The sequence below is a fragment of the Cygnus atratus genome, chromosome 2, assembly GCF_013377495.2.
Source record: "Cygnus atratus isolate AKBS03 ecotype Queensland, Australia chromosome 2, CAtr_DNAZoo_HiC_assembly, whole genome shotgun sequence".
NCBI classification, from domain to species: domain Eukaryota; kingdom Metazoa; phylum Chordata; class Aves; order Anseriformes; family Anatidae; genus Cygnus; species Cygnus atratus.
In genome coordinates, this window is record NC_066363.1 from 101,682,462 (window position 1) to 101,826,640 (window position 144,179).

At 36.2% G+C, this 144,179-nt stretch overlaps 1 protein-coding gene across 5 annotated transcripts; it reads right to left on the minus strand.

The window, feature by feature from the left end:
* Nucleotides 1–29,411: 29,411 nt before the first annotated feature.
* CCDC102B (coiled-coil domain containing 102B) lies at nt 29,412–119,199 on the minus strand. 5 transcript variants are annotated; one of them, XM_050708849.1, is made up of 8 exons: nt 119,132–119,199; nt 100,397–100,557; nt 96,798–97,418; nt 95,406–95,626; nt 92,263–92,371; nt 92,001–92,099; nt 87,305–87,371; nt 84,218–85,780 (listed from the first exon to the last, which is right to left on the minus strand). In XM_050708849.1, the coding sequence occupies exons 3-7, from the start codon at nt 97,401–97,403 to the stop codon at nt 87,312–87,314; spliced, it is 1,095 nt and encodes a 364-aa protein (XP_050564806.1). In that variant the 5' UTR covers nt 97,404–97,418; nt 100,397–100,557; nt 119,132–119,199; the 3' UTR covers nt 84,218–85,780; nt 87,305–87,311. The 5 variants fall into 5 exon arrangements, with proteins under 5 accessions (XP_035406432.1, XP_050564809.1, XP_050564806.1 ...); XM_035550539.2 differs by lacking the exons at nt 84,218–85,780; nt 87,305–87,371; nt 92,001–92,099; nt 119,132–119,199 and adding exons at nt 29,412–29,461; nt 67,998–68,207; nt 112,569–112,676; XM_050708851.1 differs by lacking the exon at nt 92,001–92,099 and having other exon boundaries at nt 84,219–85,780.
* Nucleotides 119,200–144,179: the final 24,980 nt, after the last annotated feature.

A 144,179-nucleotide genomic window follows, 5' to 3' on the forward strand; every position in this document is an offset into this window, starting at 1 on the left:
TTATTATATAAAAGCATACATACAGGCTAACATACAAACACGTTCCTTCTTATTCTGCCCCACTGACAATAGCCTGGAAACTTCAGAAATTTGTCATACAGGTTAAGAAACCTATCAATACGAAACTTTAACTAATCATGATTTTATCTTCTAATACTTTCAGTTTCATTTTACAAGTCCAAATTTCTGTCCTGAAAAATACTATTTCTGAAATTTGGCTCAACATCACAACTTTTAACTTCATAAGAAATAAAAAAGTAATGTGAAATGTGAAATAAAAAGAATATGAAACATGTGAAGTGGAACCATTTTTGTATGGTTCACATTAAACTTTACACAGTTCAAATAGTTGCATGGGCAGGATTTCAAAAGCCTAAACTAAAATATGTAAAGATACAGAAGCATCAATCTACTGAAAGAGTAAGAGTACACCAAAGGCTAACAGTAAATTATCCTGAAGTTCAGAGTTATCTCCCAGATGAAGCAGCAGTGATCACAGGTGCATTTCATGGTCTCTGACCCTGAGCTCAAGGAAGAAAAATATTTTAGAACACACTTAAAAACATATATAAATGGCTGGCTATTAAAAATGGGCTTGGCAGAACAGTGCCCTAATGAGAAAATGGGAATAAAAGTGTTTCTGGATGATTTATAATCAGCATCCTTTCTAAAATGAGATAAAATGCCCGGAGGGATACACAGCCTATTCCTTGACCTTGCTGAGATATGTCATATGAACAACAGGACCACAAAGCAGATTCTTGAAGGATACAAATAATATATTTATGATTTACTTGGCTTTATTTAATAGAGAAAAAAAAAAAAAAAAGATTACCTAGTGTTATTTTCCTTCCCTGTGAATAAAAGTACTTTGGAAAGTTAGTAAGACCATAAGGCACTGTGAATTATTGATACATATAATCCATAGCTTCATTACTATTACATATATTAGCCGTCTACCTTATGTCATTGAAAAATAAATCTAAACCTTTAACAGGTTACTTTACTTATTTTAATCAAGTGAGCGGAGTTGTAACAACGGAAGAACACAGAAAATTTTTCCATAGAGAGAAACTGAACACCTATGTAATTCTCTGATATTGTCTAGTTCATCTGTTCTCCCTAGATTCATGGAAAATTTGGTATCAGCATATAGTAATATTCTTCAATATTGTTTTGCAAGTGCATTACTAATTTATTTCAATTTACATTTTGGTGCAAGTGTGAAATTCTTAGTTACAGCTAAATTACAACTAGAAACACTGACAACTCAAACTGAAGTAAGTCAACAAAGATATTTTATTTTTGTTCCAAATGCAGTTATATACCAAATATCAAGATGTTGAAACTAAAATACTAACATAAAATTAGCATAAGATTATTGCTAAAAGTAGCATCTCTGACTTCCCAGAATATATATAAGATTATGTATATATCTGTATATATAAGATTCTAATTATTACATTGTAATAGTATGACCATCAAGGATTAGAAATATAGCAAGATTTGCACAAAATCCGTACAATATCTCTTTTCATTCCCAAGGTAACAAAAAAGAAATGAAGATTTAGAACAGCCACCAACAATAACATGTAAGAATGTCCTGAGAGAAATTTCATGCTAAATATCTGAGAACTTATCACGCTTTATTTTTTCAGCATTGACTCAGGAAATGTATCTTAAATGCTTCATGTAACAGCAATTATAACAACCCCAGTGATTTTTAAGTCTTTCAGAAATATTTCTACCCTAAAGTGATAAAATCTGTTCAACTCCTAATTGGGTAAATTAATAAAGTATTTTGTTATGCATCTGTTATATCTGTTGAGCCTCTGCCTGCATTAATACTGTAAAGTAAGGAAAACTGTATAGTTTTGTTGTCCTTTGCTAGACAGGAAGATTTCTCCAATACAATACATTTTCATGATATTTTTTCAATGTTTCTAATACTTATGTTATAGTTCTGAAGAAGAAGTAAAAAAATATTTCCAGCAAACGAATTCCAGAGAATACATTTCTTTTATCCAAATTAATATTAGTACCTGTTAACTAGCTTAGTAAATTGCTATATAACTTTAAAACAGAAAATTATTTTAAAAATAACAACTACTGTTCTGGCATTGAAACATTACTTTCTGAAGAGTCTGTTATAACTGCTATTGCTATATAATTGTGGTGAAATTATTGCAAACATTTAATTCATTTTATCTATGACCTCTCAAGAGATACCAGGTAGTAATATTTGGTTATCAACAAAACAGCACTGCTGCAATAAGCAGGAGGGAATAGGAAGAAGCTAGACTATCTACATAGTGCATTTTCATTTGTTTTGTTGGAAATTATTGGAACAGGGAACAAATTCACCATTTGTATAACATAATTCCACTGAAACAAACTAATTCACACTTTTTATCAAGTTCTGTGTCTGTGAGAAGGAGAGAAAAGGACACACAAAGTAATAAATAGTATTACACTAATTTATGAAAGACGCACACACAGAATAATAAAATGCTTTTTTACTTCCTGAATGTTTAGAAAACAAAAGCTTCAGATTAAAAAGAAAAGAAAAGAAAGGAAAAAAAGAAAAGAAAAGAAAAGAAAAGAAAAGAAAAGAAAAGAAAAGAAAAGAAAAGAAAAGAAAAGAAAAGAAAAGAAATACTGGGCAATGAAAAATCTAGATTTTTTTTCAGTCATCTACTGATTTTCACTATCACCCTTTTTTTTTTCCCCTTCTTTGAAAAGTATCAAAGGAATACATACAGATGTACTCTGTATAAACCTGTGGGTCTCCTAGCTAACCAAAGTTCATCTTACACATTGGGCTAATTGAGCCCAACTGTAAAGACTAAGGGTAATTAGTGAGGACAGAGAATGATGGTTGATAGACCCTAAGAAAGTAGAAGAGAATGTCACTTTCTCTTCTGTCTAATGATAAATTACATGGGATGCAAACATAAATACCTAAAATGTATCATTACATATAGAAGCTGGTTAGATCCTTACACTGTTTGTTACTCAGGTATACAAATCAAAAAGAAAGACAAACAGCAAAATATTTTATAATTTTGTTAAAGTTTTTCCTCTTTTTGCCTGTTACCTCCAAATTGCTCACATACAGCAATGGCATGAGATCTATCCCATACATACGAAATACTTTTATATACACCTTGAACAAAATCAAGTGTTTATTTTTCATGATGGGAATTAGAGCTGAATTTAAACACCAGCTGTTCTAGATCTTACAGAGTGTATAATGAGGAGTATTTAATAGTATAAAAAGACTAGAAACTAAAATAAAGAGAAAAGAGAAAGAGGTGGGGGCAGGGGGAGAGAGAATAGGTCCAGAGATGATCTGCTTGATCCAAGATCGACTGTGAGTCAATAGCAGAGAACAGCAATTCCCCCAAATCCTAATCTAATCAGCAGAATGGTAACGTGGAGCAGTAGCATTCATATCATCTAAGGTAATAATGGTCTTTAAAATGGTGCTTTCAATAATGAATACATCTTATCCAGTAGAGATATATAATTATACATGAGAAACAGAAATAATATTATATTAAGAAACTTCTCGTATATAATCCCATTTATTTTTTCTTTTTGACATCACTATGCTTTTGCTGAATCTTTCAAAGTCATACAGCTTGAGAGTAACCGAGAACTGCCTTTAACTAAAAGTCACAGCAGCTCTGAGGGAGACTTTTTAGTTTTACATAGATTTTATGAGCTCAGGCGCTCTTCAGTATCACCCCCAATAAAAAGATGTCAGCTTTTTGGTGTCAAAATAAAAATTTTTCACAGATGTGCTGATTCACATTTTTATTGGGAAGCTGAAGTATGTTCTAGGTAACACTGCAAAGTGCTACCAATCTTAAAATAGTGGCAGAAACTAAAAGGAAGGTATTGAGCACATCCAAGCTCCTACCTAATATTCTAATTAATTCCATGAACTTGTTTATTGTAGATGGTGACTTCAATTCTATCCTATGTAACTTTGGATTGGCAGTAATAGTTATTGTCTGATTCTGGATATTCTATTGATACTCAATACCATGTCACACACACACAAAAGTGTCTTGGGTATTAAAGCATCAGCATTCTAGAAAAAAAAAAAATCCTCAAGAGTATGAAAAGTCTATAATATTTGTGGTTTTATTTTCTATACTTAAATAAAAATTCTGATGGATTATAATATGTAAAATTTAAATTTATTCCTTTTCTTGAACTGCTGAATTTGTATTCTGAGATCACACAGTTTTATATACAACCATATTACATTATATAATGACAGATTTCTTTATACGTATTAATCAGTTGAAGAAAAGAACCATAAAGAAATAAGTAATCTTTTTCAAGTATATGTACCTAGGGTATTTCACCTATGTGTATTTGCTTTGGTTACAATACTACTTTTGCAGTATATTTGAACTATTGCTCACTTTTGTTTAATATTTTTCCACAGTTACACACTGCACTGTGAAATAATATACAGTAATATATAAATAAAATGTTTGGAAAAGCATGTTTTTACAGACAAGGTAACCATGGATACAGAAAACAGCTGGTCATTAAAAGCTCATGGAACCAAACCATTTCAGCAGCAGCCCAAATTTTTATTGCAACCCTGCATTTTCAAACACAATCCCATCTGTTGACATGGGTATAGAGGTCTCCTGTGTGTTTTGGAGCTTTTCTGATACTTGCAGATTCTGGCAGATGTACACCCAGATCCCACAAAGACGTCTGCCTATTTTAGTATATGAATTAACACTTGTTAGGTTTATTAAATCCATAATCATTCAACCATTCCAAAAAACATGACACAACAAAAGCAACAAGAATACTGCTTTTCAGGCTTACTTATGTTTCTACTGCATGGCTGGCAAAATTGATATCAAAAAGCCTCACATAGCTAGCTGCCCCTCTGTTTGGTAAATTAGGGACAAATAACAATATTTATAAATGGAGTTCTCTTTTTGATTTAACACATTACTATTTGTCTCCTTAACAAAGGAGATTGCATTCATAATGCTTCAGCCTTAGCAGATCTATTTAGATTTTATTAAATCTGGCAAAGTACATAAGCATGCTGATCAAAAGAAAAGAGCAGCTGGTAATTTTATCATGTCATATGTATGTTTGTACCACCATCACACAATGCTATTTCACTCACGTTTCATTGTCTACTGTGCTGAACATCCATCTCTGTCAAAAACATGCTATCATGGATGATCTGTCATTACAAAGTGAACAGTGGGATTTCACAGAGATCATCCACCAAAAAAAGTGTTACTTAAGAACAAGGCAGCTGACCCTCGCATTGTATCCAACAGAATTAAATTGATTCAGAGTGTAATAACACAAGCAACACCAAATTTGGGAGTAATTTGAAATGTTTATATCATGCTATTAGATGTGGCCAAACCATATTTATAAAATGAAAGTATGCTGAAGTATAAATTCAATATAATGACTAGGTGTGCTTCTGTGGCAAAGCAGGAGAGCCAACTCAGTCCTATGGTTAGCTATAACCTGTAGGAGAAATAGTTTTATATATACCAATGTTTATTCTTGCATGAAGCTATGCTAAGTTTCCTGAAGGTTGGTTGTTTTTTTTTTTTTTTTCCAGTCTATTATATTCCTTCATCAGAATATTATTCCAGAATATTTTCATTCCAATACAGTAGCATAGTTTTACTATTATTTATTTCAATTCATTATTTTATTATTTTATTTTATTTTATTTTTTTATTGAGCTCTGTAAGAATCATCACTCCTCATTCAGCCTAAGACTTTGAGGCTGTACTCTGGAACTGAGCAGCAAACACATTATTAACTGGGTTATCACAACGGGATATATTTTCAAGGATCAGACTTTTCTGCTATTATTTTCCATGTCAACTTCCTTTCAGTCAGTCTTTTTATTGTCATGAACTTTATTTTTATGCCAGTTATGTATCATCTGTGTCAAATATCTTTTATTTTCGCCAATAACAATCAGGTACATCATCTACAGGCATAACATGCATATGCACAGCTCAATTACTTGTCCCTCATGAAATTCCTTCTCTGTGAGCTTTTTTTTTTTTTTTCCTTTCAGTGCCACCACTGTTTGTACTTTGTCTTAAAATTGCCACATCTAACCCTAAAAACAGCATTTAAGATTAGAAACGTGCAAAATAGCAAAATAAAAGTAATAATAATAATAATAAAAATTAATTCTAAGTATTATTGTAAAGTTAATCAATGCATACTGAATCTTCACTTAATCTACCTAAACCCAGCTGTTAGTGTAATTTATACACATTTTAAATTGGATTTGCAGATTTTGTTTTGCTTCTGTCTGCTTATCTAGGCACTGCTGTAGTTTTTGAATTTAATGTAGCAAACCATCAAGCTGAAAACAAATAGACTGATTTTCAAATAATCCAAGTACATTTCTACATTGATGTTAGTTATAATGCAATAAATTCAAAGTAAACTAATAATATTTGAATCTGTTCTCTATACATGTACATGTATTTCACTTTTTAAAAAGATGAACTTCAGAGAGTAGCATTCTGCTTTGCGTGTCTTAAACTAAAGTTGTCAGATATTATTGCATGTATATTGTTGTACTCTGTATTATGGGCTATACACAGAAGCCCCATTTTCTTAGCTACCTTGAAATCCTTCCATTAAAATGTTATGTGACAGTTTATTGACAACAGGACATTACATACAACTTTCTTTCTAATCACAGACAAGGACATTTCTTTATCTTAATGTATTTCTCCAGTTTGTGTGCCACTGCCAATAAAATACATGTCACAAGACTGGAAAAGCAATATAATGCAGAGATGGTTTAAAAACAGGCTGCGTATAACTTTCATTCCAAAACTGTAATTTGAGCCCTATGAAACTTAAACAAACAAACAAACAAACAAAAAAAAAAAACGCAATGAAAACTGATAATAGATGATTTTCTTCCTGGTTTTGATAAACAACTGATGCATGACCAGCATTTTTTGTAAAGGCATTATCAAAAATGTTCTGTCTGAGACTGAGCTCATTGCAGCGCCCTATGGCTTTGTGTACTTGTAGAAAAGAAAGTTGTTGGACGGAGGCATTTACTCTTACTCTCAAGAAAACAAACCAGTCTCAAAGGGAGAAGTGAATATTTCTAAAAGTCATAGACTGGGGGGAAGGGGTGCGGTGATGGAGAGTCAAAAGCTTGCATTTATATTTACCAAAATAATTGTGAGTATATTCCTGTGTATTCATGCCCATAATGGTAAGATTGGATAAGCTTAGTAGAAAAGCTTCTAATGAAACTATTATGGCTCAGAAACAGATCTGACTCAGGAGCTTCTTTGCAATCAGCATCAAGCTACCTGTAAAACATTGTTTTCCAAATAAAGGTAGTAAAAGAATACAATGATTGGTATCCTGCATTATTTCATATTGGTTAACAATATGTTCAAGATAATTTAAAAGCATTTCCAAGGGATATCATTACAACCAGTATGACATGTCCATTTTCTGTAATACCTCATCTCAAATCTCAACACTGATTTGCTTACACATTGTTTATTTCTCCAGGTTCCATTTTAAAATTTAATTTTCGGTATGAAGAACTGTATCAAAAAACAGGATCTGATGTATCTTCAAGTTATAGTGGGATAACATCTTTTTGCCATTAATCTGTACTTCTCAGAAAGTACAAGTAGATTATCCATGTCTAGATTCAGTCTTGGTTTTAGTTCCAGTCTCTAAATTCCCTCATTCTCTTCTTTCTTTTGCTTAGGAATATTTAACACTTGATTGCCTGAGAACAAGCAGCAAATGTCATCACATAGGTTGTTTTATCAAGTCATCTGCTTTTATATGGTCTTAGAAACTGATACATATCACCCATTTAACTGTAAAACTCTAAAATGGAACTGAAATCAAGCCATTTTTCCCCTGTGAAGCATTTAAATCAAATTATCACTTGCTAAAAGATAATCTATGCTCCCCTTTCATAAACCTTGCCTTCCTTTTAACTTGATCAAAACCTAACCATATTGCCACTAGTCAATTTAGGAAGAAAATGCTAGTAAATGTTTATGGCTATATATTCTATTGCACAGTGATTCTGTTCATGCTAATGAAGTTGCATACAGATAAAGAGATTCAAAGAGATCACTTAAATCTGCAATTAATGGAACATAGATCTTGTATTATTATAAAATTAAGAGAAAGGAAATCAAAAGTGGCTTTCTCCTTAAGATTTAACATCAATGTCTTTAACAGTCTGACGCTCAGCTGAGCTGGGGTAAACTGTGCATTTCCCTGTCTCATGAGCAATTTGAAGAAATGTGCCTTAACCTTCCTGATTCTCAGAGCTCAGATAAGCCAACGACTTTGAATTATCATTGGCTAAAATGTCAGGATATTTCAAGGGAAACATAACAAGCTGGCATTAATTGTACGCGAGACTTTTTTTTTTTCACCATCTAGAAATGTATTTTCTATTTCTTGTGCTATAGTTATTGCTATTAAGTGCCACTTTAAAAGGTTGCAAGTGATTCTTGATGGCTTAGTCTTACTTCCTTGAAATACAAAACACTAAATTGCTGATAATTTGTTTATGACCAAGTCTAAATCAGAAGTTCTTTTCTTCTTTTATAAATGATGTTTTTGAACCATTGCACCTAATTTTGAAGTCACTGACAGGCACTGTTTAACATCTGGTATGTTACAGGTGAAATATTATTTCTATCATTAATTTATATTTTTAGTAAGTAAACATTTTTATTAATGTGCAGTGATATTTTTCCATATTTTTGTAACAGAGACTAAACCTATTGAAAAACTGATTTAACCCAAGGAGCAATCAAGCGGTTTTATATATAAAATAATATGATGAAATATGTCCACAACCTAACTATTGGGTTAAGTTTAATGCTATACACTGGGTAGATATAATTCAGTCCTTCCAGTAGGATCTTTCATACTTTGGGTAACCCTCAGAGTAGCACATGAGTAAGGACATGCTTATTCTTAGTCTGAAATGGAAGTTAAATACAGTTTGGTTAAATTTACTTGGTTTAAGATTTCATGTTATATGAAAATATATCATATGGAAATATGATTGGTTAGAATTAACTAACACAAGTCTTTAAAACAACCAGATCCATTTGTCAACGTGACACTTAATAGTGACAAGTAGGACACTTGAATATGATGAAAGACACTTCAGTGACAGATATTAGGCATGTTTGTATGTGAAGTGAGTCATAACTAACATTATTGGTTGAACAATATTTTTAGAAAATAGCTTTTTTTTTTCTGTGACTTTGCTATGTGCCTAACATGTCACAAACAGTTCTAAAATAACATCTTGATATTTCATTAGTTAGTTAGATGAAATGTCAAAATAAAGTAGTTATAAATTGCAAGTTTTGAAAACTTGTCATGCTGAGAATGGAAATAAAAATGATTGGTATGCATAAAAAATATTTTTAGTTCGTTAAGCTGACGAAGTATATAGCAAATATATATATATGTATAACAAATCACTTTAAAAATACTTATTTTCTGGAATGGTACTCAATTATAGGTCAGTATGGTCTCATTAAGCAGAGTATATGTGTTATTCAGCATTACATGAGAAAAATCTGAATCACAGGAAATATTACACTGCCATGAACTATGTTACATGTTGGAAAATTGACATGGAATAGTTTTAACTGGAAATAATTTTTTTTTGCTTTCATTACAATATTTTCCAAAGACAAATAATTTTTAGACAAAAAAAAAAAAAGGTTAAAATAAAGAAGTTAAAAAAAAGAAAAGAAAAGAAAAGAAAAGAAAAGAAAAGAAAAGAAAAGAAAAGAAAAGAAAAGAAAAGAAAAGAAAAGAAAAGAAAAATTAAATGAACTGTTTTCCAGGACTTCCAGATCTTGTATTCTTAGAAATCCATAGAAAAATAGCACATTTTTTTCAGTTACTATTCAGTAAATGAATTCAGTTTCAGTATTATATTTCTGAACGTTATCAGTCACAGTAGAAACTACTGTTCTACAGATCTTGTTATTTGAGTACCTTTGAGAAAAAGGATAAAATATTATACCATTAGTTGTCAGGTCAACACCATTGGCCCAGTGGACTAGATTTCTTCCTTCACGGTCACTCTCTGCCCCTGCTCCATGTGGGGTCCCTCCCATGGCATGCTGTCCTTCCTGAACTGATCCTGTGTGGGCTTCCCACAGGCAGCAGCTCTTCAAGAACTGCTCCAACATGGGTCTGTACCACAGGTCCATCCATCAGGAGCAAACTGCTCCAGCACGGGTCCCCCATGGGTGGCAGCTCCCCCAGACCCTCTCCTCCTGCGTGGGCTCCTCTCCACAGGATGCAGCTCTGGCCCGGGGCCTGCTCCTGCGGGGGCTCTCCATGGGCTGCAGCCTCCTCCAGGCCACATTCACCTGCTCCACCAGGGGCTCCTCCACGGGCTGCAGCATGGAGATCTGCTCCATGTGGGACCCATGGGCTGCAGGGGGACAGCCTGCTCCACCAGGGGCCTCTGCACAGGCTGCAGGGGAATTTCTGCTCTGGGGCCTGGAGCACCTCGTGCCCTCCTTCTGCAGACCTCCTTGGGGTCTGCAGGGCTGGTTCTCACTCCTCGCTTTCCCAGCTGCTGCTGCCCAGCAGGTTTTTTCCCCTTTGTTAAATTTGCCCAACCAGCATTGCTCACAGGCCCATCTCTGGCCAGCAGCAGGTCCCTTTGGAGCTGTCTGAAACTGGCCCTTATCTAACATGGGGCAGCTGCTGGATTCTTGTCACAGAGGCCACCCCTGCAGACCCCCGCTAGCAAAACCTTGCCACGTAAACCCACTATATGCATACAGTCAGAATTAGATAAAGCAGGCTTTTTGTCCGCTATTTGTAAAAAAGGGAATGGCACTGCCTAGTGGAGTCCTAGGGAATGCTATTGAAGTTGTTTTTGAAGCTGCACTCGATTACAAAGATGTGAGATGTAAATATACCAGAACTAAATTTAATGACACACTTAAAAATGGATGGGAAATGAGACTGGCTGTTCTGCTTAATATAAGTATTTCGTTATAAGGAACACTATCTTTTGGGTCAATCTGGAACACAGAACAAACACCGTGTTGTTGACCTTTTAAATTACTCTGCCTAGAAGGCATACAGAATTTATTGTTCTCCACCAGATAAAGCAGTTTTATCTGGCTTCATTTCCAAGTAAAGAGTAGTCTCACTTTTACATTTTGACCAAATCTGAATAGGTCCCTAGAAATCATATATGTGTGTGTGTCTGTGTAAGAAGCTGAATATGCATTCATTTCTGTACACAAGTATTATTAACTTTCTCCTGTCATGTCATTCATGTAGAACTAATCTATAGTTCATTGTTTTCCTGTGGGGACTAAATCTTGATAATAAGGTTCATCATCAGTGCTTGATAGAAATAAGAGTGATAGGTATCCTAGTAACACTATGGAGAGAACAATTTTCTACAAGAGACTGAAGAAGATAGATGATGTTCAGTGATAGTACTAAAGAGAAAGTAATACTTGTTTACAAGAATCAAAAACAATGAACTGGATGCTTGTGAACAGGAGAGAGAAAATGAACTATTTTGCACTATTTTGTACTTTGCACCCAGAAAAGTGAAAATAATTATTTTAAAAGAAAAACAAATACCATAAATATGGGCTACCTAGACTTTAAAACAAAGAAAAGTGTTTGTTTGTTTGTAAGACCCAATCACAATAATGTTTAGGATATCAACATGGTATGGAATTTTTAAGACTCAGACTGAAGACATGCAAAACCAACTGAGTGTAATCACCTTGGAGCCCTCCCAATTCATGTCTAGATGTAATGGACAAGTCTTCATTTTAAAAGTCATATGAACTTGTCTTAATTTCTGAAATTACTTCCAAAGAATTAGCAGGGTGATTCATTTGCCTCAACACATCTGCATAAATGCTACTAACAATATTAGTGGCACTGGTGTCAGTGGGTAGCATGCTGAAGGAGACAGAAGTTGATCATTCCCTTCTCTTTATGAGTTTCTAGTGTGCAGAGTTCCTCCTACACATAATGCACATAGGGAGTGTCACTGTATGCAAAGTACACCGAGTAGCTTGTTTTATCCAAAGCATGCCTCCATCATTTCCTAGAAGTATTCACACTGGAATAATGTCATCATCTTATCTGTGAGGATCTAACTAACATTACAGAAAATTTATTTTGAGCAAAAGCCACAAAACCGAGCCACGTTAGCATAGTCCCTAAGACATTATAAAACATGTCCCAGCCAGATGGTTTAGTCACAGTAAAGGAGTCAAGAGAATAAAGCTCTTTAAACGTGGAGTAATTAAGATACGTATATTTCCTAATCATGACCTCTGAAATCCCTAAAGTTATGTTGTGAATTTCTGAGCATTTTCAGATAAATGGGTTCAATATGCATGCTGCATATAACTCAATTCCTTTCTACAGTGACTCTTCAGCTGCAAGGAAAGGAATTTAGTCTCCCTCAATATCTCCATGAAATCCCATGTAGAATTACACAGATTTATATTGATTACATAAATAAATATAAAAGTTAAGCTTTGGGACTTTTGGTGGGTGCATACTGTATGATTTATGATAAAGGATGATGTTAAGAGGGTAAGAAGAATTTTAGAAGTATAAATAGAAACTGAAAAAAATGGTAAGTAGACTAATGTGATAAATTATAAATCACTTGGAATAATAATTGGAACTGTAAGCCTTTAGATCAAAAAAATCTGAGATCGTGTTGTACGTTCATGGAAACACATAAAGATATAGAAATCTTACCGTTGATGAATTTTATTTAAAACTAAGTGGCTATTACAGTGATCATGCATTTGATATTACATAAACAGAGGTTCCAAACAGATATTCATATAGAAGTGTAACAAACGCATTAGACTTTAAGATCCTCAAGACCTGCCATGCTTTGTTGTGTGTAGACAGATTCTTAGCAAAATATAAATATGAGTATGCTGCACTGCTACAAATAAAAATACTTTTTTAATTATAGAAAAATATTATCACACATGCCATTTATATGACAGAATTACAGGCTCCTAAAATAAAAAGGCTGCATAGAAAAGTTGGGAATAATGAATATTGAGCTGAATTGAAACTAGAGGAGAAATACAGTTATGCAGAATGCAATCACCCAATTTGGAATGAGGCCAGAGTAACACAAGGCAAATTCTGCTGTCTGTTGAAGTCATATAATCTCTCCGCAATCAATGGGAAGAATTTGGTTCAGTACTTGTTAAAGCCTCTTTGTCATGGAACTTTGTCACTGCAAATAGTCAGGACCTTGGATTTGTGCCTCTTTTAAAGGATTTGTGTGCTTTCACTATCAAACATTTAATACGTTATCTTTAAACAGCTGACTCTCATAGAAACTCTCCCAATCATGTGTACAGTAGGAAACTCCTATTACTCCCACACAAATGGCTTAGAACATGACCTGCCAGGTTGGGGATATATGGGAGGAGAACCGTGTAGCCCACCTGAAATGAGTTATACTTTAAACTGGTAATGTTTCTTAAGGAGAATTACAATTCTTAAGTCATCTTTTATTTCTGACTTGGTTTCGTCCTGTAGATTATGAGCAATTCAAACACTTATCATAAAAATATAGCACATCATGAGAGAGCTGACAAAAGAGACACACAATTATCTCTGTTTAAAGGATGTAAATTCAAAGCACAGAGAATTGACTTGCCTGACATCATAACTCCATAGTGGAAAAAGCTAGAATGGGAATTCAAGGTTTCTGAGGCTTAATTCAATGTTCTGTCATCTGTTGCATACCAGTTTCATCTATGATCTGAAATGTCTCTTAGAAATGTTTATGACACTTATCTAAAACACCATTAAATGAAAGTTTTCTTAAGTTTCTCAGACTTCTTGTCTTCAACTCTGTTCAGTAAATTCATACTCTTTTGAAAGACTCAAGGTTTGACAAACAGAACGGATTTTAAATCCAAATGGAGAAAAGCAGCCCTTCTTATGGGAAAGACTTTTGCCAGGGGGGTTGGCCTTGCTTTTTCCATATAAGAGTTGCTTAGGTCAGGATAGAAGGCTTATTTTAAAACTTCACCCAACCAACACTAAAATCAAAGTCTAAAATTGTGCATTACAACATACATGTTATTACATACATCTGAATAATATTTGTGTTTGAAATAGTCAAGGAACTTGATAAACTGTATAACACAGTAAGCATATGATAGTTTAGTCTACCTTAAGGCAACTCTAAACAGAAATACACTGAGACAGTTTCTTGTTAGTATATGTCTATAAATGTAAGTGGTGTAAAGTTGTAATGGCCTTCAAGTCATTACAAAATAAAAATATAAATCTGAAAGGATTTTCTTATTAGATCTCGGAAAGTATACTCTGAAGATATCAAGGTAAATATATGGGGTATTATTTCCTGAGGTATGAAAGCCATTAGTAATTATTTTCAAAAAAAGCAATTAAGAACAGAAGCAATGATAATTCACTTTTTCACCAATAACAGTATCTTACTTTAGCATACTCTTTAGAGTACACTTGCAGCATTACAGTGTTCCAGGGGCTGGAACAAGATGGTCCTTAAGATCCCGTCCAATCCAAACCATTCTTTAATTCCATGAATACAAATAAATAAATATTTGCTTACTAAGTCAAGCACAGACACATCTTCAAGACCATACCTGTCACTGAAGAGACAATCCCCATACAAGAGCAGTCATGATCTGACAAGCAATCTATCAAACAATTTATTAATGTTAAGCACTAGTTCATGCCCTGAATGAGCACGTATTATTAAAGTGTAATACTTAATATTCTCCTATTTCTTTTGTGTACCTTATTACTACATTCTTCCAGGTATTAACATCCTTTATTTATCACTTCACAAGAACAATGTTGATTCTAAGAGCTTTGAGGATGGCCAAATATTCTGTTAACAGAATTATTTAAAAAAATGCTTTTCATATAGCTAAAAAAAATTTCTGACAATCTATCTTCTCAGGTCTGCTCATCTGAGAGCTTTGCTTCCTTTCAAATAAATGCTAGCAGGATTAGCCTATATTTAACTGCTCCTCAGAATTTATCAGCTTTCTCAACTACATGAATAATGTGTTAGAAAGCACTGTGAGAGAGATGTGGGGCAATAATCATGCATATTCTGTATCAGCAAAAGTAATAAAATTTATAAATCTTCTGGGTTTAAACTGTTCACCTGTTTTGGGAGTATTATCACACATTTGAACAGTATATCAGTGAGGTTTATGGTCTTATTAAGAAGGAATGAGAGGAAAGGGGAGGGGAGGGGAGGGGAGGGGACGACAGGAGAGGAGAAAGTAGTAGGAAAATGTATTCCTTTTGTAGACTTTCCCACCAAAAAAGGTATAAGTGCCTGAATTTGGTCCTGGTGATTTTTCAGATAGATTAGTCATGAAGATGTACTCAAAGACAAAAATTTCATTACACCAAGTCTAATCTAGGCTACCTCAGATACTATCCATATGCTTCTTCTAAAAATCTTTGCCATAAAAAATAACCAGCAAAACCTTCTGAAGGCATGTATGGTAAGGCAAGGTCTTTTCTAAACAGTTAAAGCAATAAGTACAAAGAATTTGTAGCTCTACACTTGTAATTGCTCTTTATGGCAAGTTCAGCTGATCAGAAAGTAACTGATAATCTTTCCTTTACTTCTACATTTTTTTTTCTTCCACATTACCGTGTTTTTTCTTTTGTTTTTTTCCTCCCTTTTTTTTTTTTTTCCCTGTTTAATACTGGCAAGATCAACAGCCAAGGTACTTCCTGTAGTCCTCCCTTCAGAAGAAGAATATTTTTCACTCTAGACAGTACAAAGAATATTGCACCAACTTTTCTAAACCTAGAGAAGCATACTAATGAGAACATTTCATAATTCTAAATTACATAGTTTAACACACACATAAGACATGAAAACAGATTTTTTTATAGGTCAGGCAAATGATTACTGGTACTTTCATTTATCACCAGTAAAAATATTTTCATATCAGTTAATTTTTAGATCTCTTCTTCCACTTGTACTTGAATATCTTTACTTATTATCAAAATCAAAGAGAAATGCAGCAAGCACTTCAACCTCCTTCACATTTTCTTTCACTAGCTTGCCTTCCTTCAGAAATGGGCTGACATTTTCTTTGAATGGGAGTTGCTACAATCCCTTCCTGATATCCTTTGTATTCGCTTCAAGTTTGAGATCTTGCTGGGCTTTTGCTTTCCTGATTTTAAGTGTCTGAGTTTTATGACTGCTCATTTGTAGACTTGGTTAATTTGCACATCATGAATAATTTTGGTTTCAGTTTATTAGGAAGGCTGTATGATGTTCCATCAAATTTACCAGCCTTCCTGCACAATGGGATGATTTTTTTCTGAGCACTGTTTCTGAGCACTTAATAAGTTTTCTCTAGAACTTGAGCAATTTTCCTGGGCATTCTTCCCTTTGTGATAGCTTGCCAGATAATTTTGCCTTATAATTCCCCAAACAAGCTGGAATCCAATTTTCTAACTGAATGTTTCTGCTCACCTTTCAAGAATTCCTGCAAACCCTGAATTCAGTCAGATCATGGTTGCCACAGCACAAGTTGACCACACTTGACAGGAATTCTTCCCTTCTTGGAAGCAGCAGATGAAGTAGGACATTGCTTTTGTTTGGCCCTGAGCCTGTTAGGGGAACAGTTCCAGATGGAGATGGAGACCCTTCCTTCTACTGACAGAAGTAACAAGCTTCTACCATTTGAAAATGCATGTCCTTTTCCTGCTCTTGCATTGCCTCATTTAACCTTTTTTATTTTTTTCTCTCCTGAGGTTTAGGATCTTGCCTCTGCTGGATCCTTCAAAGATTCTGTCAATCTTTTTTTGTAATCCCTGAGACAGTGGGAACAGGATCACCTCACAGGGCTGCCTCACCTAGTGCTACAATGACTATATAGAGCATACCTCCCATAGATGAGTCTGCCAGCTCCAGAAGTTCTAATCCTTGCCCCAGGGTAGAGCAACAGCCACTGCCTGAAGCCCAAATTTTATTTATTTAAAATTTTATTTATTTATCGTGAATGCACTCTCTGGCAGTTGTTTCTGTGTTGCTGCATGCCGTACTGTTCTAAAACAAATCAATAATTGTTGATACCACTTGCAGCTCAATTACATCTTTCCCTTCCCTTCCCTTCCCTTCACCCTTTTTATGCTGTGCTGGTCAAACATCAAAACATAACCATTTCATTGATTTAGCCTTCATCCAGGCTAGCATGATTGAAACAAACAATTTCTATAAGCTTCTAATCTATGATGAGTGTTGAAACACCACAATTATCACAATGTGTTATTTTAGCTATATGTTAAATTCTGACACTAGCCTGCCATTCTGTCATTTTAAAATATCTCTTGATTTGTTGATGTCTGCTCCATCAAAAGAAGGAGCTACATTTACCTAATGATATTTATCAACTGTTTCATTTCACTGAAGATAGAACAAGGAAATGAGTAAGAGATCCTGAAAAGGAACTGACTGAAGCATTTTTTATACTTCTTCTACTTACATTACCTGCACATCCTCTTCTATTACAGATTTATTTTCCCAGAAAACAAACAAACAAACAAACAAAAAACTTTTTTTTTCCACTTGAGTGGCATGAACAGGAATAGTTAAAATGATTATGAGTATTGTCTGCTATTTGACAGGAGATTATATCAACATTGCTTAAAGCAATATTCTAGAGTACTTAGAGCAGAACTTTCTGGTGTTTGTGGAAAAAAAATGCGTATGTATGACCTGGTTCTGGTAGTTCTTCAAGGTAGCAGTCTTTCTAAAGACCTTTAAATAGTCTACATTTAATTGAATGAATAAAATAGGCGTTGCTAGTTCCTGAAAACTACCATTTAAGAGAAATTAAAATGAATAGACTATTTTAAGGAAAAATTGCAAAGGCATCAGTACAGAGTCAGATAAAGTGTGTAGGAGAGAAAAAAATTAGGTTCTTTATCAGTGAGGTGCAGAACTGAGATCAAAAGCACTAAAATACAGCTAGGAAAGGAAACAGTCATGGCGTTCTCTCTGCTTTTCAGTGAAAGGTTACAGGCTTTTTTTCTTGAAATGTTTCAAGTGATCATCAAATTGAAAAGAAAAAACAAACAAACCAAAAAAAAACAAGAAGAAAAATTGCTAATCCACAAAATGAAAAGACACAAATCAGTTTAATGATTACAGCTTGTGTAAGTACAGGAACTGTGAGAAGCATTTGAAAGTAAATAGTTGTATCTGATTGCTTCCCACCTTCCTTTTGGACTGCCAACTGGATAAAACTGCTCTTTCACTCTTTCTGTTTTGCCCTTCTGAGGACATTTAGCTGAGAAGGTAATTTAAGAAATACATTATATCCACAAAATTAAACTTCACAATTGTGACTTCTTTGTAGTGCATCTCTTCATTCTTGCCAGATGATCCTCTCCTAGTCCTTGTGAAATACTCAAGGACTCTGTAAATAATAATAATAATAATAATAATAATAATAATAACAGCAACTGTTTAATGTTCTGGCCCTGGTTCTAGTTGACTTAGAGTTTGCCTTCACAGAATCACAGAATGGCTGAGGTTTTGAGACCTCTGGAGGTCATTTTGTCCAAGCATCCTGCAGAAGCAGGGGTAGTTACACCCAGCTACCCAGTACCATGTCCAGATGGCTTTTGAGTATCTCCAAGGAAGGAGACTCCACAACCTTTCTGGGCAACCTGTGCCAGTGCTCCATCACCCAGTAAAAAACAACTTTCCTCATGTTCGGACAGAGCCTCCTGTGTTTCAGTTTGTTCCCATTGCCTCTTGTGTTGCCACTGGACACCACTGTAAGGTGCATGGGTCCATCCTCTTTAAACAGACCTTTCATGTATGTCTACACATTAATGTACACACTGTGTGCATTCTCTAGGCTGAACAGTCTTAGTTCTCACAGCCTTTCCTCATAGGAGAGATGCTCCAGTTCCTTCACCACCTTAGTGGCCCTTCTCTTGACTTTTTCCAGTATGTCCATGTCCCTGGGTACAGGACTGGGGAGCCCCAAACTGGACCCACTACTCCAGGTGTGGCCTCACCAGTGCTGAGTAGAGTGGAATGATCACTTTTCTCTGCTGGCGACACTCCTCCTCATGCAACCCAGCATCCTATTAGCCTTCTTTGCCACAAGGGCATATCGCTGGCTCATGTCAACTTGGTGTCCACTGTATCTTCAACTTCTTTTCTGCAGACATGCTTTCCAGCTGGTTGGTCCAAGCAAGTACTGATGCAGGGGGCTGTTCCTCCCCAGGTACAGGTCTTTGTACTTCCCCTTGTTGAACATCGTGAGGTTCCTTTTGCCCATTTCTCCAGCCTGCCCAGGTTCCCCCGAATGGCAGCATGACCCTCTGGAGTTAGCAGCCACTCTTCTCAGTTTTTTGTCATTTGCAGCCTTTCTGAGGGTTCACTTTTCCCCATCATTAAAAAAGATCATTACTGACCCCTGGGGTACTCCATTAGTTACCAGCCCCCAAATAGATTTTGTTTCGCTGATCACCACCCTCTGGGTACAACTGTTCAGACAGTTTTCAGTCCACCTCACTGTCTGCCTATCCAGCCCATACTTCATCAGCTTCTCTGTGAGGATCTTATGATAGTATATGTATTGGGTTTACATAGTAAAACCACCACAGTATCAAAACCCTTACTGAAGTCTAGGTAAAAAATATTCACTGCTCTTCACCTGTCTACCAAGGCAGTCATTTCACCGTAGAAGGGCATCAGCCTTGGTGAATCCATGCTGACTATTTCTGATGACCTTCTTGTCCTTCATTTGCCTGGAAAATGTTTCCAGAAATGCTTCCTTCATCATCAGCTGAGGGCTGAGGTTAGGTTGACAGGCCTTGGATCCTCCTTTCTGCACTTCTTGAAGATAGAAGTGCTATTTGATTTGCTCCAGTCCTCAGGTACCTTTCCCAGTTACCATGATTGTTCACAGATTATTGAGTGGTCTTGCAGTGACACCAGCCAGCTCCCTCAGCATTCATGGGTATATCTGTGTGCCCAGTTTGCTTCTGTATTTCCTGAATTGATCCACTTCTACCAAGGGTGCATCTTCCTTGCTCCAGAATTTTCCCTGGTCTAGGGGGCCAAGGACTCCTGAAAGCTGGTCTTGATAGTAAAGACTGAAGCAAAGAAGGCAGTCAGGATCTCTGCCTTCTCCATGTCCTGTGTCACCAGATCCTCCGCCCCATTCAGCAGCAGGCCCACGTTCTCCCTAGTTTTCCTTTTGTTACCTACATATTTAGAGAAGCCCTTCTTGTTGCTTTTGATATCCCTTGCAAGATTCAATTTCATTTGCGCTTTCACTTTTCTAACTGCATCTTCTCATGGTCAGGCAGTGTCTCTATATTCCTCCCAAGTTACTTACCCCTTCTTCCACCTTCTGTATATTTCCTTCTTGCGTTTGAGTTCAGCTAGAAGCACTTTGTTTTATGCTATGCTCCTGACATTTTTGTCTGACTTCCTCTTTGTTTGAATATACCCCTCTTGAGTTTGAATGAGGTGATAAGAGTATGAACTAGCTTTCTTGGGCCCCTCTTGCCTCCAGTGCCTTATCCCATGGGACTCTTCCAAATGGATCTTTGAAGAGGCCAAAATCTGCTGTCCTGCAATCTGGTTTTTGGATCTTGCTTTTTGTCTTCTTCCCTCTTCTCAGGATACTGAACTCTACCATCTCTGGGTCACTGCAGTCAAGGTCACCTTTGACCTTACATCCACAATAAGCCCTTCCTTGTTGGTGAGAATGAAGTTCAGCAGAGGTCCACCTCTCCTCATTGGCTCCTCTATTATGGGTTGGGAATTTGTCACTGGTACTCCCCAGGAACATCATGGATTGCTGTACCATCTCTCCAACTCATGTCAGGGTTTTTTTGAGAATTTTGAGAATTGGGTCCTGTGAATGTGAGGCTGCTCCTAACTGTCCATAGAAGACCATATCAATTTGTTCATCTAAGATTGCTAAAGCAAGATCTTAGAGGATCTCATTTTTCATCCATAGCTTTATTGCTCTTGTCCTGCTGCTTCTTAGTTCATAAATCCTACGCTAACTCTGATACTTTTTTCTTCTTTTTTTCCCCACCATTCCATCTGCCAGTTTTCAAATTAAGCATCAAGAATGCCATTCTTCAGTGAGATTAAACTCAGTAAAGATGATGCTTAGGTATGTTTCCTATCTTTGAAAGACTTAAATCAGTTCAGCAATGTCTGTGAAGCACAAATCTCACTGCATCCTTAACTGCAGATTACTGTCAGGAAATATGACACAGTGTAGTTTCTCTTGACATTTTCATTCATTTTTGTTGTTGCTGTTTTGTTTGTTTGTTAGTGAAAACAGCATAGTTGACATAAAACCTGTTGGAACAATGTAAATACATTTTTAAATGACTACATGAGTAAAATGCCCCAATTATATATGCATTAAGAAGACAGACTACAAGGCATTATAGAGCACAGAGACCAAATGAGAACAAAAGCCAACAGAAGAAAATGAGAAAATGAAACAGTACCCGCAACACCAAAGAACTGTTATAAAATAGATTTTTTTTCCTGATTTTGTTTATTGACAGAAAGGTGTTCTTCAGCAAAATTCTCTTTATTTCTAACCATTTCCACAAAATGTGCTTTTGGGAATAAAACAAATTTCTGTTTAGAAATAACTGGTATTTCTTACACCTTGTTCAGCATATACAGGTTAGTTGTGTAAATGTGTTTTTATACATCAATATATATTTTATACAGGTCTTTAAAGGAGTATCTCTTCCTCACCTCTCACAAGAAAAAAAATAGTTTTCCTAACTCATAAAGAAGTTAATGTACAACCATGATTTATAACCATAGGGGAAGAAAAAAAAAAGATATAATACTATTATACAGGAAGATATTATCAGGAAGATATAGATATTATAATCATGGGTTTTGCTAATGGACATTTTGTTGGAAACAAGGTAATATTACTATGTCCACCAACATCTAGAGCTGCATATACATATAATTGCACATATAAAAATTAGGTGCTACATATCCTTACGACAAATTATAGAAATTATTTCACTTAAGAAAGAACAATAAATCAAAAGACAAATGAACCCCAAATGCAGTGACCTTGCCCTGGTTGAGTTTGTGATCTTCAGGAATGGCAAAGAGCAAAGCCAGGACCCTTAACTTCCAAAGAGCAAACTTCCAGCTGTCTATAGACCTAGTGGATGAGATCCCCTGGAACACTGCCCTTAGGGACAAAGGAGCTGAACAGATCTAGCAACTCTTTAAGGATGCTTTTCTAAGACTGCAATAACTCTCCATCCCCCGTGTAAGAAATGAAACATGGAAGGCAGGAGACTGGCATGGCTGAGAAAGGACCTGCTGGTCAAACTGATGTCTAAGAAGGAAATGCACAGGCAGTGGAAGCAGGGACATGTGGCCTGGAAAGACTACAGGGATACCCAGGGATGGATGGCATCATGAAAGCCAAGGCACAGATGGAACTGAACTTGGCAAGAGATGCAAAGAATAACAAGAAGGGGTTCTACAGGCACACTGGTCAGAAAAGAAAGGCCAAGGAGAGTGTACCACCTCTGATAAATGAGAAGGGAGAACTGCTAATGACAGACAGGGAGAAGGCTGAGGTACTCAACAACTTCTTCGCCTCAGTCTTTACTGGGAGTCAGACTTCCCACATCTTTTGTTTCCCTGAATCTATAGGTGAGGGCTGGTGCAGCAAAGTGCCTCCCACTGTGAGCGATGAGCAGGTTTGAGACCACCTGATGAAACTAAACAGATACAAGTCTATGGGACTTGATGGCATGCATCCCAGGGTCGTGAGGGAACTGGATGATGGAGTTGCCAAGCCTCTCTCCATCATATTCAAAAAGTAATGGCAGTCAGGTGAAATCCTTGGTGACTGAAAAAATGAAAACCTCACTCCCATTTTAAAAAAGGATAGAAAGGAATGCTGGGGAATTACAAACTAGTGAGCGTCAACTGGGAAAAGTGCCTGGGAAAATCATGGAACTGATCCTCCTGGAAGCAATGTCAAGGCACAAGGCAAAGAGATGATTCGAGACAGCCAGCATGGCTTCACAAAAGGGCAAATCATTCCTGACCAACCTGGTGGCCTTCTATGATGATGATGGAGTGACTGCATCAGTTGACGAGGGAAGACCAACCTATGTCATCTACCTGGATTTCTGCAAGGCCTTTGACATGGTACCACATGACATCCTGATCTCCAAATTGGAGAGAGATGGGTTTGAGGGATGGACCATTCAGTGGATAAGGAATTGACTTGAAGGCCACACCCAGAGAATGGTGGTCAATGGCTCTATGTCCAAGTGGAGTCTGGTGACAAGTGGTGTCCCTCAGGGGTCTGTCTTGGGACCAGAACTATTTAATATCTTTATCAGTGACATAGTGGGATAAAGTGCTACCTTAGCAAGTTTGCAGATGACACCAAGCTGAGTGGTGCAGTTGATACAACAGAAGGAAGGGATGTCATCCAAAGGGACCTGGACAGGCTTGAGAAGTGGGCCCATGTGAACCTAATGAGGTTCAACAAGTCCAAGTGCAAGGTGCTGCACTGGGGTCAGGGAAATCCTGGACATGAGTACATACTGGGAGAAGAACTCATTGAGAGCAGCCCTGCAGAGAAGGCCTTGAGGGTTCTGGCAGATGAGAAGCTTGACGTGAGTTAGCAGTATGTACCTACAGTCCAGAAGGTCAACCGCGTCCATCAAGACAGTCACAGCCAGTAGGTCAAGGAAAGTGATTGTCCCCCTCTGCTCTGCCCTCATGAGGCCCCAGTTGTAGTCCTGCATCCAGGTCTGGGGCCTACAACACAAGGCAGATGTGGACTTGTTAGAGCAGTTCCAGAGGAGGGTCACAAAGATGATCAGAGGGCTGGAGCACCTATCCTATGATGAAAGGCTTGTTCAGACTGAAGAAGAGAAAGCTCTGTGGTGACTTCATTGCAGATTTTCAGTACTTAAAGAGGACTTAAGAAAAGATGGAGAGCAACTTTTTGCTTTGGCTGGTAATGACAGGACAAGGGGGAATGGTTTTGAACTAAAAGATGGGAGATTTTTATTAGATGTTAGGAGGAAATTCTTCACTCAGACAGTGGTGAAGCACTGGAACAGGTTGCCCAGAGAAGTTGTGGATGCCCCATGCCTGGAGGTGTTCAAGGCCAGGTTAGATGAGGCCCCAGGCAACCTGATCCAGTGGGAGGTGTCCCTGCCCATGGCAGGGGGTTGGAACCAGATGGTCTTTAAGGTCCCTTCCAACCCAAACCATTCTATGATTTTATTATCCTTGAAATTGGAGAGTTTACTATCAACTCACTCAGGACAGTGTTTGTGATCACCCTTAAACCTGAAAAGCCTTGACATTCCAATGACTCATATACTGAACAGTCCATAAAATAATGAGAAAATCTGACAGCACCTCAGATTGCTGCATTAATCTGTATAAATCAGATTGAGTATTAACTTCATGTCAAATATCCTTTCAAAACCTGCCAGGCCACAGCTATATAACTGCTAAGAGATCCAGTGAAAAAGAATATGGATCATATAACAACATAAAAAATAGCAGAGTCAGAAGACTGAGGAATTTCCATTTTCCTATGAGTCTGAGAATACAAATAATCAGGTTGTACATTTCACCCAAGTACACAGGACCATTTCCTGGCAATGGAACAGAAAACAACAAACAGCTTTTGTGGTGCATTAAAGACACATTGCCTGCGGTACAGGTTTGTGCAATGTACATTAACAGTGAACATACCGTAGGTAAGTGCTATCTGAAGAAAACTACTTTATTATTTAGTCTTCTTTTATTCCCACCACCCAATTTTAAACTGAATAGAGGATCTTCATGCTTTCGCTAAATCACTGTTAAACTGCTGCATTAGGGAAAAGAATATAAGTATTAATATGTTAACTTCTCCAAAAACACAAGGTACCTCTCCTTTCAAATGAGTGTTTAAAGGAAATATATTACTCCATTACTGCAGACTTTATTCATTTATTTATTTTACTTATTATAGTGCATGAACCCCACTTTGAAGAAAACTGGTCTAGATCAACCCACCTGCTCAGAGCAGGGTCACAGCAGATGGCTCAATTTCTTGTCCAGTTAGTTAAATTTCTCAGAGGATGGAGACTCCACATTGTGTCTGGGCAACTCTGTGCCAATGTTTGAACATCCTCATGGGGGAAAAAAGAAAAAAAAAAATGTTTTCTCATTTTTAAATGGAATTGTCTGTATTTCATTTTGTGCCCAGTACCTCTTGTCCTTTTAATCAGGACATTTAATTAGGACTGTTATGATGCTGTGCCTGTCTTGAGATGTTACACAGATTTTTAAATAACTTGGAGTCCGTGGCAGGTAAAGTTTTGAGCAGTTCCATGTATGCAGCCAACCTACAAACAAGCCCTTGTTCATCTGTTAAAGCAGAAGTAGAGTTCAGATTAAGACTAAGGAAGATGATGACCATGCATGCTATGATAAAAAATTCAGTTCTTCCAGTTAAAGAGGAGAAATTAAAGCTTTTAAACAGGCAAGAGTTTGAACTTAGAACAAAACAAAACACAACCAAACAAACAAAAAAACTACTACTACTACCATCCCATATTCTCCTACTAACACTACTATTGCTATCTTTTCTTTAAGATCTGTTTGCTTGGTTCTGGTCTTTGGGTGTACTTGACCTTCAGAAAGCCAACCACAAGAAATAAAAACTTTCTAGCAAAAGCTTAAAGAAAAAAGTCATTTATTCCTCAGCACAAGGGAAGCACTTGTTTAGTCCATCTTCACTTGAGTTTTTACATGTGTTATTTTACAAGGGTCATATTGGTTGGTAAGAAAATGTTTATTCTTACTTCTATATAGAAAAGAAACATTAAAAGGTGAACAGTAGGAAGAGGTCTTCTTGCCACTGTATCACTAGATCATATGACCATGATTACAGAGAGGATTTTAATAGGTTTAAAACATAGCTAGTAATTTACCTCTTTCTGCTCCTTCCCATGAATTCAGAAGAGGGAGAATATGCAACTTCCATGCACTTGTACAGGAAAGGTGATCCTCAGAATGAAGTGTGATAAAAAGCAAGTCCAACCATTTTGCAGTGATTCTGCAGGACAGCTGTTTTCATAAACTAACTAATAGTTAGTTAGTAATAAGAATAGTTTACTCAGGAAAAAAAAATCTTTAAACAGAGTTTGGTGGGAAAGCACTTTTGAAGTCAGAATATTTTCAGTAAAAGAAGACAAACAGAACAGAAGGAAGAATGGACACCCTTGCGCATACAGTTTTAAAGGCAAAGGTGAATCTCTCCTTCTCATAATGTCTCTTTTGAGGGAAGTATAAAATTAAATATTTATGAGGATCTTAAATCTGTATTTAGAGAGATTGTTAAGAATGATTTACAATTACATTTAATTAACAAAGGTGTATCACTTCTGCCCAATACTGTTTTCTATATACCAAACTTTAATTTAATTCACTTCCCATTAAAAATTTAAATTCATAACTCCTTTTGTCCCCTTCAAAGTAAATCATTATGAGACATGAACATTAATCAACTTCTTTTAATTATACTAAGAGGACTGTTGAAACTTAGCTAATTACATTTAAAAACATCTAGTAACATTTTACCATCACACTATTTTATAAATATTGAAAAAAAAAATGGAAGCATATACATAGACACAGACAGAAACAGGAAAGCACATATGTTTCTATGTAGAGGACAGAGAAAATTCTTAAGGAAGAACACTATGAACAATGGATTAGTCTGATCCTTGTCCAGATTCAGAGTATAAGTCTTGATTCATTTCCAACAAATATAACATTTGGCAAAATTAACAATATTACTTTTTCATATGCTGGTATGACAACAATACTGTACTGACAAAATACTGTACTAGTAGTCACCTCTACTTTGACCTACCTGAACTTGACAGGTTTATCTCCCTAAATCATCCACATGAATTCTCAGTATTTTAACTCCAGTTTCATGCTATTTTACTTCTTTGTTTGCCCATCAGTTCTGCTGCTTTTTCTTGATACTCTCTTGCTACTCCTTTTTCAGTTTGCTGTAAGTATGCTGCAGATTTTGGATTACCCATTAAATAAGAACAGAGGAAAAAAACAACAACAACAAAAACAAAAAACACAACTACAACCCCAAGGCCTTTTTCAGAGTTATGAAAAGAAATCTGACTACTGTTGGGGGGGGGGGGGGGGGGGTGGAAGAATGCATTAATAGATTTCCCAGTACATAGGCATTCCTAGTACATAGGCATAAACGCACTGTATAATGGCTGATCCATACTTGAAGATTACTTGAAAGAGAATGGGATTTAAAATAGATAGATATATGGATAGACAGATAGATAGATAGATAAACAACTGTGAAATATTTACAGCAAGTATAAATTTTTGAAGGTCACACAGTGGTGATTCTCTCGTTTCAGACATTGACTAAGAAAGAATAGTCCTTTCAGCAGAAAGATTACCAAACTATCTAGCTATCACTACTATCCTGTGCTTTTCCACCAATCCTGTGCACAGTTTGTCATTCCCCTCTAGTGTTATATATGTACGATGAGGAAATGTGTTATCTCCCTTATGGTAAAACTAGCATTTAGTTAGAAATTATAAAATCAGGGTAGGTAGGGAAATGACAACAGGGATTATTTTATATCTTTGGTATGTAAAGTTAGGGCATGAAACCAACTTTTAAAAGAGGGAAAAGACTTATGAACAAAAGCTAACATAACGTGTCATGTTGTTGTTTTGTAACATTAGAATACAGTGCAGTATCATTACACTCTAGTAAGAGAAAACAGCAAAAAATCATTTTCCTGAACAACTTAGAACATAAATAAAATTAAATTTGACTGAAAGTAAAATGTGAAGACATTTGGCTATCAGCTGCAGAGAAGAAAAATTATTATTTACTGCTGTACTAAATTTTCTTAGTATTGAAAATTCAACACACATCAATAATTAGATAAAATAAGTGCTTCATAATTCGTATCTCAAACATTTATTACTGTGATTTTCAGTTTGTTTAGTTTCCAAGTGGTCAACAATATGTCAGAATGACATTTTTAATGAGTGAACTGAATGAAATTTTTTGAGCCTCTAATTTGAGTTAACAAGTCATTTATAGACTTTGCACACTCATACTTTATCCGATATGTTTATGTTGCGTGTGTGTCTTCTTCGAAAACAAATTTTCAGAGAGACATCTACTTTTGGATGAAATGAACTGCATCCTAAAATAGCCCATTCTGCTAAATTAAGTGAAATGAGTTTCATTATTTGTATCCGAAGTTACATTTGAAGCCTAAGCTTCAGTCATGCAGGCAGAGAATTTGCAGGCAGGCAGAAGGAGAAAATGACTATTTCTGTTCAGTTACAAGTAACTGAGAAATACTGCTATTGTGGTATAACATAGTAAATGGGTTTACCAAATGCTCATTTCAGCTAACTGCTCTGTTACCAGCCTATATCCAGAAGACCAAGGCTGTACAGCCCTGTGTGCTTTCTGAACTAAGGTATAAAACCATTGTCTCCTTCAGAGAGTAAACCCTTATAACTAATTTTTAAATTTTTAGTTAGCTACTACATAAACTAGAATTCTACTGCTTACCAGTGCTTAATTCCAACCCCCCCCCCTCCCGAAAATACATACAGATATTACTGTCAATAAAAATGGACTGGAGTAGTTCAAGATCATGCCTAGAAATAATTTGCTATTTACTGCATCTATGATTTTCAAAGTTGACAAGATTCACTTCAAATACTTGACAATTCTTATGGTCAGTTCTCTAACTGAACCAAAAAGCACCTGGTAATGGTGTCTGTAAAAAGTTATGATTAAGTAAAGTGACTTGCAGAAAATTATTAACAAAACTTCAGTCCTTGAATCCAAAGGTAAGCAGACATATAAATATATATATAATTTCCTCTATATGTATATATTTTATTTGTTGAATATTAATTCAGCTGGTATAAACACAAGCATTAATTTGTCTGAATGTACTGCATTCCATATCTATTAATACAAGAATATTGAGCAGATGAGGAAGTGAGCTAAAGATTTATTTTACATAGATGCTGCGATCTTCATGACATCTTGAGGAACGTCAGGAAATCATTGGAATATCAGTCCCAGAAGATCATCACTTCACAGAAAGTAACCATAGACGAGTGCTTTGCTTCTTATCCAGTTTCTTCTCCCAGAGAGAAGAAACATCTTCACCCAGAGCCAGATAAATGAGAATTTACTTAATAGCTAGAACCCACTTTTTATTTCTGGTGTCACTGAAGGAAAAAAAAAAAAAAAAAAAAAAAAAAAGAAAAAATAACTTTTCTTAGGGGACAGTACTTGACCTCTTCTTTGTAAACTCATAAGAGAAGAAATAGTGAAAGAGCTGAGTATTGGCATGTTGTGACACATCCAGACTAGAGTGCTCTTGTCCTACAAACACACGGTAATCTAATGTTACAAGTGATAGCTGAAGAAGGAAAAAGAAATGATATCTAAACATTGCTCTAATTTTCAATTTGGAAATTAAACCAAGATCACTTTTATTCACTTCAACATCACAAGTTTTGCCAAGGTTTTGTGCAATACAGAGTACACTGGGTATATTAGGCATTACCACAAAACTGCAGAAACAGTGACTTTTGCTTCCATTTGTTTCACAGGTGTGGAATTTAGTCATATCAATTTAGGTTGTGAGATGAGCCATCATGATAGTCTTAGATTTGTTATCTCCCAACAATTCTAATTTTGTGTTGGGTTTTTCAAAAAAAAAAAAAACAACAAAAACCACCCTATTTACAGACTTGGTACTACAATGATTAATAGTAAAACTTTTATCATTCTTACTTACCAGAGAAACCAACACAAAAAGAATCTGAAAATAGATAAGCCACAAAGTGCTAAGTGGCCAAGTGGAAAGAAAAGTCTTGTACTGAAATAAACATTTGTTTGAAAATAAATAAATAAATAAATAAATGAATATAAATTGCAGCAACAGAATGTGATGGCTATCTACACTTATCTCAATCACATCACAGGGCTGCAAAGCACCATGTCTGGGAATGAGTGAATGAAAAGACTGTATACATGTGCGTGAGCACATGCATACACATACAGTCTTTTCATTCACTCATTCCCAGACATGGTTCTCTGTGTGCTTACACAGAGAGTGAGAGAAGCAACTAAAAAGTATAAAAATAAGGTCTGTATCACAGTATGCACACACAAGAATAAATGAATTTATTTTGAAGAAGTCTCTACTACTCTGACCCCCTTATTTTTGTTTTCTACCCCTAAACAGAAGGGAGAAATGCCTACATTTGACTCCTAATTCACAATCTGTGAACACAATATTTTTAAAGTAGCTACCTCAGTATTGTTTCCCAAATTTTGTAAAGACATTTGCTTTCAGTATTTTCTTATATCATTCCCTGTATTAACATTACACGTGAAACCAAAAAATATTTCACGTTTCATGTGTTAAGCCACTGGGTTAAGCCAAGGACAGATGTATCAAGTGCTACCTCTCAACTTTATGATAATCATATTAATTTCATCACTTTCTATTCATTTATGATTTACTTAGTCAAATTTACATAATCTAATGAGAGTGATATGTAGGATCACAAGAAGTGCCATGCTAAAGTAAATTTCTATCCATTCTTCCCATGTGTTTGGTCCCTACTAGTGATGTATCATACAATGTGAAACTTTACTAACCACTCGGTTGAGGATCTATAACCATTTAAGTTATTGATCACAGAAGCTGAAAAGATCTTAAGTAGTTCAGCCGCCACATTATAACCAGGTATTTTTTCCTAAATATCAGTTCTGTTCTCACAGCATAAACTTAGTTCAAATATTACTGTATACAGTCCCCTGTCTCTTGCAACAGTACTGTCTCAATTCTCTATTCAGAATGTAATATATTCTTCATGAATTCTTTAATGACATTCAGGCTTAAAGGGACTGCTATTTTAAGGATACATTTTCTAAACATGCTTTCCCAGAGCCTTATCATGCAGCAACTTAAGATAGTTGCAATGGTTTAAACTCCTTTAAAGAAAATATAAACTAAGCTTTTACTGCCAAAATTCTTGGATTTAGGAAGACTTCACCAGCAGTCCTTAATCATCTAAATTCTAAACTGTTCTCTAATTATTGTTATTATTTTCTCTGAATACTCAACTCAAATTTTACCAGTCCAGTATACCTTCAGTATAAGGAAAACAATGCCAATTATATGGGACTAATAAAGTTGTTCTAAGCCATTTCATTTATTTTTTAGTGACAACTAACTGTAACTCTAATTCCTTTTTTGATGTATTCCATAGCTCTTTGGAGACCCCAAGAAATCAGGTAATCTCTAGGAGAAATACTAAAACAATCTATTTCTTGAAATGGTTCTGCTGATGCATTTTTACACCACAGCACGCTGGTGTCATTTCCCACATTTTCCTCAGGATCCTTGTGCATGTTACCACAACTACTGTGGCCTGGCACTGCTCTCAGTAAGACTTTAGCCACAAACAGTATGGTCAGTAGAAGTGAAATGTCTTGTTTGTGATCCTCCTGAGAGCTGTGCAGTCTGTCTTGACTTTATTTCTGGAATTGATCTGCTAGACCTGTTTGAATAGTGTCAGAGCTGTTAATTGTGGCTTCAATACTGCCACACAAACACTGATACCTCCCTGCCTTCAAGCATGCCACCAGGGTGATGTTAATTTAAAGACCTGCTATTAAATATTTTGTATATACAGAGGATAGTACTGGTCTTCATGAGAATATCCGCTTGACTCCATGATATATCACCCCTAGAATTCATACTCTATCTGCTAAGACTAGGAGCCCACACCTAAAATGCATTATTTTATAAGCTATTGGTCACATCTGGTTACATTGCATCAGATTAAAACATTTTTTAGCATCTGTGACACATCTATCTATAGGTGAAAATGTAATGGATATCTTCTCCATCAACTTTACTATCCCTGAATTACAATGCTGCCAGACTTTGATGCAGAGAAAAAGGGAGTGGGGGGTGGAGGGAAGACCTTAGAGAAAGAGAATAAAGTCCCCAAACCTTCACTCCACTCCAGCTTCTTGTGAGTTCATAAATCTTTACTTTTTCCTGATGGCCTCTATTACTTGTCACTTTCTGGGATGTTTTCCACAAGACATCATTTACTTTACACCAACTGACAACAGATGTATTATCTCAAAGAGTCAACAAAATTGCTCTAAAGTTAATAGTCTACTTCACAGAAGAACATATACTACTGAATCCTTAAAGTAGACTCCTTAGGGCAAGAATCTGCAGTAGTGTCTACTTAAGCCTTCAGTGTTCTTTGGTTGATTCCTACATGTTGTGTGTTCTTTCCTCACAAACCAAGAGAAATAAGGGAATTTAAAGGCCTTGTATGCTCTAGTAAATAACTGTTCAGTGAGGTGTGCAATTGCTTTATGCAAGTAAGTACAAATGGTAAGAAGCTGGAGTGTGTGTAGTATGATATAGTGGTTTTACCCTGCTGGGAAACAAAACTCCACCATAGCCACTCTCTCACTCCCGCTCATCAAAGGAAGAGCAGGAGAAAATGTGATTGAAAGGGCTCGAAGGCAGAGATAAGGACAGGGAGATCTCTCAACAATTACCATCATGGACTAAACAGATTCAACATAGAGAGATTTATATAATTTATTGCCTATCACTAACAGACTAGAACAGTGAGTAACTAGAAACAAACTAAACCCACCTTTCATGTCCATATTACCCTCTTCTACATCATCCCCCCAAGCAGTGCAGGGGAACAGGGAATGGGGGCTGCGGTCAGTCCCTAACACTTTGTCTCTGCCTCTCCTTCTCAGTCACTCTCTGCCCCTGCTCCACATGGGGTTGCTCCCACGGGATGCTGTCCTTCCCAAACTGATCCTATGTGATCCACAGACTTTCCACAGACTGTTCCTCCATGGGACCCATGGGCTGCAGGGGGAGGAGCCTGCTCCACCAGGGGCCTCTCCACAGGCTGAGGGGAACTTCTGCTCCGTGCCTGGAGCACCTCCTGCCCTCCTTCTGCACTGGCCTTGGGGTCTGCAGGGCTGTCTCCCACTCCTCTCTCCCAGCAGCTGTTGTGCAGCAGTTTTTTTGTTTGTTTGTTTGTTTTTTCCTCTTTCTGAAATCTGCTCTTCCAGAGGCCCAACCAGCATCACTCACTGGCTCAGCTCTGGCCAGTGGTGGGTCCTTTTGGAGCCAGCCCTGATCTGCCACAAGGTAGCTGCTGGGCTCTACTCACAGAGGCCACCCCTGCAGCCCCCCCAGTACCAAATCCTTGCCAATCCTTAAACCCAATACACCCCTCACATCTGTGAAAAGTATATTTAAGAATTATCATTAAAATATACTCTTACATCAGTATCATCACAATCCTCACAAAAGTAATCTACATTAAAAAAAAAAAAAAATTCCCCACACCAAAGCGAATATCACAACCCCGATAAAGTGGATAATTTAGACTCACTCTATCCCTCATCCCTTCACCACATTACTACAACATATGTTCTTCACAATCATTGTACATTTTTCACAACTATTATATTCTTACAAAATGTCCAGTCCATATTTTGTCCATTAGTTCTCTCAATTACCATCCTTATCTCAAATTCCTTGTGCCCTACACTGGTTGTCAAAAAGGACTGTAGTAGTTTTACCTTGCTGGGCAGCTGAATTCCACAATAGTCATTCTCTCAGTCCCCCTCCTCAAAGAAAAAGCGGGAGAAAATACGATTGAAAGGGCTGAAGGGTTGAGATAAGGACAGGGAGATCACTCACTTTTTTTTACTGGTTTTTGCAACAACTAATTAGACATGTAGAATTTAGTTATAACAGTTTTCCATTATCCCCTATTTTTTGGGGGGTAGGGGTGGGGGTGGGGGGGGGGGGAGGGCTGTTACAAATTCAGAATATAAAGGAATCTGAACAAAGCATACCAATTCAAGTTTACTTTTTTCATTAGCTTCTCTAATATTTTATAACTTACATAAATAGGGATCTGATTTTCAGGATGTTTCCAAGCTCATTGAACAGTAATATTTTAAGACCAGGGTTTTTATTACTTTATTTCCATAAATGACTGCCTAATATCCAAAAAGGCCATAGAAAAAGTATGCAAGCTAATACAGACAGTGGTAGTCTATAGTCACTTCTCTTTTATTGCTTTAAAACACATATTAAATGGATTGTCCTATACTAATATTCCGAGACCACCCTCTGTGGACAAAATTAACTGTGCATCCTTTGAATACTATTTCACCTACTTGCTTTTGTACTTTGAAAATATATTTTTTTCAACACCCACTTTTAGTTAAATAGATGGTCAATCTATCTAGTTAATCTCAAACACATTCATTTGGTCTGTTTTGATCTCTATGATACATCATTGTTTATCAGTGGAATACATATGCATACTCTAGCAAACAATGAACGTAATTTTGCTCTCCAAAACTAATGGAGAGCAAAATTAGCTATTTTGATGCTAATACTAATATGTAGCCCCCACATTGACTTTGTACACACTGGAGTAATCAGTAACTAATTCTTATAATAATAATAATAAACACTCATCAAAACTGCTACACTTTTACTTAGACTGAAAACTTCCTGATTGCAGATGGCTAAGGAGAGCTGTGGAAAGTTAATAAACACAGTCTCTAAAGACCAGAGGTGAGGGAGGGGAACTTAAATATCCAAGCAACTTGGTGGAGGTAAAGTGAGAGAGAGAAGAAATAATATAACAATAGTGACTGTAGCTTTAATTATCAGATGTCAAGGGCATTCAAAAGTGGAGAGGGGAAAAAAAAAAAAAAAAAAGGTAGATAATGAAATTGTATTTCAAAGTCTTGTGTATGTCCAGATAGCAAGCAATGAAACAGTCTCATGGGATAGGAAGTGTTGCCTGAAGGATCACAGATATTTTGTGGAAGACAGAAGAGGAAGGAGATTGTCATAAAATCAGGGCAACAAGGAAAACTACATCATAAGGTCCTGCTTTTGTTAAGGGATAATAAGGGCTGCAGCTATTGCATCTTATTTTATCACACTAAGGAAAGCTTGAACAGACATCCTCTCTCTCATTATTTGTAAGGTAGGAGGGATAACAAATGAATAGGCAGTAACACCTCAGCCTCAATCCTTGAGTCTTTTGATAGCAACTTCTCTCAAGCTCATATGATCCACATGACAGTAAGAATTCATCTTTTCAGATAAACTAAAGTAGCTATTGGCCATGTAAGTCCTCATAACCATTTTCTCTCCTTCAAGTTGGCTACTTACAGTACATAAATTCACCAAATTGCACAAAATCATTTTGCTTTAATTTTCTAAGGTACCACTTAAAATATTGCATAGTACATTAGAAAACTTATAATGTACATGGAAGGTCAAATCATACAGAAATTACTAGCTATCAAATTAGTTAATACAGTAGATATTGTTAGGATTGAGGTGAAGAAAGCACAGAAATATTTGAATTCCTGCTATAAATTTTCATCAGTTTATGAAATCTTTTACTGCATCTAGAGATTCCCCAGGAGTCTCAAATGACATGGCCTACCTCTAAGGTGCTATTAGATTAGAAAAACTTACTGAATAAGCTTTGCAAGACATGTAGAATCAATCATTTTTACTATTATAACCAAGACAAATTCCCATTAGAAACTATGCTACACTTTCAAGCATCTATTTTAAATTTTTATATACTTGGTGTGCATGATATAGCAGTACTGTGTCTCAAATTACTTTTGTAAATCTAATTGATTTCATAAATTCACACTTAAATTGCTATTCAATTACTTACTCTTCTCTTCAGCAATTTTACAATCTTGAGCATATAGCAGAACAAAAATATAATTAAAGAGCTTATTCATTAAAGAAACACTTCTCTGCTGGTAGGTCACCTGGGTTTTTCTCAAGATATTCAAGCTATACCACTTCTCTGTAAAAATGTTATTATGGAAAACTGGAAAATGATAAGTATCTGGTAATACACAGAAGGGGACTAGTTTTATACAGAGTTTTCAAGCTTTTCTTTTTAATTTTTTGATAATATCATATGTTGAAACATTTAGGTTGGAAAAGAACTCCAAGGTCATCTAGTTCAACTGTTAACCTAGCACTGCCAAATCCACCATTAACATGTCACTAAGCTCTACGTCTACATTTTTTTTTGAAGACCTCCAGGGATGGTGACTCAGCTATGTCCCTGGGCAGGCTGCTCCAATATTTCACAACCCTTTGAGTGAAGAAGTTTATCCTAATATCCAACATAAACCTCCCCTGGCACAACTTAAGGCCGTTTCCTCTTGTCTTATCACTAGCTGCTTGGGAAAAGAGACCAACCCCCACAGATACTCACATGACACTTGTATGTGTCATACAAGTGAAATGTCTTGAAGACCAAAGAAAACCGTGGACCAACCACACAGCAGTGATCGGAACACAGTGAAGAATATTAATATTTTAAGTGTGTGTAGGTACTGGATATTACTATTTTAAATTTCTCTCAGGTACTATGGACCCACACTCTGTAGAGGCCCTATAAGCAATATTTTTTCTTCATAATAAAGAAATAAAGTAGGAAAATATCATCCATTTTGACTGATGAGAAATCTGAAGCAGGGAACTACTACCTGCCTTCTTCAAGCCTGCACAAAACTGAACGTACAACACAGAACTGTTAATCACAAGGACAGTGCTTTGATCATGACCACCACATTTATTTTTTATTTTTTTTTTTTTTTAAATCAAGAAACTTTTTTTCAGCTTAAAGGTGCCATAAATCTTGCTAAAGTGAGATGTTACTCTTCCAAGCAGAGCCAGATTGTAGTTCCCTGCAAGCAAATTAATCCACAGTTTACTAGCTCTGCAATTCCAACTTCCTTTTTAGCACTGCTTAGAGAGTTTTTGTGAATAATCTCTGCTACCTAAAGTAAATGCAGAGAGGGAAACACTGACACTGCTTCTGCCTACAAACTAAGCAAACTGTTCCAAAGAATGGTTTGGCTGTGCTAGTAGGTGGTGTATTAACTAATTCAGCTTTCCTCCCACCTCACACTTTTCAAGAAAAGTTTTGTATTATGTGTTCTGCTCATAGAGATGTTCATACACAGATAAGGACTTGATATTGTTTTCTGCAAGTGACATTTTCTATTTTAACAGAAATTTTTATGGTGCTCAAAAATTTTACTTAGATCTAGAAGAACAAAACAGAACAAAAGCAAAACAAATCTAGTAAACAAAACCAAATTCAGATGAATACAGAGAAGATGATTTTCTCTCTTAATATGTGAAAGTAACACATCTACTGATTTCAATATAACCTGAATTGGAGCATTCACTCTTTTAAGTACTCCACAAGAAAATAAACTCTGAAATAAGAGTTCTAAAAATTAACTAGAACTGTATTCCCTACAGTTTTACTATTGAATATGGTCGACTAAACAAAATATCAAAATGTTTTCTTAGAGCTCTCTGAAGAGATTTTAATTCTCTGAGTTATCTAATTTGCATGTATCATAATTTGTTTAAACTAGCATTCCCTCCTAATATAAAACCATAAAGCAAATTTAACTTTTGGCTAAATAAACCTGCTTAGAAGTATTAAGAAATTTTTCGGTTTTGAATCACTTCACAAACAGTACAGGTACTTATAAGAAGTGAGCATTTCAGACCACTAACAGAATTAATGCTACAATTTTTAAAATAGGATTTTCACAAAAATTAGTGTTTGAATCATATCTGACTTCTGCCCAAAGCTTCTATACAATAAATCTACTTTGGAAAGTGAAGGATTTACAGTTTTCATATGTTACTATGAGGGAAAGCTTTACTATCCTCAATGTTATCAGTTACCCTGACATTTTGATGTACCAGCATTTTTTTTCCCCAGACCAAAGAAGTTAAATTTTTGTATAATCTTATCTGACTGTTAGATAAATCTTACAAAAGGATTACTGAGGCAATGAGGGATGATACTTCTGCTCTACAGAATTTGAATTGGATTATACACATGCATGACCTCTATGCTACATGGAAATCTGGAGTATAGATTTTAATTGGATACCACTGCATTATCTGCAGGTGGGATACCACTGTATTAGTAGGTGTGGTTCCCCCCCCCCCCCCCCCAGAAGTCACTGTACTTGATTAGCATTATGTTATTCCCTATGAACTCATATATTCATAATTTTCTAAAAAAAAAAAAAAAAAAAGTTATAAACAGAGAAATATGCTGGCTCTTTTCTATTTAGTCTTTCATATAGAAAATTCCAAAAGCTTTTTTATTGCGATTTAGTGGGTTCTGTCCCTGTTGACTGATCTAAGAAAGGTCATTCTATAAAGAAGAGAACATGAGGTCACATGCACACACACATATTTTTCTGCACCCTACTCACCACAAACCCTTTGACAAACAAAAAATGAATAGGACAAATTGTTAAGGAGGAAGATCTTATAAAGATTTCTGAAACATCAGTGTCGTTTTCATACCTAACATCCTTCATTCCCTCTCCTACCTTCATGAACAAAAAAAAAAAAAAAGAAAAGAAAAGAAAAAAAGATTTAAGTATTATGAATAAGACAAATTCCTGTTGTGAGTACGGCAAAAATGGAGGGAATTATAAAACTGTAAAATACCAACTCATAATTTTTCTTCTTAAAACAAGGAACTGAGAGCTTACATACAGAGGAATGTGGTTTCTTATCAGAAAGTCATTTAGCTAGGATTCAAACTGCTAAGTCATTTTAGGTCAAAGCAAAACATTTTAATCATCACTCAACAAACTGATTAGCAGTCATCAGTGACTGAGAAACTCAGTGATCTTTTTGCCTGAAACACTATTTAGTAATTGCACTCCCTCTCATTTTACAAATCTCATCAATCATGAGAACCATGAAAAAATTTCACTTTTATTTCTTCTCACAAAAGAAGCATTATACCATTATATTCCGTTGAGTTTCTTCCAAATAACTCTTACCACATGCAAACATATATGCACCCGTAGAAAAAGTGGGCTATAAACATTAACATTTCTCTAGCCGGAGCCTGAACACCCAATAATCCACACTTCAAGCATTTCCTATTTAGCCCCTGCTTATCCTAATGAAAAGAACTGATAACCAAATGCAAGCAAAAATGCTCACTGTTACTCTTCAAGTAAATGACTCTTCATGTCAAGCAGAAAGCACAGCCCTTCTGAAGTTAATGATTGCTCCTGCAGTCCCCCGTTGTGTCAGCAACATCTCGTACTTGATTGTTTCCATGGTAACCAACAAACTAAAGGAACTGCTGATATTCTGCTGCTATCTGTTGCCAACAGAACCTTAGTTTATTACATTTGTTTCTTTATTCTAGCCACATCTAAAACCTAATTGTCTGAGGTTAAAAAGAACTTTTGGCATTGTTAAGAGATGTTTTCTGCAGGTGATTCTTCATATAATCTACATCCAAGAGTGAGCAATAGAGAACAAAGCACTACCGAGTATTGTACTGGAATCAAACAAAACTTTCTTCCTACAAACATTAAGAGGAATTTAAACAAGGGGTTCCTGCGTCCCCCCTGCCCCTCTCCCCCCCCCCCACTTCCCCGCCTCTATATGTATAGCCAAATAAGTGCTATGGATATAATCCTCATATAATCCACTTACAAATTATGATGGTTTTGATGTTCAGTTGCCTACAGTACCCACCCACCCCCACCCCCCTTCAAAGGCAGAGGAACCTGCTCCACATAAAAATAAAATAAAATAAAAAATTGTTATGATTAATTAGAAACTTTATCATGAATAACATAAGGAAACAGGCCACATTAGTCAAGGTCCAAAGTAATAGTTATACTAATTATCTTTTTTTTTACACAGCTATTTTAGAGACCAAACAAGTTTTTCTGAATAGTAGAATTAGTCCACTGTCTTATGTGCTAATTGCTCTTTAACTTCTCTTATCTTCCACAGGGCACATACTGGATAACACACAGCACATACTCTGACTAATCCAGAATTTATGTGCAGTGCTGACTGGTCAGCTGCTACGACAGATAACACATACCAGTCAAATTTTACCTGTTTCCTTTAGCCACCCTCACTAAGGAGCTGTAACCAAAATTAATTTGTGTCTTTTTCCTCTATCAAGCAGGACAATTTTCCCAAAGCCCATAGGAACTCGGTTATTGTGAAGCACTTATTTGATTTAATCATTTTACTGTTATTGATCAACAGGTTCAAAAGTTATTGAAGGGAATGTATAGATATGTTTAGCCTTATTGTCATTATTTGGCAAAGCAAACTAGAGAGAAGGAAAACACTACGGTGACAAATGAATGTGCAGTGACTAAATTAAAAATCTCAGCAGAATGTTCAGATGATGCAAATGTACCAGGGCCTAGGGAGCAATTTGTACATCTAGGATAGACTGGGACAAATTGTGGAGGTGAAACTAGATCAGCATAGAACCATTTATCTTCTTGAAGGGGCCATGTTAACTAATCAGCAATAGCTCTGCTGCTATTTAGTAATAACCAAAAAGCTTGTTCCTGACCAAACTGATTGAGCCACCTGTTAGCAGGGCAGTGTTCTTCAGACTTTCTCAACACTAGCAGCATTATTTTCTCTTTTCTAATCATTCAACAGTTTGTTGTATGACTTCTCTAAACAACACCTGAAAATAGAAGAGTCTCTGAATTTCATTAGAGTTAAATACCCAAAGTAGATGATGCCACCATCCTCTCTGCTTTTCTTTTTATATTATTTACAGGTTGATATTATTCCCCTGTTCTTTGATTTTAATGGCTGTACTTAGCTGTAGAATATTTTTCAATATGAATATAACCTTGATGTTCACTGAATATTAAATTAATTTCCATCTTTCATGTTTTACATTTTATATGAAACAAGAAAAGAATTAGAAAATGAATAATTTTTAAGAGTTCATTTATTGATATTAATCCAAAAGGTCACTTAATTTTTCAGTTTCATTTCTTCCTGTTTAAAATGTAATCTTTGTCACTTTAACAAGTTTTGATATTCTCAGTATGATCAATATACAGAATCCCAGTGAATTCAGTATAGATATTTTAAATTAAAACAGTTTTGTAGCCTAATCATTTTGTAATCATTTGTAGCCTATACATTTATAACTCACTGAGTATTTCTTTATTTATTTATTTATTTATTAAATCTAAGTTATGTAAAATAGGAAAATCAGTTAGGAATCCAAATTAGGAAAAAAAAAAAGTCTCTATTTAAGAGAACCCCTTTCAGTGGAAGTATAGGAGGAATCAATGGAAGCTAGCTAAATAAAGACTAGAAAAACATAATAGAAAAACCTACTCTATTTAGTTAGAGAAGGACTCCCTGAAAATTCCTGTTACAAGGTTAAGCAAAAAATAAAAAATAAAAAAAAATCATAGATTACATGGAAACTCTCAATCCGGAAGTCCTCTGTTGAAAGAAACTACACTGAAGTACACCAAAATGTAAAAGTTCTATGATGATAACCAAGTATGATTAAAGATCTTAAAATGCAAATTCTTCTTTTCCTGATTTCTTCCTTACCTAGTAGAACATACAAATACAGATGGCAGTTACCCATAGCAAAATATCCTCTGATCTTTTACCCTATTTTTCACCACTTGGGAGAAAAACAAACAAACAAAACAACAACAACAACAAAAACACAGATTAAAAAATTTCCACATCGTGAAAGGGAATATAACAGTATCTGAAATTACACTATCAGAAGTTTAATACTTTAAAAATCACTACCTTGTAGAGACCCGCTGAGTTTATTGCAGTTGCTTAGTGTATAGAATAAGTAAATCAAGAGTAAAGTAAGCCACAAATCTTTGTAGTTGCTTCTTTTTTTTTCTTTTATTCCTGTTGTATTCATAGTCATCTCTGATTTACAATTTCTTACCTTTGAATGATTTCTCAGCCTCAGTTGCCAGATATTATAAATGTAAATCAAAATTAGCTCCACTTAAGCACAGAGGACTAACATAATCTCAAAGATAAGCTTTATCGGTGTGGATCTTGTTTTATATCCTTATTCAGGTTCCATATAGATATAGGAAAATTTGCAAATTATTTAACACTGATCATCTAGTATACTAAATTTTGGCTATTAATTTTTACAGCTTAAGATCAATTTCTGAACAGCAATTAAATATTGTATCTTTTGATTATATCCCTTAGGCCCTTTGCATTCATATATATATATATTGGAAATAGTTCATTTAACTTTGCAGTTGGTTTTATAAGATAAAGATATTCAACCACCAGACTTTGAGTCATTATGAAAGATGAGGTTGTGCTGAATGAATGATGTGCTTGAGATAGAGCAAACAGTGTCTGTTGATCCTTAAGGCCATTCATTAGCTTTACAGAAAGAAATGCAAGCAGAGTTTAAATATTGTTAAGTCTTAATCCAGCATTTCTTTTCTGAGTGATCACCTCATTAATGACTGCCAAAGAATGACATTCAACATGCATCACCTTTAAGGGGTAATTTCCTCCATAAGATCATTGTGCCTGGGAGATGAAGGAGATGTACTATTACAGACCTTGGACTAAGGGTTCTCCTCATACTTCACAGATCTAAACTCATATGAGGCTCCACTTGTCAAAATGACATCATAATCTTTCATGAACAAAAGAAATAATCTCTTCTCTATTATTCTTGGTTGACCTATGTTCTCTACTTCCATTTTAACAACTTTTTGTGTTTTTCAAGGGAATTCTTAACATGCAAAGTGTTTGCAACCACTTCAAAATAGGACAAAACATCAGAAACTGTATTTTAAAATAATATGGGAAAGGACTACAGCACCTTATAGACTCTCTACACAGTATAAATTATCCACACTCTTTGTCAACCACTTGAAAATTTATGAACTTGTAAACAAGTCTGTGAGAAGTTCTCATCAAACAAGCTATTGATTCTTATTGTTGAATGCAAATAGAATTCATTGGACATGTAATCAAATTCAACCTAATGGCATTCTGACACTAAATGCAGAGAAAGTGTTTTCAAGTATTTGCAGCCTCAATAACTTTAATCAGCTGGATAAACACACAGGAAAATAGTTTGCTGTATTGAATAAATAATAAATGAAAATTTGAGAATGAAAGTTTCAAAAGTATAAGACATACAATTACCTTATTGAACTTATTGTATTTTATACTGTTTTAGTATTTTGTTTCATGAATATTCTGTGTACCCTTACCTATGATGATGAGGTAATTCGGTAAAGTGGTATTTAGACAGTTGTAATGGCTTCCAAAGTACAGCTTTGTTTAGAGGAGGCAGGACCTCAGAATTCCAGAACTCTATTTAAACTCTTGTACCAAGATAAATGAAAAAGTCTTGGTACCTCTGAGAAACAATCCAGAAACCAAAGACACTGAATCAGAAGATCCTTTTTAAACAGCTAACACAAAACACATAGGTAAGTCTCAGCCCTGTAAGTGTGACTACTTCTACCCAAGAAACCTAATATTCAGAAAGAAAAACAAACAAACAAAAAAAACCCTCTGCTCTTCTTTTTTTCAGAGATGATTTTTTTTTTAAATTAACACTGATGATGCTACATTAACTTGACCTTCCAAAAGTGTAATATGTGATTGCTACATAGAGAGCATTACACTTCAGAAGTGCAACGCTCTTCTTTTTGTTTCAATTAAAATATTATATATGCAGTAAAAAATAGTGCAGTTCTATTATGCAATGTTGATGCCATGTAGATATTTACAGCAAATACTGTTGTGACCTCCCACTTAATGACTCTTGTTGAGGATGAGTGTTGCTTTCATACTTGCTCAGGAGAAAGGAAAAGACAATGAATTAATGAATTTTAGAGTACTGTTAAAAAAGGTTGGGGGGGGGGGGGGGGGATGGGGACGACCACAAACCAATTTATTGATGTAATTTATGTGCATCATTCCTCTGAGTGCTTGAGAACTCTTCAGATCAGAGATAGAAGGCATACAACACAGCATACATCAAGATCTTATATACTTATCTATTGTCATTTTGGCTGACACTGTAAATAAAAACCTCATATACATACAGTTTACTGCTCTGAAGGCACTGAGACTCTTCTTCAAACTATAATTAACTATCTCCAGTAATGATTTCTTTCAACTCCCAGAGGCAGTTTCAACATCAATAGCAGCTGTGTCAAAAAAAGACTAACAAAAATTAGAATATAAATCAGGTAGTGGGAAAATTATTTTTTTAGTATGATTGTATATTGTCAAATTTGGAAAAAGGAGAATAAAAAATTAATGCTACCAACTTTGACCAAAATGAACTCTCTGCTCACAGACCTTATTCACATCCATCTAAATGTATTTAAACTCACATATGCCACAGAGAATTCTCAGATTAAAAGTGTACATCTGGATCAAAAACAGTTGCCTGTATTAATTTTATTTTAGAAAATATGTCCTCAGGAGAACTGAATTCAAGTTAAAATCATCAGTACATTATATCTGACTTTTGCTTAACAAGGACGAATCTTCACAGACTAAAATGAAAAATAAGAAATTCTACTAGCCAAGTACGAAGTATACTATGACAACAGCACTACACTGCCACCAAGTTTACTCAAGCAAACATTGTAAAATTATGTGTCATTTTTTCTTGTTAAAAATCACAGAACTAACCACTACAATTGGTTTAAGAAGTCTCCAGATCTGTTGTCAGCAATTGTCACAGAATAACAATGAGAAATAACAGAAATACATATGTAATCATACTCATCTGTGCTTAAAAGCAAATCTGAAGTACAGGTGCTTATGGAAGTACAGTGATCCAGACCTGCAAATCTGAACAGGTAGAATTCATTTGATTCGGAGATGATGCAAGGAAAACATTGACTAAGGTTTTCTACTGACAGGAGTTCAGTGGTGATGCCATCACATGTAATGATTTGCCATTACCAGTAGCAGGCCACAGAAGTTTTATTAACTTGACAATACAGTATCTCAGCTCTTGCCTTGAATAAAGCTTGGTACAGTTGTGTTAGGTAGTGATAGTCACTTGCTAGCAATCAAGTGACTATTCCCTATGAATACTCTTTTTGGTCTAACAAATCTACAAAGTTAAAGACTAACAAACATTATCCCTTTAAGTGGATTTGGAGGCTGGCAGACTCTAAACTAAAAGCAAATGAAGGAAGGCAGAGACACCTTAAGTAGCAACCAGTGATTAAAAAAAAAAAAAAAAGACAAATAAAATGATGATGTCTGAAAAATAAAAAGATAAACCCTCACTACCAATCATATACTCCTCCATGTAAAAAATTCAGGACATGCTCCCCCTTAAACCATCCCTTCACTACTACTGATCATATATAGGTACCAGAATCACACTGGAAAGATTAAAACAAACAAAAACAGAAAAAGAGTTAAAAATTTTGGTACAAATTTATCTGTACTGCTGAAATTTTCTTTATTTCCTAGATATTTTGGCCTGTAAATGTTAGTGTTGTAATTAAGCTAGTAACAGCAAATTTGGATTAGAATGTTAAGACTTGACTTACACTAACAATAAATTCTGGGCTCTGTATGTAAGGTGCATTCTCTTTTCGCTCCTAAAATTTCAAGCTTTAAGCATTTTTTAGATTGCATGTAGTGTGGAGTATATAGATGGTTAAATGTAAACCAGAATTTTCAAGTAAATGAAGCCCTTCAGAAGTGAAATAACTCTGATCATCTCCCTGCGCCCTATTCCTCCATCAGAGACAATTAGATTTATTCCTTCAAGATAAAATTGTCCATTGTGTTCTGTGCTATAGAGGAGATAGAAAGTATGATTAGACATTTTAAAGAAGTGATTGTTTTTTACCTTTAAGAAAAAGGGAGTGAGATGCCTTTAAACTAACTTATGCTGTCATGAAATTCTTGCCTCCTGGGAATATCTAAATAAGGCCTGCAATTTCTGCAGTGAAGCTGAGAACATATTTTGTTTAAAAACGTTTTTTATACCATATGTATTTTTAAATGCAATGTTTAAAGTACAGTCAAGATTATATATACCAAATATAAAAATATGCAAAGGGTTTCATGCTAAAATGCTCTTCTGGTTACAACTAAAATATCATCAGCAGTTTTGCATGCTGAACCTCTAGATGTGCAGCATCTACTAGAGGTATTACAAGATAATTTGAAGTGTGGATGAGCTTTCTCAATTAGTGCCAGCAGCATATGAACCTCCTAAGTTCAAGATTTCCTTGTGAAATCCTTTTTCTTTGTCTTGCTCTGATACAACTACCATCCTGCAACATTCATCAATCAGAAAGAGAAATAAATTAGGGACATTCAAGGTGCTCAAAACCTGACCAATGATGAATCATTTGCTGATAGTAAAGTAGTGAAGTCCAAATCACGAAGAGAATGATCATTATTTTTCATGGAGGAATGTGATAAAAAAAAGTATTTAATTCATGATTTCTTCTTTAATGTCTGTGTTACTACCACAGTAAAACAAACAAACAAAAAAATCAATATTCTGGAGAGACTACTTATTTTTCTTCTTGGATTTCTTTTCCTCTAACAGGACAAGTATTCTTCTTCAGAATAGAAGCACATTAATGCTATCTAGAAACATACTGCTTACTGACAGAATTAAATAATAATAATAATAATTAAAAAAAAAAACCATCAGTAACACTCTTTCCTCTGCTTCTCCTCTCTCTCTAAATAGAAGAGGAAAAAAAAAAAACAAAACAGAGAAGCTAGAAAAATGCCTACATGACATTTATTGCTGTGTCAAGAAAAAAATGAAGTTTGAAAATTAATGTCCTGATTGGTTTTAACAAGAAAGTCCATTTATGATGCACAAGAGGAAACAAACCAATTTTTTTTCTTCTTTTGGGTGAATATTCTGTTTATTAAGCTAATAATTTGACAAACTGACAGACATGGTAGACCAGGTCAGATATTTTCTGCTTTATTGCATTGTTTTTATTTTGGGATGTGAAGGAGAACTTTGCACAACTATAGAAAAAAGAAATGCATTGCACCACAACTACATATCCCTCAAAGAATAGAAAGAGTTGGGATTTGACATCTATCCACAGCTCAATTGTTAAGAAAAAAAAAAAGTTTATTCTGAATGTTGTCAGTACACAATCTGAAAATACACAATACACAGAGCTGTGCTCTAGTTACTGGTATTTTATATATGTTTATATTTATGGTACGCAGGCAAAGATTGTAAAGAACAATCTAAAATACTGTAAGGGAACAGTAATTAGCATTGTGTGGTTGTTTTTGTTTGTTTGTTTGTTACTCTTTAATCCTGTCAACAGAAGAAACTGTCTTAAGAAATAAGTTAAATGCTGACATAACAGAAAGTTTGAGCTATAGAAAACAAAGAAGGAATTATCTTGAAAAAGTGAATCTTCAGGTATGCTTACGTGATTATGCTCAAAGACAAATTTTATCCCAGGAGAATTACTATATAGGAAAAGAAGCCAGGTAAGAGCTAAGCAAGCAGCTCATTTTAACTTGTATTGCAAATTCCATCTTTACCACTCTAAAATTGATTTGTTAAAGTTTCAAAATACCAACCTTAGTGAGAAAAACAAACAAACAAACAAAACATAAGTTTTTACTGATATTCAAGTGGAATCTAACTATGCTTCTCCCTTCACTGAAATAAAAAAAAGAAACCTCCAACAAGTAGTATAACGCCATAGTTTGGACCAATAAAATAGGCATTTTATCTCTGTAATATACTGCAATGGAACAATAGAAACACACTCTGCTATGCAGCCATCCTTAAATCACACAGACACATGGTTCCTCAGTCTTATTACTCCGCAATTGCCACTCTATGTTACGTGTTAAAAAAAAAAAAAAAAAAAAAAGACTATTTTTGAATAAAGATAATACAGGAATCCTGTAGAAAAATGTAACCTGGGGGAATCTTTCATAGGTTTAATAAACTACAATAAGATTACTGAGATAATTTTTAGGTTCTAACCATAGTATGAGGAAGCAAGACTTCACAGAACATGAAGGAATATAACAGTCAGAAACTCAATGTAGACCATGGGGAAAAAAAAATATATATATATGCAAAACTGCTGTACCAAGCATCTGCACAGCACATCACTATAGTACTTCACAGGCATCTCATGAAATCAGCTATGCTTTGCTTGTTTCTGAGGCTCTGTTCCTTGAAGCATGACTTGGTGCCATTAACTAAGATCTGAACATATTTAAGATAACAGAATCACGCAGAGAAATAATTCAAATAATTCATTGTACCACACCCAGACCTTGAATATTTAGGAAAGCTACCCAAGAAACATTCATTTTTTTTTTTATCACCATTTACCTTTAATATAGTTGTTGCTCTTGAGTAGTCATACTGCTCTAGTGTTTGTCAACATGTACGTGTGTCCTATTTAGCACATGAGTACAGTGAGTCAATATTTCTCAGAAGTCAGATCTATTGGGTGTGAGGTACACAGCTGGTATGAGCACATTCAGGAAAACCAACACATTTTGCTTGTGCCAAATTTGCTGTGTGTGGTCAGACCATTGATGTAGAGCATCTGCAACGAAACATCTGCACTACCTGAAATCACAGCATCACCGCAGAGGTCTTATGAAGCTGATTTACACAGTGGACATGCTGTGTAAGATTTCATCCCCAGATTTCAGTTATGAAATTGTGTAATCCATTCAAGGCTTGTACCTTGTATAAGACAATTCCCTAACATCTTAAAAAAAAAAAAAAAAAAAAAGCCTTTGAATTCCATTGAATAAAATTTCCAGTCAAGAGGACAGAGATATATACAAAACTCCCTGAACAAATGAGCATCTAAGCCTAAAACAACAATAAGTTTTTTGTTTGTTTCTTTAATGCAACTACCTGCAGCTGTAAGATACATCTTTAGGTGGATGCTATCATATTGTCAAAAACATTAGTCTTGCCACTGTAACTTACAGTTATACAATTAAAATTATTCTATAAGTATAATCCTTCTATTTTATATGTTAATCCTGTGTATTTAACACATCCTAGACCAATTTCTTTCAGCAATTTCACATAGCTGCTGCATAGTGAACATGTGAAACTCAAAAACAACCTGTCTTACTAACTTGTCTAGAAAACATCATAGTTTCCTTAAAGACAAAATAGCACATTATAATAGCACAATGCATTAGTTTATTCATACTTCTTAAATGAACTTTCCTGTCTTACTGATCCACAGTATTTTACTATATTTGTAAATTGAGAGCTATCCACCCCACAGCACTGTAATAACCTTGGCAGCATGGTTCCTTGGTTTTGGTTTGTTTTAGTTTTGTTGTTGTTTATTTGTTTGTTTTTTTTTGGGGGGGGGGAGGGCTGGGGGTTGGTTGGTTTAGTTATCTATCTATTTATTTATTTTTGTGATCTCTGTGTAACCACACAGAAATGCTACTTAGCTCAAAGGATCAAAAATTGAATACTGTCTAATTTTGATACTTTCTTAAAAGCCAATTAGTTCATAGACTGTGATGGAAAGAATTCACAATAATCAATCACTCTTCAGAGCACATGTAAAGCCCTCTTGCAGGGTAGTGTGCTACTATGCTATTTCAGAACTTGAAAAAGAATGTATGAAGTATTATTCTTCCTTCAGATCACCCTGGAAGGTAACTCTAATGTATGTGTTATGAAACCAGCAAGGCACTTCTGTCAGCCCTCTGAAAAAATTTGTCTGAAAACTATTCTAAAGTAGAATAATTTTCCTGCCAAATTTTCCTTGTGTCATCAACAAAATTATGCCCGTTTTGGCAGCAGGTTAGGGTAAAAGAATAGGAGGACACAATACACTGAAAAAGTAAAAAAGTTTAAAGATGGAAGTCTTATGGCATTGTTCTCAGTTTCTGAAGGCTACATATAGAAAGACAGCACCATTTCATAAAGCTTCCGGTTAGTACATATGCTTTTCTGCACTTTCCCATGCATTTTTCCCACATCAAATATTCCTCTTCTCCCCGTCTAACAAAATCCATTTTTCCCATCTTCAGTGGGTATTCTTTGATCAAACATTCTACCTCTACACAACCTTTTTCTACGACGCTGTTGACACCAATCTTTTTTTGTTTGTTTGTTTCTTGTAATTATTGCTATATTTAAATTATATATATTTATTTATGGGTTTGTGGTTTACAGGATATACGACAGATATGTATTACGTGTCTGCCTAAAATTACAAATAATTATAATAAAAAATAAATGATACATAAAAAATAAATAATACGTGTATTATGATGATAAATATATATATCAGAAGATGAACATTATGTTTCTAAACATATTGTTAGGAAACTATTAATTTTCATGGAAAACAATTGAAAACAAGGCACAGATATTTTCACGCTGGAGTCACACATAGAGCAAAATGTAATTAATATCTTGAATACTTATATTTAGTTGTATTTGTTCTCTTTTGTTTTAACATTCTCGCAATGAAGTTAAAAATTAACATTTTTCTCTATGAGTTCCCATCATATATGTAAAGTGGAAATCAATGATCTTGAGATGAAAAAGACTTAAATATGTTTAAAATTTGGATAAGTGACTGACACAAATGTTATGGTAAGCACTGGTCCATAAGTATGATCTTAACTGAATTAGCTTAGTAACATCATAGATGTAAAAATAGAAACAAACAAACAAAATAACAAACAACCCTCAAAATATGAATAAATAATAAACCATGTATTTCATTTATGTAAAACAGATTTTTACAGTTGTGTAGGACACTGGATAATGTTTGACCCTCAGCATCAACCGTTTGTCTATTTTAGACCATGCAGGCTACTCTATATTCTTTCAAATTTCTTGAGAAGGCACAGTGGCTGGATAAAAACTACACTCATAAAAATGGATCTGTATTCTATAGACTACCCTAAAACCAAAACACCAGCAACAATTGTGCATTACCAAAGCCTCACATAATACACATGCTGAAAGATCACATGCATTTTAGAAAGAGAACATATACATTTTTTTATGTTTCTTATGTTTTAAGTAGGGAACACTGCCATACGTTATGTTTGAAATGAAGGACAATCATAACACATAGACCTGAACACAAACCACAGTGAAACTAATAGTGATAAATCAGTTTTTCTTTCTCTGCAGACTGTTTACAGCATATTTATATTCAAATATTTCAAATTATGTGTTATTACCTGGCATAACGAGTAATAATTCACCGCATAAAAAGTTTCTGCAAAGGTAAATCTGCTTCCAAATCCAGTGATTTATTTAACATAATAATAATTAAAAAAAAAAAAAAAAAAGCCTCCAAATAAGAAACAGGCTATATGACCACACATTTTCTACAACAAAAATTCTGAGTAAAAGGTTATATTTACCTTGGGATACATTATAAAATGCCATCATATCTTCAGTGACATTTCTAAATATCAATTTGGCTGATTTTATGAAACATAGCTCTTATTTCTCTAGGGCCAATCTGAACAAACACTAACTACTACTGCAACAGAAATTTCTTAGTCCAATAGCACTGTTGATGAATAAGAAAAATACAAAGCCGTATCATTTTCTCCACAATTCACAGATACGAAATACTCCAAACTCCATTCACATCCAGGTTAGACTTTATCAGCCTACCTACATCTGTTTAAAACACGGGTTAGTGTTTTAGTCACAGAGGACTCTTTTTTTTTTTTTTTTTTTTCCCCAGATATTGGCTATCACATTTTATAATAATTCTTCTGTTAAAAGAAACGCACACTGTGTAAAATAACAAATTACAGAGTAATTATTAGATCTATTTACTTCAAAGTTCATAAACAGAACCTGTCAAAATAAGGATTTTTGATGAATGTTTCTACTATTATGCTGTTTAACTGCTTGGAGCTTTAAGAAAGTGAATTCACATCAATATAACTGAGTTTTGGAACTTGCCACAAACTGGGTGATTCACAATCTTCCTGTGTTTCCCAGTGCCTATGAAGCATATTTTTTTCATATTAAGATATAAGGTTGCATGCTACTTATAAAGTATGTAAGAGGGTTATGATGTATAGCCCTCTGAGTGTATAATGTATATTATACATTCATATATATATATAACATCTAATGTATAGACCTCTAAACATGCTTTCTATGTCATTCATGCCAAATATTTGAGGTTAAACAAAATCTCAAAGTTCTGTACATCCTATGTTTAACCCTTGATCAGAAAAAGCTATTTATTTAGTATTTTTATCTTCTGTTTAGGAACAATCCTAGCAATAAAGTAAAATAAAAAATAAATTTCAAAATATATATATATGATGTACACTTCCAACATACTAGCTAACAATTATTTCATTTTCATAAAACAGCCCAGTTGTAGTTTAGAATATGTTTCCAAGCCAAGCAGGCTTACAGTTTATCATTGTTATTATTATATATATTTTATTATATATATATAGGCATCTAATGATTTTAGGGCATAATTCTATTTTAGCATTCTTGGAGCAAAGCAAAGAGCCCAAAATAAGTCAAACTTGTTTTCTCTGTATAAATCCAGTATCAAATACATATTGAATGTTCCTTGTACTTTACATATATTCCCACAGAAGAGACAAGAGTATATACACAAATAATTCCATTTTATTAAACTTTTAAATTTCATTCATCTTGATGTTCTTTTTCATGACTGGGGATTAAGGTTTAATTTCAGTAAATTTTGTTCTCTGTGGTACTTATGAATATACACAAAATAAGTGATTCCATAGACATATAGGACTACAGATATATTTATATTAACTAGGAAGTAAGCGATGTGAAAACACATTTTTAGGACAAAGAAGCAGCCATGTGCAACCACAAACAGAAATTAGAAAAAATGACAGCTGTATAAGCCTGTAATGCTGGTCTTTTCTCATAGATAAACACGGACAAATTGCTTCCTCTTCACTGTTCTACAAGAGTTTCCACAACATCATGACAAATATTTTCACGTCACATAGGTTTAATATGCTTCAATAAACTGTATTATAAAAAATCACGTTACCATCCATTATGTAGTAGGAACCAATAGCTGTACTATACGCAACTTTGAATATCTATAGGAGAGTTACATTGTAGTAAATGTATATTAGCTCGTCACATTTTGTTGTATGGTTTTATCTTTGATGCATCAAAATAACACACTTTATTTTTACCGAACAAAGCACGGATGAAGTAAAAAAACAATTTGTAATTTGTCCAGATACACATGACATTTGTGGCAAATTAGAACTCTTAAAATCTCTTCAGAGTTTTACACCTCAGAACAAAAAAAAACCACATATTACCTAAATTAAACCTTAATACCCAGTCATGAAAAAGAACATCAAGATGAATGAAGTTTAAAAGTTTAATAAAATGAAACTATTCAAACTGTAATCTCCTTTTTACTGATATGTTTAATTTGGAGGTAAATCCTTAATGAATATCTAAGTGGCAAAAGTTGTGACAATCAGCTTCATAGCTGAAACGAAGAAACTCTTTATTGTGACCTCTCTGTCCTTCTTCTCACTCCAGTCATGTTTGCATCATTCTCATATTTCACTGTTTATCTGAAACATTCACAAAATTATTAGGTAAAAAATACTTAGGTTAAAAGTAACTAGGCATTTTAAATATATATATATGTATATAAATTTGTTATCTTAAGATGTTTGCAAGTTTCTGTAATACTCAAAAAATTGATTTTTTTTAATTGACACTCTTGAAGGATACTCTGACAAAAGACACCTGTAAATTACTAATATTAAAAAGTATTTAAATATATTACATGACTATAGAGTCCATGGAACATACTATAGAATGCTTCTCAAACATTGCTGTAAACTGAGTGATGGCAGTGAGTTAAGTTGTATGCTACAGTTTATTAAAGTTTTAACATTAACTGTTGAAGAAGAAAATACTGCCTGCAAGCCAAGAGTAGATTATCATGTGTTATAACCCTATAAAATTTTAAATATATATATATATACATATATGAGAGTTTTTTTGTTTGTTTGTTTTGAGGTAATGAAAATGAGAGATTCTTCCTATAATAATGCGTAAAATGCTAAACTGTATTCCCTCTCTTCCAGTAAAAATAGAACTATTTTTGAATACGGCTTAAAGAAGTGTTAACTTCTTTAACAGAAGTTAAACTGAAAATGAAAAGTGGGGAAGCAAACCCAGTCAGGACTAAAGATCTAATACCAACAGTAGTTGAGCTGTGTGGCATAAAGAAAAAGCTATTGCTGCAGAGTGGGTAAACTAGAGAGCTAATAGTTCTCCCCAAACCAGTTAAATATGAAGCCTTCTACAGTGTAGGCAAAGGACTGTGGCATGCTTTTTGACATCAAGACAAGTTGCAAGTTGAGTCGCATTATGTGATCTTTGATTACAAGTGGTTTTATTATGTTTTTGTTTGTGGGGGGTTTATTTTTTGTTTACATTTTGTGGGAGGGAAGAAGCAAGAGGAGAGAAAGGAAGAGATAAAGGTATAGACTATGATAAAGATATCATTGCAAAAGTAACCCTCTACTCAAGCTCTATTGGAGTGATTTTAAATGGACAAGTTTATTATGTTTCTTCTTGTCGTCTTACAGTTTGCATGAACAGGAGAGAATCAACACATTCTCAGAGAATATTGAGAATCTCAGCAGAGCTTTAAAGTATTCAAATAACCAGTATCTTATTTCAAATGAAGGATCTATTGGTGGATCTATTGATGGTGTCACCATCAAAACTGAAGATTTCAGCTTGTTTTTACACTCTGTATAGTGCTAAAGAATATGATTATTTGGATGGCCCTTGGTACAGAACCCGTTGGGTGATTTTTTTTTTTTCCTTTTAGAAGCATACTATGGTAAAAATAAATCTGTATAGATAATCTAACAGAACTGACCATAATAATATTTTTATAATTACTTGTATTCATATGAATCCATACCATTTTTTTTGAAATACAGAACAATTCCAAACAAAAAGAGGGGGTACAGTGCCTATGATAAGTTGGTTGTCTGAACCCCACTTAGCAACGATCATATTTTCTTCACTTTGAATATGTTGATAGGATAGCTAAATAATTTCTGGGTTTTGAGTGCATTCGGAGGCCATACTAAGAGATTCAGGTATGTGGATATGATACAAGTTTTGAAACCATTTAAGAGGAGGTGTGAAAGTTGTGGTGCCTTGTCAGTATTGCACACCGGAATAACTATTAACTAGTAACTTTCTCCAACAGGAAAGTTATTAAGATGAAAAATAATCTATTAGCTAAATCTTGCTAGGACAAACAAATTTAGAGGTGTTCTACTGTTGTATTTTTATATACATTAATATCAAAATAGAACAGAAATAAAGAACTAAACTGTCTTCATGAAGCATGAAATAACAAAAAAGCCTGGATGAGTGGGGCTCTAACACTAAGTTTATGTCCAAAGTACTGTTAAAAACAAAACCTCAATTGCCTCTGTTCTACCTCATGCACTTGTGACAGTCCAGCTATTGACCTTAACAGGACAGCTTTTGGACTTAACAATCATTTTGTCTTATTTGCCATAAACAAATAAATAAATGTGGAAGTCAAAAGTCCATCACTACTACAAAGTTATACCTCAACACAATTTGCACTCTTTATTGACAGAATTAAAAAATATGTCTTTAAAGGCAACAGATCTTCAAGTCATAATGTAATGTCCATCAGAAATGTAAACCCTTATTTCCTGAAAAGTTCAGCATAGGTAGAAAGAGTACAGCTGAATGAAGTAATCACAGAGAATGGAAATCAACCTCGTAACTCTAATTTCCAGACACTAACTGCTCCTTTTCACAAATTATCTATTATGTTTCAGGTTAATGTTGTTTTCAAATATGTACAATTAAACTATTTCTCTGAGGAAGCTGGCAGTGTTGGAATTAAGCTTCAACACCTTTCCTATCCATGAAACTGATAGGCAAAAAAAAAAGTCAGTTTATGTTAGAATAAAATGTCAGTTTATGTTAGAATAAAACCAAGGTTTTATTCTTTATTCTATTATTAAGGGAGGTTGTTTGTATTTCTTTCTGTGTGAAAAGCTATATAACAAAGATGAACAGAAATAAGATACACAGGGTCTTCATATCAGCTTGACTGTTAGATGATTCAGTCTGAATAGGAATTGAACACCTGAATGAACTCTGCAGTGATTTATTAAATGTGGAAGAGCTTCAACAAAATAGTCTTAAGAGGATCTATCCCAGCCTAGATAATAGGCTTTCCCATTTTTTTAATTTTATTTTTTTTTCCCAGAAAATCTTTTCCTAGATTTTCCATTTTTCAGTTTAGTTTATTCTAGGACCTTATGTTCTCATTGAGTATTTTCATGAAAACTTTGGGCTTATGGAGTTGATGTTTTCCAGACTTCATTATTAAAAAAAAAAAAAAAAAAAAAAAAGCACCCCAACAACAAAACAGTATTATCACTTAAATATCCATCTACAGTTGTTTATATATATATATATATATATATATATATATATATATATATATATATATACACACACACACACATTATATATTATATGGACAGGAAAGTAAAACAGCGCTATGTCTCATATCTTAAGAAACTGTATGCTTCTTAAAAAGGCATTAAACAATGAGATGCATCTGATCACCCCAAAATATCAATTCTGATCTAAATCATAAACATTATTCTTGTATCTGTCAAACAGAACTTCCATACTATAAACAGAAACAATATCATACATTAAAATATTTTTACACTGACATATGAACTTTTTAAGATGAAAAATGTGAAAATATATTCAGAAAGATAACCATACAACCCGAATCAGTACTTACATGTACAATCATGTACTAATACAAAAAGTTACCACACATCTTTCCATAGTATAGAAGAAACTACCATCTCTTAAATATTTTACATTTCTTGTAAAGTCCCAGTCAGGCCAATGAAAGAAAAGTTCACTCTCAAACAACCATCAGTGTTTGAAACAAAGAGAAGCATCAATAGCTTTCTTCACCTAATCCACTGCAGCCAGAAGGCAGATTATGTGGATATGAATACCATGCTCTTCCAGATTTTATAAACAATATCCTTCATGTAAATTGATACCATTTTAGTCCACTGGAGCCAGCGATGAAGAACTGGCAAAAGCATTCACTTACACTTAGCTGGAAATATAACTTCTTGTGAAAAAGCAGTTTCTTCAATCATGGTATGTGGCTTCTGTACATATGATGAAACATAAATGTCTAAGATAATTCAGAACTACAGACACCTTTACACCTACTAGTCATAAAACCACAAGAGTGTGAATGTACCGTAACCAATTTCAACTTAATCAGTTCTAGGCCATTAGACTTGGCGAAAAGTATTTCCACTCAACTATGAGAGTCTGCTACAGTCATATCCCTTTGAAGGTCAGCAATTTGCACTGTTGACCTTCAATAGGGCATAAATGTTGGCAACCAATTAATTTATTATAATAACCAATAATCACAAAACAATACTAAAAATAGATCATATTTAATCAATATAAAGACAAAATTTATTTTAATTAATTATTTATTTTTATTAGAATGGGCTGAACCTCTTGAACCTCTTTCTATTCTAAAATTGCTTTGTAGCCTCTTAGCCATGCTCTACTGCTGATACAATCATTTGATACTGAGTGGGGAATATCAGTATCCCCTTCCTAAGATTTGTCTGCCTGGGCTCAGGGCAGAGAGCATAGCTGAGGGCCTGCTCCTCAGCTGCTTGGGAAGGACCAGAAAACAGTGTTTCTAGAACACCCTGCTGGAAACTCTAAGCAAAGGCTTCTCTTCCTTCCCTTGGGAGCTTTTACGCTGAGGCTCTCTCCATGGGACTTGCCTGGGCTCCAGTCCCAGCAGCCATGTCATATTTGCAGCCATGCCTGTGCTTGGCCAAATCAACCATTAATATGGCCTCAGAGCTCACTGACTGGCTTCCTGGAGAGTCACCATGAACTTGCCTAGTGATTTGTACTTTCAGCTGACCCAGTCTGCCACCACCCAATCTACTCTGCTTTCCTTCTCAGGTGCTGAGGGATTGGTGAAAGGATGAGAATCTCTGCCTCGTCCGACCTTGGTGCTGTGCTCAGCTCCTGGCTCCCCTTTCCTTTCGAAACAGGTGGATCTCTGATATATTTGGGTAGAGGTCACCATACACACTTTGACACCGATACCAAAATTGCAGTAGTACAACATAAGAGAACGTGAAATTCCAAATTCTTATAGCTACAATATATGTACACAACATTGGCAAAAGAAGATAATAGTCTCCATGGATTAATCACTTGGTAAATTTCAAAGACCTCTTGCAAACACTATAATGAGAGAAAACATAATAATATTTTCTAGAAAACTTTCAGAAAGACTTCTACGGCCTTGCTCAGGCATAGTATATTCACAATAGTGTATTGAATACAGTATGTTCTTCTGCACTAAAGAAATTAAATCTCTTTCCAGCGTGGTTTCTGCACATTTATACTACACATTTGGTAATATGATAATAAATGTCCTTGCTAATAGGATGACACATATAGAACCAAACAATGTCACCTATCTGAAAAAAAAAAACAGGAAAAAAAAAGGAATTAATCAGTGAATGAAAGAATGTGTATAATACAAGCTGAGAGGGAGCAATACAATAAGGTAATCACCCCAAATATTCCAATCAGAAACTGGATAAATCAGTGTTGACTTTGGTGTCTAAAGTACTCTTAAATGACTTCTTGGTATATCTGAGTGTAGACAAAAGGCAAAATAATGATGAAAAATATATGCTTTCCTCTGCTCATGTTATATTAAGAATGTCTTGAAGGTATTTTTTAATGTACCTCCTATTCAACAACAATTAAACACAGTTTAGAAATATGAAACATTATTCCCGTACCCCAAAAAAAGTAATTTATTCAACAATGTTTCTGCATTATGAAGGGCAGAAGTAGGGTACAACATTTGTTTTTTTAAGGAACCATCTTTTTTTCATTCTTAAGCATTAAACAAAGTTCTAGTCAAGCTATCTTTAAATAAATAAATAAATAAATAAATAAATAAAAGGACATTCTCTTCAGATGGAGAAGTAACTTTGTTCATCAGCCATTATTTTTCTTCCTTACAAATTCTCTGAAACTAAGACAGGTCAATATCCCTAAATTGAGCAAAGCAAAGCATACGGAAAGTGACTGGGTCAGACAAAAGGTATTCAGCTTTATAAAACAATGTTTATGCATATATATTTTTTTTTAATAATAAAATAGAAGGTAGAGATCCTATTTCAGTTTTCTCCTTTTGCACAGGACTTACTTAAGGTCTGATTTATTTATGTAGTTAATAAATGAATAAATATATAAATAGAAAAGCATAAAAATAAAAAACTTAGTATAACGAAAAGACAACCTTTATTAATTAACAGTTTGACCAGAATTACTTGAAGAAAGAGAATCCAACACTAATTCATTCAGCATAAAAGGCAAACATCAGACCTAAATTAGAATAGTCTTACAGGGATGAAGACTCGATGAACATAATAACCCAAGATAGCTATCTTGAAAGCAATGAGGAAAGCATAGCACAGCAGGACAAAGCACATACTTCAGACATCTAGTGCTGTCTGTTTCTGCATTATGTTCCTGGTATGAAATGTCACAAACCACATCTTTTTCCAAGGGAGAAAAAAAATAAAAAAAAGAGACCCAATGCTAATTAAGACCGATTTCCATAATTAGCCCCTTTTTCCCCCCTTTAAAAAATGAAGTAGTCAACAAGCAAATCTTAAAGTCTGATACTTCAAAGCAGCCACTTTATACAAGCTAGAAGTTAAGCTTACAGATATCATTCCAAACACGGCTAAAGTTTCTACCTAATTGAAGCTGTAATAGACAGATTTGATAGGCTGAATTTAGAATAATGAAAACTTGAATTGACCAGCAACACAATATCATATATACATTTGTCTTTACCAAGTGACAGCTTAATTATGAGAAAAAAAATAAAATAAAAAAAATCCCCAACCTTCTAGCACCACCAATATGTAAAGAACGTATTTCAGAAATAAATAAAAGGGGGGGGGGGGGGGTGTAAAAAAGAGAGAGAATTAAGGAAGAACTCTGAATTTTATTTTTATCACAGATATGGTCTGAAACCACATTCTAGTCCAAGAATAGGGGAGAAAAAAAATAAAACTTAAAGAGAAATATAGCATACTTATCTGACTCAGGAAAAATAAATAAATAAATAAATAAATAAAAACTTCTACATGCTGGAATACCTAGTTATTGAATGTGGGAGAAAATAAGGAAGAAGGCACATGAAAAGAGAGATAAATGACAAATTTCCATGCCATAGGAAGATCTTACCAGTAGACACCCAAAGGAAGACTTGACTTAAGCCACAGCAGAAAAAAGAAAAAAAAGTGAAATTATTTAGAAAGCTTAGGAATACCAACAAAAACAAAGTTACTATGGTATTTAAAGCAGTAGAAGAAAGTAGGGTCAACTGAAATGCACCCTAGAAAGGTCTACAATACTAAGTGATGAAACTTAACAGAGAAAACTATAAAGAAATATAAAACAGAACAGTTCTGATTCTACTGATAGAGGTATAGATCCAGTTTGCTACTATCATTCAAAATGAGATTGTACAATAATAAATGTTCCTTTATTTCAAAAAGACTTTTTATTTTTAAAGTATATTGTGCAATAACAAGAAAAAAAAAGTCTAAGATTTATTAGGAAAAGAATACTAAGCCTAACAGGAAATATAATTACCCAAACATTAATATCTTTATTAATGAATTTCTGTTTACCATTCTGTCCGTCTCTCCCCCCAGTTTCAGTCTAAGGAATGGAATTGACCATTTCAGCACAAATGTGATTAGAAAGAAGAGTCGTATAAAGCAACTGTATCCCAAGTGGTAATTCTGACAAAACATGCTGCTTTTGAAAAATCTGCTAAGGGCACAAATTGTGCAGCCACTGCTGCTTAACCATCACAATAAGTAGTCCCAGAGGTTTGTATTGAAACAAAGATAATTCTCTGTTGGATGAACAGTGCTAACTGAAGTATCAAAGTGTTTAACAATAGTACCATAATGTTCTCTTGAGTATTTTTTCTGATGAAGAGTTAAAAAACGTATTCACAACTCAATCAAAGAGATCTGTGACACAAAACCAGGAATGAAACACATAGCAATTATTACAAGCCCTTACTACTCATACTTCACCTAGGCAAATCATAAAGTTCCATCTCCATACTGCGGTGCCTCCTGGAAGCACCTCTGGCAGATCACATGCTGGGCTAGACAGATTCAGACCTCTGACTACTGTTGACAAGGTAGCGATTTGCATTCCCTTCTGTATTTGTCTGTGTTCACATTATTAAGTCAGCACAGCAAAAGCTGGTAAGCAGACTGCAGCAGCAGGTGCTGAGGGCTGCACCTGCAATAGGAGACCTTCTCAAAAACTGACATTGGTCCAGCCCTGTCAAGCCCTTAGGGCTTGGAAAAACTACAGTGAATACCTGAAGCAAAATTTCCCACATAGTCCTCTACAGAAGAAATCAAGTAAAGCATGTACAAAACCACCCAACAATACACCAATACCGATTCAACAGGGGATACTAGGAGACCTGTCTTAAAGCCCCATTACTTCTTTGAACCAAAACGTTCATGTATATCTGTGCAGCTGCAGCGTTTGTCACCTTATCTCATTCCTTTTATTATTCTCAATCACTTGTTAAATTTTTATTTCACAACTGTAATTGTAAATACTTTTCTCGTTAATAATTTATGGTAGGTTTGTATGGAGTTTAGAGTAATAAGGCTGTATCTCATTAGAAGTGTTCTACATTCAAGTAAACAATAGGAACAAATAAAAATGAATAAACTTTTAAATGATCCAAATATTTCTGGGAAGAATAAAATAGAGTCTGAATCTACTTGTAGTATAGAATATTTTATTTTTTTTTTTTTTTAGCAAAAGAGAAAAGTATTTAGCACTTGAATAACCAAAACTGTAACTGATATTTTGCTTTTATAAATATATATATATACACATATATATGCACACCTGTGATTCACATACTATATAAAATGCATGTTACTGTGACACATATTACTAATCTCTAATGGTGAATATGGTGAAGGGTCTGGAGGGGATGATGTATGAGGAGTGGCTGAGGTCTCTTGGTTTGTTCAGCCCAGAGCACAGCAGGCTGAGGGGAGGCCACATGGCGGCCTGAAGCTTCCTCACGAGGGGAGCGGAGGGGCTGGTGCTGAGCTCTGCTCCCTGGGGACAGCGACAGGACCCAAGTAAATGGCATGGATCTGGGACAGGGGAGGGTCAGGCTGGGTGTTAGGAAAAGGTTCATCACCAAGAGGGTGGTTGGGGATTGGGACAGGCTCCCCAGGGAAGTGGTCACAACACCAAGCCTGCTGGAGTTTAAGAAGTGTATGGACAACACTCTCAGACAGTGTCTGATTTTTGTTGGTCCTGTGTGCAGCCAGGAGTTGGACTCAATGATCCTTGTGGGTCCCTTCCAACTCAGGATATTCTATGATCCTACGGTTCTATTCTGATCCAACAGCATCTCATCCAAAGGGATAATTAGCAGTAATCTATTAGAACATTGCAGACACTGGAGACAAAAGTCTGACATATACAGAGATGTCTGAAACTAAAAAATAAAAAAATAATCCGCTCCTGCTTAGAGATGAAAAGCACCTGGTAATATATTTTTTTTCTTTCCACCAGGTAGCAAAAGACAATAGATGTAAACATTATTTGTTTTCATTAATCATTGTATTTATAAAAAGGATACTTTATAAACAGCCTAAAAATAACTCCTTCATGAACATTTCATCTTGTACTGGCTTTTCCATTTGGAACAGAGACGCTGAAAAAAAATAAAGGGGGGGGGGGGGCCGTGTCGAACAACTCATTTTTCTTCTCACAGCCTTTTCTCACAGTGTAAGAAAGCACTGGAGAGATGCTCCAAGCACTTGCAAAAATGGAGAATGTTTTAATTCCCAAATATTATTAAAGCTAAGATTAATGATTAGATTGACAAGAGAAAAAGTCCACACCAGTGGACAGTCACAACTCTTTATGTGTTGCAAAATGTAGTGTAGAAGGGTCCCTGAGACAAAATGTGGAAGGAGAAGCAAGAAATGAGCAGGCGAAATTGTTAAAGCCTGTTCAAAGATGTAATCACTGAGAAGTGTAGCACGGGTATAAAACAAAGATTTAGGAAGTGGAAAAAGTTCTAGCAGCAGTAGACTTTTCCTCAGTCTATTTCCAGAGCTCTACATATATATATATAAACTTACAAAGAGCATTTGTTAACGTGTTAAAATAGGATTAATAACAATAACTAATCCAATACTAAATTGTAATGATTTTTTTTTTCTCCTGATACATAATAAAAGGATATTTATCAGGTCTTTCTGAGTTGTTTTGGTGTACATTATAAAATGTTACTTGTTTTTTCCATTTGTTTTGTTGTTGTTTGTTTGCTTGTTTTGTTGTTCTTTTTGTTTTAAAGGAAATTTAAAGCCCCTGCGGAAACAAGGTGTTTATATTTTATTCCAGTTGTGCTGCTTCCTTTTATTATTGCTATACTGACTATTATCACATTATTTCTAATATGAAGCAGCTGCTCCATATTTGCACCAGTCACTCGTGAAACTCAAGAAAATTTAGTAAAGTTGGAAGGAGGTAATACCATAGTTAAACAGATATATTTTTTTCCCTGTAGCAGATACTGTTCTGGTTAAAATATAAATTAAATAGTTTTATAAAATTGTTCATAATTTGAACTGTTATTTCCTAATGTTACATAAAACCTATCTACTGAGGGGTAAATCTATTAAGAATTGGACAAGAAGAAACACTCCTTTGACCTGTGCCAGTGGAGGGAAGGGGTGGGGAGAGGGCTGGGAGTAGCGAGGGAAGGAAGGAAGTGTCATTTAGTTGGTTAGTTTTAGATGACAGATTTGAATTTAGGATTTCAGACATTTCATGCCACAATATTTGATTATAAGAAAAGAATGAGCGATCTGTTGCTTGTATCTGTTCTTCAAGTATACAAATATGAAATACAAGTCAGTTTACATACTTCATGTAGATTGCAGCATGTGATTAATTTTTCGAATAATTTATAAATTTTAAAATAGATTTCCACTAATATTTTGACAAAGATGCACAAAGTTTATTAGTTTTTTTTAGTAATAAAACAAATAATTCATGTTTTTGAAAATGTTATTATTTTGATTTTCCCAGATCTTAAAGAAGCAATGATTGAACTGTTTCAAAATGATTGAACTTATTCAATCCTTATTCGAGTAAAAATAAACAAACAAATAGATTTAGGAAGTGGCAATTTAGTCTCAGAACCTTTAGTGGTTTTTATGGTTAAATTTAGGAAGGATGTCATTCACATCATAATCATTCCAAAACAAAAGTTAATATCTATAAGAATTAAATCTCATTCAAGACATTATCATAAAAATGAAATATTTCCTGTGTAGCAGGGGATACACCCACAATGGCATTCTGGTGGAAGGGCCAGGGTGGCCTGGCAGATATTCACTCATTTTGGCTGCTAGGCCCAGCCATGCCCTGAGGTGGGGCCACTGGAGCCCATCCTTGCCTTCAAGAGGAGACCTGCAGCCCTTGCCCCCTTCTTGTTGTCACCACCTTGCCATGCAAACCCAGCACATCTTAATTTTTCAAAGAATTTGTATAAAAAATGGAGTGCTTCCTACTTTTGAAAAATCAAACCTAAAATGTTGATGTTGTTGATGATTAGCTTAACATTACTTAGCAATCTTGCTAAATAATGTTAAGCTAAAATGGCTTCATAAAAATGCATGTTATATGTCATCACATCTTTGAGATATATGCATTTTTTTCTAATATTATAGCCTTATTATATTAAAGTTGGAAACTAAAGTTTAAAAAAAATAATAAATTAGTCAATGAATCCCCAAGCTTCACATTCTAGACTTAGATCCTGTACTAGTCCTCTACAAAACATATTCAATGAATCAACACTTAATAAACAGATATGTAGCATAACAATTAGAGAGAATACAAAATAACACAGTTATTATTTCTTGAAATTAACATATAAATTTGCCTAAAGGTGATATTTACAGCTGAAATAGAAAATCTCTTTCCATAAAAAGTATGATGGTATTGATCTATACCATCAACAAGTTTTTTTTCTTCATTTTATCCCTTCATAGATGAACAAGTTAGATCCATTTAATATTTTTTGCCATTCTACTCATCAAACAATACAGCTATTAATTTAAAGGGCATTCTATGTTCCATCAAGTACAACCAATAAAACAATGTAGTAACAATGTTTGATCTCAATTGTTTCATCAGTTTTTCTCATCTTGTTTGACAGGAGTTAACCTTTTAAAAACTGCACATGGAAACATTTTCAACCAACATACTGCCAGCTAAGAATAATATTAAGGCTTCGTGTTTTGAGCAAAATATGATTCATATTAACTTTTCTACTCAGAACTTCAATTTGTATACATGGCAAGAGATTGCATGCATTCTATATATTTTAGAGGTGTCCATATTAAAGAGCAAGACATCGTCAACATGAAATTATTTACATAAGGATATCCCTCTGTCTTTTGATACCCTAATATTCTGTTATATTCCATTTATAAACTGTTATAAAAGAAAAAAAATGTTGTCATTGGTTGTTTATAACCTTTAAAAGTATGAATCAGACATACATCAATTAATATCACTATATGCTGTTCTAAACAACTAGAACAGATCTCCATATTACATATACAGGTTTTGGAGAAGCAAGGGTATTAGGTAACTGTTTTGCTCTCAAGTTCATTCTAAAACACATTACCTGTAAATCTGTAAATGTAAAATGTAAATGTAAAAAATGTAAATGGAAATCTGTAACCATTCATATTAAAATTGATAAAAATCTCTGCATAGCTGTGATTTCAATCTTGCATGTTTCCTTTTGCTTACCTAAACATCTAACCATCACCCATGTCATACAGAAATCCTTATGCACTCTTCTAGTCTTGTGTATAGCATGTTATTTTAATTGAACTCAAACTACCATGCCAGGAAAAAAAAAAAAAAAAAAAAAAGGCTTTTGGATTAGAATCCAAAGTCATTCTATGTTTTTTGATGATGTTCTGTGATTCCATGGAAGTTATGTTCTGTTATTCCATGGAAGCAGGAGTTATTGTGAATCACAGAGAGAACAGCTGCAAATAAATCTTTCCCATCCTATTCTTTGGATGATAACTACTATCAAGCTACCAGATGATGGTTTACAGTTTCATCTGCTAATAAATTATCATTTTTAATTTTCTCATTGAAACTGATAGTTAATAGTTTTGAAGACAATCTTATCCTGAAATCACCAGCTATGAAAATGCAAACACTACAGGAACATGCACTTTTATAATAGGAAAAGAAAGATGCTAGAGCTTTGTATCCACCTTTTGACTTTGATAAAAGGATGTAAAGTATTCTCACAGCCACGATACTAACAGATAGACCTGATCACAGATGTCTAATATTCTATGCAAGTAACATTAAAAAAAAAATCTAGATAAATAAAAGGTATTTGAAATACAGTAACATGCCAAAGCAGATATCCATCTTTCTGGCCATGTCTCTAACCTCAAATTACTTGCATTACAAAGAAATCATGAAAATCTTCATATCATATGATGTGATAAATACCAGTAATGGAAAATCAAAAACAGATGTTGATTGTATAAGAAGATATTCTATAAAGGTAAACTATATATGTGAAATACAATTTGCTGTTCCTGAGCCACCACAGAAATACAGGAAAATCATTACATTTAGCAGCAGACCTCAGGTATAGAATAGCCTCTCTCCTAATCTTTCCCAAGAAAAATTACCTAGTGTAACAATACCTCAAATCTGGTTCCTCTGGTTGGTATTGTTCAACGCTAAATGCACATAAAATGGCATTAAAAGATTTCTTATTTAAAAAATAAGAATGATTCTCATTGCCCAATTTGCAACATCAAGTATGTACGTTTACATTTTTTTTGTTGTTAGATTTTGCTTTCTCTTATACAGCTTTCAGAGTCTCAATGAAAGTGGAAGTCTTCTGGATTACTACTTCATGTATTGGCATAAAAAATCATAAGATAGAAGAAATACCCAGAGATAAGGGTCTCTGAATAATTTATCACATCATTATTTAGAGCTATACAATAATGGTTTAAAAGTGAACAGATTTTAGAAGAATATAAAATAAGAAATATTATTCCTCCTTCAGTTTTCTCTTTCCTGAAAAGAGATTAAATATTCAGAAAGACAGATAAATGATTTGTCTCACATTTTGTTTGCTTTGACCTTTATCAGGACTCTGTGGCTACCACAGATTAATTATTCTCTTCAGTTCCTCCTGGTCATAACTTTTGCTCCATAGTCTTCTTTTCAGATTTATAATTTCCCATGGTTCTTTTTAAAAATGAAAAAAAATCTTTCTGTTTCTGTACCCTGCAGAAATTCAAAGTCACTGAGCACTAATTGTGCATATCTGATATGCGGAAACACAGATGTTCTGTCTTTTATAGCTCTTTAGCTCTTGTTTTAGGGACAACTTTTATTATTATTATTATTTTCATTTTGAAATAGTAATTCTTCATGCTCCCCAAGTAATCAAACTAAGAAATGCACATACCTTATTTTTAACCAGCAGCTTACTTTGTATATTTTGACGATCACAGCTCAGTTTAATTGGTGTTGCTTTATTTTTCATTTCCAGAAGTCCCTGAATTTCTTTCACCTGCAACTTCAGTGTTCTGCTTTCTTCTTCCAAACTTTGCTTTTCTGCTTCAAGTCTCTCTCTCTTTCCCCATTCAGAGGTATTCTCAAGCTTTAGCCTTTCCACCTGGGAAGAATTTATGGGGGGAGCAAGAGAACAAACAAAAAAGAAAAGGGAAGTGGAATAATAAAGTAAAATCTGTTTTTTATTATAAGAAGAAGCTAACAGCCTCACCCCAAAATAAGGTGGGCATCTTAAAAATCAGTCCAAGATGTAGTACTTTTCCATGGTATGTAAAGTCAAGAACTTGAACAACAAGTTTTTCATAAATTGTATTTTCATAAAAGTAAATCATAAGATAGATAACATTTTAAAATAGTAACTAGCAACCAAAATCTTATTTATTTCCATTCTATTTATGGAACAACACTATTAAAAAAACTCTTTTAAATTACACTGAGATTGATTTTGGTCTGACAGTGTCAAAGTTCACTTTCTACTTCCCTAACGATGAAGTATAATCACATTTTCATGTATTGTCTATTTTTACTTTAGAATTACTACAATGAATATTCATTATACTGAAGTTATAAATTAAGTCTTCATCACTAGAGACTACTATCCTAATAACCAAAGGAAAGATTTTAAGTTTTCACACTACTCTATTTCTTAACATCACAATTAATAATCTTAACATAATTATCTTTTATAATCACTAGTGCTACCTTAATTTAGGATAAACAAGTTTTCTTAATTCACAAATCTAATCCACATACAGGAGGAATTAAAAGTAGCAACAAAAAGCCGCATTACTAGTCATAGGACGTAATTATCTCACAGCTGATTTTATTCAGAGACAAGGAGATAGAGGTTATGTCAAGAATGTAATAAATGCTCCTCAGATTTAAAAATGAAAAACAGAGGTAAAACAAGTTGATCTTTATAGCACAAAACTGGTACTAATATATTTATTGGAAGATTATGATTGCAAGCACTTACTACTAACAAGTTATTATCAATAGATACTTATCAAAAGATTAAAACAGATTAAAATAGATTAAAAATGTGCAAATGAAAGATTCAGGTTCTTTCAATGGACTTAAAAAAAAAAAAAAAAGATGAAAACTGCTCATATACAAAAGTAAAAAATATTAGGATCTTTACAATTTTTAGTTCCTGTAGGACAGAATCAACTATTTGATAAAAGTATGGAGACTGACTACAGTGGAAGGCACATTATTCTAAGCAAGGAAGGCTTTAGAAAGAAATAGAGAGGTGGGTGGGGTTTTGCTTGTTTGTTTGTTTGTTTTGTTTTTCAGATATTGCTTACTTTTATTCTAAAATAAATTTCTGGCAGATAATGATAAGCTGCTGAATGTAAAACAAAGAGAATGAGACATTACATCAGAGAAACTTAATTCAGACCCTGTTAATTGTAACAATGTGATTATCTAGCTAAATCAATTAATAAACTTGTCTCTTCCCACCTTATTTCTAGAAAATTTTCAGTTCTTTAAGGCCCTAGTTCTTCAAATGTCCTATGGACCAGAAGTGTTCTCAGTAATGAAACTAAGCAAAGTGTTTGTAATACCAAGGCATAATACATGTATATGTACGTATTGTACATATATATGTACATATACATATACATATGTACATATACATATATATTCACAACTGAATTTAACTAAACTCAGAATTAGGCTTACCTGTTTTGACGTAAACTGTCACATCTTTTTACATTATTAAAAAGGAGATCCAGCCCTGCAACTAAACTCATAGGAAGAGTGGTGCTGTTGTGTTAAAAGGTCTCCAGATAACCACAAAAGCCAGCTCAAACTGTTTCAATGACAGGATCCCAGTCTACTTTTGCTTCTTTCATAGAGAGTTCAACACACTGAGGCTGAGGAGCCTTTGTTCAAAAGAATGCTACATGACACTATCAAATCACATTGTTTGCACGCTGAGAAGCCTGTTTTAGTCTTCCTGGTCTGACCATTTTATGTCATGGTCTTGACTGTAAATAAGTTGCACATACAGCAATATATGTAGATACTAAAACATAATTTTTACATATATGTAAAGAGACATACATATGTATACATATAGATAGGCACATGCCTAAATGTTACAGTGTCCTCTTCCAGGGACACTATACTATGTAGTATTAGATTTTAATAGAACACAGTGATAAAAAGTGGGTGTGGGTTTTTTTTCGTTGTTTGTTTGGTTATTTGGTTGTTGTTTTTGTTTAAGAACACATCAATTATAACTGAAAACAGTGAATGTAAAAAAAATGGAAAAATGGAAAAAATGAGAAAAGTTATTCAATCTTATATTTAAATATTTTTTATCCTTCAACTTGGGCAGCTATAGTGAGTCAGCTGCTCCTATTTTCCTCAGTCAAAACCATATCTTCAAGAGCAAATAGCTTATATATGTGGAAAAAAATCACAAAAGAAATTGAATCACATTTCCTCTCAAAAGTAAAATAGCTTTCTAACTGGGGCTGAACTGTAGCCAGATAAGAGTGAAGGGATAAGTATATTCCAACCTGTTGTCTAGTTGAAGATAGATACATACTTGGTAAAGTTCTTCCTAAGTAAAATCAAACATTAACAATGAGTCACAAAAATTAATCCATTCAAATCATTTCATTATATTTTTCATGCCATTTGAATTTTCTTAAATACTGAGCAAAGCCTCCAGGAAAGAAAATGTCAGGAAAAGATGAAACAATATGCATGAAAATATATATTCATTTAGAAGCATGGATCAAAATGAAAGTGAGCAAACATATCAATCATTCATGCAGTTTGCTAGGATTCTCAAGAAAATATTTAAATTATCAAAGGACAAATGATCCTTTGAAGTATATGTATTGTATTAAATATATATATAGATATATACATATAATCCAAGTACAAATAAATATTTTTTGTCTGCCTGGTAAAGACAAAAATCATATTAAATGGAAAATAGGAAGTATTAGTATTTACTAACAACAATCATATTCTTTTCCAGATATTTCTCTAGATAGTGTTTTAAATATGATAAACTAGAAGATTTCCCCAAAGATTGAGCAAAGTAGGAAAAAAGAAAAACCAAAGTGTTTTTTTCTCCACAAGCATTGTTACTGATAACGAAGACCAGTAATATAGAAACAGCAGTGCTGATGATTCAGAACATTTCCATGTATACATCAGAATCCAGCCATGATATTCTCTGTTTGAAAATGAGACCCATACTACCCAAAGCTTTCTGTCATTTAGGTATGGACACTTTATTAGCAAAAGGAATAAATGGGAAAATAGAGACAAAAGAACTCAGAAATTGTAAGAATATACTTATTAACAAATTCATTAGAGCCATATCCAAATTCTAAGTCCATTCACATAAATACAGAGAATAGGTACCAACTAAAAAAGCAACTTCTCAGAGGTAAAAATTCAATGGATTATGTTTAGAGTTACTTTATTCTGCCAACAAAAGATTCTTCCTCAGGCTGTTCCTTTTTGTAATGGATTACATGTTCCTCTTAAAAAAAAATAAAAATACACATACGTACTCTTAGAACTTTGGTAAGTCTTAACATGTTGATATGCTGTTGAAGGTACTGTTTGGAGACAGCTCAAAACAGTCCTTAAAACTGAAATGGGCTTTTGATCTAAGATTATGTACAGTAGCAAGAAAGGAAGGAATATATTTCTTTTACGCTCTGCATCATATTGGCAGACTAACTGGGAACTAATTTTAACTTTTCAAACCATATACTACTATATAGTAATTATCTTTACATTATGGACTTCTCCTTGTATAAAAAGACTTTACACAGCTACTAAACTACTAACTTTGTTGTTGTCATTTTTGTTGTTTGTTTGTTTGTTTGTTTTTCCCATCTGGGTAGAGAAAGATACAGAGTGAAAAGCTTACATATTTTACATTTGTGCTACCTCACAGTCTTAGAAATATAAAACTAAATCCTCTAGAATGTGATAAGCATCTGTACTAATATTAAACATGGAATAGGGATTGACCTTTCCTCTTTTTTATTTTTATTTTTTCCCCTCATGGTCTTCCCACTAGTGACAGGAATCTAAGATGTTAACTGCAATGCTCAAAGCTATGCTAGATGCTCATGTGTTCCTAATGATGTCTTTAAACTTTATCCACTGAATTTATGTACAGTAACTAGAAAAGAAAGGATCACATAGTTCTATCTACCAACAAATTATTTCTCCCTCAAATTGCTCTGATTTATAGTTATTCAAACACTGTTCAGTGAATTACAAAATCTGTATCTTTCTAAATAAATATACAAGCATAATATCTTACAAATACCCATGATAGATTTGGTACACCAGAACCCCCTAAGTTTTTACAAAGCATCTGCCAAAATACACAACTACAAATTCTAAGCCTCGAGGTTCACCTTTTCACAGTGATGATGCTAATCAATACCAATTCATTTTTGGCTGACTTCATGTAGAGAGAAATCACAAAGCTATCCAAGGTTGAATTTCAGTCAAGCAATTAAGCACAAGATGACTATCAAGCCAAGAGGCGATGTGAAAGATAAATTTACTTATCTGCGTCTGTAAAATTTAATTCAGTGCACCCAGGATGGCTACAAGCTCATGTCTACAATGATAATTTTTAATATTTAATATACCAGGTACATAAGGATCTCTAGAATATTCACAAAATGATTTTGTATATGTTAGTACATTTAAAAGACAAGTTTGGTATCATTGATTTTAGTATAAATCATTGCTCAGCAAAGTACTAGAACTCATATTTTCTGAGGTACTATATTGGCTAATTTTCAGAATGTTAATAATTCTTATTGGTTTGTTGTTCATCAGAGTTCTCCCAAACAATATCTTATGCTTATTCAAAATGACATTTTTCATATAATGCTCTCAAAGTATTTGGGGAAGGTGCCAGATCCCAACTTTCAGATATCATCTCAGACCACAAACATCACAAAGTCCTCATGTGTGAATTTGTCACTCCCAGATAAAAAGATCAGCTTCCTCTTGAGTGGACAGAATTTGTCTCCACATGTGAGTAATGCATTCCCAGTTCCACTCATGCTTCCAACCCCGTCAGAGCACTGGGCATACTCCCCACCCAGCTCCTGGAGTTCAGCCTGCAGCATCTGAGGCCAGCTAGCTGATGTGTAAAGATGTGTAAAAGATGTGTAAAGATGTGTAGCTAGCTGTGTTGTAAAGAGCTGGAAGAAGACTCAGCAGAAGTCTTCACTTCATGGCTACCTTTAATGTGAATCTTTCCCCGCTCAGTCCCTTCCTGAGCTACATTGCAGCTGTGCTTCTGCCATGACACATTCACTGAACAGTCTGAGGAGTATCAAGAGGGATTACAGAGCCCTGGGAGCAGCAGCAAGGGACTCCGGAGTGTAGGCCCTTTCTTCATCAGTCCTGTTGGTCAAAGGGAAGGGGACTGAAATGGCGAGTCTGTGGTGATTTTACCCTGCTGGGCAGCAAAACTCCACCATAGTCACTCTCTCACTCCCCCTTCTCAAATGAAAAGGGGGAGAAAATATGACGGAAAGGGCTCAACAGTTGAGATAAAGGCAGGGAGATTAATATAATTTATTGCCTATCACTAGCAGACTAGAGCAATGAGAAATTAAAAATAAACTAAACCCACCTTTCATCTCCATCTACCCTTTTCTACATCATCCCCCTGAGTAGTACAGGGGAATGGGGAATGGCGGCTGTGGTCAGTCCCTAACGCTTTGTCTCCACCTCTCCTTCACAGTCACTCTCTGCCCCTGCTCCACGTGGGGTCCCTCCCATGGGATGCCGTCCTTCCCAAACTGATCCTGCTTGGGCTGCCCACAGGCAGAAGCTCTTCAAGAACTGCTCCAACATGGGTCTGTACCACAGGGGCCATCTGGCAGGAGCAAACTGCTCCAGCACAGGTCCCCCATGGGCAGCAGCTCCCCCTAGACCCCCTGCTCCTGCGTGGGCTCCTCTCCACGGGCTGCAGCTCCGGCCCAGGGCCTGCTCCTGCAGAGGCTCTCCAAGGGCCGCAGCCTCCTCTAGGCCACATCCACCTGCTTTACCAGGGGCTCCTCCTCAGACTGCAGCGTGGAGATCTGCTCCGCCGTGGGACCCATGGGCTGCAGGGGGACAGCCTGCTTCATCAGGGGCCACAGGGGAACTTCTGCTTCGTGCCTGGAGCACCTCCTGCCCTCCTTCTGCACTGACCATGGTGTCTACAGAGCTGGTTCTCTCCCATTTTCTCACTCCTCTCTCCCAGATGGTGTTATGCAGCAGTTCTTTTTCCCTTCATTAACTTTGCTCTCCCGGAGGCCCAACCAGTGTTGCTCATTGGCTCAGCTCTGGCCAGTAGTCTGTCCCTTTTGGAGCCAGCTGAAGCTGGCTCTGCTCTGAAATGGGGCATCTCCTGGGCTCTGCTCACAGAGGCCACCCCTGCAGACCACCGCTACCAAACCCTTGCCACTTAAATCCAATACACATTTGATGTTGGCAAATCAACAGATGTTTGCAGGTCTGGTGCCACAGACAGGGGTTTGGCTACTTAGACCATGGGAGTCACTTTGAGAAACCTAGTCTTCTGGGAGCTGATGGAGCCCACCTGCCAGAGCAGGGGAAGAGCATCTCTGGTCACAGGCTTGCCAAGCTGGTGTAGAGGGCTTTAAACTAGAGTTGCTGGGGGACAGGAACATCCCATCCTGGAGGAAAAGGGGCCTTTTTTTCCCTCCGTCTTCACTGACAAGAGAATATATGTACTTGATATATGTGGCTCTAGCCACAGGAAAAAAAAAAAAAAAAGAGAGCCAGGGAACTAAAGGCCAGTCAGTCTCACCTCTGTGTCTGGCAAGATCATGGAGCAGATCCTTCTGGAAACTATGCTAAGGCAAACAGAAAGAAAAGAGGTGATTGGTGACAGCCAACATGGCTTCACTAAGGGCAGGTCATGCCTGACAAATATGGTGGCCTTCTGTGACAGGGTTACAGCACTGGTGGATGGGGAAAAGCAGACATCATCTACCTGGACTTGTGCAAAGCATTTGACACTGTCCCATGTGATATCCTTGTCTCTAAATGGAAAAGACATGGATTTGACATAGGGACACTTGGTGGGTAAGGAATTGTCTGGATGGTATCACGCAAAGAGTTGCGGTCAATGGATCAATGTCCAAATGGAGATTAGTGACAAGTGGTGTTCCTCATGAGTTGGTTTTGGGACCAGTGCTGTTTAACATCTTTGTTGGTGACATGTATATTGGGATTGGGTGCACCCTCAGCAAGTCTGTGGATGACACAAAGCTGTGTGGTGCAGTTGACATGCTAGAGGGAAGGGATGCCATCCAGAGGGAACTGGACAGACTTGAGAGGTGTGTCCCTTCAAAGCCAAACCATTCTATTAATCTATGATCCAGAACTGAGCTCCAGCCCTGGTCCACAATGGACTTGGCTTCCCACACCTTCCCCATCACTGTGGACTTTTCTGGTAAGCTGGATCTGAACCTGCTCTGCTGACCTGCCTTAAGTACTGTGGGACTGGACCCCGGACAGCATTACCTCAGCCTACCAGCTCTCCTTCACTTAGAGAGCAGCCTGCCTGTCTGCTCCCTGACAACATCACAAACATACGTGTCTCTCATAACAAAAGAGCAAAGGAACAGTGTATGTTGGAGTCAGAAAGCACTAACCTCTGGATAAAGTCTTTACTGACTTAAAAGAGAAAAATAGGGAAAAAAATCAGAGTGAGTTTAGATTGGTCTTTGAGGTTTAATTAAAAATGATTTTTTTAAAAAAATATTCTGAAATAATCCTGAATACAATCTTCCCAAAAGTACTGATTTTATAGAAGCAAAGGGCAGTGTGAAATCATTTACTCAAATCTGCTTTTTAAAAACCTGTATATTTATGTATTTGCATTTAAAACAAAGACAGGAGAGATTCATATAAATTTAATTTAGATTGTAGATTATAAAACTTGGGAAAAGCTAGGAAAGTGTTTCTAGAGACCTATGATTTCCAGCTTTCAAAAGGAAACATTTAAAATACAGATGAAGACAAGCAAAGCATTATAGTAAGAAGATGTAATTTTGATTTTATCTGTTATAGACTGACAATGTTATCAGAAACAGAAAAAAAAAAAAAAAAAGAAAAAAAGCCAGTTCAACCAGAAATTCTCTTTGTCACTTTTTAACAACAGTATTCTCTCTGGAATATTCTCCAAACATCTTAAAAAAAAAATAAAATTATAAGTAAGACAAATAAGACATATAGACTCATGACCCAAAGGGGTTAAAAATTCCCTTTTAATAAAAAGAAACCTCTGGCAACCTCAATCAGATACCTGTAAACCACCTGTTTCAGCTTACACAGACCAGAAATGAAAATTTAAAATCAATATGTTTTTTGTGCTTTACACAAAAAGCCCTGTACAGGTTTTAAAGTGAGAAGAATTAGTACACATTTCCAAGAGTCTTGATTTCACCACTACTTTGTGCATGGAGGTCATTTCCATTCATCCCCAGCAAAAGTTATTCTGTAAACTTAAAGCAAGAGATTGATTGAACTGAAAGCTGTGAGCCACAGATTGATTATGAATTAGAGATCATAATACTCTCCTAAATAAATAAATAAAAAACTATTGAAATAACAATAAAGTATACTGAATAAATTAGTGAATTTGTCTCTTACAGACGTTTTCTTCAGAGATACTCAGTGTGTGATATGAGGTATTTAATGATTGTTTACAGTATATGTGACTGTTTCTACAATTCTTTTTTTCTTTTTCATCTAAAAAGAAAAAAAAAGAAACTAAAAGAAAAGCAATCAAATACTACTGGAATCCATAGCACCCCTTTCACAGAAAATGGAAGACAAATGTTAGTTACATTTTTATTTGACAATTACCTCAATATTCAATATAGAAAAAAAAAAAGATTAGTCTGCTTTATTTCTGATTGTGAGCAAGTCTGCCAAGAACACCATTTAGTCCATCAGAACTATACTGATAAATGATAAATGTTACTGTGTCTGACAATATTTTAAGACACCAAGACCTGCAACAAATTTAACTTTTTATTGAATGTTTATATTCATAACAACACATATATCTGAGCCCCAGCATGTTTAGTAATCAAATATTTCTTCCTTCTGGTGCTACTCAAATATTTAAGTCTGCTGCAAGCTGATATCATTGTACTATGTTGACATTAAAGAAAAGTTGCTGATTTATTATTTGTTTGTTTGTTTGTTTTTCCTTTTCTCCATGTGATAATAGAGAAAATGCTTTGTGTATATGGCTAATTTACCAAAAGAGTAAATCATGGAATAAAATACGCAGAGGGGTATGAATAAGTTCAAGAAAAGGAAAATACGTGGAGTGAGGTGAGGGAAATTACGCTTTACCTCACAGATCTTTCTTTCCATGTTGATTCTGGCACTGTTTTTATTGGTTTATTTTAAGTACAAGTTGTTATGGACTATGAATTATGCTAAAATAAATAAACATGAATATCTTCATTGAAAAGACTAGGAACCATGTCCATTTTACATAATCCTTAATGCTGCTTTAGCAGTTTGCAGTAACATACATTAACATACAGAACATAAAAGTCCTGCTTATTCAGACGTTGTTTACTGCATTCATCTCTCAAATATCATCTGAGTGGATCATAGGGTACCTGATGGAGTCTCATTTAAAACAATAGATTCACATGAAGAATTGTATAAAACCATCCTGCTTAATTCAGGGGAATCTATTATGGACTCAAGGAAAAAAAAAAAAGTTTTGTTTTGTTTTTCTTTTTTTTTTCTTCAATGAGTATCAGAGAGAATTATCTATAATGACTGCCAAAATTCTACTTCCAGAAATTACCTGAAAATAATGAAAAAACTTCAGAGTAACTACTTTTACCTCCCTAAAAGGTAATTAACTACTTTTACCTCCCTTACCTTGGGATTGGTACACCAACACCAATCATGCACTCATTTTTACTGTAAAATTATGAAGTGCTTTTATGCTTATTTTAAACACAAGAGAAATATTTATATTTTTTGTGTGGAAAAAAAATAGGGAAGATGACCAGGTAAACACTGAAAGCTCCTTGCTATATGATAGCCTTCTTCACTGTAATCACAATTCATAAAAAGATTGAAACCAGTGAAATATACAAACTGTCATTGTCTAACAAGTTGTATAATACTGCAATTACCAGTTTCACATTTTCATATACAAATAACGAGTTATTGAAAAAAATATCTAGGAAACCAGGAAATAGAAATGACTCTTATATTACACATATGCAAACGTGATATAAATATTTTCTAGATATAAACTAGAAGGACAATTCTGTCAAGTAGACATTCTTTTGGGCTTACCAAAAACATAAACTTGAAAGTTTGAATGACTTTTTTGTGTGTGTGTGCATGATTTTTTTCTGATACCTTTTGTGCTTTTTTAGCTGTCTCTTCTCCCATAAAATGTCTATTTTCATATTTACGCAATTATATGATTCTCACTTAGGCCCCTATTATCTCAAATTCCCTCTGGTTTTGTATACCATTAAGTAAATAATAAAAAATAATAATATGTAACCCCACTGGCCCACAAGATGGATTTTGGTTTCGACAGAGTAAAACAGTAAATATTCCTGGTAAACTATGACCTAGTTGATGATCAGGTTTAGAATTTAAAACTGAAGAGAAGTATCTGGGTTCCTTCTGAATTCTATGTCCATCAAGTTAAATTAAAATTCAAAAATCTACCTAAAAGGCTTGCTGCACATATATTTTATTTTGCATCTACACGCAATGAGGTCAAAAAAAGTCAACTGAAAAACACCTACAATCTCTTTAAGAGACCCATGAAGGGGAAGTGTGATGTCAGTGTGTAGGGCAGAAAGACCACTATAAGGTCTCTTCTCCAGGTTGAACAACTCAAAACCCCTCAGACTGTCTTCATAGGACAGGTGCTCCAGACCTCCAATCATCTTTTAGCATTCCTCTGGACTCGCACCAACAGGTCCATGTCCTTCCAATAGGGGTTCCAGAGCTGAATGCAGTACTCCAGGTGGTCTCACAAGAGCAGAGTAAAGGGGGAGAATCACTTCCCTTGACCTTCTTTCCACAATTCTTTTGGTATGGCCCAGTTGGCTTTCTGGGCTGCAAGCACACATTGCTGGATCATGCTGTTTTTCATCCACCAGTACTCCCCAGTCCTCTGCAGAGCTGCTCTCAATATATTCTCCTCCCAGCCTATATTTGTGCTTAAGATTGCCCTGACCCAGGTGCAGCGTCTTGTACTCAGCCTTGTTGAACTTCATATGTTTCACATGGTCCCACCTCTCAAGCCTGTCAAGGTCCCTCTGGTTGGCATTCCTTCCCTCCAGTGTGTCAACCACACCACACAGCATGGTGTTGTCCAAAAACTTGGTGAGGGTGCACTCAATCCTACATGCATTCCAATAATTGCATACCATTACTTGAAGAATTTTTCCAGACAAGAATACTGAAGAATGAAGTTCTCTTACATACTAAAATAATTCTATGAGCCAAATGCTAAACCATTTGTAAACTGTCTTGGAAATTTAGGGGCCTTCAGACATAGTCTAAACTGAACAATTGTATAAATGCTGTATTCATTTTTATGGCCAAGCAATATATTGAACATCCACATCAGCTAAGTTAATAATGAATATGTGAAATAAACCATGTACTTTATTCTTTTTTGGAAATGAACTTCTATACCCTCAGGAACCTGTTCAGGATGCAAATCTCATGTATTCCCAATCCACAAAAACACTTGTTGTTTTTCCTATCAATAAAGTGTATTTTAGCTGAGAGAAATTACAGGAAATAAAAGAAAAAAAAAAGATTACTAGGCCATGTGTATATAAGAAAGTACACTTTATTATTATGAATATTAATGTATTCTAAATGCAAATTTAATTAGCAAAAATAATAAAAATAAAAACTAAACATGACATCTCCATACACCTTGCAGAATAAAACAGAATATCAGCCTCATCTCAGTATTCACTCTTGGTACAGCTTTGTCTCATATTTGTTAACATAAATATTTCAATATTTAATCACTGTTCCTGGTTGGGGAGCTCTCAGATTACATGCATATTTGCAGTCAAAAAGGTAGCAGGCCATATATTTGCATACATTAAAATAAAATATTTGAGTAAGAACCATTCCTGAATTTTGTCATTGATATTAATACTGACTGAATTTCTAAGTAGGTTAGATGAAATAATCATGGTGAGTACATTTTCCAGGTTGAAGGTGAAAGTACTCTTTTTAGGCTCTTCTTGAGTTTCTTGGCACTTTGTCAGTGATCATGGAAACCCTCTGAGGAACTTGTGGGTACCTGCTGCTGCCAGGTAAGGAGCCATTGGGGTAACTGTCCCTTTACTGTCATACGCTCAGACACAGACAGAGCTCCAGAAGGAGGATGCCGTTCTGCAAGTCTCAGGCTGTAGGGAGTCCCTGGGGCCTCTCACTGGGGCATACGGTATCATACACTGCAGGAGGTGTGCAGTTATTGAGGGGCTATGCTTCCATGTGAAGGAGCTGTGGGAAGAGGTTATGAGACTGCACAGCATCAGAGAGGATGAGAAAGAGATGGACTAGATCTTCTCTGAGACCCTGAAGTTTCAAGGGCCCAAGCCTTCATTTGAGATGGAGGGGCTGGAAGAATCTGTCCCTAAGAAGCTGGAAAGTGGAAACTCCCATGACGGTGAAGGCTGGAAGCTAGTGACTTCTCATACTAGAAGGCAGGTTCCTGCCCCATCTGATAACCTACAGTTTCAAAACAGGTTCACTGCCCTTGCAGTGATTAGAGGCTGGGAGTGTTATCAAATGGAATATCTCTACTGGCTGAGCCTGAGTCTCTCAGAATCCACAGAAGGAAGCTGTAACAGCAGGAGGAGACCCCCTGCTGTGGGGGCTGGGGCACCCATCTGCTGAGCTGAATTGTCAGAGGAAGGTTTGCAGCTTGCCCCAGGGATTTTGTGGAGATGCTGCCAATTCTCAACTGGGCCTCCAACTATTACACCCTGTTGCCCTTCCGTGTACATACCAATGATTCTGCCACTGTCAATGCACATATAGTGTCAAGTGCAACTGCGCGGCTCTCAGGGCCATGGTCAAGAGCATGGTGGTAGTATCCTCAATCTTGCTAGTGAGAAGGAAGGCCTGAGGAGGACTGGATGGATCCTACAAGTAAGTAATTGTGCAGCTGATTTCAGCAGCAGGATTTTGGTTTCTATGACCACAAGCCCCTTTTTGAGGGTCAATAGATGCTGCAGAGAGACAAGGTAAGTAAGCAGGGCTGGCCAACATGGTAAGGACAGCTTTAAAGAGAGGAGGAGATTCAACAAAAAAGTGATGAAATTCTGGATGGGGCAAGGAAGCCAAGGACCCAGGATGATGGGAACAGAGGGCACATAGCAATCAACAAAATAAGGCTGAATTAGAATCACTTCAACTGTAAGGATTTAAAGAAGGAACTGTCTGCAGGATAGCCTTATGAGGAAATTTATTGTACTGATTATAAGGAATCAGCACACTTGGATGACTCTTTGACATGTCTCTGCACTATTACATGTAACATGGGGAAGAAACAGGAGGAATTAGAAGTTTGTGTAGTTGCAGGACTATGAACTCATTGGGACCAAAAAGGCATGGAAACATCTTAGGAAGGCTCACATGACTGGAGTGCTGTGACAAATGCATACAGGCTCTTTAGGAAGGACACGCCAGGGTGTGCTGCCCTTTGCAGGAGAGAGCAACCGGAATACATGGAACTCCATCTTGAGATGGATCAGGAACCAACAGAGAGTTTATGTGTGAAGATTAACAGGCAGACCAATACAGATGCTATTGTAACAGGGATCTGCTATAGACTTTCTGATCAGGATCAGAAAGTAGATGAGGTCTTCTTCAAACAGATGGAAGAAGTGTCACATTCACAGGTCCTGGTCCTCATAGGGAACTTGAATTACCTTAATAATCTGCAGCAGAATACAAGCAATCTAGGAGGTTTCTGGAGTGTATTGGTGACAGCTTCCTGGCACAGGTTATTAAGAAGCCAAAAAGGAATGGTGTTCTGCTAGATCTCTAACTTACAAACAAGGAAGATCTGGTTATGCATGTGAAATCTGAAGGCAGACATCATTGCTCTGATTATGAGATAGTGGAGTTCTGGATTGTGAGAAGAAGGAAGCAGGGCAAAAAGCAAGACCACAACACTAGATCTCAGGAGAATACATTTTGGTCTGTTCAGGTATCAACTCGGAAGAATCCCGTGGAATAAGACCCTAGGATCCAAGAGAACTGGTTGACATTCGATGATCCCCTTCTCCAAGCTCAAAAAAGGTCCATCCCAGCAAAAAGAAAAGCAAAGGCAGCAGGAAGCCTGTAAGGTCTTTCAGGTTTTCCAGATTAACTATCTAGGAAAGTAGGTTAGAATAGTCTTTTTCCTGAAACTAGACACTTTTAAAGGTTTAAATTGTTCAAAAGTAAAACACATTTTATTCCATCTTGAGCATGTATACAAATCTGAAGACACCAATCCTCAGAGTGATTCCTGACAACAGAAATCAAAGTTGAAGCCTTGGTTCCCATGGGAAGAAAAGAGTACATGTTCAAGACAACACTTACACAGCTGCATGAATACAAAACACTTCCAACAGAATTCAGTAATTATAATATTAGGCATTCTTTAGGTAACCTTTGATACAAAGGTTATTTTTTGAATAGTGACACACACACACACAAAAAAAAATCAGATTCAAGTGCTTCCCATAATTAGAAACAGACACTGAATATAAACTCCTTTGGATGTATCTTTCTGTAACACCTTTTGTAATGCAACTTCTTCAAATATTTTTTTTTCTTGTTTGTTCTGTTTAGCAAAATATCTGTGATTAGATAAGAACAATAAGCATGACCTCATATAAAAATGTCATGTATAACATGCTTATTTGCTATACTATTACATGCAAGTGATATTTGACATGGGGTTAATATGACTTAATTCTCAAACCACATTTCATTTTTGCCTAAGACAGAACATAATAATTATAGTTCCAACCAAGAATAATCTAAATGAATCAAGAATGAATCTAAATGAGTAATCTAAATGCAGCCATTTAGATGATTTTAAAATGTTCTCTAATCTCAATCAAGAAAGGGATTTCCATTTCAGCTAATCCCTTGGAGAATATTGCTTGAAATTCATAAAGGATGCATGTTAACCAAAATTCTGAAAACTTGACAATCCATCAGTCATTTGGAGGATCAGAACTCTGATGTGCTAACATGCGCATAGTTGCTTTTGCAACTATGTGGAAACAGAGGTGGAAGTTTTAATTCAGGGAATACACAAGTGAATATCCAATATTAGAAATCAACTGATTTAGGAAAAGTATCAGAAAATAATTTCTTTTTAAAAAATAATCACATTTTAATTGTTATGTTTCATTACTGAATGAGGGAAAACTGGAACTCTTGACATTCACACCAAAAGTTGTTTTTTCGTTTGCTTGCTTGCTTTATAAACAGTAGCATGCTTTTCTTGCAGCTGATTGGATTATGACAGAACACAGATTAAACAAATGAATAGATTAAAAAAAACTGTTAAAAAACTAAGTAAATAGCAAAGATTGTTTTAGGTACAGGGATTATAGCAATAATTTCTCCTAATTTAATTTTAAATGTCAAAGGGCAGCTGATTTGGAGCATTCTTAACCAAAAGATCTGAAGCAAAACATGAGCTTTCATCCCTGACTTTGCCTCGGTGACATCTTAGCTTTATGGAGAAAAAAAAAAAAATAATCAAAAAGTTTGTTCAATAATTCCCCAGTGTGTTTAAAGGTTCAATATTAGACATTTTGGTTTACACTCCAAAAGAAGGTATAACAGAATGCTGAGAACATTTTTTAAATGACATTTGAAATCTAGTGCTTATTTTCCAATTGCCCAGTTTAAGATTTTTTATGATCTGAAGTGGGTTTACTGTTACTATTTCTGAAGGGAGCTGTAGGGAAAGGGGGGCTTTTTTTTTTTTTTTTTTTTATCTTCTCCCCAAAATAAGGATCATAGACTAACTACCCCCTTAGAGAGCTGAGACTGACTAATCCAAATCTTTCCAATCACCAAGATAAGAAAGCTATGTCAGTTTATATGCCCATGAGTAGAAATACATATACATGCTGTATTGTATGCATAAATAAGTTTCTATTCTCTGCAAAAAGGCTGAATGATTAAATCATTTCTCTTAACCCTCAGAACAATGTAAATTTACCTATAATTTACCAAAGATAATTTAAAAATTTGGGATTTTTACAGATAAACAGCATACAAGTTCAATTGTTGCCAGACTATAACAGCCTACCTCACTTAGCTTGTTGTTATCTATCACCGTGTATTTATTACCACTTGTTAATAAATTCATGGATTAGGACAAGCCATGGGCCATTCTAATAAGCATTTTAAAAGGAAGAAGAAAATAAAAAAAAAAATGCAGCGATTTGTCACAAGATGATGAATGTAAGCATGTAGAAAATCATGTGAAAAAAAGTAAACAGTGCAATGAGTAATCTCTCTCTTTCATGTTTTATTTGCCATATAAATGGTCACTGAAATAACACTTCTCTGTTTTCAACTGATTTCTAAGCTAACCTTCCATCCTGGCTTTATACTGCTGTATTGAGCCAAATTTATAGATAAATAAGGTACCACAAGGTAACAGTAAATCAACAGTGGTCAGCATTACTAGAAGTAATCAAAGCAAGTTCAAACTATAATCAGTTTCATGAATTTCCTAGACTGTACCAGTGTAATGTGCTGCAGATCAGAACACCGTTCAACCCAACTTAACATAAATTAGCCCTAAGTTATCAAATACCTGACAAGAATGTTAACTGATAGACAGGAAAAGAAAATACTAAGTAAAATTATTTCCGTTTACAGTATATTTTTCAGTGTACCTGTTAACGAATCATACAAAGAATACATCAAAAATGACAGGAACAGTCAAAGCACTCTACAAAGTTATTTTAAGTCAGGAACTAAAGAAGATCATTTATCTTACAGACACTGAAGATTGTTGACTATTCAGATTAAGTGTTAAGTGATGTTGGGATGATCTAATTGTAGAACTCTAAAAATACATATTAAATTATGTAAGTAAGCAATATTTTTGCCCATCTTAGTTGAGAATTTAGCAGAACAATTCACAGTACCTGGTATAGCCATTAGATATACTGCTTCATATCCAATAATTTATTTTTTTTTTCTTCTTCATGGCTCAAGCAATGAGCTGTAGGCATGTTGGGGGTCAGGCAAAGAGTATCAGACAGATCAGATATTATTACATCTGTCTAAATTTCCTGTAAGATTATCAGAGCATCAGTATTTCTAATTTATGTATATACTAAGTGAATGAAAATAGCAAATACAGATAAGCAGCTTTTCGTTTTTTTTCATACTATAAGGTAACGGCAGAATAAAGATGTCTAGAAAAAAAAGGTGGAAATAATGTAGAATTTCAGTTTAACAAGAACTAGCTGTTCCAAAAATGATGTTCCATTTTAAACATCATTTAAATGTCTAAAGTGAGATGTAGAAGGCTTGATTTGTCCAGAAGACTCACTTCAGTGGAATTTCTTCCACCTGGGAAAAAACAGGGAGGGTTATGGTCACATTTCTCTTCAAAAAATAAAAATTAAAAAAAAAAAAAAATCACACCTAAGTAACAATATATAATTTGCCATAAGATACAGTGTAAAACATGTTTATATACCGAGCAAGAACAGAAGGCACTTTTCTTAAAATGTGTTTATAGGGTTTTTTTTTTTTGGTTGTAGTGTAAAATCAACAGCACTGGTGACTTACCTTCAACTCTGTGCAAAAAGTGGAAAAGCAATGGTGGATCCAGTTCCTGTATCCCAGTTTCCATCCAGTTCTAGAAATACCTCTGCCTAAAGATTCAAAATGCTAGCTTTGCTTGTATTCTTTTTCATCTAAGGGTATTTCTTTTGATATTGATGTTCCAATAGGCTTTAGGTACAGATTAGTGTAATTTTTGTCTCATATCCCACAAACTGAGCTATAAATTTTCCTCATTAATTACCAACACACTAGACAATCTAGAGTAAGAGTATTTTCTGTACATCAGCTAGCAGACAATGTTTTTAAACAACACAGAATTCACTGCCTATAGAGGCATTTGTAAGTATACAGTGCACACCAGTGGAATATAGCAGTATATGCATGTTTTTCACTATCCACAGTATAATGCAAAATTGTTTTGTAAATACTCCATCTCATTTAACTTTTAAACTACCTGAAAAGGATGTCCTTCAGAAACGACAAAGGCAGCTATAAAATGCTGAGGAACACTAATATAAACTGTGTACACAAGAATGTTTTATTTTTCGTGTTATAAGATTAAATAAGAATTCTAAAAACTAAAACTTTAACAGCCTTGCTAACTATAATTCAGCATTTACAAACATCTGGACAGCACACCAAGGATTTACACTGTTTTACAAGGAGCTCAAAGATCAAACTTAGTTACTCTTTTTGTGTCTTTCAGATCGTAAGGTTAGTTACTTGACATATAAGCTAAGTTGTATGTAACAAAACTGGATAGCCCATTTCCAGGGCTGACTATGGACATTCAGTTAGCAACATCATTGACTGCAAAATTTGTATGCTGTCCAAAGAACTTAAAGATTCTTAAAGATTAAAAAAAAAAAAAAGTTGTCAAATAAATATTAGTTTAAAAACAAATATATCTAAGGTCAATGGTTTTACAGACTTGATCTTTGCTTTTCTGTGGATTGTAATGCAAACAAAATAATAATGCATGTATAAAGTTACACTGAGCAAATGCTTCCCCCTTTTAGGAATAAGAAAGTTTTTTGCAGTTCTAAATATGTTAATTGCAACATATGTGAAATCTAAGGCAAATGAAATATTAAATTATTTACTATCCCACAAAGCTGTAAACTCTTCTAGAAGTAGAACTGAAGCTTCTTAACTAAACAGTACATAAAAACTATTTTGAGTAGCTAAGAAATATTAACACATAAATCTTTAAAATATGATCACATGGGCTGTGTACGGTGTAAAAAGCACATAAATGAGTCTCTTCAAAAGCCCCAAATGTATCTAATCATCTCTGAGACTTACAGCTTTGTTATGCCACAAGTTTGCAATAATTTGCAAGATAGGATCCAGATAGCTCAACACATTTTTCCTGCAATAAAAAGAAATTGTAATGAAGAGGCACTCCACTTCCATTCCTCTTTTTCTCTCCAGGAAAATAGTTGGTGGACATAAATCTTAATTCACTAGTTCTCTAAAGAAAGCTGAGACAATTTTCACTAGCTAGCCAGCCACACAGGATAACATTTAAGCCCCCTTTGTAGCGAGGAGGTAATCTTAAGAAGAGTAGTGATTTGGAAATTGGTTTGAAACTGTTATAAAGAAAGAACACTTGAAATTAAAGAAAGGCAGAGAAAGCTGAAAGAATGAGAACTTCTGTGTATCTGTACAGAAACAGACAAAATGGTGTGCTGCAAAAAGCACTCACTTGACTGTTTATATATGAAGAAACTGTGCTGCCAAATATCAACCAAGATTTGAATAAGCTTCTCAGTGTAAATCTTAACTTCTTGTTTTACTATTTAGTGGGAGAGTAGAATTTTTACAACAGAAAAAGAAACAAGCAATTTCAACACTAAATGCAATTTCATGTTGATCCATAAAAATTATCTAATTTATGAAGCCAATGAGGCCAAGTTCAGTGCTACAATCACACATAAAGTTATAGATAATGCTTGTAGTTACTATAAAAGTAAATTACCACTTTACTACCTTTTTTAGTGAACTCAAGAAATTGAGAACTGATTTACAGTTTCCAAGTGATGCGAAATTGATCTATTAAAAAAAAAAAAAAAGATGATGATCATTGAGGTTTTCCATATTTAGTTTGTTTTCAGGTGAGTGGATACACATCTTTCAACAGAACATAATTAGTTATTTGGAGTACTAATATTCTTGGCAGCTATGAAGTTTATAACATTGCACAAAATCTCACAGTTTTCCAACAAGCTAGCAGAGCTAACTATTGCTAAAAATGGTTTAATTTGCAGTGGCACTGACACTGAAAATCTAAACATTCTTTTCCACATTCCCAGTGGAGCTGTCCTGTGATCTACCAAAGGACATAACAGAATAAGTTATTCATGACTCTGAGACCAAAAACTCTTGGTCAAGGACATGAAAATAATCCCAAAGCAATGATTAATGTTATTAATTTATAAATTTATTTGTGATTTAATATTGCATGTGCGTATATGAATCAGATTCCATGTTTATCTGCACTTTCCTTTATTTCCCTTCCAAATTACTCACTGTCAAGAACCTTGTATGGCTCTCCAGTATCCACTTCTCAACAGTGACATTCACATACAAATCTTGTGTGTTGGGGATGTGTATATTTCAATAAAGGAAGAATTTTCACTTAAAAAACAACAACAAGAACAAATATAATTTCATTGACATTTGTCACATTCATCCAGACTAATGCTCTCCTGTAATTTAAAAACATGTATGTCTTCTGAATCTCAGAAGACAAACAGAATGCTCAAAATAACACCTGTTAGCAATTAAAGCAAATCAGCATGCTCCTCAGATAAAAAGCAGAAACATGCATGTATGTTTGTACATGCACATAAATAAAAACTGGAAGCTATCAATTTCCAACTTCTTCTCAGCAAGTTTTTACTCCTTGCTGTTCCATTCCTGCCGACAGTGCCATAAAACATGAAGACCACATTTCTTAAACAAAACTATTAATTAAATCTTGTGATCTTTCCCAGAATGTGAAAAGAGAATTAATTAATTTGCCTAGATTATTCTAAATCTGATATGTTAAATTTATAAGAAAATGTTAATTCTATGCTGAAATTTGGTTATATAGATATATATTTTGAGTTTTGTTGGATTTGAAAGGTCCTATTTTTATGAAAGCTAAATCCAGAAAGATGCAACAAAAGTAATTGTTAGCCTTCTACTCATGGACTTATTTTGAAATGAACACTGCTTTTCTAACACCATCCCTATATACCCAGGCAATGTTCCTGTATTTCTCCTTCGTAGCCTGAATTCCTGTATAGTGCTTTCTGACATCAGAACTCCACCATGAGTTTTCTGCTAAGCTAAATCTGTTTCCTGACACATCGACTTCTCCTAAGTTCTCCTGAGTATGTGGACAGACCTTTCCTGCACTTGGAAGATACTGTCCCTTGAGGCCTGCTGGTTTTGATGAACTCCTTTGTTTATCAGTCAGAGTTACCTCCCATGAGATCCCACCCACCACTTCCCCGACTAAGACAACCCTCTTCTTTCTTTAAATTCAGGGTCTGCATGCTCTTACTACTTGTCTTTCTCACTTTCTTCAGGACCACAGACTCTTATAGTTTCAAAGTCATTATTGACAATGACATTACTTACCATCACATCTCCAATTAATTCCCTCCATATTAGTTAACAGTAGATCCAGCTATACATTGCCACTGGTTGTTCCATCTAATACCTACAGCAAGGAATTATTTCTGAAATCCTCCAGAATCTGATTGCATTGCATCCAGCCATGATGCCCTTCCATCAGTTGTACTGTCAGCCCCCCATGAGAATCACATTCTGCAATTCAGAGACTTAGGTTCTTTAAAGACATATTTGCTTCCTTGTCAGGTGGTCTGTAACAAGCTCCCACCACAATCTCACCCTTACTGATCTCTCCTCTGATCCCAAGCCACAAGCTCTTAGCTCAACTATCACCATCAAACAGAAGATCTTGAAAGATTTGAGCTGTTTGTAGATCTGAGTGCAACTTCCAACCCTTCACACCTCCCTTCCCTGTCTTACCTGGAAAGCTTACATCAGTCCTTCATAGCACTCCAGGTGTATGAACTTGGCAGAGTATCTTAATTGCTCTGTAATCTGTAGTTCTGTAATCACATACAGCTCTAACTCTTCCTGCTTGTTTCTGAGGATGTGTATTTCTATATCAATACTGGCAGGTGTCCGTTCACCTTGTTTTATCATTCCTGAAGCCTCTCTTGCTCCTATCAACCTGTACCCTGAGCTTCCCACCCTTGACCACCACTTGTTCACTTAACTGTGGGTTGTGATCTCCTTCCCCCACCATTCTTTGTTCAAAACTCTCCTCACCACGCTAACCAGCTTGTTGAATCAAGGAAACAATACCTTGGCCCCACACAACACCTAAGCCCAGAGCTGTGTACTCATTCTCAATATGCCCTCTACAGTGCTGCTGGTGCCAATGTGGATGAGCAGCCAGGAATACTAGTCTAAGGACTGGACAGGCCTTGGAAATCTCTCCACATGTCCTGGATCAAAGTCCACAGCAAGCAACATAACCCTCAAAATGTCAAGTGTGAGACACAGAGTTTCTGTCTCCACAGGAGGGACTCTCCCACTACTGCCAATTGCTGTTTCCTCCTCATATTAATGCATAGTTCAGGTTAAAGCTGGCTCTGCACCTGGGAAGGAAGATTCTTTTGCAACAATAGAGGCAGAGAATGGAAAGACTGGGGAGTAGCTTCTCTGGAAATGTCCTTGGGTATCCTGGTGGGCAGCAAACTTAATGTAAGCTAGCCATGTGCCCTGACAGCAAAGATGGATAAAAGCACCTGACGTGGTATTAGTAGTAACTTTACTGGGTCTGCCTGGGATGGAGTTAACTTTCCCTGCAGCAGCCCATACAGTGCTGTGCTCCACACCTGTAGCTAGAACAGCACTGGTATCATACCAGGGTTTTGTCTACTGCTGAGCAATACTGGCACCGTATCAGGACTCCCTGTAACCCTCCCAGAGCCAGCTGGCTTGGGGTGGGCAAGAGGTGAGGAAGGAACATCACCAGGGCAGCTGACCTAAACCAACCAAAGGGAAATTCCATAACATATGATGTCACACTCAGCAATAAAAGGTGGAAAAAGGAAAAAGAGGGGAGGGGTGGGCTCTTGTGAAAAAGTCTGTCCTCCCAAACAACGGCTACGTGCATTGAGGCCCTTCTTCAAGGAGGTCATCAAGCATCACTTGCTGGTGGGAAGCAGAGAGCAATTTCTTTCCTCTGCACTTCTACATGGCCTTTGCTTTTTTGTTGTTTTTGTTTGGTTCGTTTGATCATTTGTTTGTTTCCCCTTTTCCATTTTCCCTTTAGTTAAATTATTTAATAAATAATAATTTTCCCTTAATAATTATTTTTCATTTAATTAAATTATCTTTATTTCAACCCATGAGTTGTTTCTTTCCTTTTCTTCTTCCCCTCCTCTTCTGAGGAGGGTGAGTGAGAGAGTGGTTGTGGTGGAGCTCAGCTGCCTAGCAAGGTAAAACCACCACAGTAACACAGGCTGGCTGAGTGCTCTCAGCACTTGTTAGACCACATGCAGAATACTGCAACCAGTTTGGGGTCCCTTGCACAGGAAAATGTGGATGAACTGAAGCATGCTCAGAAGAAGACCACAAAGACAGTTGCATACTGGAGCACTTGCCCTGTGATGAGGGGCCAAAGGAGCACAGTTTGTTCAGCCTGGAGAAGAGAGGACTTCGGTGTGCCTCTCCTCTCTTTGATAATACCATTACTTACAGAGGGATTATCAAAGAGATGAAGCCAAGTCCTTCACAATGGTGCAGATTGGGAGAACAACACACAACAAGCATATATTGGAACATGAGATGTTCTGATGATACCATCAGAAGCCAGAACCTTCTTCACCATAAGAAGAGTCTACCAGTGGGATAGGCTGCCCAGAAAGGCTGTGCAGCCTCCAATCTTTGGAGACTTTCAAGACCTTACTGAACATAATCCTGAGCAGCCAGGTCTGATCTCAGAGATGATCCAACTCTGGATCAGAGACCTTCGTAGGTTCCTTCCAGCTTGAATTATTCTATGGTCCTGTGGTGAATACAGTTTTCAAAAAAAAAAAAAAAGGATAAATAGTTGTTTATCATTTTTGTAAACCCTAAAAATGATTTTATTCTATTCTTAGTTACACATAGAAAATCTGAAGTCTGTTTTGTTTCTTATTCCACATTATAATAATGTATTGCTAGCATACCTGGTTCAGACTTTCCAGCTTAGATTGTCTTAGTTCATCATATTTCCATTTCCAAAGAGATAATTCATTTGCTGTCCTTTCCACTTCTTTTTCCAGAAATACATTCATTCTGAAAGTGTTTTAAAAATCAGTGTTACATTTTTTGAAGACAACAAAAGACAAATTATATTTAATTTTCTTGACATAGGTTCAGCTCTATTTTGCTGCCTTTTTCAACTGTATATTTGTGGGGTTTGTTTTCTGTTTGCTTGTTTGTTTGTTTGTTTTTAATTACAAACCTACCTACTATCATCATATAATTATTCTAAGAGATTTACCAAAAATAATAGCAGAGAAGAACAAACAAAGAAATCCAGTCATATAAAATTCAAATTTTAAATTAAATAAAACTTTGGGCTCAACTGAAGAAAATAGGGAAATAGATTTCAGTTAGTGATCTAGATTGCATAATATATGGTGAGATAGCAAAAATCCTCAGATAAAAGGTACTGTACCTGTTATTTGGCTACAGGCAAAAGATTATTTTAAGTATACACATATGTAGAAATATATACAGTATGTACAGAGCGCTGAACAGAAATCCACAGGATCTACTTTAGATGTAAAAAGAAAAAGAAAAAAGAAAAAAGAAAAAAAGGGGTTAAAATGTGTTCCTTGGCTGTTTAAAAAATAATTGCTCTTGAAAGAATATGTTAGCAACATTTTGGAAATTTGGATTATTTAGCTCAGAGGGACTCATCTTCATTAAAGTGACAACTTTAATGATTTGCCTCTGGAACGTTATTTGAGCATGTCCATTCCTACATTCAGGAAAATATTTAGGATATGTGATTCACAAAGAATGAATGATGGTTCCTTGGAGAAAGGTATTACATTACTGAAACACTGAACTTTGATTTTGATTTTTACCTGTCTTCAAAACACTTACATTATTTTCAACCATTCAGTAGATAATGTAAGAAATATGAAGCAGCAGAGGCACTATAGGTGTTCTTGTCTTTGAGACCAGATAAAAACTCATTTCTGTGTCCACAGTAAAGATATTAGCCAAGTTCCAAAGATAAGAATGAACTTCTCATAATTTATATGTTTTACACCTATTTATAATTTATACCTATTTATAATTTATAGCTATTTATAATTTATACCTATTTATAATTTATGCTTTCATAATTTCATTTAATATTTGTGTAGCATGTGTACATCATTTTGCAATAGTCTAGCAAAATAGAATTTGGACCACAACTAAAAACGGAAAAAAAAAACCTTAATTGCAAATAAAATCTTTTAAATTATATTTCTAATATTTTTAATGAAATACTGTCACAGTTTGTAATCCCTGAATATTCAATTGGCTATAAACAGCAAATCTAAAATATGAAAAACAGTAAAGCCATAGAAGCACTATTATGTTGGGAGATGAAAATTTTACATTATATACATAACACAAAACTAGAGGGATGCAGGGTGATGAGAAAAGAGAAAGATATTGAAATAGTGAAAAAAGAAAATTCAACTAGCAATAAAATAAACGTATGTCACAGTAGCTATTTTCTATTCTGTGGCTAACAGAATTTGTAAACCTTTTGACAGAAAGTATTTTTGTCAGGTTGACTTTAACTACATTCTGAGAATATTTGGTTAACATCCATCTTTCACAGCAACATTGTTAACCTTAAGGAATTAAACCATAGTATATTTGATGAGATATGTCTCTAGGGCATGTCTATGCAGCACACTGCAGGCCTGTGCAGAGGTGTGAGAGTTACCGCTGAGTAATCTGGCTCAGGGCCTGGAAGCAATGTTAGCTATGCCAATGAAGCAATTCACTTGAATGAACTATCTTCTTGTTGCCTCTGCATTTGCAACTGAAGCTAACATTCTTGAACCAGAACCATCTGAACTATTTATGGAGAGGTTAGTAAGGTAAGTAGAGACATGTCCAAACAGTAGCTCTGCATGACTCCATGAGCTGGTTTGAGTTTGGAGAGAATGTAGTCGCAATTCTGGAGCACTGTGGGGTAAAAAAAATAATAATATATATATATATATATGCTGAATGGTCCTGTGCAGAATGAGCAAGATCATACTGGCTGCCAAGGTAACCTTTGGCCTAGTGGGTTCAAGCTGTCTATAAACCAAGCTTGGCTTTGATGCAGCGCAGCAGTGTCCTTGGCTTACTTTTATTGAGAAAACTGCTAAATTGTGAGGAAGATGTGAGAAAATACTTAAGCTAGAGCTATGCAAGATAAGTAAAAATGCAAATGGGTAAGAACACTGAGACAGTGATTACTAGCAGCTCCAGGATCCAGGACCAAAAAGTACTGACATGAAGTATAAATCTCTAAGAGAAAATATGGGAATCTGAAGATGGCAACTCATCAAAATCATCCCATTCCCATGAGAAGTGGAGACTAATTCTTTGTGAGCTGGCAGATGATAGCTTGCCCAACAAAGACTCATAGGGCGTCTCAAAGGCTGGTGACTATGTTAATAATGTTCCTAGTAACATTATTCCTAGGTACATATTGTGTGCATGGCCAAAAATAATTACTTCATACTTTCAAGTTGCATATATTCTGCTTACAGAACCTCTTTGTAAGCAGGAAACGTTGCCCAAGGTGACCTAGGGAGGAAGTTGTTACACCAATGTCCACTATTATGTAAAAATCACTGCTATGTAAGCAGGTACTGCCTGAGGTAGGTGGACTTTGAAATCAAAGTCAATGAAAATTTCCTCTTAAGCACAAGGCACTCCAAAAAGTGAGTACAACAGATATTATTTCATTGGTACCACATTGCTGGTAAGTATGATTTTGTGATTAACTTTATATTCATAACACTTCTATACGGAGTGCATGTTATGCAAATGACAAACAAGACAAAGAAAACAAGAAACACATACATAGTACTGTGAAATATTTTCAAAACAGGGAAATATAGATTTTCAAAACCACTAATCAGTATATATATATATATATATTTTTCTGAATTACTTAAGGCAATTAATAAAGCATAGAAATATCTAGGAGAACATAATATGAGCTGTAAATGCAAAACAGCACCATATCTACTTCAGAAAATGTCTTTAAAAACTTATTTTTAAATAGAGATTTCCCCAAGGAGAACCCCCAAGCACTTACTCTCTTTCCTTCTGCAAGATTTTCTTTAACTCAGCCAAATGCAAATGCATGACAGAAACATGTATTAAATCATTCTCTGATGTCTGGGCTATATTGTCCAGACTTTTTTTTTGTTCCTCCAAATAAATACTGGCAATTCCACAGGGAAAGGAATCAGAATGCTTTAGAGTTATTTTTTTATTTTGATTGCTTCTTAAAGAATCTTTGATTATTTCCACATCCTGAGAAAAGAGAAAAACGTGACATTTCAGAAAAACATAAATGAAAAGCCTAAACATAACTTCTGCAAGGCCTACCAAGGCTCTTCCAAACACTTAACCAATGGAGGGGGAAAAAGGGAATAAGTAACATCTTGTATACTTGCACAGGATACAATTAGAATGTTCTCTAATGCAAAAAAGTCATTCTGGTTGGAGTAATCACTGTTGTTTTGTGACACCTCACACTCTGTGAATGTGCGAGATGTTCCGTATGCAAGATATTTCTAATGTATCACTCCTCAACAAATTGGTTCCAGTTATCACTAGTTGGCTATAACTATGGTGAAGACAGAAACCTAGAATTTTTAAAAACAGAAACAGAATTTGTACATACAGATAATATATTGAGAAATTCCACGTAAGAACTCTTAGACTTCTAATAAAAATCATATTGAAGCAAGTGATGGACTTTAACAAGTTTTGTATAAGGACTAGTTACTTGCATAACATACCAATCTGTGTCCAATCCAGAAAGCAAAAGCACTATAATACCTGTTTTGAGGGTACACATTTTGCATGTAAACTCTAAGCAAAATTAAAAACAGGTAGAAAAAATGACTAAAAAATAAAATACATTTGCATTAGGAAGACTGAACAATAGTTTTCTTCAGAAATACGCTTAAATTTTATAACCTCTAAACAATTGTGCTTAAAAGCTAATCACATTTTAGCATGGTACCAACAGTACTGTTTCATACCAGTCTATTCTTTCGAGATTTTAATTGCTCTCCTTACCAAATAAAAATCTTGCTACTTTGAAGAGGAATTCGATTCACCTCTTCCCTCATTTCAGAGATTCCAAGAAAGGAGAACTAAGTAATTTTATTTTAGATATCAGGAAAATACACTACTTTTTTTTTTTTTTTTTGGACATAACAGTACATGAAATGTGAAGAATTCAGAGGTAACCTGATACCTTATAACATGAAAGATAGAACAAGAGATTATTGGAGGCAACAGTCTGCCTCTTTTACTTATATGTTTAGCCACAGCTGAGGGATATGAATAGTTTTCCATGTTTCTCACGACCAAATCACATGGTATTTTGGTGAAAATGCTTGAAAAATTCCATTTCTACACACATCCATAATTTCCTTCTTCTTAATGAGCTAGAAAAATCCCCATTCTTTACCTTCTTTGTGTCTTCTGCCACAGGAATCTTGCTGGTTTTGCTCAGTTCTTTCACAGGTTCTTGTTCTGGAAATGTTAACTGGTTTAGGTCTTGTTTTATATGCGATATTTCTGAGCAACTGCATTCTGTTTTCCAAGTAGTTACATTTTCTAAATTTTCCTTCTCACTTACTAAATCTTGATTTAACTTTTTAAGCATACTCATTTCTTTTACAACATTGTCTAATTTTATTCTCAATTGCCTTGCTTCCTCTCGGGCTTTATTTCTTTCTGCTCTAACTTTGCTCCATTTCTCCCTCCAGTTAGCAGTACAATCTGACCACCAGCGCATGGTCTTCTCCATTTGTGCAGCTCTGGCTTTGATTTCTTCCAGTTCCCGAATTTTTACTGCTTCAAAAATTTCCAAATCGCTGCTGTAATTCATATGCATACATGTATAATTAGATGAATATGGATAGAAATGTTGAGATGGAAGATTTGAATTACATATATTGCCATCTGGTTGGCAAACTTCAGCTGATTTATAAGGTTGTCTTGGCTGGGTCCTAAAAACCTGTGTCTCTTCCATTATTTTCTGAACAGAGCCTGTGTTCATGTTTTGATTCATAATCTAATTTCACTCCTAAAAAAGACAAAGATAATATTTTAGCTTTGCTCAATTAAATTATGTTTTATGAATAACCTCAAACAGTATTTTATTTTACTGTTATAATAATGATATAATCTTATTAATAATACTGTTGGGCATTTTAGCAGTATATTTCATTAAGAATTAGCTATGAAAATATATTTTATGTAACATTTTTGAGTACAGCATAAACAGACATACTTATTACTTGTCTAGGAATTGTTACCAAAGGAAATGTCATTTAATACGCTTTCAAAAATTTCTGAGTCTAAAAAAATTATGCAAAAACCTTCTTCTTTCAAGACAAGATTAAATTGAATCAATATATATTTTAAATGTCTAGTAAGATGAAAGGATTTAGCTACAACTACAGTCACAGATTCATTTGCCTTCTTTCTCAAACTATGGAACTTCATACTAAGCAAAACTTACCTTGTAATTTATCTACATAAGCAAAAAAATACCAATTCACATTTGGATTTTCCTTGTTTCACAAGAAAAAGGAAATCAAGTATCTTTATGGTGTGCTTTATTTTGCGATCTACATTCCAGAAACTGTCCAGAAAGCGTATTCACCTATTATTCTTGAAAGAATATCAATATCCTAACAGTAAATCTGGCTGCTCTCTTTCATTATTTATCCACTATTACTCATTTGCCCAGAGGAAAATCAACACCTCAGCAATTGCTTTCCCATCCCATTGCTAAAACAATGATGATATGGACAAGCTGTAGTCACTTTTTTTTTTCCTCTTGGTTAAAATTAAATTAAATTAAATTAAATTAAATTAAAATCTTGCTATACCAATAGAAGACTAAATTGTTTAAAGTAAAAAATTTTCTCTTATATTCCAACATCCATGTTTAAGAAAAATCATGTTTATATGTTACAGTGATTAGCATTAACACCTGTATTTGAAATGTAGAAAATAAATGCAGTAAACAAATCACTGAAGAGTGGACAGTTTTGACATTACAGTTCTTTCATGTTTCATTTCAGCTGGGTAGAAGTTTCTGAATTTTCTGGTTCCATTTTCTCAGCTCTAATCAACTTTTCAGTGCTTTGCAGGACATTTACTTGCCACTCATTAGAAGGTTCTGGAGAATTGTGGTAGATGACTATAGATATGAGAAAAGGAAAAATATGGAAATAGACTCCAGCTCCCTTCATTGTCACTGTCTGGTTAGCACCAGCAACCCACACAACAACACTACACAGCTGCATAACAGCCATTGCCAAAGCTTAACTTCCCTGTGTGCTTTTCAGAAAACCTAAACAAAACTGATTTTTAGAAATCCCCTGTAAGACTGTAGGAGGTATAATAGTGTCTTAGCTTTTTATTTGTTTATTTATTTATTATTAAAAGACACATATGTCAACATAATTCATTTCAGCGGCTGGCTGATGCCAGATAAAAACACGGATATTTTGAGTACTGTGTTCAGCTCTGGGGCCCACAGCACAAGAAGGACATGGACCTATTAGCATGAGTACAGAGGAGGGCCATAAGAATGATCAAAGGACTGGAACACCTCTCCTACAAAGACAGGCTGAGAAAGTTGGGATTGTTCAGCTCGGAGAAGAGAAAGCTACTGAGAGACCTTATAGTGGCCTTCCACCTAAAGAGGGCCTACAGGAAAGCTGGGGAGGGACTGTGTCAGGGAGTGTAGTGGGTATACAAGGGGTAATGGCTTTAAACAAACAACAAAAAAAATAGATTAAATATTAGGAAGTAATTTTTTACTGTGCGGGTGGTGAGGCACTGAAACATGTTGTCCAGAGAAGCTCTGGATGACCCGTCTTTGGAAGTGTTCAAGGCCCGGTTGGATGAGGCTTTAGGCAACCTGGTCTAGAGCTACAGATTATACAGGTCTACAGATAATAATCTATAGATTATATAGATCAATACCACAAAAAATACAAAAGATGAAATTAGAATTCATACTGAATACAGCTTTCAGCATGGCTAATTTCTAGGAGAGAAATAAATAAAAGACAGAAAAATATTTAGTCCTGTTACCCCATTATAAATAAGATAAATGTACATATATTGTTGACTTCATAAAGATGTTGTGCTTATACTGGTTAAAAACTACTGTTTAATTGATATCTGACCATGCCGTCTGACCAGCTCTCACACTGCTGCAGTGGACAGTAGATCAATGATTAGAACAGCAAACCTTGACTTTAGTTTCCCTTTTGACAGAGGGAAGTCAGCAAATCATTAATACATGCATATATTTTCCCATTTGTAAAATGAGGATAATTTACTGTTTGAAACAAACATTGAGAAGCATTGCCCAAAGAATTACATATTGTTATTGCTAGATGTCCATATGTTTTTCCTTTTCAAGTAGAATGACAGCACTGAAGGACCTACACCAAAATTCTTGAACCCATAACTATTCTAGTGGAAATATGACTGAAATATTTTGATGTTTCACTATATAGAAACACATATAAACTTTCTTTGGTCAGGTAGCCTGTTTTCACCCTCTTATATGCACTAAATAATGATAATAATAATAAAAAATAGTAGCTTTCATTGCTTGGGACCAGATTGCCTTGTTGTGTCTCATTTGCACACAATACAGACAATCAAATATTATCACTGAAGCAGAGGAAGATGTAAAGCCAAATTCTCAAAAATAAAAGAACAAAAAGTAACTAGAGGCCATGATTCACTAAAGACTTTTCAGATCTGATTCCATCTATTGGATTTCTCTCATGTAATTTAACTTATAAATTTTATCACAATAAAAACAAAAGCAGTGTACAGAAGTGCAACACTTATTTAAAGACTTTTAGATATATTTTTGGTTTAGTGAGCAAGGTGCAGTGCCCTATAATTTAACACTACATTTAACACAGTAGAGAACAAGAGTATTTAGAATGTGGGAAGGGCAGCTCATGACTCAGTGTAATTTTATTAATTGTAGTCAGGAAAAATGAATCTCGCTACCATACTTACTTCGTTAAATTTCCATTATATTTTATACTGAAGCATCCATAGGTCTTCTGGATACAGGGCTGCTCTCAAAGTAAAAGGGTGTTTTTCCATTGACCTTAATGGAAGTAGGATTTTCTGCTTTGCATAATTGCTGTACTTCCATAACCAGTGTTAGTCAGCTCCTGAAAAGACAGCACCCCCATTCTCACACATGCTCAGTCTTACACTTTTTTTTGACTAGTTATTTTTTCTTGTTAATGAAGTAATCAGATCAAACAGATGCAACATTTCCATCTAGTCATTTGTCAGCTTTATCAGTGCCCTCACATATTTCACAAGAGGCTTCATGAAACAGTATTTCCACAAAACACACGGTAGAGGTGGAAGGAAAGTAGGACTGTTCCTTTTGACAGCATCATAGAATTGCATTCAATCTATATAGATCACAGAATTATAGAAGTAATATCAAGGGAGTAAAAGATAAGCATTTGTGATAAGATTTGTGATATGACCGACAAAAAAAAAAAGTGCTTGTTTTTTATTTTTATTTTGGGAAAAAGAAAAAAAAAAGAAAAAAAAGCTAAAGTGAGTTTTTGGCTGTCAACTTGCTTTTGTGGTAAACCACTATTGTGTATTGCGCAGATCCATTAAGGTAACTCTAGCTAGGAACATCAGCCTCTAAGAACATGGGGGATGAAAGCAAATGAACTACCCTTTAAAATGCCATACCTCATTGTAATGGCATTTCCAAACTTTTTTTTTTTAATGTAATGTTTGTTTTCTGCAGATATTTTTCACAAACATTTTCATTTAATCTGAAGACTAATAGCTTTCTGTGAGTGTTAAAAGATTAATAGTAGCAAGTATGAATATTTTAATGCAGCTAGTTTAATATCCATGCTTGACTGTTGTAAACCAACTCTGATAAAAATAGCAATGTTCAGCTAAGACTTGAGCTTGTATCTATTTTAACAGAAATAGACTGAATACGAATCCTGAAAGGAAGCAAAGGTTTAAAATAAAAATCTGTTGATTATTAGTAAAGTGCCTGAAGCGGTCAGAATCTCATGATTCCAGATCAGAATAGGCTTTTTTACACGCCACGTCAATGGGATCTTTCAAACTGCACTGATGAAATAAAAAGCAAAATGTTTAATTTAAGACAGTCATAATCCCCTGGTTGACAATGAATCCTTAGTCATCCTTGTAGCTATCATGATACTTTCAAAAAATCTCCCTTATCTGGTATATGACTGCTTCATAGAAAAATAATTCACAGTAAAACATTTCACATGTACATTGAATTTTGGTTATATTTTATAGGTGACAGTTTTCAATCTGTTCCAGGGACAACCAAGAAAAATTTCTAAGGTGTATCTGAAGGATAATAAAGATAAGAAAGCATTCATTTTGTTACAGGAGCAGACCTCTACGCATCAGAAAATTGCTGAGTCTGATAATGGAGAATAAAAAAAAAAAATGCTGTCTGCAGCTAGTTTGCAAGTTTCCAGCTTGAGTTTGCAGCAGCAGACAAGCTAGCTCAGCATATGGAACTTGATGAGTGTAATTTACTTAATAAAAGATAATTAGATGGAAAGATAAGATGAAGTTAGTGAAGTAGATGAAAGTGGGGATTTTCTGTCCTGTGAAATCTTCTGGTAGTTCCACCTGTTTAACAATTCAGGGATAAGAAGTAACACAGATTCCCTTTTAGAGTAGTTTTCTTAACTAAATAATCTAATGTATGCACAAAATATAGGAATCAACATTCATGTTATCATGTGAGTGGGGTGAGGACAGCATAAAGGAGTTAGAGAAAGAGATCTGATGGTTATAAGAGGGGAAAAAAAAAAGCATACAGATAATTGACAAACAAAACAAGGAATCTGTCTACACCATATTTCATTATATTACAACCTTTGCTTATTTACCTAATGATCATAAACAATTGTAACGAAAAAGAACAGCTCTAGATTTATTATCCCAGGTTACTATTATGGACAAAGAGAAATGTAATAAATCTGCTGACACAGTTGACAAAATCACCAGAAGTTAAAAGAATTATTACACTTCCCTTGTTTTAATTCATGCTCATTGAAATCAGCTTTTCCAGTAAGTTCACTATCAGTATCTTGAGGATAGCATTTCAACATCCCTCTTCTTACTGCATGACTTAATCTGTAGTTACATATCTCTTATGGATTATGAAGATTTCAGCCAAACTTTTTTTAAAGGGATCCCATATCTTAACAGAAAGTATCTGCTTCAGATGAAGCCAGTTAATTTTCTTTTGTCTAATCTATTAAAAATAATTAAAAAAAAAAAAAGTCAAAACTGCATGTGTTCCTTTGTAAGTGCTACTGGAAAGTCAGAACTTCCCATGATATTGCTACAGCTGTTTAAAAACAATAATAATAAGAACAAAAGTAAATTTCATTTACTCCAGGAGCTGCAAAAATGTGTGAACTTATATCCATGGGGAAAAAAAAAAAAAAAAAAAAAAAAAAAGAGAGATTTTTGTAAAAATCAGTCATAGCTTGGGAGTGTGATCATATTTGGGGCTTTTAGGTTGTTTGAGTTAGTTCTTTGGTTTAGCATGTTGTTTCCCCTACAATGGAAAAAAGGCTTGGAGGAGGTGGGTGGGGGAAACAGGGAAGAGCACTGACTGTTCCTCCCTGAAAACTTTGCTCTATATGCAGGGCTGCCAACTATGGAGCCATTAATTCATGAAAGGGGAATGTACATTGCCAGGTAACAAGTGACGGGACAAACAAAGAGAGTGTAAAGTGAGTTGGGACACCCATTGAATCCTCTCATCTGCCTACCTCTCTGCTGACAGAAGTGTGGGTCGCAGACAGGAGTGCACAGTGAGTGGGGAATTATAGAGAGATAAAGCTGCAATTATATCAGTAAAGACTATCACAATTTCACAGCAGAGATTGGTGGCTCAGAGCAGAGCTGAGTTTAGAGATGTGGAAATGGCTTTGAAGCATGGAGTCACTCATGCCTATGCAGATATTTATGCTATGTGGGATTGTTCAACCCCACGACTACAGAAGAGGGTAAAAAGAGAGAGAGAGAAGTAAGTGGTAGACATGTATGGGAAAGTAAACATACCAAAATTATTTACAATATAGCTAAATCTAAGAATATGTGTCTACCCACAAAAAGCCTACAAATCTTGAGGCACATTGGAGTCAGGTGGCTGGTCATTTGGCTCAAATAAATATAGCACAAAATCCTTGGGACAGACAAGTAACTGGTTACAGGAATGGCTAGCAAACACTTGGATTTACAATTTACTTCAACAGGATGTGAGGAGAGGATGCACTGTGGCAAAAGCTCTGGCAAAACAAACTGTAAACTCCATTCTATTCACAACTTCCAAATCTCTGTGCCTGTCAAAGTTCATCTCCATTTTACAATTGGCCCCAAATATCTGGACATACGTAACTGGTCACTCCTGAGATCCTGCTCAGGTTTTGGCTGAACACACAGCTCATGCTAGGGACTAGGATCAGAAACATTAGCTCAAGAGCAAGAGCAACAAGTGCAGAGTACAGGAAGAGGTAATGTCCATTCTGCAGCTGTTCTCACCTGCAGTCGGCTGTTCCCTGAAGCCATCATTTCCTGGGGTCTTTGCAGAGTTACTGCCTAGCAATTTCTTCAAAATCCACTAGTTTATGGAAATGGTATAGACCAAATTCCAATCTGAAAAGTACATGTCAGAATGCCAAAAAGCTTTTGAACCAGATCCAAGAGCAACCAGATTGCTGAGGCTTTTTTGCTTCCTGGTGTGTTGCAGGGGACATCCAAATTGTGACAGAGGAGGAAGAATGAGCACTTGCACCATCGCCTTGGTAACTATTTTGCTCACAGGTGCACTAATAGGGAATTAGAGAACTTGTGGGTTACAGAGTTCATGAATTAATGAAGTGCTGAATTAGTGAATTCTAAACTAGTCTATACAAAGAGAATTGAAGTCTTAGTTGGTGTTTTTGTGTTGTTTTTACTGATAATGAGCATATAAGGTAAAGTTTAATAATTTATAGAGTACATTTGTCCTGTAAATTTGAAAGATCTAAATGAACAGTGACAACGTATGTACATTCTCGTAGCTCTTCAACCTGGGTGTGATCATGATCTCTGTTAGCAAGTTAAGAAATTTGTTATTTCAGAAATAAAAATTAAAAGAAAGATTTTTGAGTGCACAGCCAAGGATCATTGTGCTTATTTTTTCCAGAGCTATAAAAATTAAACCATTTTTAAGCTGTTGATGTTGGCTCCAAACATTATATTCTTTGCATGTGTTGTAACTAAAAATCAGCCAAAAAGTGTCCTGAAATGAAGATAAACAATGCAAATCATTTACTTCCTGTCATAAGTTATCTGCTCATCTTTTTTTTTTCCTGTTTACACTTCTCTAGACACATTCTTTTTAATATCAAAACTTTGATGCAAATCTCACTTACTTAAAAATCCCCTTATAACTACTTTATGTCTGATAACTAAAAACAATTATGCTGCAAAAACGATAAAGTTATGTTTTTAGCATCATAAAAAGAAATGTTTTAATGGTTTTGATGTTTTTTGTCATTGTTGTTTCTTTGTTTGTTTGATTATAAAATCAGTAAGTGTATGAAAGAAACAAGTTTTTCCACTGTATCAGTTTGGAAAGTGTGGTTTGTTCAGTATGTCTTTGGGATCAAATGAAATCACAGCCACAGTTAATGTCTTGACACACAAAATAAAGGTTATGCAATCTCATCTTCCTTCTATTACCTAGGCTCAACCTAAGCTTTTGAAATATAACTGATAATGTAAGGCCAAAAACTTAATTCTAAAATTCCTAAAAAAATAAAACAAACCCAAAATAATTAGACTGCCTTAGAGAGAATGAGTAAACATAGAAATGCTAGGAGAAGTTCTACACATTTTCTACGGATCTGGTCAAATATAAAGTATTGATAAAACTGAATATCACTTTTTTGCTCATTATTTCTTTATGGTATAAACACCTTTGCCTTTAAAATAAATAAATAAATAAATGATCCCAGCAGAGGATAAATATGCATATATATATAATAATAATACAGTAATACTACAAAGGAGTATGACCAAATGTAAGTAAACACTTGTTAGTAGAATACAGAATCTGTGCAAAAAGAGTCAGATCCCAATTCTGTGTTGATCACCACCAGATGATGGGAGGGAACAATAAGGCAGAGAGAAGGCACATAAATGAGACCCAAGTTTCCATTTGGCGCACTATTGAAAAATCTCAAAACAAAGTTTGTTACCTACCTAAGTAGACTAAAAATTTCAAAACAAGAAAGTAACTTCAGGAAAATTTCTGTAGAAAAAATTGCATTTTACTAGGATATAAAATGCTGTGACAAAGTGTTTCTGAAGAACGACAGAAAATGTGCTATTACATTATCAGTCTATGTATAGCTCAATTCCCAGGAGAAAAGGTAAAGGATGAGTGTTAAAGATGATGACTGAAATGTAATAAGCCACAGAGGGATTAATAAGTGAAAGGAAATATTTTTTCACACTGGAATGTGATCTGGAATACATGATGATTTTCTGTTTTATTCAGAAACTAAACAAGGTTATCCAGAAACCAAAGGAAAATAAAGCAATCACCAGAATGCTGCAATAAGCATTTTACACTATAAAACAATATTAAGTATATTGCTACCTGATATTCCAGTATTCATCATAAGAAACAAACAAACAAAAAATTCTGGAGGAGGAATCCTTGTTAATAGTAGATAACAACAGCTTGCTTCTGGCTGAAGGTTTTCACAATTCACACAAAGACATGTAGAGTAAATTGATATACATATATATAATTTGTAACTTCACAAAGAGAAACGTGAAGTAGTCCCGTGTGGCCCTCAAGCTGGCCACACCATTCTCATTGCCAGTTTATCCTCATTTCCTATCCTTCCCCATGAACGACTCCAACATTCTGAAATAAGATTTACAGTTCCAAGTGGAAGTGGTCCTGCCCCACTTTAAGGAAAATTTAGGGAAGCTTTTTGGGAAAGAAAAAAAGAAAAAAAAAAAAGCTTTCACACTGACAGATAAAACAGAAATTTCTCTTGAAACAAATGATGTGATGTATATAAATCCTGAGTAATCTGCACTACTTGACCTGCTTCGAGCAGGGGGCTTGGATTGGGTGAACTCTTGTCGTCCTCTGTAACCTCATCATTCTCTGAGAGGTTCAGTTTCTGAGGAGCTGTGCATGTCCACCTCTCCTACTTCTAACAGCACTGCTGTAACAGCCAGGGAACAAGAACAAATCAACAGTTTTTAATCTTTCTGAATACATAACTTGCAGCCAAATGGCTTGAAAAACACTATGTAAGGTGTAGAGGATCCTGTGAAAACACTGATGCTAGAAGCAGCATATCCCAATTGTTATCACAAATAGTAAGAAGTATCTCCACATTTTTGACATCTACAATTCTTCCAGGTAATTTATTTTTTAAAAAGAAAGTAATTTTGTAATCCTAATGGAATAACTGTCAATGCAAAAAATAAATAAAAAAATAAAAATAAAAAATAATCTTATGTTTTTCATGTGAACATACACATGCTTTAGAACTTTGTTCTAACAAACTCAATTACTGAACTTTTAAAATACAGCAGCAGATTATGTGCAGAACAACACATTTGCTTTCAATATGGTAATTAACATTAATAAAAACATATTGTAAATAACAAATCATTCTTTTGATTAGCATCAGAATTCTCTCACATAGTTACGGGGCGGGGGGGGGAAGACAATATGTTATGTTTCTGTAAGAATTCAGTGGCATATGGAAAAGATTTTCTCTGAACTATTTTCCTATTTAAACCATTTTCACTCTAGTGATTGAAAGAAAAACCCAGACTATCTGTTTCAAAAAGACTGTCAAATTATCTTTATTTGCTATTCAAGGGCAGTAATGTGTTTTCTTGGAATTTTCTTGTTTCCATTTCAGATTAAAAACAAACAAACAAACAAAATACTACAAAGCATGCAACAGATAACAGTGACATATTTAAGACAGCTATGCTCCACTCCCCCATATCTCTAATTTGCTAAAAGTTTGATCTTTTTATTGGATTTATATAGCTTTTGTGAAATATACCAGGGTCTATGCACTCATCCATGAAACAAATACATACATTTTAGAAAGAAATATAATTATAAAATATCTTGAGATATGAACCCTGATTATGTTTAGCAACTTACAGGTTGTTTTTTTTTTTATCTTTCCCGCATCTATTATTGCAAGTCTATTTGCTCCTTGTTTCCAGAAAACAAAGGAATAGAAATGCTGGCACACAAAGGAAAAAAATAAAATAAAATAAAATAAAATAAAATAAAATAAAATAAAATAAAAAAGTTCTTAATATAAAAGAAGCTCGAAGGAATATATAGTCCTCCCAAGCCAGATAAAACTTGAGTCTATAAATGAGACTAAGTACTTAAATTTGTAATACTTTAATACTTGGATACTCTAGAGTCAAAGAGCAACCTGCAAAAAAAACACATTGGACATATGCAAAACCAGAGAAATTTAATCAGTTAAGTATGAGCAAAGATGAAGAAAAGTTAAATACTCCCCAAAATACTATAAAATAAAGAACTATTCTTTGTGACTAAGGACTGTTACATTGTATTTCACATAACTTAGATTTTCTTGAGGTAGAAGGGCAGCAGATTATTTGTTTAAATCCAAATCCTTATGAAAGATTAGTGTATTGTTTTGTTTTTGTTTTTCATCTTGACATATTTCTCCTCTATGAGAAAAGATCCACAGACCATGAGTAATTATTCTCAGTGATGAACTCGTATTCTTATAGACATGAGGTAGAGGTGGAGACTCTCCAGGTGGGGACTACAGCATTCTTCTCCAGGTGGAGACTGCAGCATTCCTAAGGGGTCGGTATTGGAAATGGTACTATTTAACATAGTTGGCAACATGGACAATGGGACTGACTGCACACTAAGCTAGTTTTTCAACAACACTATATTGAGTGGTGTGGTCAATGCACTGGAAGGAAGTGTCCCCCATCCAGAGGGACCTTGACAGGTTCAAGAGGTGGGCCCATGTAAATAACATGCAGCTCAACAAGGCTCCTGCACCTTGGCTGAAGTAATTCCAAGCACAAATACAGGATGGGTGACGAGTGGATAGAGAGCAGCCCTGCAGAGAAGGACTTGGGGGTACTGATGGATGAAAAACTCAGCATGAACCAGTAACACATGCTTGCAGCCCAGAACCCAAACATATCACGGGTTGCATGAAAAGAAATGTACCTAGCAGATTAAGGGAGGTTATTCTCTCCCTGTACTCTGCTCTCATGAGACCCCACCTGGAGTGCTGCATTGAGCTCTGGGGCCTGCAGCAAAAGAAAGACATGGACATGTTAAAGGAAGTTCAGAGGAGGGCTATGAAGATGCTCAGAGGTCTGGATCAGCTCTCCTATGAATAGAGCTGGGGTTATTCAGCCTGGAGAAGAGAAGGCTCCTGGGAGACTTTATAGCAGTCTTCAAGTACCTAAACGGGGCCTACAAAAAAAGCTGTGGAGGAACTCTTTGTCAGGGAGTGATAGGACAAGGAGTAATGGCTTTAAGCCGAAAGAGGGTAGATTTGGATTAGATAGTAGGAAGAAATTCTTCACAGTAAGGGTGGCAAGACATTGGAAAAGACTGGCCTGAGCAGTTGTGGATGTTCCATCCCTGAAAGTGTTCAAGGCTAGGTAGGGTGGTGCTTTGAGTAACCTGGTCTAATGGGAGGTGTCCCTATCCATTGCAAGGGACTTGGATAATCCTTAATATCCCTTCCAACCCAAACCATTCTATGATGACAGAAAACTTTCTTCTGTTCCTCTTCACCACTTTCTAAGCTAATTGCATTAGAAGCAAACTTATTTCAGCTCTAGTGAGGACCCTGGTAGAGCACCGCAGAAAGGCACAGTTTTAAGGGATAAGAAAAGAGAACAAAGAGGGATGTGTATAAACCCTGTTTTTTTCCAGGTAAACCGGTTCTGCCAACACAAACTATGAACATGCAGAACAGTGTGTGTGAAAAAAATGGAGTATAAGATAAACAGGTATTCCCAGATTCCAGACTAATGGTCAATTCTCCTAAGCACAGGTGGAAACAATCCAGAATAGATATATCTGTTAGAGCAACAATTAGTGACTTGAAGAAAGCATTTATTATCCATAAAGTTCTACAAAATGTTATATTTGGACTGATTTCTTTTTTTTTTTTTTTTTTTGAAATTATTACATCCACTATGATTCCTGTAACAATGATGTGTTATATATTTCTCTCAATGTGTGAATTGCTTCTGTAAAATATAGGTTTTGTAGGCCAATAGGAGAACTTGACCATGGAAGTGGCTTTTTTTTTTTTTTAAATAAAAAAATAAAAAAGATACTTTTTTTTCTTTCAATATTAAATGAATGAAATACATCTAGGTAAAGAAACTTTACTCTTTGAAGTTACAGTAGGACATGAGGTGCCAACAATTGAAAGCAGTAACTAAAAACAGAAGCACTTAATGTGATGTTCTTTTGGTAACTAAAAATGTGTCCTAAATTAGATGATAAGACATCAATACTCAATAACTTTCTTAACACATTGTAAGTAGTTACTGTTATAGAAGGTTACTGTCATGGATATAGTTTCTATTCCATTTTAGGGTAATATGATGCATTCAGTAGGTTGGTTTTGTTTCCCTATGTATGAGTACATTTATAACCCATGTAAATCTTTGTAAAGAGTTTGTAAATTGTTTAAGGAAAGAGGCTAAAAATAAACAAGTTACAAACAGCATGATTGCATTTATCTTTTATATCTTTTTTATCTTTTTATTTTTATTCACACCTACCTATCATTTTTGAATCTTTTGAAAATTTTTCAATAGCTTTGACAGATGGAGTAAGTTTTTACCAATAATTTAACTCCTAAAACATTACTAAAACAAAGCGACTGGGTAGAAAGTCAAAGTTCAAAGAAAAAGAGTCAACATAAGCACTGAAATATTATTAGATATAAGAGAAATTCACACGTAGGTTTTCATAACATCCAGCAACAGTCCCAACTTTAACAGAAACCTCAACCCTCAAGAAAGTTATTTTGGTAAGCTAATATCTCTTTATGTCTTTGAAGTTGTGTTCAAATCCTTAGGGTTAAATATGGGAAACATAAATATTTGTAAATACAGATGCATTACAAAATGATTTGTAAATACATAAGGCCAAAAGAAACTCTGAAGTACTGCTTTAAATCATTTACAATAACTTTCCCCACAGGATTCCCCACAGGAATGTTTTCTTTGATATATTATGAAGGTTTGTAATCAACCATAATTTCCATGCATTTGAGCCTGTAGTATCAATATTTATTAAGCCTGTAGTATCAATATTTATTTCTCAGCCACTACACTTGAAAAAGTTGTGTAATTAGATCATTCAGGGGAAAAAAAAAAAAAAAACAAAAACACCACAGTTTCCCAGACAATCTCAAACAGAAATAAGCATTAGAGAGCAGCCAAGACAAGCTTTACCCAACATACCAGCTGTGTCTTCTGAGATATGATGGTTTGCTTGGCTGGCTCACTGATGAGGTTTTTATTGACTGTCATTTTTTATGAGAATATGATTAATGAAAAAAAAAAAAAGGCAACGTAATATTCCTAGGCAATTAGGAATAAGAATGAACTGTCAGTGTTTTAGATATTTTCAGGATCACCAGCTTACAAAGAGGGTTTACAAAACCTTGTGTAAACTTCTGGACTAAGCAAGTAACCAAATCATACTAGTTCTAATATAATCCCATTCATTCTGCGTATAAGCACCCACTCTTTTTTAGTCAACTGTAATCACATGAACTCAGGACAATTTAACAGTCTTACTTTGAAAATTAAAGTGTTGTTTACTGATAACACCCAGTCTACAAAACTTCACATACTTCTGTGCTCTTGAGAAGACATTTGATGAAATGGCTTGGGTTGGAAGGGACCTTAAAGATCATCTAGTTCCAACCCCTCTGCCATGGGCAGGGATGCCACCCACTAGACCAAGTTGCCCAGGGCCTCATCCAGCCTGCTCTTGCACACCTCCAGGGATGCACCCACAGCTTCTCCAAGCAATCTGTTGCAGTACCTCACACCACCCTCTGGTGAAGAATTTCCTCCTAACATCTAAACTAAATCTCTCCTCTTTTAGTTTAAAAACATTCCCCTTTATCCTGTCCTATCTGACTGAGCAAAAAATTGTTCTCCATCTTTTTTATTGTATTTAACTATTGAAAAACTGCAATAAGGTCACCCTTCTCTTCCTCAGGCTGAACATTTCTCTTACTACAATACCAATTTCCACTGCTATGACAACAACAGATGCACAGACAGAAATAAAATTCTTATTTTATAAAGGTATTATTGTGGCTACCAATTTAACAGCAAACTGTATTTGCCAAGAGTTATGGCAGAAGGACAGACATGGAACTTTTTAATTGCAGTTATATTACCCAACTGGACAATATCTGAGGGGAAAAAATATATAGTACGTTAGAGGTCAGTCCATTTGGACTTGTATCTATTTCTCATTTAAAACTAATGTTGAGGGCTCCAGCTGTGTAGGTTTCCATCCTACCTGACAGCTGAGCTTGGGCTTCCCATTTTGCAAGTTTGACTGATAACATTAGGAGGCTTCTCCCTTTGCAACAACTACTCATGATCAGTCTTCCCCAGGATGTAGAGTTGCTACTGGATAGTTAAACTTTCTTTGATTATTATAATCTTCAGGATGTTCTGATGAGTTAAGTGACCTGAAAACCTGGGTTAACTCATGCGAAGGCTGGACTGGTGCAGATGATGTTTAGTGTAGATGACACTTTGAGCATACGAAAGAACATCTGGTATGAACAAAAACATTAACTTATCAGAGCTGTGTAGAGGTTTCTGATTTGTCTCGGGAGGAAGTTTTCTGGGGAGCTTGAGGTTTTCTTTTGGGAAGTGTTTATTTATTTTACAATACTATTGCTGATAATGATCTAACAATACTAATAACACAGTCGATTACCTTCAAGTACAAAATACTTGATACAGAGTGGTTCCTAAGAATCTCACTTCTAGTTGAATTTTACAATTAGAAAAATCAAAGGGTAAAGCACACCTGTGTCTGCTACTCAAATTTCTGGGTGACTTTCCCCTCTTTCCAATTCTCAGTCTCTTTAATCCCTAATTCAGAAATCCATCTGCTGCAGCACACTGACAGCTGCAGTGATAAGTCACAGCTAAAGTGCAATAGAAACCTGAAATAAAAATATTTTCCTTAAGTAATAAAAAAAGGAGCAATAATATAATACATATTCACAACCAAAGACTGCTCTTATTTGACAATAATTGCAATGAAGTTCCTGTTATCACAGACTGTCTTTTCATCCATGACAAAAATATGGAGCTAGTATCACTCGTATGTCCCATCAAGAATATGGAAATACAATCGCAGTCACTTTAAGGAGACTTAAATCAAAATTACATCAATTAATAATAATAATAAAAGTAATTCTGCAGCCCATCACATTATAATCACACTTAATGTGAAAACACAGCAAAAACTAAAACCCAGGAAAATTAGCTGAAAAAAAAATGTAGTGGGCATATAATCTTATAACATCTTTGTATATAATAATTTAAAAGAAAATTATTACTTACCATTTTGGATACTGTTATTGACGGAAAAGTTGCTGTTGTTAAAGTTACGCTTTTCTTGCTGATTTTTTGTTTGTGTGTTTATATTTAAGAGGTTAAGGTTAGGGGGGAGGAGAAGAGGAAAAGAATTTCACAAACCACCAACATAAATTTACTTTGACAAACTTCCTTTGAAACCAAAAGGCCTACCAGCAATACTCTTCAGCAATTGCTATTCAGACACAATGAGATTCACTGTTATTCAAGTTTAAAGTGTTTCTGATTATTTTTTTCAACAGTTCCACAGAAGAGGCAAAGAACAACCCAGTGCATAAGTCTTCCTCCTTTGTTTCCACAGAAAACTGAGTAAATTAGTTTAAACCCTCACTGAATGTGACACACATTTCTTACCCCACACTGAAATGAATAGCAGCCATAGCCCATTGAGTTGAATGTGTAGGCTAAGCAGGTAGCTTCTAATGTTGCTCAGCTCAGTGGCAGCAGAGCCAGTTGTTGGTGGTCAGTGGCAAAGAATCTCAAAAGACTCCACACAGAGTCACAGTTGTCAGCGTGTTACCACACCACGTACATGTACTATCCTGCTTATACAGATGGATAGCCTTCTGGCACAGCATAGGTCATCTTTTGTGGATTTGCCCTGAACTTTCCAGAAAGAGGAAAGGCTCCAGAAATGTGTGGGAGTAATATCTAAGATATGCATCACCCACAAGGCTAGATCTGCCTTTCGACATGACTTTCATAACTGGTTTAAAACATTTTCAAAATTTTCAAGCATTAAAGCCAGTATTAAGTATATCAGCTGTCCATTTTCATTCAGGAAGCCTGTTAATTAATGTGATAACTAAAACAAATATTTTCAAGTAAACTTTAAATAAGCTTAAGGTAAACTATTCAGACCAAAGATCATTGTGTCATGTCACGTTGTCAGTGGTTGGTTTCCTTTCCCAGCCACTACTAACATCAGCATTCTACTATGTAATGTATTACTTGTTTATTTAAAAATGTTAAATTAATTTCACTGAGCTTCTGAGAGCCCCTGTAGGTTGTGATCGGGTATAGCCAAAATGGTCAGCTTTTTCCATGCAACACTGAAGACTTTGGAGAAGATCTGGTTTTGCTTATATTTTTCAGGTTGGTCTATAGATCAGGTCAGTGGGCTCCTTTAAGTTTCAAAAGGAAGTTGAGAAAGATCAGTGAAGATGAGAGATTTTTCAGTCACCTTGAACAGCACTTTGCTGAACAAGAATCAGGTCAGAACAAACATTGACACCTGTTCAGCCATGTACAGTAAAGGATATCACTTAAATGTATGGAGAAGCTTCATTATTTAAATAAAAAGCATCGTAAGTTTATTTTCTAGAGTTTATTATCACATTGCTATATTTTTTTTTTGTACGCAACACTGTTGCAAAGTGACTTTAAACTGGAAAGGTTCACTTTCATTTACAGGCATTTTTTCTTGCCTACTTACAAAATGACACTGAGTGGGTGTTTTTGTTTTCAATGTGAGGAGGTAAAGGCATATCCTCTAAATGTCCTAAAAAAATTAAGTTTTTAATCCTGTTTAAATTTTGATCAATTCTTGATTATTTTTTTTTAATTCTTGACAGTATCTGAAAAGTATATTCCTTCTGATATCAGAGATAAGAAATAATTGCCTTATTATACTTGTAAACATTTATGATCTTTTTCTACATAAAACATGACCTACTTTCAAAAGTAGTTTCATAATATTGGGAGTGGGAAAATTAATCACAGATACATGATGCATTGCTTCAGATAAAACATTCCAACACTTATTAAGACACAAAACAACTTTTCTTCAAAATATGGCTCAGAGTCATTCTGGAAACTAGCAATTTTCCCACCCACTTAAGCAGACAAGTAAGAATGTTCAAAAATGCTTTGTTTTCTCTGGGTCAGAGCCTATCCCCTTGGCTTGTTCAATTACTCTGTTACAGTTTTATAAGAATTAACAAAATTCTGATGTGAATAGATCCACTCAGTTTTATCAGAATAGTTTTAGAAGCCATCCCTTCCATAATTAAGTCTTTAAATACTTTGCTTTAGAAAGAGATTACTTCCTGGACATTTATATGTACTTATTCTCAATTGTTCTTTTCCACTGTAGTATTTTAACACCAGTAATATTTTGTCTTTCAACAGTTCAAGGGTTGGTGGTATTTAAAGCTGTAACATAGAACCTTTTAATGACTCCAACTCCAGTAAGTCTGTTTTGACAGAAATGTTCTTAAGAGAGAATTTATATTTTTGCAAAAGTCATCAGAGAATCATAGAATCATTAAGGTTGGAAAAGACCTCTAAGATCACATGGTCCAACAGTCCCTCTACCACCAATATTACCCACTAAACCCATCATTCTACTGTTATTACAGTAATCCACGAAGTAGCATATGTTTTGTGGTAGGGTTCACTTAAATTCATTTTTTAAAAAAAACATCTTTCTTCATCTTCCCAGTGCCTATGGAATGGCTACGTGTAGTCACACCTAAAGAGAAAAAATTAATTGCATATATAATGGTTACTGAGGCTAGATCCTCCTGCATACTTTCTTTTGAATATTGTGCTTCAGACAGAGGAGAGGGTAGCATTTTTTTTGTCAAAAATGATACCTACAAAAGTTATGAAGAAACCTTCAAGTAAACTGAAAATACATTAAAAAATATAATTAAAGAAGAGCTTTCAGGGAACTTCCTCCATGAAACTCATTTAATGTAACATAAATCAGACCTAGAATACTCATAGCAGCATAAGCAGAGAGAATCAGGCTGTTCAGGGAAGATAATTTTCACAATAAGTCGGCCAACAATATATTACTATATGGACAAAAAAGGGAACAGGAGTAAAAGCATACTTTGCTCAAAGAACTGCTTTTCCAAATGAATGTGGAATATGGTTTCTATCATGCTTTAACAGGAAGTTAATTCCAAGATAACATAGTTTCCATATATTGATATATCTTTATGTCATGTCAGTTAAATAGAGAGGCATCTTACTTGTACAATTCTTATTACAAAAAAAAAAAAAAAAAAGTAAAATGGTCTTTTAACAACTTGGAAAATAAAAGTCCAGTAAGGGTCTGTACAACATAAATGGACTATTAATAACCATAAAAGTGTTGTTTATGAACTAATTTGGATTTTTTTTTTCCCCAATATAGAAGCTTACCAGATATAATTTTAACCACAATAAAGACCTGTTTTGGGAATGCAGGAAAATCTTTGACATTAAAGCAGCCCTTGCAAATGCATGAGATTAATGTTCAGTTTTCAATTATGGTTATAACTCTTTAAGTTAGTAGAGTAAAAGATTCAAAGCTGAGAAAGAAAGTGAAGAGTAAGAACAAGGAGTCTAGACAATCATTGAAGAGATAGACTCAGAATTTATAGGCATAAGACTTATCCATGCTAGGAAAACAAAGCACACAAACTGAAGTTGAATACTTCAATTTCAGAGTTATTCAAGAGTTTGTTGCTTGCTTTCTTTTCTCCACTTTGCTACAATGTAATTTAATATAAATGCAAATAAAGTGCTTATCTCTGTTTTTCATGGGACTTCCCTTAAAAATGCTGTTTCCAAATGCAGTTTGCTTGGAACTCCATCATAGAAAGGTAATTGTCTTGCCACCTACTTATGAGATGGATCACACTTTTGGAGTGCATATAATCAGACCCCCAGTAATGATAATGACATTAGTAACAGCACCCTTTACACCTATATAAACAATTTAGAAGCAGAGAAGGAACTGCTTCCTCCTCTGGAATCTCCAGGTATCCTCTAGGGAGCCAAATTTCATACTCTCTGAAGTATACTTCTCTTGGATTGCACAAACAGAACAGAAAAAATCCTTGGAACAGAAAAGTTTATATTTGTGTGACACTTTTTATTATTATTAATAATAAATATATATATGCATATGAGATATATGATATTATACGTATTAAACTTGATGTCAGATTGTTCAGGTGTTTGTCTGCAAGTGGATGAAATCAAACCCAACAATGAAAAGGTTTAGTTTTATACACTTTAAAGCACGTGATACATATGCTTGTTTACATAAACAATTAATGTAGCCTGAAAGTTAGTTTGACTTGCTTTTCCCTTGGAATGCTGACAATACTTTATTCAATTGTACTGCTGTAATGAGTTCTTCATTTATCAGCAATTGACATAAAAAAAAAAAACGCAACGAAAGTAGAAAGCAACACTTAAATTGAAAATAATATGTACTTCATAGTTACAATATTTATAGGCTACAAAAATATAGCTAGTTGAATTCAAACTTGCACTAGGAAAAAAATAGTTTTTTCCTGATAAAAAGTTGCCCTTACTCTCCATATGTACTTGCCTATTATATTTCAGAGGAAAAGCACTAACTAAAATTTGTGCAGTAAAAGTGGTAGGAGACAAGATATTTTATTCTTACAAAAAGCAATTTGGAACATGAAAATTTATGTTGCTAAATTTTGCAGATATTAGTGGAAAAATTAATATAGAATTATTATTGTGGATAACAACTGCTAGTCTCTTTCAACCCACAGATTAGCCAACCAGTAGAATAATAAATTTGTATGTTTTAAATGATTCCAAGATCCACGCCTCTTGGTGCTGAAGTTAACTACAATGCTTTAAGTTTGCTCATTACCAGCTGCTTTAAAGTATTCATTCCCTGATGAACTTATTTCTCAGTTTTACCTGAAGTAAATATCAATACTTTATATTTAATGTGAAAAACTGGCCTTAATAAAAAGCAGACTACATGCACATACGTAAAAATGACAGACATGTTATTTCATTATTTTTTCCACTCAAAAGTTTTTGAGAATTCTCTGGAATGTTTTTCTGATGTAGATATGACTAATTCCATTACTGATACCTAATATTTTATAGAAATACTTTTATCTTCAGTATATTATACAAAGAAGTACATTAAAAAAAAGACCCCAAAATGAAAGTTTTCTAACACAGGTGATCTAGAACAAGAGTTAGGCTTCTAGCAATGAGATTATGCATAGAAGAATCTGCTCCACAAAATGGCTTTAAGAATCAGTGTGAAGTGAGAAAAATAAAATGCAGCTAACTGGACATTCAGTGGCCTGTCAGTTCTATCTGCTATGTATATTTATTAAACTGATCAGAATTACCTTTGAAATTTGGCCCTTTCTCATTGGTAATGGGTCATCCATATATTCTCACACCATCTGGTATATTAACCTTTCAAATAGTGACAAACTAAAATATTTGTCCACTTATCAACAAACCATAGTATTAATAAGCTGTATTTCATTGCATTATTATAAAGTCATATAGCTAAGAACACCTCCCCCCACATACACTTTTTTCTTATCCTATCCTCAGATATTTTCTGAAGGAAATTAGGATTATAAATCTAATTAGAGGAATTTATGAAAAGGGTAACGCTGTGAAAACACTACTTCTAAGAACAAAATGCAATATGAACAGCTGCAAACTCATAACAGAATTCTCATGACACTTTAGGTTTATACCACCAATAGCTATTGAAAACTACTCAAGTTTATCCTATTCCAGCATATCCTGTTAAAGATGTATTTCACACGGTGATTTAAAAAAGGATTTCATCATTGAAACAATATAAGTCTTGAAGTCTCTATATTTGTACTAACTTCTAAATCAAAAATAAAAAATAAACATTTAACAAACTACCACTTTGAAAATTTAAAAAACTTATCTTGTTATGGTAAATAAGTACCCTTCTATATCTGAAATACAACAATAACAACAACCTCTATGTTTAATAGGGTGTTAGGATTAATATTACCCAGCACTAGTAAAAGGAAAGGAGAGAAATATCTAGCTAAATCTAACTTAGCTACATACTTCAAATAACTGTTTTCTGATCTTCAGTACTTTGCTTTTTCAGACCATTTTTCTCCCTACTATCAGTATGAAAGTACCAAATACTCTGTACCAAATGAGAAATATAAAAATAAGTAATAAGCCCCCAAACTTAAGACCCCTTACCCTCTGGGTTTTCTGGGCTCCTCTCGCTTCTCAGTGTTACAGAGACATGCGTAAACAACAGAATTTCCTGCATCCTTTTCTCATCTGCACAGTACTGGGACTTGGCCAATAGGATTATTTACAACATTAGGGCTACTCCACAGTAACTTGAAAATGACTCCCCATTGGTCAGGCTTTATCAAAACTAAAACCACAACATTTTTCCTTTATGTGCAAGTAATTTATCCAAAATAAAACATTTTTCTGTGTTGTTCTTCACTAAATATTACTTTCTTCAATTTTTATTCCTTCTTACCTTTCTAAACTGAAGACTATGACCCCAGTCGCCTAAAGGTTATGTAAAAGCCTAAATTAATTATTCTAACTGTAGTAATTAAGTACATGTGTAAGTCTTAACCAGACTGGGTGGATTCATATGCTACTTCTTGCTCTTATGCAGATTTCCTGGCCAACTATATGGCAGGTCCTAGAGGTATAAAGCTGATACAGTTTGTTGCAGTTAATATGATTTGCTATAGCTCTGAACAGCTAAATATTTTCAATTATAAAAAACTCATATGCAAAATACTGACAATTCATATGTCATAATCTCAGACTGAGAAGCCAGGGCTCTTATAAATTTAAGGAGCATAACTCTACTTCCCTATTAACATTTCATCACCTTTTCATCACTATAGAAGTCTTCATTGTGAGTAGTAGCTATGGCTACAACACTTCATTTAACTAAGAGGATTCTCTGATGAATCTGATTCACAAAATCTACTGCACTGATTGGAGACATACGGCATTCAGTTAAAAAAAAGGGGGAGAGATTACAGGAGGGACCTAAGTATTTCTATGAAAATAATAATAACAAAAATAAATAAATTTAAAAGCCTGTATCAAATTTGTGCATGTATATATATATATATAAAAATGATAAAATAATAATAAAACAGCTACTTTATACATATTCCATGGCTCTTCCAGCCACATATATCTCATCTCCAACTAGAATACTCTCTGGCATTATCCCTACTGTAGGAAATCAATCCACATTTTTTAAATCAAGTTATGTACACATCGTAACTTACATTGTATGTTATTCCTTTGTAACTAACCACATTTCAATCCATTCGTAAGATGCAGACCTCACTTCCCACCATTCTACTCTTACTGCAGTTTCTGCCTGCAACCAAGAATTCTGTTCCATTGCCCTTACTCAGACAATTTTGCAATTCCTAAAGAAACTGATACGCAGTCATTTTATCTGAGAGGAAGTTAAGTAACTTGGATCAGAACTGAAAATGCCTTCAGAAGTGAAGCTTTCTCATAGAGGATTTATGCCCCTATTTCTCCCTCCCCCTTAACAAAATAAAAATAAAATTAAAAGAAAATAATAAATCAATATGACACTGTGAAGGAATCCCCAATCAGTTCTTTTCACCAGGACATACATTTGGAAAAAAGGCTGCTGCAAATATCTAGTTTTTTTGTGGGGGGGAAGGAAAACCTAGGAAACCTAGGGGGAAGAAAAAAAAAAAAGCGCACGTGGTAGGCAAATAGTAAAGCTAGAACCAAAACTCAGGTTCCGTTCTGTTGCATCTGTGGTACTCACCAAGTCTTGGAGGAATCTTGATTTTATGCCATTGTTATAGGTATATTCAAATTTAATTAAAAAATACAGATTAAATTTGGGAAGTTAGCATGTGAAATTGTATGGCTCATGTTATGCAGGTGGCACGTTTTATAAACTTAAAAGAAATAAATTAGAAATGCAATAACTCATTGACTTTGGAGAGAAAATCAAATTTACAAAGGCAAACAAAAACTTTTCATAAGCTTCTGGATTGCAACACTTCATGAAACTAGAAAACTACCAGGCAAGTAGTAGTAGTAGATAGCAAGGAACCTGGTATCTGTGGAGCTAGATTTGAAAAACAATTGCAAATGTTTACTTTAAAAAAAGGAATACCCAGGTATTCTTAGTTGCAAATATAATCTCCATTTGGTCTGATTTGGCCATTTAACCTTTAGGCTTATCATTGTAATTGTTATAGAACAGGTGTTGCCAACATGCAAACTTGCGAACATGTGAACTTCCCATAGTGAATTATATTGTTATATTGGGTTTATGGGGCAAGGTTTCGGTAGCAGGGGGCTGCTGGGGTGGCCTCTGTGAGCCCCATGTCAGATCAGAGCCAGCTCCAGCCAGCTCCAAAGGGACTCGCTGCTGGCCAGAGATGAGCCAGAGTGACGCTAATTGGGCCTCTGGGAGAGCAGATTTAAGAAAGGGAAAAAAACTGCTGCACAACACCAGCTGGGAGAGAGGAGTGAGAACCAGTCCTGCAGACACCAAGGTCAGTGCAGAAGGAGGGCAGGAGGTGCTCCAGGCACGCAGCAGAAGTTCCCCTGTGGCCTGTGGAGAGGCCCCTGGTGGAGCAGGCTGTCCCCCTGCAGCCCATGGGTCCCACATGGAGCAGATCTCCATGCTGCAGCCTGTGGAGGAGCCCCTGGTGGAGCAGGTGGATGTGGCCTGGAGGAGGCTGTAGCCCATGGAGAGCCCCTGCAGGAGCAGGCCCCGGGCCGGAGCTGCAGCCCTTGGAGAGGAGCCCACACAGGAGCAGGGGGTCTAGGGGGAGCTGCCGCCCGTGGGGGAACCCGTGCTGGAGCAGTTTGCTCCTGATGGATGGACCCCGTGGTATGGACCCATGTTGGAGCAGTTCTTGAAGAGCTGCTGCCTGTGGGAAGCCCAAGCAGGATCAGTTTGGGAAGGACGGCATCCCATGGGAGGGACCCCACGTGGAGCAGGGGCAGGGAGTGACTGTGAAGGAGAGGTGGAGACAAAGCGTTAGGGACTGACCACAGCCCCTGTTCCTCTGCACTGCTTGGGGGGTGGAAGTAGAAGAGGGTGGATGGAGGGAAGGTGTTTTTTAGATTGTTTTTAGTTTCTCGCTTCTCTAGCTTGTTAGTAGTAGGTAATAAATTACATTAATCTCACTTTGTTGAGTTGGATTTGCCTGTGGCAATAATTGGCGAGTGTTCTCCCTGTCCTTATCTCAACCCATGAGCTCTTTTCACTGTATTTTCTCTCCATTTTCCTCTGAGGAGGGGCAATGGGAGAGTGGTTGTGGTGGACTTTTGCTGCCCAGATGAGTAAAACCATCACAGTTGTCTTCCTAGAAATCATTAGGTAAGTAAACAATGCCTAGTAAGCTCATACTAAGAATATTTATACACCCGCCAAGAGAATGAGACCACAGTCATTATTTTTTGGAGAAAAAAAAAACAAACAGTAACACATGTTTTGACACATGGCATCTGTTGTCATCTGGATTTTTACATCCCTGACTAGTGTGGGGTGGGCTCCCTTCCCTTGGAGTATATTTGATTTTTAGCAGTACGCCTAATCTGATTTTTCAAGATCTGCAGAGGAGCATTAACAAAACACGAAAGACAAACTTCGATTCTTTTTTTAATGTGATCCTGGAATCACAAAGGAAGAGACCCGATTCTTTTCAGGATTATTGAGCCAATGAAGAAAATAATTTAATTTGTCTTAGAGAAGAAAGTTAGAGCAAGTCTTTTTTCAAAACATAGAAGTTAATTATACTTACTATATTGATGCATTTCCTAAGCAAATACAAAAAAAATCAAATTGCACTATTGTTCTTCAATACAAAAAAAAAAAAAAAAGGCACTTCAAGCACAAATAGCAATAGATGGGAACATTATTGTTAACCAAGTTGGAAAACAGAGGGGCATGATGCATTAAAATTGGAACCTTTTGAAAATGAAATTCCTCAGGTATTCTCCAAACAAACAAACAAAAATTTAAAACTTCAGTTGTTAGAACCTGATCTTGTTTGTTGTTGGAACCTGTTTTTATTCTTACTATAATTTCATATTATTCCACAGCATTTCATAGAACTGAAACAAGCGGTATAACAACACATTTGAAAATAGATGACCTACGAGGTCTTTTCCAACCTAAATAGTTCTATGATATAAGGACAGAAGGTCATCCTTTACTGTATTTCAACTCTAGTATAGTCCCATAGATGAAGAAAATAAATGGAAGAAAGAGAAGGCAACTTGACAGTAAAAGGTACCTTCAAGGCATACAGAGGAGAAGGAAGGGGCAAACAGTCATTTAATTTTTAATCTCATCTCTGCAGCAACAGAAAAGCTCAGTTACCTAACAAAAAAGTAGACATTGTCCTGGTTTTGGCTGGGATAGAGTTAATTTTCTTCCTAGTAGCTGGTATGGTGCTGTATTTGGATTTAGGATGAGAACAATGCTGATAACACACCAGTGGTTTAGTTGTTGCTGAGCAGTGCTTTCACAGCATCAAGGACTTTTCTGCTTTTCACGCTGCCCTGCCAGCGAGGAGGCTGGGGGTGTGCAAGACACTGGGAGGGGACACAGACTGGACAGCTGACCCAAACTGGCCAAAGGGATATTCCATACCATATTTTTACATATTTTACATAATTTTATTGTTCATGCTGAACAATAAAATGGGATTTGGCCAGGGTTGGGGGCATTGCTTGGAGTCTGGCTGGGCATCGGTAAGTGGGTGGTTAGCAATTGCATTGGGCATCACTGGCTTTATATTTTATTTTATTATTATTATTATACTTTTCCCTTCATTTTCTGTCATATTAAACTGTCTTTATCTCAACACTTAAGTTGTTTGTTTTGTTGTTTGGTTTTTTTTTTTCAATTCTCTCCCACATCCCATGGTGGGGAGGACAGGTAGTGAGCAAGCAGCTGTTTGGTTCTTAGCTGCCTGCTGGGTTAAACCACACCACCTGTGAAGATATAATTAGTTACAAAAGGGCTAAGTAAGTGAACAAAACAAACAGAAATGAGACACCACCAAACCTTATGCACAGACTAGAGTGGATAAATGACTGCAGTTCTGTTTCTTGGGCATGCAGATTAGGAAGAGAAAAACAGTGTAATTCTTTTACAGAACCTCTCTCTAAAATTAGAATTTCAGAAGAGGAATAAATTTTTTTTCATTTTCTTCTGATTTCTAGCATGTACCAAACAAACAATCCTAATAAAGCTTTGTTTCTATGGCTTTTTAATTCAATGGTATTAATTTAATATTACCCATTAGCAATACTAACCTAGAATTTAGGTAATAATAATCCAGCAAAATAATTGTTACATAACAAGGCTATTTGTCATAAAATCTTCAAAGCAGACAACTAAAGGTTATGTTCAGGCATAACAGGATTCTATGAATAACAATACTTATGCATGTATCAAAAGATATATAGACAGCAGGTCAAAGGAGGTGATTCTCCCCGTCTACACTGCTCTCATGAGACACCACCTGGAGCACTGTGTTCAGCTCTGGGGCCACCAGCACAGGAAGCACAAGGATGAACAAGTCCAGAGGAGGCCCACAAGGAGGATCAAAGGGCTGGAGCACCTCTATTGTGAAGACAGGCTGAGAAAGTTTTTACTGTATATCTTCTAGTGTTAATTACCAGTGTTCCTCACAGGGGAGGGGAAAAAAAAAAAAAAAAGAGAGAGAGAGAAAAAAAGAGGATTCAGGATCCAATCTTGAATATATATATATATTTAACTCAGATATTCTGAAATTCAATGGCAGAACATGTACATGGACGTACATGGCATTCAGATGGCATTTCAGGATATTGCTCAAGAGATGTGCTATTCTGGCAAGAGCTAGGAGCAACTCTCCACGATGTGTTAATTGTAGTCTTGAAGTAAGTTTACTGGAAGGTATTACATCTAACAGCAAATGTTGAGTCAACACCTCTGCCTTAAAATGAACTGACTCTGAATCTCACCTCCCACAGTTTTTCCTCATTCCACTTTAGGATAATAAAATTTCAGCTGTGAACACAAGAAGGTTTCTCTTCACTGTTTTTTAAATGAGTTTAATATGCATATTGAGCACCATAGAGATATCACAGCTGCACCAACACTCCTTTGCAGTGGGGAGGACTTGGCTGTTAGTAAGAAGATATAAGAAGGTAGCTTCTTCAAAGCGACAAAGATCAATGCAATCTCAAATCAAGGTGTTTACACTCTAGTGAAAATTAATGCATACCACCTGGAACTGGATTATGCATTATAGATTATTATACTTCGACAGGCCTCAGTTTGGCAGAACTAACACTGATTCTTAGTGCTCAGAAATATAAACAAAGCAAGTTATAAAATAGTCTTCAAACCTGAAAATTCCTGTGCATTCCTACATGGTGGTAGAGTTTGAACCCATAGATTTATGTAAAAAAAAATATATCAAAAAAAGCTCAACTATTTTATCTGTTCCTGTCTTTATCACAGATGTATCCTGACTAGTTCATATTATTTTTCAGAGATCTTGTGAAATTTGCAGCAGATAGTATGCCATCAATTTTATGATGAGAAATAGAAGTAAAAATGCAAGAAAAATCATTTTATGTGTACTTCTGATGAAGAGTGTGAAAGGTCTTGGTTCTGCACTTTAACAAAAACTATAAAGCCTAATATTTTTAGGGAACATATAATTCTTGATGAGTCACTTATATCCTTAGATATCTTTGTTTTCCTCAAAAAATACATGTAGTTTACTAAATAGGTTGACAAATACTGTGATGAAGTACATGCATCTTCCAGCATCACTTTGGGATGGCTGCAGGATGCGAAGCTATTTTACATCCTTAGAATTCAACTAAATAAACACAATTAATTAATAAACACCGCTTTAAAAGCAACTTTTTTTTTTTATTTTTCCCCCTCCTGTAATCTAATAGTAACAATATCTTCCATGAATACCTCTACTCTATACATAAGATTGTAACAGAAGTGCCATGTGGCTAATGTTTCATCAGATAACACCTAAAACAGGTGTAAAGTCATATAATTGTCACCTTTCCAGTTCTCAAGTACAGATTTTGAAAGTTCGTAATTTTTATACTTGAGATAAAAAGTTAGCTCTTTTCCAAGGATAGCATTACTGTATGTACTCCATATTCAAATAGCAACAGTGACAGCCACAAAAATTTCAATCACTCTGAATACAATTACTGAGTTAAAAAGTTATGTTTTGTTTGCTGTTATGAAAAAAAAAAGTACCACTGGCATTACCATTCTCACTAATAAGAGAACAATTTGTATCTTCAACACTTTAAGTGACAAAATTTGGCAAGATTAAAGGCTATGTTATTCATAAAAAGCATATTTTCAGTTAGGTTTCAGAATATCTGGACTTCATCTGTCTCTATTTCAGAAAAAAAACTTATTGTAATTATGTCTTTAAATCAGCAGATTATAAAAAACATACAAAGGAATATGTGTTCCTGATTTTTCTTGTAGTCCAAATCCACGACGAACATCAGATGCAAACAGTTAGTGTCTTAGCAGTACTTACAGTTCGACAGCAATTAAAGAGGCCATAATAAGCATGGATATATTTAAGACCTTACACCATGCTCTTGTGATGACTTTGATTAGGCCAGTTAATCCTTATTTAATCCTATTTAATCTTTACCCAGGAATAAGTAAAAATTAGAACCCAGATCAGATTTATATGGAGAAAGTGAAGCATGAGTCTCTTTTTTTGTTTTGGTTTGGTTTTGGAAGGGATCAATGTAATATTTTTTCCCATTTTTATACACATATAATAACTACAGCAATATAATCATTTTTCTCTGCATTATTATTCATTCATGTCTATTCTGCACGTTTAAAGCATGATTAAAAATATACTTTGTTTGGATAATTTATTAACCGGTTTTAGTTAATAAGCCTTTTCTCAGCTTAATGAGAACCACAGGAATATCTCGTCTTCTTGCAAGCTTTTGCTCTGATGTTTTTTAACCTAACTGTTATTTTTGCAAAAACTCATATCAGTTTCAATACAAACCTTATTAGTCACCTAAGGCTATTATATAAAGTATGAGACAGTACCATGAAGAGATATGCCAACGGTATTATGGAGGAACATAAAAAAAGAATGAACTGGAATGCAATTCAGACAAAAAATGTGAGCAGCTATAAGAGTCATTTTCAAAAATCTGAAATATTAGTGACAATCCCTCCTTCTAGTTTTTAGGATAGTTACATGAAGATGGAAATGGCAAATGGAAAGTGCACATGGGGAAAAAAAGCTAAAACAAACAAACCAAATTTATGCTTGAAAATATCTCAGCTAAATAAGGTTTTCTTCACACTTATAGCAGCATCTTCATTATTATTATTATTATTATTAATTATTATTTTAAACTTACAGTGCAAGCATTCACTTAGCAAAGTATTCTTTGGCAAGACTTCTCCAATTCCTTGTTCTGCTAAATCTCCACTCCATTCCTTGTCTAAAGAAAGTTCTCGCTAAAGTTGAGAGAGATCACTTCTAAGCCTAAATAATTTCTGCTCTCCACCCGTCAGGGCTTCTTCCATAATTTATCTATGACCGAGCTCTAACAACTGTTAAAAACTTTGTTGCTGTAAATCAAAAACATGCTTCAAAATTATGGCTTTGCAATGAGAAGAAATATGCAAGCAAATTCTGATATCAGACTTAGAAGCAGAAACCATCCGTGAACTAATTTACTAACTTAAGCATTCTTAGATTATTGCTTTTTGTTTGGTTGGTTTAGATCTGTGGGGCTAACACCAGCCTGTCACAGCAGTAAGCCTTAAATCTTTTAGTGCCGTAAGAGATCCGTTTTTTAGTTTGTTTACAAACAGGGAATGAGAAGTAAGGCATGCCTAGTACCTGAAAAGGTGATCTGCCTTTCACTTGTCAGAGTTTTGCTAGGATTAGTGTCAGTGTGGCTGACTGCCTTGGCCAAGAATGAATTCAGCGTGTATTAGAAGCTTAAGTTATAGCTGAAATGTTAAACTAAAATAGTCTTGAAAAATGTTGAAATGAATGAATTACAGTAAGTTTTATTTAAGTAAGTGTCTACTTTAAAGGAGACGTACAATCATATCTGTACATCTAGATCATTTATCTACAAAGATCTGTATAAAAATATTTTAGAATTTTGCTGGCAATATGTCTGAAGACAAATTAAAAATTAATATACAACTTCTATTACACCTTTTGGCTCAATTGCTTCTTTTTTCTCCTCTCTATCCATCCTCCAAGAGAGCAATGAAACGAGTGAAAGAAAGGAAAATACACGAAGTTTTAAAACCAAAAATTACCGTTCTACCTGTTTGATATTTTTATGTATTACGTGATGTAATAATTTAATTTTCTATAATGAAAGTATTTAGTGACAATAGGAATGCCTTATTGTTTAAAAATCAAAATTTTGCAAGTGTTTATCATTTTAACCTGAAGGAGATAAATTAAAATGTAGGCAGTATTGTGAAGGGATGATGTCATCAAGTGAAGCAGAAATTGTGGTTTGACTTCTCAAATAAACAAGAAACATTCCAAGGAAGTATTAATTTTGTCTAATGTATGTGACATTTAGAAAAGCAGCTACAATTCTGCTCTCAGTGCATATCATATAATAATCTTTTTCTTAAGAGACAATGCCACTTTCAGTTAAATTGTCAGTACTTGTTTTTATTCAGATGGCAATAAGAGCTAATGCTGATGAAGGCAAACAGTAACAATTCTGCAAATTTTCTTTAGGCTAAATATATCTGTTGGCAACTCTGAACTTGAGTGATTTAGTTGGTAACAGCCCCCTGACTAGAAGAACAGATTTAAAATACAGATAGATTATTTTTCCTTTTTTTTTTTTTTTTTAAATGTAAATATTTTCTATGGTGGGATTACATTTTTTTCTAAATCTGTGGCTGATTCCAACCCATTGAGTTTAATCAGAAGAAGGTAACTTGTTAGTTTAAATTATGTGTGGCTTTAGCCTTGTTATTCAAAAAATAACAAGTTCAGTGTTCTGTTAAATAACTTGTGACCAAATTCTCTCTCCAATACGGAAAAAGCAACAACAACAACAAAAAAACACTATTAAAAAATCATCAATATGATCGTGGATATATCTTACTTAAAATTAATTTTACAGTCTGGCTACAATTTATTTTATGTGGAAAAAAAAAATGGCTAGCTAATGTTCACAGAAATAGATGAAAGCTACTACCCGCTGATTGCCATTATTGAGGGTTGTGTGTATAAATGAAAGGAGAATATGCAAGTATATAAGGAAGTTATAAAACCAATAAATCAAAATGGTTCATAATTCTGATACTAATATGCTTTCATTCTCAAAAAAAAAAAAAAAAGAAGAAAAAAATACAAAATATAAAAAATATGAAAAACACCTCACCTTTGACATGAGCTTTTTCTTCCTTATTGGCTTTAGCAAATGTTAAATCCTAAGAGGAGACACATCACAGGTTATTTAAAATCAGCCACATGCTTTTGTTTTTAAACTATTCTTTACATGCAACCAGATCTAGCATCTGCCTAGTAAGCCATGATTTCTGTTTTATAAATTTAAATGAAATTGTAATTTGACCTGTTAAGAATTTTTCTAGTTTCAGTATCACATATAGTTAAAACATATCTTATATATGCACAGGTGTCTTGTGCTTTCCAAAGCCAAGTTATACCATTTCTTCATTAAAGACAGGATACCACTTTCAGGGCAAGTTTATGTTATCTCATCTAAATGATTATTATCTTCCAAACCTTGCAATTCTGGCCCATGTGTGGAAATGGCTTTACAAGATTTAATTAGCAAGCAGAAGGATAGAGAAACTGGAAAAATTACCTTCAGTGGATTACACCCTGTAGATGTCTGATTTTCGTGATGAGTTGAGAACACCTGCAACGGTGTCAGCTTACTGTGTTTCCCTCTACAGTTGTCACTGGAAAGCTGTGCGGAGACTCAGCCAGTTGTACATCTGTTCCAGCAGGGGAAGCTAGAACTGCCAGAAGTGTCTGGCTGAGTGCCTAGCACTATAGCCCTAGGTTTCTCCACAGTAATGGAAAATTACGACCTTCCAATCCTCAACATTTCCCCTTAGTTCCCTCTGACTCCTACAATATTCTCTAGATGAAATGGAGGAGATAAATTTCAAAATTTCCTACTTCTAAAATTCATTCCATTTTTTTTTAGTAAGTTTGAGCACATGGTTAATTTGTATTAGTATGCTTTACTAGCATATATGCTTCAGTATTTTCTTGCTCATTTATGTGGCAACATTCTGGGAGTTATACAGAATCACAGAATCACAGAATCACAGAATCGTCTAAGTTGGAAGAGACCTCCGAGATCATCTAGTCCAACCTCTGTCCTAACACTAAGAAGACCTCCACTAAACCATATCACTAAGGACTACATCTAAACATCTTTTAAAGACCTCCAGGGATGGCGACTCAACCACTTCCCTGGACAGCCCATTCCAATGCCTAACAACCCTTTCAGTAAAGAAGTTCTTCCTAATATCCAACCTAAACCTCCCCTGGCGCAACTTTAGCCCATTCCCCCTCGTCCTGCCACCAGGCACGTGGGAGAATAGACCGACCCCCACCTCTCTACAGCCTCCTTTAGGGTACCTATAGAGAGCGATGAGGTCTCCCCTGAGCCTCCTCTTCTCCAGGCTAAACAACCCCAGCTCCCTCAGCCGCTCCTCGTAAGACTTGTTCTCCAGACCCCACACCAGCTTTGTTGCCCTTCTCTGGACTCTCTCGAGCACCTCCATGTCCTTCTTGGAGGGCCCAAAACTGAACACAGTACTCGAGGTGCAGCCTCACCAGAGCTGAGTACAGGGGGACAATCACCTCCCTAGACCTACTGGCCACACTGCTTCTTATACAAGCCAGGATGCTGTTGGCCTTCTTGGCCACCTGAGCACACTGCTGGCTCGTATTCAGCTGCCTATCAGCCAGTATTCCCAGGTCCTTCTCGGCCAGGCAGCTTTCCAACCACTCCTCTCCCAGCCTGTAGCGCTGCTTGGGGTTGTTGCGCCCCAGGTGCAGGACCCGGCACTTGGCCTTGTTGAACTTCATACAGTTGACCTCAGCCCATCGGTCCAGCCTATCCAGATCCTCCTGCAGAGCCTTCCTTCCCTCGAGCAGATCGACACACGCACCTAACTTGGTGTCATCTGCAAACTTACTGAGGGTGCACTCGATCCCCTCATCCAGGTCATCGATAAAGATATTAAAGAGGACCGGCCCCAGGACTGAGCCCTGGGGGACTCCACTAGTAACTGGCCTCCAACTGGATTTGACTCCATTCACCACAACTCTTTGGGCCCGGCCATCCAGCCAGTTTTTAACCCAACGAAGCATACGCCAGTCCAAGCCATGAGCAGCCAGTTTCTTGAGGAGAATGTTGTGGGAAACGGTGTCAAAAGCCTTACTGAAGTCAAGGTAGATCCCTTCCACAGCCTTCCCCTCATCCACCAGGTGCGTCACTTGGTCATAGAAGGAGATCAGGTTCGTCAAGCAGGACCTACCTTTCATAAACCCATGCTGACTGGGCCTGATCGCCTGGTTGCCCTTCAAGTGCGTCGTGACGACATTCAAGATAATCTGCTCCATGAGCTTCCCTGGCACTGATGTCAAACTAACAGGCCTATAGTTCCCCGGGTCTACCCTCCGGCCCTTCTTGTAGATGGGCGTCACATTTGCTAGCCGCCAGTCGACTGGGACCTCCCCTGATAGCCAGGACTGCCAATAAATGATGGAAAGCGGCTTGGCCAGCTCCTCCACCAGTTCGCTCAGTACCCTCGGGTGGATCCCATCCGGCCCCATCGACTTGCGTACATCCAAGTGCTGTAGCAGGTCGCCAACCATTTCCTCGTGGATAGTGAGGGCCACATCCTGTTCCCCATCCCCTTCCACCAGCTCAGGGTACTGGGTATCCAGAGAACAACTGGTCTTGCCGCTAAAGACTGAGGCAAAGAAGGCATTGAGTACCTCAGCCTTTCCCTCATCTTTTGTAACTAAGTTTCCCCCCGCATCCAGTAAAGGATGGAGATTCTCCTTAGTCCTCCTTTTGGTGTTGATGTATTTGTAAAAACTTTTTTTGTTATCTTTAACGGCAGTAGCCAGATTGAGCTCCAGATGAGCTTTGGCCTTTCTAATTTTATCCCTGCACAGCCTCGCAACATCCTTATAGTCCTCTTGAGTAGCCCGCCCTCTTTTCCAAAGATTATAAACCCTCCTTTTTCTCCTAAGCTCGAGCCACAACTCTCTGTTCAGACAGGCTGGTCTAGTTCCGCGCCGGCTCATCTTTGGGCACGTGGGGACAGACCGCTCCTGAGCCATTAAGATTTCCTTCTTGAAGAGTGCCCAGCCTTCCTGGACTCCTCTGCCCTTCAGAACCTCCTCCCAAGGGACTCTGCCAACCAGTGTCCTGAACAGCTCAAAGTCAGCCCTCCGGAAGTCCAAGACAGCGGTTTTACTGGTCCCCTTCCTGACTTCGCCAAGAATAGAGAACTGAACCATCTCGTGGTCACTCTGCCCAAGACAGCTCTCGACCACCACATCTCCCACCAGTCCGTCGCTGTTTGTGAACAGAAGGTCTAGCGGGGCACCTCCCCTCGTAGGCTCTCTAACCACCTCTCTCACCACTCTCTAACCACCTCTACGTTTCTAGATACTTCCAAACATATTCTACTGTCCTGGTTTCAGTTAGGACAGAGTTAATTTTCCTCCTAGTAGCTGGCAGGGTGCTATGTTTTGGATTAGAATGAGAAGAGCGCTGATAACATGCTGATGTTTTAATTGTTGTAGAGCAGTGCTTACACCAAGCCAAGGACTTTTCAGCTTCTCGCTCTGTCCTGCTAGCGAGCAGGCTAGGGATGCAGCAGGAGCTGGGAGGGGACAGACCCAGGACAGCTGACCCAAACTGGCCAAAGGGGTATTCCATACCATCTGACGTCATGCTGAACAATATATAGGGGTGGCTAGCCGGGGTGGAGGGGGGGCTGGCTGCTCGGGGATAGGCTGGGCATCGGTCAACGGGTGGTGAGCAATTGCATTGTGCATCACTTATTTCGTACACATTATTACTATTAATACTATTATTATTATTATTGTTGTTGTTATTATTATTATTATTATTGTTATTATTTTTCCTGTCTTAATAAACTGTCTTTATCTCAACTCACAGACTTCACTTTCCCGTTTCTCTCCCCCATCCCGGAGAGGGAGGGGGGAGGGTGAGCGAACGGCTGTGTGGTGTTTGGCTGCCAGCCGGGCTAAACCACAACAGTCCATTTGGCGCCCAACGTGGGGCACAAAGGGTTGAGGTATCGACAGATTTGACCAGAGTGTGTTAAACTAAAATTGGTATAAGTATTTGACCTGCTTAATAGTTTCTAGTCACAATGTTGATTGCCTTAATCTCAAGTCTGCTGTGCCTGTTTCCCAAATTGAGTTTTATAGCAAGTTACTTTCTGTATGTGCTCCCTGTCGTGCTGTTTATCCTTTCCAGGCCCTGGTTTAAGATTGTTATGGTACTGTGAGGTGTAACGATGGCTTATGAAATGATGAGATTTCTGGTCATGACTCTAACCTGGTATTTGTATTCAGCACTGTCGTCGACTCTATACTTCGGAAACCATATCTCAGAAACTATTGGCAATTACACCTATTGCCTTTTTTCATCAGGGAGTCAATCTGTGGAGGGGACAGGGGAAGATATTTTTTCCTACCTGTTCACTCTCCCTTCCTCCTTCACCACCCTCTTATCCCCCGAGCTAGTTACGGTAGCTCTCCAAGATGTTGAATATCCTTGGGATACTCAGACCAGCATGTTCTTGTTGTTATGTCTCCTGAATGCGCTTCAGGTTTTGTTTAAGGTTAAACAACTACTTAGGAATCTCATCTGGAGATCTGTCTTGAGGCGGGATAGTTGCGAGTGGCAGGGAGTGTGGGAGGATATGGGCAGGTTTCTAGAGCAGTGGGCACCTCCAGTGTTTTGGACATTCACCCCTGAACAACTGCAAAATCCTAAAAAACTGGTAGAATGCTTGAAAAAAAGGTGTCATGACTCTGGCAGTTCCAAAGTGACACAAATCACTGTGGCGTGCTGGGGTCTGGCTTGTGCCTATCGAGCTGCAATTGATGCTACTATCAACCTAGTGACAGACTCTGCGGCCGTTCCAGTCCTGGCTCCTGCAGCCATTCCAGCTCCAGCTCCCGCAGCTGTTCCAGTTCCAGCTCCCGCAGCCGTTCCAACTCCAGCTCCCGCAGCCGTTCCAGCTCCAGCTCCTGCAGCTGTTCCAGCTCCCGCAGCTGTTCCAGCTCCAGCTCCCGCAGCCATTCCAGCTCCAGCTCCCGCAGCTGTTCCAGCTCCCGCAGCCGTTCCAGCTCCAGCTCCCGCAGCTGTTCCAGCTCCAGCTCCTGCAGCCGTTCCAGCCCCTGCAGCTGCCCCAGCTCCCGAAGCCACTCCCACTCCTGTGGCTGGGTCAGAGAAATGAACTGTAGCAGTGCAAGTTGCCCCTGCAGAGGGTATTCCAACCCCTGTGGCAGACCCTGTGGCTGGGTCAGAGAAACGAACTGTAGCAGTGCAAGTTGCCCCTGCAGAGGGTATTCCAACCCCTGTGGCAGACCCTGTGGCTGGGTCGGAGAAACGAACTGTAGCAGTGCAAGTTGCCCCTGCAGAGGGTATTCCAACCCCTGTGGCAGACCCTGTAGCTGGGTCAGAGAAGCGAGCTGTAGCAGTGCAAGTTGCCCCTGTAGAAAAGGTGAAAAAATGGTATAGAAACTCAGGTCGTTTAGAACGCAGAAAGTCTTCTGCTAAGTCTGGGTGTGGAGAAGACGGGGCTGGGCCATCAAGTGTGCAGGAGGATGAAGATGAGGATGAGGATGTCGAAAAATCAACAGTAACTACCCGAACCCTATACCAGCGTGAGCTACGAGATGTGCGAAAAGATTTTGGTCGCTGTATAGGTGAACAGCTTGTCACCTGGCTGCTCTGGTGCTGGGACACTGGAGCCAATGGTGTGGAATTAGAGGGCAGGGAAGCCAGGCGGTTGGGATCCCTTGCTAGAGATGCAAGCATTGACAAAGCAATTGGAGATGGAGCACGATCTCACAGCCTCTGGAGGCGTCTCCTGTCAACTCTGAAGGAAAGGTATCCCTTCAAGGGAGAACTTGTATGTCTACCAGTCAAGTGGACCACCATGGAGAAGGGAATTCAGTACCTGAGGGAATTAGCCGCACGGGAAGTAATTTATAAGGACCTAGATGACGCACAAATATCCACAGATCCAGATGAAGTCCAGTGTACTTGACCCATGTGGCGGAAGTTTGTACGGAATGCACCATCATCATGGGCCAGCTCATTGACAATAATAACCTGGAAAGACGGTGAAGACCCCACAGTGGGTGACATGGCTAAACAACTCCGGGAGTACGAAGGAAATCTCTCCTCTTCCCTACAGGCCTGCGTCTCGGCTGTGGAGAAACTCTCTGAAGAGTTCCACCAACTTAAAGAGAATTTATCTTCCCCCACACCTGAACAAACCAGTGGCCACCAACTAAAAGAGAATACTTTGGAGAAACTTTTTGAAGAGGTCCACCAACTTAAAGAGAATTTATGTTCCCCCCCACCTGAACGAACCAGTGGCCACCAACTAAAAGAGAATACTTTGGAGAAACTTTTTGAAGAGGTCCACCAACTTAAAGAGAGTGTATTTTCTTCCCCACCTGTACGAACCAGTGTCTCGGCTATTAGGGGTAAACGTGCATCCGTGCAAAGAAGACAATATGGTGGGTACACACCCCGCGCCTCCCTGTGGTTTTACCTACGTGACCATGGAGAGGACATGAGAAAATGGGATGGAAAATCTACTGAGACCCTAGAGGCACGGGTACGTGAGTTGCAAAAGAAAACAATTGGGAGAAAGGGGTTCTCTGAAAAGTTTGCTGCTCCAACTTCCAGCAGGCAGTCTTTTAAACACAGAAACGAAGATTCTGACCAGGACTAGAGGGGCCCTGCCTCCAGCCAGGGGGAGGAAAGGGACAACCGAGTTTATTGGACTGTGTGGATTCGATGGCCTGGCACGTCTGACGCACAGAAGTATAAGGCTTTAGTAGACACCGGTGCACAATGTACTCTAATGCCATCAAGCTGTAAAGGGCCAGAGCCCATCTGTATTTATGGCGTGACAGGGGGATCCCAGCAGTTAACTGTATTGGAAGCTGAAGTGAGTCTAACTGGAAATGAGTGGCAAAAGCACCGTATTGTGACTGGCCAGGATGCTCCGTGCATTCTTGGCATAGACTATCTTAGAAGAGGATATTTCAAGGACCCAAAAGGGTTCCGCTGGGCTTTTGGCATAGCTGCCTTAGAGACAGAGGACATTAAACAGTTGTCTACCTTGCCCGGTCTCTCAGAGGACCCTTCTGTTGTGGGGTTGCTGAGGGTTGAAGAACAGCAAGTGCCAATCGCTACCACGACTGTGCACCGGTGGCAATATCGCACCAACCGAGACTCCCTGATTCCCATCCACGAGCTAATTCGTCAACTGGAGAGCCAAGGAGTGATCAGCAAGATCCATTCACCTTTTAATAGTCCCATATGGCCAGTGCGAAAGTCTAATGGTGAGTGAAGACTAACAGTGGACTATCGTGGCCTGAACGAAGTCACGCCACCACTGAGTGCTGCAGTGCCGGACATGCTAGAACTCCAGTACGAACTGGAATCAAAGGCAGCCAAGTGGTATGCCACAATTGATATTGCTAATGCATTTTTCTCCATCCCTCTAGCAGCAGAGTGCAGGCCACAGTTTGCTTTCACTTGGAGGGGAGTCCAATATACTTGGAATCGGCTGCCCCAGGGGTGGAAACATAGCCCTACCATTTGCCATGGACTGATCCAGTCTGCGCTGGAGCAGGGGGAGGCTCCTGAACACCTGCAGTACATCGATGACATCATTGTGTGGGGTGACACGGCAGAGGAAGTTTTCGAGAAAGGGAAGAAAATAGTCCAAATCCTTCTGAAGGCCGGTTTTGCCATAAAACAAAATAAAGTTAAAGGACCTGCACGAGAGATCCAGTTTTTAGGAATAAAATGGCAAGATGGACGTCGTCAAATCCCAATGGATGTGATCAACAAAATAACAGCTATGTCTCCACCAACTAGCAAAAAGGAAACACAAACTTTCCTAGGTGTTGTGGGGTTTTGAAGAATGCATATTCCAAATTACAGTCTGACTGTAAACTCGCTCTACCAAGTAACTCGTAAGAAGAATGCTTTTGAATGGGGCCCTGAGCAACGACAAGCCTTTGAACAAATTAAACAGGAAATAGTTCATGCAGTAGCCCTTGGGCCAGTCCGAACAGGACCAGACGTAAAGAATGTGCTCTACACCGCAGCCGGGGAGAATGGTCCCACCTGGAGCCTCTGGCAGAAAGAACCTGGGGAAACTCGAGGTCGACCCCTGGGGTTTTGGAGTCGGGGATACAGAGGATCTGAGGCCCGCTATACTCCAACCGAAAAGGAGATATTGGCAGCATATGAGGGAGTTTGATCTGCTTCGGAAGTGGTCGGTACCGAAGCGCAGCTCCTCCTGGCACCCCGACTGCCGGTACTGGGTTGGATGTTCAAAGGAAGGGTCCCCTCTACACATCATGCAACTGATGCTACATGGAGCAAGTGGGTTGCACTGATTACTCAGCGGGCTCGAATAGGAAACCCCAGTCGCCCAGGAATCCTGGAAGTGATTATGGACTGGCCAGAAGGCAAGTACTTTGGGATATCATCAGAGGAGGAGGTGGTCCGTGCTGAAGAAGCCCCACTGTACAACAAGCTACCAGAAAATGAGAAGAAATATGCCCTGTTCACTGATGGGTCCTGTCGTATTGTGGGAAAGCATCGGAGATGGAAAGCTGCTGTATGGAGTCCTACACGACGAGTTGCAGAAGCTGCTGATGGAGAAGGTGAATTGAGTCAGTTTGCAGAAGTGAAAGCCATTCAGCTGGCCTTAGATATTGCTGAACGAGAAAAGTGGCCAGTTCTCTATCTCTACACTGATTCATGGATGGTAGCAAATGCCATGTGGGGCATTACAGCAATGGAAGCAGAACAACTGGGAACGCAGGGGAAAACCCATCTGGGCTGCTGCATTGTGGCAAGATATTGCTGCCCGGGTAGAGAACCTGGTTGTAAAGGTACGCCATGTAGATGAAGAATCGGGCTACTGAAGAACATCAAAACAACCAGCAGGTGGATCAGGCTGCTAAGATTGAAGTGGCTCAGGTGGACCTGGACTGGCAACATAAAGGTGAATTATTTATAGCCCGATGGGCCCATGACACCTCAGGCCATCAAGGTAGAGATGCAACATACAGATGGGCTCGTGACCGAGGGGTGTACCTGACCATGGACACTATAGCACAGGTTATTCATGATTGTGAAACATGTGCTGCAATTAAACAAGCCAAACGGTCAAAGCCTCTTTGGTATGGAGGACGATGGCTGAAATACAAATATGGAGAGGCCTGGCAGATTGATCACATCACACTCCCCCAAACCCGCAACGGCAAGCGCCACGTACTTACAATGGTGGAAGCAACCACCGGATGGCTGGAAACATATCCTGTGCCCCATGCCACCGCCCGGAACACTATCCTGGGCCTTGAAAAGCAAGTCCTATGGCGACATGGCACCCCAGAAAGAATTGAGTCAGACAATGGGACTCATTTCCGAAACAACCTTATAGACACTTGGGCCAAAGAACATGGTATTGAGTGGGTGTATCACATCCCCTATCATGCACCAGCCTCCGGGAAAGTTGAACGATACAATGGACTGTTAAAGACTACACTGAAAGCAGTGGGTGCTGGGACATTCAAAAATTGGGAAACACATTTGGCAAAGGCCACCTGGTTAGTCAATACTGGAGGATCTGCCAACCGAGCTGGACCTGCCCAATCAAACCTGTTACGCACTGTTGAAGGGGATAAAGTTCCTGTAGTGCACGTAAGAAACATGCTGGGTAAGACAGTCTGGGCTACTCCTGCCTCAGGAAAAGGCAAGCCCATTCGTGGGATTGCTTTTGCCCAGGGACCTGGATGCACTTGGTGGGTAATGCAAAAGAATGGGGAGGTCCGGTGTGTACCACAAGGGGACCTAATATTGGGTGAGAATAGCCCATGAGTTGAATTGTAGTATGTTAATTATCATATAACACTGTATGTCATCACTACCATGGTTGCTATATATCATAGATGAAAATGGTGATTAATTAGAAGGTATTGGAAAGAGTGTAACCTGAGCATGACATAAATGGTATGGAATAAGGGGTGGATATCTGTCCTGGTTTCAGTTAGGACAGAGTTAATTTTCCTCCTAGTAGCTGGTAGGGTGCTATGTTTTGGATTAGAATGAGAGGAGCGCTGATAACATGCTGATGTTTTAATTGTTGTAGAGCAGTGCTTACACCAAGCCAAGGACTTTTCAGCTTCTCGCTCTGTCCTGCTAGCGAGCAGGCTGGGGGTGCAGCAGGAGCTGGGAGGGGACAGACCCAGGACAGCTGACCCAAACTGGCCAAAGGGGTATTCCATACCATCTGACGTCATGCTGAACAATATATAGGGGTGGCTAGCCGGGGTGGGGGGCTGGCTGCTCGGGGATAGGCTGGGCATCGGTCAACGGGTGGTGACCAATTGCATTGTGCATCACTTATTTCGTACACATTATTACTATTATTATTATTATTATTATTGTTGTTGTTGTTATTATTATTATTATTGTTATTATTTTTCCTGTCTTAATAAACTGTCTTTATCTCAACTCACAGACTTCACTTTCCCGTTTCTCTCCCCCATCCCGGAGAGGGAGGGGGGAGGGTGAGCGAACGGCTGTGTGGTGTTTGGCTGCCAGCCGGGCTAAACCACAACATCTACAGCAACTGTACTCCATGCAACTTCTGTGTGGTAGAAGATTGAATCACTTCCTATTATCAATTTTATTAAAACTTTTTATTTATTTATTTATTTGAGAGAGAGAGAGTCCTTACCGGTAGATTATTCCAACTGGAGCGAACTAGTGAAGCTGAGAGGATGCATGCTACAGGCACTTGTGCTTAGGAATAACTTGTGTCAAATGAAGGGTAACAAGAAAATATAAACAGCTAAATAACTTAATAAATTACTTATCCATAATGATGTTTGTGAGACTGAAAAATCAGTACCAAACAACGTTCTTCTGCTCTGTGGAACACAATGTACTTTATGTGCTGTGAGTCAGACTGTAGTATCCAAACTCAACACTACTGTATGATCACATACATCTGTTGTACTGTCAGAATAAGCTTAAAAATCAAATGATGAGTAATAAATAAGCCAGTCAGGCCCCCTCTCAACACCCCAGCCAGGAGCAGGACATCCAGGAGAATGGGGGCATTCAATGGGGCCTGGCCCTGCGGGGGCCTTGCTGGGGCTGATGGCCTGGGGCCTGGCACACATCCTGGGCCTGGGCAGGTGGGGAAGCCCCAGAGGTGGGCATGGACAGGCTGGGCTGGTGGTGCCTCATGGCACCTAATGGTGTCTTTTCAATCAATATTGGACATTTTAAACAAATCAATATAAAACACAAACGTATTTTAGAAGTGAACCTAGTTACACATATGAATTTAAAAAGAGATAATTAATTATCTTTGATACCCTGATAATAATCTTAGTAATTTAATACTAAAGACATCTTTCGTATCTTTGATAGTTATCTTTCATCGTCCCACCTTGCTAGTTGGCCATGTTGTGCCTCCATCCAGGGACATGTAATTCAAAACTACACTTTGATTAAATCATACTCATATGATAAGTTGAGTATCTTAAAACATTTACGGTGTGCTCTTCTGCCTACTTTCTCCATATCTGACTTTGAGATTTGTTCCACTGTCTTCTTGGCTTCTCTACCAGTATTTCCCTCTTGGTAGCTTCTCATTCCTCACCACATAGCCCTGCAGTGGGGTTTGGCTGTCTGAGAGGGGCACAGCCCCTCTGGCCTGCCTTGGCTCCAGCTTACTGGGAAAATACTTTCTGAGGTGTGAGAAAGCAAGCAAGGAAAAATGAGGAGAGATAAGCAGAGTGAAAACATATGGATGTGTAACTGTTGATGCAGCAACATGTAACAGCTCTGGGACTCAAAGGGAAGTACTGACTTAAAAATGTAAAACATTTCCCTCCCTTTGGAGGAACCTGGCCCTTCCCCAGCCGACTGACAGTGACCAGGGGACTCAGACTCACTCCAGGTGTAGTATTATATCTAACCCAGGAGCCTGCTAAACCTAGCCAGTCATCACATATATCACACAACAAACAATCCTTTCCTACTCCTTAGTAGTACTTGCATTGCTACAGTCTCTGCTCGTTATGAACACTGCCTGAACTAGGTAAAGATGGATTTACAGCTTCTTTAAAAAGGATGCTGTGCCCATGGTACAGCTAGTGAAAAGTTTTCCAGTCCTGTGAGAATTTAGGTTAAAACATATTGATTTTCCAGAAATTTCTAACAATCAGCTGTAAAAATATGCAGGAAACATTTAGAAAGGATGAAATGAGAACGTAATGTTTTTATGTAGTCATCTCAAAATTCAAAATTAGTCACTGAAAGAGTAGAAATATTTCATTTGTTTTGAAATTTGTCCCATTTTTAGAAATCAGAACCCCTCCTTTTCTTTGCATGAATGAAACGTTAATTGAAACCAACACTTTTGCATCAACAGATCTGTTGCTAATATGCATTTTCAGTGAAAAACACTTTGCTGAAAATTCCTACCAAATTCTTTGCGCTTGTATTTAGTGTGAGTCTTCCATTGAAATAAAACAGACTAAGGCATGATGGCTGTAGAAAACAAGTTTTTAGAAACTGAGTATTCATCTAACAACACTATTGAAAAATCCACAGAAACTGATTTGCAATTACTGGCACCAATGTTCTCAATGTAAGCAGCTAATCAAAGTATGTATAAATCAGTAAGGAGTGACAGAAACAAATTTGATGAAATCTGGCTAAGAAATTCCTGCACATATCTGGAAACATGTTTCCCAGAATATCTAAATTCTCACAGATTTATGTTAGCACACTATTTCCTTTCCCCCACACTAAGACATTAAACCACAGAAACTGTGACTTCTCAGAAAGAAAGTCTGGTATAGCAGGATATTAAATTCTGTCTTTTAATTTCTACTCCAGATCCTGGGACTCTACCTCTCACATATTCCTTGATGTTCATAGATATTTCAAATTCATACATAATGTATTATGATGTTTAATGTTACATTTATTTTTTGCTGTAGATATGCTATTGCCAACACAAAAATAATGTTAAACTGTACTTCATAAGCACTGTTATCAAGTGAAATTTAATATCTCAGATAAAGGAATGACAGAAAGAAGAAAAAAAAGTACTTCATGCAGTGAGTTTACTTCTCACACATTCCCTTTTAACAGTATCAGAAGTTGAACACCTTAACCATTTTTTTCATATTGGTATTGGTATAATGCAGGCAACGTCTATGAATCTTATATAATATTAGCTTACTTAACTCTAACTCAAAACCAAAGTAAATCTTCCCAAAGTGAGATTTAATAACATTTAGTTATTAGATGTTCATATTCTTCTGAAGTAACGTTCAGAGCAATACAAATTTTCTCTCATGGGACTTCAGAATAAAAGAGCACAGTGTGTCCTTTACAGATAGTAGCTAGATCTCACAACACCCTTATCATAATAATATATTTTATGGGTCTTTGCAGATGAAGTAAATGCATACAATGTATGTTATACAGGAAGTAAGTGACATAGATGATATGGAATTCAGACTCCTAGTCTCTGAAAGATTAGAATCTTTACAAAAAATGTGCAGAATGTGCAGATTCTTAGATATAGGAGAAAAGAGAGTGCCAAAAAAAAGCAAATAAATTCAAAAAGTCTAAATGAAAATCCTGGGAATTGTTCTATTTATTTATTTATTTATTTAAATGAGATTATATGACTGCCTACCAGAACATATTTTCAAATCAATAAAGGCACAATAACTTCTCAAATGGATGCAAGAATCAGAACAGAATTAGAGCAACACTCAAAAATACTTTTACCAGATATCTTATTTAGTTCTTTATTATGTTAGCTCTCCCAGTTACCGCTGCTGCTAATAATCACAGGATGCTTACATGTCTACAACTAGTTTCTGCCAATCCAAGCAAACTGTAGTAAGCATGTTGTAACTTACAGTCCCAAGATGTTGACAGACTGGTTCACAAGCCAGCAAAACATTACTTTCTTTTGCAACTTCAAAGCCCAAAAGGGGGACGTAGAGTTCTGTGAAAATCAGTGGGATGCTGGAAAGCCAAGGAATAACTTAAGCTATTGGTTACAAAGATGCTGGCCACCATTCCAGAGGGGATATCAGAACTAACTCCAACAAACCATCTGGCAAGGGGGCTGTTTTCTACACAGGCAGTAAAAAATAGGCTGAGAAAGTTTTTCTTAGGATCCTCAGCCTGGTGTCCAGCTGTGCATCGTTTTTGTGCACTACCAGTTATGTGCAACAGTAATATTTTGTTTATGTATATAGAATTGCCTGTATAATTTCTGTATCTTCTGTAGGTATTTTCCTGGCAAAATGTGTGTACCCTTTTGAAATGTTGCTATTTTGGGACAGATTAAAAAAAAATAAATAAAAAATAAAAAAATTGTACTTCTATAAATTATATGAGATTGGAATTCTAAAAATATGTCTAGTTGCTATTGAAACTCCTGTCTGGCAAATGCTGATTGTGTGCATGTGTAATTGTAACTCAAAAAAAAAGAAGAAGAAATATGTATAATATTTTAGTACTTTTAGATTATACAAATAAATATAAAAAGAAAAATAAAACTTATTTTTGAACCATGGGAAAACATTAACCTTAATTCTAAGCCTTTAACCTCAGAACAATGGGAGATTACAAACAAAGTTAGGGTGGGAGCAAAGGTCATCATAGCACAGCACTGGATGCCTACTGACAGAAAATGTCTGGCTCTAAAAATTAACAATACTGTTATGTTCACATGGATGTTTCAAATACCAAGAACAATCTGTCTGGGTTCTGTTACATCTTTCAATTCAAGCAGAAAAATCAAATGTGTATGCTGCAGCCTCATCCA

Bases quoted from the DNA above. Each gene is read 5' to 3' on its own strand.
- CCDC102B (XM_035550539.2), bottom strand. From the start codon at position 97,403: ATGAATCAAAACATGAACACAGGCTCTGTTCAGAAAATAATGGAAGAG. The intron at 95,627-96,797 runs GTAAAGAATGGG...CTCTTTTCTCAG, and splicing joins TGGCAGAAGACACAAAGAAG to GATGTGGAAATAATCAAAGA. The intron at 92,372-95,405 runs GTAAGTGCTTGG...AAACACTTTCAG, and splicing joins ATCTTGCAGAAGGAAAGAGA to AATGAATGTATTTCTGGAAA.